This window comes from Ceratotherium simum, chromosome 3, assembly GCF_057802395.1.
Source record: "Ceratotherium simum simum isolate JZ-2026a chromosome 3, ASM5780239v1, whole genome shotgun sequence".
In the NCBI taxonomy this organism is placed as follows: domain Eukaryota; kingdom Metazoa; phylum Chordata; class Mammalia; order Perissodactyla; family Rhinocerotidae; genus Ceratotherium; species Ceratotherium simum.
The window spans coordinates 54,482,385-54,626,563 of record NC_141902.1 but is presented as its reverse complement, the minus strand read 5'-3'; the positions used below and the strand labels follow the sequence as shown (position 1 = coordinate 54,626,563).

Here is a 144,179-nt window from a genome sequence, read left to right as displayed (position 1 = left end):
TAGTGTTATTTTAGATGTTTACTGGTGTTCTGTGAAACAATGATTCTATATTCATGGAAGTTAAAAGAAGACTGATAATGTTTATTAGCTCCAAGAAATTCTGCATTGCAAAAAGAACTCCTACTAAATATAATTTAACCCAACATTTTCCAATCTTATTTGACCATGAATCCCCCCACCCCTCCCCAAGAACAACAATTCGTACCTTGTTCCTCTGGAACCCGTGGATACTACTATTCAGGGCAGCATGTGCTCACCTACCTGGCCTGGCCACATTACAAGTAGGTGGTGTGCAGTATAAATTTGGAATGGTGACCTCAAAACTGATGAAAATAATAATGTTTTCACATACTGAGGTATATGGGGGAGCCAGACTTAACCCTGATTCAGCCTACCACTTATTTTTCCCGGGGCAGCCCAATTTATGGCCTGCCAAACATGCATTGTACATCTGCCTCAAACATTTTCCCAAAGCAAAGAATGCACCCTCTAATGATAGGGACAAATGTCTCCCTTTCTCTGATGCCAATACCAGCACTTTTTTGACGATAGATATTTCTTCCCAGAGAACCAAGGTCAAGTTGACCTGCTCTGTATATGCTAAGCTGCTGCAAAACATATCCTTGTGACTTGGGGGAAAAAATTGTATTCCTGTCATGCTTGATGTATGTTCTTTGTTCTAAAATGGTATATAACCATGCTGTAAACCACGCTTCTCCAGAGTGCTTTCTTCCCTAGTAGAGATAGCGCTTCCAGTCTAGTCTTCAGCATTGGCTTAATAAAAATCATTCTATCTTTCTTAACTATAGATTGGTTATTGATTGTTTGCATTGACAAAATTTAAGGTTATTAGGTAGATACCACAGAAATCACTGATTAGTGTATCTCTCTCTGAGATATCACAAAACCTAGGTAAGGAAGATGCCCAGGTTAAGGTAGATGATAAAGACCTTGTCATTGCAAAGTCCTGGACCTTCAGCCAGGTTTAAGAGTAGTCTTCTGGAAATTCTGGCAAGAAGTCAAGATCATGGGGAATCAGTCTCACTTGTTATTCAAGTTTTGACCAGGTTATTTCATCCTGTGAACAATTGATTCCAATCTAACACAGAAAGACTCGATATTTGGTCCAAATTGATCTGAAACTGCTGATTTGGAGGTCTGACATGTTTAAGAGGCCAGAGGATCACTTGGCAGAAGTCCATATGAAGTGGGTACTCAGACATGTGGGGTTAACAGCATTTCCTGCTGTCACTGGATTTGCTGGGGGATGAATGATCCTTCTGATTCTTGGCTTGAAGTGGGTATCTCAACTGCTTATAAGTACATTAAAAATGAACAAATACATTAAAACACGAAAAAACTTTCAAAACATTCCCCAAATACATTAAACCTCCAATTGGAAAGTGATTTCTCGTACTCCCTCAGGGCTGTATCTTCAAATTACAGTTGACAATTCCTGGTAGTCTCATATCTGCCTCTTGAAGATACTCAGGTATTAAAGAGAAATGAAAGAGGGGCCACAGTTTGAATAAAGCCCTAGACCGAACACTCATAGTCACAGAACCAAAGCATAAACTGCCCCGATTTCCCCGAAATCTGACTCTGACCTTAAACAAAACTTTCTTCATGTCAGTGGGACCTTGCAGCTTCCTAGCGAATCAGCTACAAACAAGTAAGCTTATGCGATGAAAAGGAATGTAAGTTTCTAGTAACAAATCACAATAGAAAACAATGTACTTACTCACTCCTGCTTTAAAACTGAGCTGTAAGTACTGAAAGCTGAGAACTTCTTCACCACCTTTTCTTTGGAGGTCTCTGTTCACGAACAGTTTCTTGCTCAGGGAAATACTCATATCAAGTAAACGTCTCTGAATTTTCTTTTGACCAGTTTCCTTTCATGGGAGTTCTGGTTTCTAGCATTTGGGAGTTGGGTCTGTGCTTCCAAATGGGAATGGCAAGGCAGTTCTAGGGCAGGTGGCAGTGACTTGAGAAGCCATGGAGATAACTGCTCTAAAAAATGGTTTGGATGGAGGAATGAGATTAGCATGTTAATTAAGGTCTTCATATCCGGTAATGATCTCATTTGCTTATACAAACAGATTACAGCAACATTGGGAGAAACATCTTAAACCCTTATTTTTTTTTTTCTTTCAGTATATGAGTGAATTTTGGTAAAATATAAGAATGGCTATTCCAGAACTCTGGAAGCTAAAGCCAAATGTTCTGTTTCCAGTTGCTGTGCCTGTTTTCACGAGCCAGTCCCCCTCGTTTGCTTGCTTTTTCTCATCTATGAAACAGGGAACTATGACCAGAGGACTGGTTATAATGTTTCTTGATAAACCTTCGTAAAGCAATGTGCTGTTGCGAGTAATGGGCTCCATTCATTATTAGCCCAGTTGATTTTCATTTACACTTGGCTCTAACAATTAGCTTGAGCAGGTGTGAAGGTGATGGAGGGGCTGGGACACCCGGAGGTCAGCCTCGGCTGGATGTGATAAATTAACCATTATTATCAGCAGTGAAAGTGGTTCTTTACGCTTGTCAGCAGCAAACAAAGGGACAACATATCTCACGTAAGCTCACTGTTCAGAGCGGTGTTTGCTGAAGGACCAGAGTTTCCTTCCAGGCCCTACAGACAGATGGGAGAGAAGCAAAGAACCCACATAAGTAGAGGTGAGGGTGCCTTGAAGGAATGACCTGGTTGATTGAGTGGCATATGGATGTCCCAACCTAGGTGGTTTTGCAGTGCTCACCCATTCAATATGAAGCCATCAACAGCCTCTGTTGGTGATGGGGGATCCATCTGTGCTTAAGGATTATTAGGGGGTGAAGAGTGTGTACATCAGCAAAACAGACACAGTTTTTACACAGGTTGTAGAAGATGCATATTTCCATATACAAATTCAATAGATATTTTCTATTTATTTTTTTTTTAAGATTTTATTTATTTATTTTTTTCCCCCCAAAACCCCAGTAGATAGTTGCATGTCATAGCTGCACATCCTTCTAGTTGCTGTATGTGGGACTTGGCCTCAGCATGGCCGGAGAAGCGGTGCCTTGGTGCGCGCCCAGGATCCGAACTCTAGCCACCAGCAGTGGAGCGTGCGCACTTAACCACCGAGCCACGGGGCCGGCCCTCAATAGATATTTTCCAACAATGCCTTACAGCTGAGCACATTTATATTCAATGAAAAGAAAAATTTAATCAGCATTCCTCAGTTCATCATCTGTACCAGTTTTATAAGACTTCGAAAGGCTTAAAACTCAGAAAGAAGGTGTAGTAGGGTTCACAGAAGGCAACACCAGATCCTATCTGCTCTAGGCCCAATGGATCTAAATGCCCTGCTTCTGAAACAGGAAGTGTCTTCCCATATAGTCACCCTGGCATGGAAACTCACCGAGCACACCCAGAGGTGAAGCAGTCAGATAAGGGAAGAGGTGATAGTTGGTAATCACTATCCATATCCTGAAATCCCATAGATGTAGTTTGTTTGGTTTAACGGTGTTTGGGGGACTGTCATGGACTAAATGTTTGTGTGTCCCCCCACCAATTCCTATGTTAAAGCCCTAACCCCCGATGTTACTGTATTTGGAGATGGGGCCTATAGGAAAGTAATTAAGGTTAAATGAGGTCATAAGGGTGGGGTCCTGATCCAATAGGATTAGTGTCCTTATGAGAAGAGATACCAGATTGCTCACTCACTCTCTGTCTATGGGCATGCATGAAAAGGCCATGTGAACACACAGTGAGATGGTGGTTGTCTAAAAGCCAGGAAGAGAGCCTTTGCCAGAAACCAAATTTCCTGGCACCTTGATCACGGAAATCTAGCCTCCAGGAGCACGAGAAAATAATCTTACAAAGGTCTGTTATTTAAGCCAGTCAGTGGTATTTTGTTATGGCGGCCCAAGCAGACTAAGACAGAGACTCAAAATCTGATTGGAATGTTGGAATACATAAGTGGACTTATTGACCATGAGCTTGTTTTAGAACCAATAGACTGAGCCTTCAGTGAGGAACTTGTGGTGTCAGTATGTATAAGTCTTTGCTCTTGGGCTGATAAGACCACATGGGATTTTTGAGGCTCTGCCTGGGGTTGAATGCCTGGCTGCCAGGGCCTTGGAAGCTAAGCAAGGCGAGGCTAGGGGGAAGGTTTTAGTTCCACGTATTCTCCCCGTTTTGTGAACGGTACATCCACCATCAAGTGCACCTAGTAGTTTTTAGTCCAATACCCTTTGCTTTACCCTCATCAGACAAAAACCTTTCAGTCCTCTATTGGGGTGGAGGCTTGTTCCATGGCCTGGATCTGGGAGTCTAACTATTTCTTAAATAGCCTCCAAACAAATATTTCTCATTTAATTCCCTCCTTTACTCGCACCTCCAGATGCTTCCACTTCATGAGCCTTTTGAAATTGCTGTGATTCCTGCAAGTGAGACACTCTTGAGGTATCAGAACTTACATCCTTTACCGGGGGCAGCAGTGGTGGAGATGGGTAAGCTGGGTGTTGGCAGGAGACCCTTGGGATACAGTTCCAGTCAGAGACACGGGATATGGGGCATCATAAAGAATCATGTATAAAAGTTAGTAACAGCTGAGAAGAGAAACTTTGAATAGTGAAAAACAGCTAGTCTGGATGCTACCCTGGCCCCCCCTTATAAGAACCATGTGCAAATGGCTGGCACATTAAAAACCAACTCATTCAATAATAAGTAATGATAAAAGAACTAGAACAGTGTCTGTAAAGAGAAACTGTAAGAAAAACGAAAGAAAAGATGCAGCAAAATGTATTAGCACATGAACAACACTCACCAAAAAGATGTTGTCATGAAGCAGATGAAAACTGTGTACGAACATTTTGACATAAATTAAGAAAAAACTCAATGAAGCAATCACTTCCATTAACAAGTATAGCCAGGTAGAAATGCAATATTTGAAAGAAGAGATAGTGAGACAGTAGGGGGAGAAGAAATATAAACTAGTAGGACTCAGGAAAAAAGTAGAGGGAAAAAATAAACACAGAAATCAAGACAAAACTGGAAGAAGTAACAATGTGGAAAATACTGCTAGGGACATAAAAGATTAAAGTAAGAAAAGTGAACACAATGAACGACAAATAAAAGAATTTAAAAAAGATTACAAGAAAATGATAGACACGGAAGGTATACAAGGAGAATCCAAGAAGCACGTAGAGTACCCAAGGAAGAAAACCAAAAAATGGTACAGAACAAATATTTTAAAATATAACTCAAGAAAGAAAAAGACTTGAATCTACATATTGAAAAGTCATACAGTGTGCCAGGGAAAACTGACCCAGAATGATCAACACCAAGACAGATTCCGGGAAAGTTATTAGACTTTAAAGGTAAAGAAAGAATCGTTGGGAAGATTGGGAAAAAAAAGATTTCACTAGGTTTAAAAAAAAAAAAACTGGCTGGGAGCAGACTTTTCACAGCATCTTCTAACACCAGCAGGTTATAGAGCACTACGTAGAAGTTCCTCAAGGAAGGAGCGAGCCAGCCAAGCTCTTCTTCAAATATAAAGGCTGAACACGCAGGACCCAAGGAACATTAGGTGCCTTGGGCACAAAATTTGAGAGGATGCCAAAAAGCTCTGTAATCAAGAATAATATTTAATGCAGTGTTAAAATACACAAAATTAATGGAAAAAAATCCATGATAAATAAAATATCAAAATTTTAAGTAAAGACAGGATCATTATTGCTGATCTTTTCGTTTGCCCCCGGGTCCAATATGACTTGGCACAGCACTGTCATGAGTCCTATCTGAGGAAACTACTAGAAGACAAATTTTAGCTAACCATGATATGACTAGGTTGATACTAGCAAGAAGATTGGAGATAAGCGCTGAATATATTTAACAGCATAATTAAGACTAAGAACAATGTGGGGATAAGAGTAACAAAAAAAAATGTATGCCCTCTTATAATTAAATAAATTCTCTATTAAGCAACAATTGAATCAAAGCGGAAGTGTAAACTCAAATGTTGAGATAGCTAGAAAATAATGATTATATAAATATTATGTATCAAACTATGGGATATAACCAAAGTAGTTCTCAGAGGAGAATTTATATATATACACACACATACACTAAAAATAGAAATACAGCATCCAACTTAAAACTTAGAAAAGGAAAAACAAAATTAATTGAAAGAAAGAAGGAAAGGATATAAACAGAAAGTAATGAGTTTAGTAGAACTAATAAATCCAAAAGCTTTGGAAAGATAAAACATTTGTCTATTTAGTAAAAAAAAGAAAGTGCAAATACAAAAAATAGGAAACAAGGAAGAATTAAGAAAAGGAGAAAACTGAAATAATTATAAGAAACAACTCTGCTCAATTTAATGCAAATTAATTGTTTATCAAAATAGACTTCAAAAGATGTGGTAAACCTAACAGACACCTCATAGAAATAGATGCAGTGGTCCAAGAACCAGCTCCCAAAAGTACTAAGACCGGATGGTTTCACAGAGAAAGTCTGTGATGCCATTAAAAAGCAGTTCATTTTAATGATATTTCCATTGTTCTAGAACATCAATAAAGGAAGAAAATTTCCAAATTCTCTTTAAGAAGTTAGAGTAGGGGGCCGGCACGTGGAGTAGCGGTTAAGTGCGCCCGCTCTGCTGCTGGCGGCGGAGGTTCGGATCTTGGGCACGCACCCAGGCACCGCTTGTCAGGCCATGCTGTGGTGGCGTCCCACATAAAGTGGAGGAAGACGGGCACAGATGTTAGCCCAGGGCCAGTCTTCCTCAGCAAAAAAAAAAAAAAAAAAAGAGGAGGATCGGCATGGATGTTAGCTCAGGGCTGATCTTCCTCACACACACACACACAAAAGTGTAAAACTGGTATCAAAACCTAACAGAAATTACGCAAAAAAGAAAATCACAGACCAATCTCACTTATGAATATAGATGTAAAAATTCTAAATAAAATATCCACAAACATAATCTGGAAACATATTAAAAGGACAACTCACGGGGTTATATTTCAAAAACACACATTTGAATATTAGAAAATCTATTACCATAGTTCATGATATTGGGAAGTCTATGGAAAAAATCGTATGATTATATCCACAAATGCTGAAAAGGCTTTTGAAAAAATTCAGCACTTATCTTTGATAGAAAACACTCAATAAATAGGATATTTCTTAAACATAAAATATATTTATCTCAGCCCCCAAACAAGCATTATTTTTCATGGGGAAACCCTAGAATTATTCCCAGTAAATCAGGAATAAGACAAAGACGTGGCGTGGTTAACACCGAGCGGGAGGCTAGAGCTACTCCTCCATAAATAGGAGAAATAAAGTGACAAATGAGCAAACATTCTCTCTATTGGTAGGTGGTTGTTGTATCCCTAAAAAAAAACATTAGAAAAAGATAAAAATCTAAAAGCAAGTAAAGAATTTAGTAAAATAGTAGGGTGTAAAATTAACAAACAGAAATTAATAGTTTTCTTACACACGAAGAACATTCAGAAGATAAAATGGAGGGAAAAAATCGATCTGCCATACCAATCCAAAAGATAAAATACTTAGGAATAAATTTGGCAATAAATGTAAAAGTTGTATATGAAGAAAACTTTAAAACATTCCTGAAGGACTTAAAATAATTGAATAAAGTGGAAGATAGCATATCCTGTTCTTGGCTAGGAAGATTAAACATCATAGAGATGTCAGTCTTCTCTAAATTAATTTATAAATTTAACACAATACCTGAAAAATATCAAAGAGATTTTTCTTTTTCTTGGTAACTAGGCAAAGTTATTGCTACATATAAGAATTTATTTTCTAAAGAAAGCTAGAAAAACTTTGAAAATGAGCAAATTAGAGGGATAGATATTCCAGATCTTAAAGTGTGCTATAAAGCCTTAGTTTTTAGTGTGTTATTAGTGCATGGAGTCAGAACAATGAAATAGAATAGAAAGTCCAGAAATAGATCTCAAACTATATACAATTTTAATATATGAAAAGGTGGCAAAGCGAATCAGTGGGGAAAAAATGGACTATTCAAAAAATGATGATGAAGCAACAAAGTAGCCTCTGGAAAAAATAAATTTGGCTCCATACTTCACACTGTATACCAAGAAAAATCCAAATGGATAGAAATTTTAATATGAATAAATGAACTCATTAAATTAAAGAAGAAAGCATGAAAGAATTACTTTATTTCTCAGAATAAGGAAGGCTTTGTAAACTATGACGAAATCTAGAAGCCTTAAGAGAAAAGATCCAGTGTGTGTGTGTATATGTTGTTTTATTGAGGTCACGTTGGTTTATAACATTATACAAATTTCAGGTGTACATCATTATATTTTCATTTCTGTATAGACTGCATTATGTTCACCACCAAAAGTCTAGTTTCCATCCATCACCATACATATGTGCCCCTTTACCCCTTTCGCCCTCCCCACCCCCTTCCCCTCTGATAGTCACCAATCTGTTCTCCGGATCTATGTATTTGTTTGTCTGTCTTCCACATATGAATGAAGTCATACGGCAATTGTCTTTCTCTGCCTGACTTATTTCACTTGGCACAATACCCCCAAGGTCCATCCACGTTGTCACAAATGGCACGATTTCATCATTTTTTATGGCAGAGTAGTATTCCATCAAATATATATCTACAACATCTTCTTTATCCTTTCGTCCCTTGATGGGCACTTAGGTTGCTTCCAAGTCTTGGCTATTGCGAATAACACTGCAATGAACATAGGGGTGCATGTATCTTTTCAAAATAGTGTTTTTATGTTCTTTGGGTAAATATTCAAAAGTGGAATAGCTGAATCATATGGTGTTTCTATTTTTAATTTTTTGAGAAATCTGCATTCTGTTTTCCATAGTGGCTATACCAATTTACATTCCCACTAGCAGTCTGTGAGGGTTCCTTTTTCTCCACATCCTCTCCAACATTTGTTATTTCTTGTCTTTTTAATAATAGCCATTCTGACGGGTGTGAGGTGATCTCATTGTAGTTTTGATTTGCATTTCCCTAATAATTAATGATGTTGAACATCCTTTCATGTGCCTGTTGGCCATCTGTATATCTTCTTTGGAAAAATGTCTGTTCATATCTTCTGCCCATTTTTTTTTTGTCGTTGTTGAAGAAGATTAGCCCCGAGCTAACATCCGTTGCCAATCCTCCTCTTTTTGCTGAGCAAGATTGGCCCTGGTCTAACATCTGTGCCCATGTTCTTCTATTTCATATGTGGGATGCTGCGACAGCATGGCTTGATAAGCAGTGCATATGTCTGTGACCAGGATCTGAACCCATGAATCCTGGGCTGCTGAAGCGGAGCACACGAACTTAACCACTATGCCACTGGGCTGGCCCCCCTCTGCCCATTTTTTGATTGGGTTGTTCATTTTTTTATTTTTGAGTTGTATAAATTCTTTATATATTTTGGATAGTAATCCCTTATTGGATATATGATTTGCAAATATTTTCTCCCTGTTGGTGGGCTGTCTTTTCATTTTGTTGATGGTTTCCTTTGCCTTGCAGAAGCTTTTTAGTTTGATGTAGTCCCATTTGTTTATTTTTTCTTTTGTTTCCCTTGATATTGATATTTTGTTGACATGATATTCAAAAAGATACTGTTAAGACTGATGTCAAAGAGCGTACCGCCTATGTTTTCTTTTAGAAGTTTCATGGTTTCAGGTCTTACATTCAAGTCGTTAATCCATTTTGAGTTAATTTTTGTGTATGGCGTAAGATAATGGTCTACTTTCATTCTTTTGCATGTGGCTGTCCAGTTTTCCCAACACCATTTATTGAAGAGACTTTCCTTTCTCCATTGTACCTTCTTTGCTTCCTTGCTGAAAATTAGCTGTGCATAGATGTGTGGGTTTATTTCCAGGCTCTCGATTCTGTTCCATTGATCTGTGTGTCTGTTTTTCTGTCGGTACCATGCTGTTTTGATTACTATAGCTTTGTAGTATATTTTGAGATCAAGGAGTGTGATACCTCCAGCTTTGTACTTTTTTTCTCAGGATTGCTTTGATGTATATATGTATTAATGTACATGTCTGTATGTTTTTTATACATGGCAAAAGTCATCATAAGCAAGTCAAAAGAAAGATGACGAATCAGGAAAAATATTTTAAGCTCATATTGCAGAGATCTAATTTCCTTAATGTATAAAGAGTTCCTACAATTTCAACAAGAAAACACTTATTAGAGAGTTCACCAAAAGGGAAACAAAAATGATCCTTAAATTGATGCAAAAAGTCTCAACCTCACACATAATATGAGAGAAAGTCTAGTAAAACAACACTGAGATATCATTTTTTACCAGTTTGGCGAAAGCTAAAAGTTTGATAACACATCCTGCTAGTAAGGATGTGGGGAAACATGCACTTTCATACATCACTGGTGGGAGTATAAATTGGTACAACTCCTTTGGAGGGCAGTGTGGCAATGGTATGACACATATAAATGCATATACCCTTTGACCCAGCAATTCAACATCTAGGAATTTACCTTACCGATATATGTAAGACTTTGTGTAATAATTTATGTACAAGGTAATGTAATTTATTGTAGCATTGTTTGTTAAAAGATTGAAAACAACCTAGAGGTCTATCAATAGTGGACAGTTTAATAAATTATGGTACGTTTGTACAAAAGAATACTATGCAACTGTAAAAAAAGGAATGAGGATGCTCTTTATATATTGATTTGGAAGGCTCTCTAAGGTACACCTTTAAATAAAAAAGGATGGTGAACACAGTACAATATTTGGAGACAATAAGAGGTAGAAAAATATATACTGTGCTTGTATATGCATTTAAACCTCTAGAAGGATAAACCAGAAACTAATAACAATGATTGTCTGTTGGAGGAGGGTGGGAACTGTGTAGATGGGTACATGGATGGGAGGGAGGCTTCTCAGAATATGCTATTTTGTACTTTTTGATGTTTGAACCACCTGAATATTTTACCTATTCAAAACAATAAAGGAATAATTTTTTAAAAATCTAGAAGTGGGGGGCTGGCCCTGTGGCTTAGCGGTTAAGTGCACGCGCTCCGCTGCTGGCGGCCCGGGTTCAGACCCCGGGTGCGCACCGACGCACCGCTTCTCTGGCCATGCTGAGGCCGCGTCCCACACACAGCAACTAGAAGGATGTGCACCTGCAACACACAACTATCTACTGGGGCTTTGGGGGGAAAATAAATAAATAAAATCTTAAAAAAAAAAAAATCTAGAAGTGGGTATAAGAACTTAAATAGAACTTGCATATTTGAAATGGCCAAAAAAAACCAAACAAAAATGTCATTCTAATTGTAACAGGATTGCCAACAGGAATCCCAAAGAGCTCAATTCATTAGAATTTGTGTTGCATTTAACTTTTGAGACAAATAGCACATAAACAAGAACTGTAAACCAGGAATTTAGTCACTAAACACCATTCCAAACTGTGACACCTGAACCATGGATATTAACCCTCCCACACCAGCATTCATGGTTCTATGGTGATGATTAGTGATGTTTAGCTTCATAGGCTGTAGTTTCTATGAGGTGCTTAAATAAGAAGGAAAGATGTAGGGCCGGCCCCGTGGCTTAGCGGTTAAGTGCGCGCACTCCGCTGCTGGCGGCCCGGGTTGGATCCTGGGCGCACACCGTCGCACCGCTTGTCCGGCCATGCTGAGGCCACGTCCCACATACAGCAAGTAGAAGGATGTGCAGCTATGACATACAACTATCTACTGGGGCTTTGGGGGGAAAAAAGTAAATAAATAAAATTAAAAAAAAAAAGGAAAGATGTAGTTGTGTTCACTTGTCTCAAATTTATTTCAGGTTATTGATCACCTTAGCATTGTAATAACTGAATGAAAGTAAAAACATAAGTCTTCACTGCTTTGAATATCACATATCAAAAATACACTAAAGATAGTTTGCTCGATTGATTGATTGATTGGCTGACTGATTTCACTGAATATAATCAGATCACTGGGTTTGTGTTGACCAGTAGGCAGGATATGGACTAAAATACTGAAACCATCCCGAAGTGCTTTGCTTACATTTTAGTTAACTACAAAATATAATTAAACAGATTAATCGATTTTCTATCATTATAATATTTTATCATCAAAATAATAAACATTTATTGAACAAAATTTAGTAAGTTCAGGTAAAGAAAAAGAAAATAAAAAACCATCATGTAAAATAATCTTTGCTAGCCTTTTGACGTCTTTTTCTAGTCTGTATGAATATTTTAAAAATAACACAAAAATTGATCCTACTTTTTTATGACCTGCTTTTCATATAATAAGATTTTATATAACACCATTTCCATCGTCAATTAACATTCTGGAACATGATTTTTAATGACTCCTGTGTATTGCATTGTGTGGATGCACCATGATTTATTTAACTAATCCTATAGTCTTAGACATCTAAGGACAACCTAGTTCCAAAGCACTTTGTTTAATTGAGATTTTCCAATATCTTGCTTATGATGAATTTAGTTTGCTTTTTTTTTTAAAGTGCTCTGTAGGATTTTCATGCTGGCTGCCTGAGAATGATGTGATCCTTGGTCTTGTCCAATAGTGGATCCAGTTCCAAAGGCAGACTTTAAATGCGCCTGCCTCATCTTCTGCTGGAGTGATAAGACTGGTCACCATTGGGTGGACTGTGTCTCCCAAAGCCGCTTGAAACAATGGCTTTGCTGGCTGATGCTTGTTTAGATTAGACTGTTGCTAAGAAGCTTTAAGAAGTTACAGCAGCATATATTAAAAATTAAATGAGGTGAGGGTGTTCTTGGCAAAAGATCTTTTCTTTTTTCATTGTAGGATAAGGCCGTCACTTTTGGAAAGCTAGGCAGGAATTTGGCAGGGTAAGACTACTAACCTGGCCCAAGCATTCTGAGTCAGAAGATTTGTCTCAAGTTTTAAGAAATTACATGACTTAAAAAAAAATCACACTTTTCATTATTTTTCAGTGTCCTTTATTAAACAATATATTGTATAAATTTCTATTTTGACAACGTTAGAAAATGTGTGATTTATAATATGGAGGACTTCATTAATTTTGCTTGAGCTTTTTGTAATGTGATTGGAACTAGACAGTTATGTTCTATCTCTAGTTTCTTTTGAAGTGAGCAAACTTTCTTCTCTGATAATTAATATAAAGATTGCAAACAAATGTTGGCTTAATATATACTATATGAGTGAATGAAACAGTTTTTAAGTATTTCCAAAGAAAAGTTAGATAAATTTTCACTTATGAAAGAATAATATACTACTTATAAATAATTCTTTTCTGTTTCTTACATTGTCTCCTACGGCTTGTTGGACAATATAATTAGCTTATATATATATGATATATATATTAGGAAATATATATATTTCTATATATATTATGAGAAAAATTATAGTGGAAATTCTTTTTGAATACTCCGTAGTGAAGTCTTTGCTAATTACAAATCAATGAGATTCTATTTTACATCTATCTGTCCTTATGCGTATTTCCAAGTCCCCTTACCTAAGATTTTTTTGGTGGGGGGGAAGGTGTTCAAGGGCAAATACTAGAAATTGTATCCTGGAGTGTGTGCTGAGGGCAAGCAAGAATAAGCTGGAACATCAAATGGGGAAATAATAGAAGTCAAAGTATGGATTTGCACCCATATGTTATGGAAGTGAGTTAACATGGAAGCCAAAGGGACTCTTTCTACCTCCCTTCACCCATCTAACTCCCCTTGAGGACTCTGGGATGAGGTCACCTCACAGGCTTCCCCACACCAACCTGAGCTACAGCCCTATCAGGTAAACTTGGGCATATAGCATGACAAGGAGAAGTGGCTAGGGGCTTGCCAGACAAAGACAAAGTACCTTTGTCTCTGGGGCTACAGAGCAGACAGCCAGGCTGGGACCATCACAGAGAGTATTGCCCAAGCCAAGAGAATGGACCACAGATTGACTAGCTGCAAATTCTAGCATGGAGGCTGGCAGGACACCCAACAGCTGGACACTGTCCTGCATACCCCAAAGTGCCAGCCAGCACATGCCCAAGGGGTCCCTTTCTCTCAAGTTCACCATGATGTGTACGACACCACCCTCTCCAGACATGCAGATGCTGTCTTAGAGAAATAGCAAGGAGGAAGGGCTGACAGATTGAACATCTTCTAAAAGGGCTGAAGAAACAATCAGATCAGACTTAGCTTTGAACTCAATTGAACACTTAGCTATCTTTTCCTCACTAAGTAGTGGATGGGAGCTTGTGAAGGAAAATGTCAGCTAAAGATGAAGTAAAGAAGCTACATTTTCTCTCCACTTCCAAATCATTATAAGTTAAATTTTTGATTCTAATGTGAAGCAAAAAAATGAACCCTTTCCATTTCTTGGGTTGTTTCGATCCTAGGATATTAGGGCTACTCACTAACTCTGTTATGCTCTTTCTCTGTGTGAGAAATATATTGAAAGTATTATCTGAGCTGATATTCAGCAGTGGAGGCAAGTAAATCCACAAATGCCATGGTAACCAATGTTTAAATTCTGATACACACAATTTGAAGACAAGGTAGTTCATTGTGGAAAGAATGAACGCCATAATTATAAAATCAATTTAGAAGAATGGCAATAAATAGCTTTTGAAGAAATGCCGTAAAAAGTGAAGGCAAAACAGAACTCTATCAGGCACTTATTTCCTTAAGTTGAAAATTAAGTTGAGAAAATTGAAAAATAGCAAAACTTTCAGAAAGGAATCAGGGGAAATATCAGATTTAAAATATGCCACTGGAGTGTATTTTCTCTAGAGTAAAAAAATAAAAAATATCTATTAGGGCCGGCCCGGTGGCAAAGCGGTTCAGTTTGCATGCTCCACTTTGGCGGCCTGGGTTTTGCGGGTTTGGATCCCAGGCACAGACAGATGCACCGCTTATGAAGCCATGCTGTTACGGTGTGCCATATAAGGTAGAAGAAGATGGGCACAGATGTTAGCCCAGGGCCAATCTTCCTCAGCAAAAAGAGGAGGATTAGCAACAGATGTTAGCTCAGGGCTAATCTTGCTCACACACACACACAAATCTACTGACAGTGACTAGCTTTAGTTCTTTAAGCACCTCAAGGCACTTGGGAAGTGTTCCTTTGCAAAAGGCATCAAAAGTTGATTTGTTTGCTAAAAAGTGAGATTTGGGTATGGGGATTAATGAGGTCAGACAATGTGAGCTAATTAGAAGTTGAAAGAAGAAGGCAATGGAGATGCATTTTTATTCATTTTCCTGGCAAATAGCTGTTATGTAGATAATTATTCAGGACCAAGAGAAGCATTTTATTTGAGCTCTTTTTATTCCATTTCTAGGGATTTCCAAAAGCTCTCTCAATTAGCAGGTAAAAGTTGTCTGCAAATTTAGACAGCAAATCTGCATGGTGTCAACCTTCACGATACAGAGGCGGATGAACTCTCAGCAGCTCATTTATTACTTGCTGGGGAGGTGGGTCCTCTCAGCTCTCAGTTGTGTGAATGTGGTGTTAAAGGAGCAGAGCTTGTGGATTCAGTCCCAAAAGACTAGTCAACTTTGCAAGGAAACAGATTGTTTCCTGGAGTCCACGTACCTACTGTCTCTTCAAACCTCTGGAAATCAAATTCATTAACAGATAGAGGGAGGTGGAGAGATGGAATAACGTGGAGAGGAGAGAGTGGGTGACTCAGAGCTCCTAGATAAGCAACTCAAATTACATTTACTGATTACTAGCGTCAGCTTCAAATGAGAAAATGTTTATAGTAAATCACTTGTTAACCCTACCTGTGCATATGTTAAAGGGCTTTAATCCTGCTAACAGTTCTTTAAAAAATTCCTTAGTTTGGAGCTTTTCCATACAGTACTGAAATAACACAGGTCTTTGTGATTATGCCATTCTGAAAAATCCCAGAGTAACCGAAGGCAAGACTGCAGATGGAAAAATATAAAGAAAAAAAATCCAATTGTGATACTGTCATTATAGTAGTACTTAAATTGCATTGATCTATCAAAACTTTCACCTTCACATCTCATGTATAGACACTAGAGATGAGTGAAATTGAAGAAATAATCCACTGTGGAATTTGCACATCCAGAAATGATCTCGAGGAGCCTGTTTTAAATGACTTCTTTCTAAAGCACTAATTTCTCTTGTTCCTATGAAATCACTTGATGGATATTATCTAGCAGCATGTTGGTGTCAGAAGCCTTCCAAGAACTACTTAACATCTGGTTCAAAATAACTGTGATCTGGGTGTGGACAGTTTAGTCAATTGCATGGTTTTACCATCACGTATCGTATTTTTATCCTGGTGGACCTTAAAGCTGTCTGTGGTTTGACTTTTACAGAATTTAATTGTATTTGTATCCTATAATTTACAGCTTAATTTCAGTGTTTGATATCTGCTAATTGCTTCAGGTGTGTTCGTCTGCCTCTAGCAAGATGACCTTTCCAGCACCATGAGGACAGAGGCCAAATCTTATACTTTCGTGTGCTTTGCATCTCCTAGTAAAAGTAGGATATAGGATATCTGTATCTCTATCTCCACAGTGACGATTGCTTTTTTTAAATTGAAAAAACACCTGTATACTGTAATGCAAATGTTTTTCAAAAAGTATGATTAAAAGGTTTTTGCTTTTTTTAACCAACTAATTATATCATCCTCTCTCTCTAATAGAAATATTTCACACCTTCCCTGGCAGAAAGGTATTCAGCTCTTGGACTACTTCTACTGACAGGTAGGTTTATCTATTAGGATTCATTCAGCTGAAAATAACAGAATATCCGGCTAGTCACATTGCAAACTCTAGGTTCCATTGACAGAGAAGAAGGGATCGAGGATGTCTCTTGGGTTGGCCAAGCAACAGTACCAGTGCATTTGCTTTAGGAATCAAAGTTATTCCTGTTGAAGAACTCTGATTATCAGTGTATGTACTTCCTCATATTGGCTAAAATTCTAGCTCCCTAGAATTACTGTTCATGAAATTTCACTCTCACTATTTGAATGATATGGAATGATTCTATTTTCCTTTCCACCAGAAAACTCTTCAAATGTTTCTTAACAGCTTTATTGAGGTATAATTCATGTGCATAAAACTCACCTATTGTAAGTGTAACAATGATTTTAGTGAATTTAGAGAGTTATGCAGTCATCACAACAATCCAGGTTTAGAACATTTCCATTACCCCTAAAGTGCCCTTCTGCCCATTTGTAGTCAGTCCCCAATTCTGCCTCTCCCACTTTCAGCCCCAGGCAACTGCTGATCTGATTTCTGGCTCTAAGATTTTGCTTTTCTGGAATTTTTTAATAAATGGAATCATACATTACATAGTCCTTTGAATCTGACTTATTCCACTTAGTGTAATGTTTTGAGGTTCGTGCAGATTGTAGCATGTATCAGTGGTTCCTTCCTTTTTATGGCCTCCAGCTTTCTTCTTCTCTTTTTAAGATTTCTTTGGTTATTTGGGGTCTTTTGTGGTTCCATTCAAATTTTAGGATTATTTTTTCTACGTCTGTGAAAAATGCCATTGGAATTTTGATACGGATTGCATTGAATCTGTAGATTTCTTCGGGTATGGGCATTTTAACAATATTAATTCTTCCAATCCATGATCATGGAATATCTTTCCATCTTTTTGTGTCTTCTTCAGTTCTTTCATCAATGTCTTATACTTTTCAGTGTATAGATCTTTCCCCTCCTTGGTTAAATTTATCCTGGGTATTTTATTCTTTTTGACACATTGTAAATGGGATTGTATTCCTAATTTCTCTTTCTGATAGTTCATTGTTAGTGTTCAGAAATGCAACTGATTTTTGTATATTGATTTTGTATCCTGCAACTTGACTGAATTTGTTTTAGTTCTGACTGTTTTTCAGTCACATCTTTAGGGTTTTCTATATATAATATCATGTCAGCTGCAAATAGTGACAGTTTTATTTCTTCCTTTCCTATTTGGATGCCTTTATTTCTTTTTCTTGCCTAATTGCTCTGGCTAGACTTCCAGTACCATGTTGGATAGAAGTGGTGAGAATGGGCATCCTTGTCTTGTTCCTGATTTTAGAGGAAAGGCTTTCAGTTTTCACCATTGAGTATGATGTTAGCTGTGGGCCTGTCATATATAGCCTTTATTATGTTGAGATATGTTCCCTCTGTACCCACTTTGTTGAGAGTTTTTGTCATGAATGGATGTTGAATTTTGTATAGTGCTTTTTCTGCACCTATTGAGATGATCATGTGATTTTTATCCTTCATTTTGTTAGTGCGGTGTATCACATTGATTTGCAGATGTTGAACCATCCTTGCCTCCTTGGAATAAATCCCGCTTGATCAAGGTGTATGATCCTTTTAATGTATTGTTGAATTCAGTGTGATGGTATTTTGCTGAGGACTTTTGCATCTATGTTTATCAAGGATAAACATAGTAATCATAGTTATTTTAAATTCACTATCTGATAATTCCAGTATCAGTGTCAAAGCTGAGTATGGTTCTGATGCTTGCATTGTCTCTTCAGACAATATTTATTCTAGCCTTTTAAACTGCCTTGTAATTTTTTGTTGATTGCTGGACATGATGTATTGGTTAATAGGAACTGAAGTAAATAGGCTCTTAGGGTGAGGTTTTGTGCTTATCTAGTTAGCAGTTAGGCTGTGTTTAATGTTTACTGTAGATGTAGGTGTTGGAGGCTTCAAATTCCTCTCATAACCTTGTTTTGGTTTCCTCTGTTGTCTTTGGGTTTCTCTAGAAACTCCTTCTTAAATAGAATTAATGTCTTGAAGTTCTCAGTTGTAATCCACTGTCATTATACTGGAGCCTCGTTGATGTGGTGGTAAGTGTTAGGGAAGCAAAGCATTCTATAATCTTATGATTAAATTTAAGTGTTTTTTTTTGTGGGCCTGATTCCCTTCAGAATTGTTTTTTAGCCTTTTTTCCCCTCCCCTGATGTGAGAGAGAAAGGCTATAGGGGGCTCAAGTTTTCTAATTGCCATTCTCCTAGGTTAGAAGGGTCTGGTAAAGTAATTTCTCTTGAGGGCAGGCCTTTGTTATGGAGAACAGAATGCTTTGGTCATATTTAATAATGGTTATTTCCCCCTCTCCCTGCTGAAGACTTCTTATGCTATTAGCATCAGAAAGAGCAGAGGAATTGTTTCCACAAAGAGCAATGAGTCAGCTTGGGAATACACATACCTGCTTGTAAAAATTATATTTCCTATGAATTATACCATGACTAGCTCATCAAGATCTCCTAAGTAATATTCTTTTTGTTTTTTGAGGTAACATTGGTTTATAACATTATATAAATTCCAGGTGTACATCACTAATTTCGATTTCTGTGTAGACTATATCATGTTCACTACCCAAAGACTAATTACCATCCATCATCACACACATATGCTCTATAACCCCTTTTCCCCTCCTCCCTCTCCCCTTCCCCTCTGGTAACCACCAATCTAATGTCTGTATCTATGTGTTTGTTGGTTGTCGTTGTTGTTTTTATCCTCTACTTATGAGTGAAATCATATGGTATTTGACTTTCTCTGTCTGACTTATTTTGCTTAGCATAATACCTTCAAGGTCCATCCATGTTGTCACAAATGGCAAGATTTCATCTTTTTTTTAATAGCTGAGTAGTATTCCATTGTGTATATATACCACATCTTCTTTATCCATTCATCCATTCCTTAGTAATATTCCTTTGCATTTTATAGCACTTTATAGTTTACAAAGAACTTTTACCCACCTCGTAACATTTCAAGCTTACAGCAACCCTGTAGCTGATTGGGTGGAATTGCCCCTGCTTTACAGATGAATGAGGCTCAAGACATCTGTATTGCGCAAGATACAAGGGATTTCTACAATGCTACAAAGTATCTAGTAGGTGGATCTAGGCCTGGAACTTTAGCTAGGAGCCATAGTCCCCAGCACAGTGCTTTTTCCAGTATTATTATATCATGTTGCCAAATTTGGGAAGATTTATAGGATACTCCAGATCAGTTCTGAAAAATACAGCAACTTCAAATACAATTTCCCCTAGTATTTGGTGGAAAACTTGGTCCTGGAGGAATAGGAAGTGAGGACTCTACCGTCATAATTCAGAGCATTTCAGCCCTGAGCCCTTCCACTCCAGGTGCTCTGGGCCCTCCTGCTCATATCCTCCACCCCTCTTTCAAAACCTTCTCTTAGAGCCCAAGCAGTGATAATTGGCAACACGGCCATTTAACCACTGGATCCATAAACACAGAGCCTATGGCTTTGGAATTCGCAAGAGCTTAATGAAAAGTTGGAATCCTGGAAGTAAATTACTGAATGAAAAATCTAAAACTATAAAATTGATATTAATACATTTTTAGTTAAGCTTTTACAAAATGAAACCTGTTTACCCATCAACTGGCAAGTCAGTTCAACTCATATAATTTTATGCACATCTCCGTAAATGCGAGATGCAGGGTATTTCATATAATGTGAGTGAGTTAGGGCCTCCAAAAAAAGCACGAGTGCTTGGAGCCTGTAGAGGTCTTGGAGCAGCCCTTGTTGGTAGCTAGAAGTTTTCCCTTTAGCTTTACCGGCATTCCAAAATCATACTGCACGAGCTCCTCTACTTGCAAACAATAGTGGCCCCGTTGGTTTCACCATCTCTCCTGGACCAATCTGTACTATGACCAAGTCTGAGGGTGAAAGATATTCCTTAATCCCAGGTGAAAACCACTCAAAGAACAGCATTTTCAAGGAAGGAAGTCAATGCTCCATAGAGGCAATGGCTGGTTTGAGAGAAGAGGAAAAATATATGCTTAATCTTTTGATCTGTCAAATGAAAGGCATGTTCTCAAGTGAATAGATGCAATACACAGGGGCTTAATTACTGAGCTTGGGGAGGGAAAATAAAACACAAATAATATGTTTATTCTGTGTAGGGGTATATAATATATGCAAAACATAATTATGGAAATTTGAAGTGGATAATGTGTGAGGTTATCGTAGCCATTCCCTAGAGTCATAGCGGGGTTGGTACACTTTGTATTCCAGACTCCTCTGTCTCATCTAATTGGCAGCATGGATAAGGGTTCTGTTGCCGTGTTTTTTTTTTTTTAAGTCAAAGGTTCTTTATGGAGGTGTAGAGTGTCACTCAAAGCCTTTTGGGGTGTGTGCATTGTCTTCTATCTTCTCTGTAAATAAGGGGTCCCTCTAGCCCTTGGAGGCCCATGTAGTTCACAGATGGAGTGGAGGAAAAAACAAAACTCCCACTCTTTCTCCTGAAAAACCCACTTGTCTAAATTCTTAGAGCAGCTGAGCTGATGGCAGAAGTGGTGAGAGGGCTGATTGCTCCAACTCCAAGCATCTGAGGCTGATTGCAGAACAGCTGCCCCTATGATAACACTCTCTTACAGTGGTACAGGGCTTCCGAAAGTTACTAAGCTCTATTATCCACTCTCACCTATGCAGTTCATGACAACTCTAGGAGATGTTAAGTCAGGTATGAGCACTTCTACAGACAAGGAAACAGAGTCACAAAGGGTAAGTGTCTGCTCTGAGGTCACATAGTTGGTGGGTGGTGAAGGCAGAACCCAAACCCAATCATTTGGTCCCACATGCAGCTATCCCTTCCACATAATTGGGAAGAGGTCTTTGTCCCACTTTTCCTCCCTTGGAATGGTGAATAGCTGGATCCAAAACAATCAGGGGTAATGCTGGAGTGGTGTGTGTGCCTTCTATGGCAGTATAAGAGAAAGCCTAAATGGCTGCTTCAGGATGGGCCTTCCAAGATAGTGGGCTACAGCTGGGGAGGGTCACTAACAACAGGGTTCAGTCCTTAATTATTTCCATTTAGAACCTTCTTGACTTTTAGGATGGTGGGGAAAAGCCCTGCATGTGGAATGAGGTGACCTGGGTTCAAGTCTGCTCTGTACCACCTGGGCAATTATGAGGAAGTTATTTAATGTCTAGTCCTTAAACCCTTGACCTCAAAAGGATTTGATAATTTTCAAAAATGATTATCATGGTGCAAGATAAAACACTGAAAATAAGTTAAAAATTGGTAAAAGGGAACATTAGGTAGGATATTTTGAAGCTACCTTAAGAATGAATGATGTGAAGGGGTAAGGCTCCAAGATGCACCGGGGCAAGGGATGAGGAGAGGTTGTCTATTACAAGCATTCCTTGGTGATGAAGGAACTGAAGAGTTTAATGGTTTGTGTTTTAGGGTCATCAGTGGTGGTCCTAATTTCTTTAGCATCAGAAGAGTCACATTCAATATTTCCTTTGAGAGCAAAATGGAGCTCAGAGTGAGATTCCCAAAATATATTGCATGAAGTCCTGTTCAACCACTGGAGAACAGCCACGAATTGGACTCTAAGCATCTAGGCTGCCAAAGCAGGAGGGAACCACAATCTGATTCAGGAACCAGCAAAGCTTTTCTTTAATGCGTCAGATTGTACATATTTTCAGTTGTGTGGGCCACATGCATCTCTGTTGAATTTTCTTGTTTGTTTTTTTTTTTGTGAGGAAGATCAGCCCTGAGATAACATCCATGCCAATCCTCTTTTTGCTGAGGAAGACTGGCCCTGGGTAAACATCTGTGCCCATCTTCCTCCACTTTATATGGGGGACTGCCACATCATGGCTTGACAAGCGGTGCCTCCGTGCACACCCAGGATCCGAACCCGGGCCGCCAGCAGCGGATTGCGTGTATTTAACTGCTACGCCATGGGGCCGGCCCCTTGTTTGTTTTGTTTTTTACAGCCCTTTAAAATCCTTAGCTTGCAGACCATACAAAAACAAGCTGTAGGCCAGATTTGACCGTAGTTTGCTGACCTCTCTTAGATAGATGCTTTTTGTCAATAAGGCAAAAACAAGTAGCTATGGGGAGACACAATAGTTGTAGATGCTGAAATCATAGAGAAATGTATTTATGGACTCTTCATTGAGTGGACACTGCACAGCAGCAGTCATATGTTTTAAAGGTCATGTAGGGGGAGGATTAACAGCCTCTGTTGAAAACTGATGAGCCAGACAAAGATGCTCCTGATTCTAAAAATGTATCAGCCCTACTTGAGGTGAGAGGCAAGTCATTCTGCCTGTTCGAGCTTCTGTTTTCTCCTCTTCTCTAAGATGGGGATAATAAGTGTCCTGCTCACCTTCCAGGGTAATTGCAAGGATCAAATGAATTTCTATACGTGAAATTGCCTTGTAAATGATTCTAACAACCGTTAAAGTGTTAGTTACTATTTATCAGCTCAGGCATAGTCAGCTGCCAGGGAGCTGGCCAACCATACTCACAAGAAACCATACAGAGTCCCTATTCTGGAGAGGGTTCCAATCTAGTGAGGGAAGAGGTGCAAAAGAGAAGAGGACTTCAATTCAACTGACATGCAAAGACACATGCACAGACGAGCCCTGGTCTCCAGGAGCTCCTGGTGGACCAGACCAAAATGGAGCCAAAGTAACAAAACTAAATATGATATCATATATACTAACGTGACCCACAGAGAGGCAGCCAGCAACTTGGCTGTAGAGATTTATTTGCTGGTGTAATAATGTACTAACACCTGTCTTTAACTGAACACTTATTATTTTTATTATATTGTTTTATCTTATTATTTGTCAGATGTTGTGCTAGGCCCTTTACGCATATTATCTCACTAAATCTCACAACTGGGAAGTAGGTCTTACTATCTCTATTTTTCAGATGAGGAAACTGAGGCTAGAGTCATCAGGGAAATATCACATGGCTAGTCAATGGAGGAGTTGGGATGCTGTGAATGGTTAGAAGTAGGCGAGGCTAGCCTGGTGCGCTTCCTGGATGAGGCAAGTTTGAAGCATAGTTTTGGAGAAAGAGAAGGGCCAGGGCAACTGTGAAGGTTTTGGCTGTAGGATCTAGCAAGTGAAGTGAGTTCAGCTTCCTCTTGTTATTCACACACCCAAATTCCCCAGGTCTCCCCTTCCACCTTACTTGGCTTCTCTAATTCCTTCAGAAGGATGAGCTAGGCAGGCAGGCAGCCTGCACAGGCCACATTTGTTGTTCTCCTTTGTACATTGTACTTAATTTCATAGAAACTGATGGAAGCTTGGATCCAGGGGCCCTCGGTTCCACCCACCTCTGCCCCCAAGTTATTGTGGGACCTTAGGAGGTCTGCCCTGGGCTCAGTTGTTTCCCCTGCAAATTGAGGACGTTGTTGCTCTCTCAGGGCTCTTTCACTTGTGAAATATCCTAGACTGCAGTATCCTCAAAGGCAGCAGCTGCATCTAAAGGTGACAGAGTAACATTTTCTCAGAATGTCAGAACACCAAGCATTGGATCCTGGGCCCACAGAAAAATGAGATATCCTGTAAATGAATTTCCCAAATAGCTGGGGCTGACCTTTTTAAACCCTCAAACCTTGTTTTACATACATAACCGAGGACGAAAATCTTTTCTAAGATGTTGTGCTTTTTATTTTTTATTAAACAGAGCATACCAAACATCACTGATCTTTTCATGTATAATCCAGCCCCTTTTTATACTGTAAAATTCTCTGATATATTTATTAAGTTATGTAAAGACGTTTTCCCTTGCACTAAATGACCGCTGGATAGTATTTTCAAGAAATCTCGTATCTGACTTCTATGGTTTTTCAGTCTCTCTCATATCAGATGTTACCTCTTGCCCTTGTCTTTGTGCTGTCGCTGTTAACTTCTCACACGTATGAGTTTCTGGCTTCAAACATGCTCTGAGCTAGGAAACCTGATTACCTTCCTTGTTTGGATGTAAGAGTAAATAGGATTAGTATGTGAGCCCAGTGGTTCTTCCATGAATAAAGTGAGCTTTGGAGATAAACTTTGGAATAACTAGTTCTTCTTCGGCTTTTTTTTGGGATCTCAGCTGTTACAGGTAATCAAGAATGACTAAAAAGCAAACTTTTGATTAGGGATGTTTCTTCAAGTTGGCATATAAGTGCCAAATACTCCTGTAGTTGATTCCTTTTCCCACAGGTCAATGTCCCGTAAGCTAAGGAAGTGTGGTTCTTTTCACCTTTTTATGTTCTCTGTTCTTCTCGTCAGACCTCTCATGATTTTAAAGTTGTTCCCTGAATTTCCACCCTCAACCTCTCCCAGCTGTTGGGTTATGCAGACGTAGATGTGTTACTCTGTGGACAGGTGTCTGCAGAGAAAAGAAGAGTGTCCTCTTCTGTAACGGTACCTGTGACTGGAAGTGCCAAATTCCGTGGGTTTGGCTTTTTCTTGCTTTATTAATTGCTAATTGATTTAATCATTCTCAGCTTCTGTAACCTCTGGGTCATCGTTAAGCCCAAGAACACAGCATACGTCTCATTTCCAAACTCAATTCTTCCCTGAATGACATGGGGGGAGACTCTGTAAACAAGTTGAGTTGTGAGTATCATTTATATTCATTAGCACTAATTATTATGTACATGGAGCCAGAGGCCGAAACACATCTTTTATAAATGGAAAGAGTGCATAAATAAATGGCTACTTCTGCATGTTATGTTGACTATGGTTTCTCTTTTTCTTCCCCTCATTTCCCTGTCTGCTATGATTCCATGCGCCACCCTTCCTCATTAGAGAACTTGTTCAATATTTCCCGTCTGATTTCTTTTTGTTAGGAGGGGAAGGAAGGGTAGGATATGATCACTGATTTCTCTCATGTCTGGTCTATTAGCCTTTACCCCTTTTCTGTTGGTCTCATTATTTTGTACTACCAATACTTTCCATGTCATTGGAATTATCTTGGAAGAAGACCTGATGAATTCTACTCTCTTGATCACAGGTCTCAATGTTGGTGAGGGTCAGCCGGGCCAGTCAGTGCCCGAGGTGGCACGTAAGCCAGAGTTTTCAACATGCGCATGTTGAAACTCTGGCTGGGCCACCAGTAGCAACAAGGGTCAGCAGCCCTTCCCACTCAACCATTGGCAGATGGCAATTCAGCCTTTTCTACTTTGCAGAGATGTGGTCAGCAAGGGAACAGCATGCCAGGAGGAAAGGGGTCAGCTCTGCAGCACACCCCTTTTAAAAGGTTGCTGACCTCTATCTAATGCAATGGTTTATTTACTGCTTCTGTCACCTCTCCAGAGTGCTGTGAACTCAAAGGGTTTGTGTCCGCATCTCAGGGGGCCAGTCTGCCTTGGAGTTGGTTTCTTATTTCTGCTTTCATTTCTGCTCAGCTTTGACCTTTCAGAACGAAAGTCTGATGTGCTACTTTCAATATTCAGATGTTGTGGTGGTTAAATATGAAATTTTATGAAAAAACTGTTAAAGCGTGTGAAGCCCATCCCTATTCCTTGAATGTAAAAATCATTGAATAGTAATAGCATCAATTTCTTATTTATGGGTTTGCTTTCAGTTTCTTGGTCCGATGGTGGTATCAAAACTAAAAGTTCCGGGGCTGGCCCAGTGGCATGGCAGTTAGGTTCACACTTTCCGCTTCAGCGGCCCGGGGTTTGCCTATTTGGAACCCCGGGCGGGGACCTGCTCACTGCTCATCAAGCTGTGCTGAGGCAGCGTCCCACACAGAAGAGCCACAACTCTACAACTATGATACACAACTAGGTACTGGGGCTTTGGGGAGAAAAAAGAGAAAAAAAAAAAAAACAACTACTAAAAGTTCCATTTTCCCCCACAGTAGAACCAGTTATTAGAACTTTATTAGAACTTAAACTGTGAAGCACTGAATTTTGATGGTTTCTACGTTAGAGGCAGTTCCGGCATGCAAACTAAGACCCAAACAGAAAACGGGAGATTCTCAGCTAATTCTTCATAGTAAATTAAAAGATGCATCTGCATTTAAAATGGTAAAATCAATAGGAAACAATACATCTAAGGGTCATTTAAAGCAATGGCCAGTTTAAAAAAAGCTATTAAAAAGTACTTAATCGTGTCTTTTTAGGTTTATCTATATTTATAAAGAGTGATTTTTCAATTAACATACATCGGTGTAATTCATTGAACCTGTCGGCAGAGGTTAGGGATGATTTATCCTCCTACTTTCTTTCAATGCATATCTTTGCACATGCAAGCATTAGTTTAAGAAGTTTATGATTTGGAGAAGATAGATAAGTCAACCTGGGCGGAGTGCCAAGCACAGCCTATATGGAATGTGTGGGGAGCCAAGATTGAAGCAGAGCCTGGAGAAGGGATGGGTACCAGAGCAGGTGGGACCCAAATTCTGGGCCAGCAATTGAGGGATGTGGGCAGACAGCTTGGGGTTTTGGAGCGGGTCATGACCATGCAGGAATGTGAAAACCCAAACTCGGTTCTAGCTTTGTCAGTGACAAGCTATGGGATCTTGAGTTTGGACACCAACTTCTCCAGGCCTATGTTTTTCATTTACACCATGAGAATAACAAAGTCTGTTTTACGGTGATTGTGAAGAGGCAGTAAGGCCCAGAAATAGAATTCCTGTTAGAATCAACAGTGCCTCCTGATCAGATAGTGTGCCATATTGGCTTGGCCTTCTTCCAAACCAGGTTTCCTAATTATTTTTTAGATGTTAAAATGTAAAATAAGAAACTAAAAGACTATGGGTAACACTATGTTATACTAATATTCAAGTTTAAGTCTCACAATGATAAGGGTAAATCATACGGCAATAGCACAGATGGGGTTGGTTGGGGTCTCAGATAAAATTCATTGTCAAGTATCTACCCTATCATGGAAACAAAAACAAGCTAATGAATTTCCAAAAAGTTTCATTTTCATTGCTTGCCAATCTCCTTCATTTTTATCACTCTTAAAAACAGAGTCATAGAGATCAACAACTCCAGCTAATTCCAGGTCAAATTTATGTTTGTTCAAACACTATAGATTGCACATTTTTACCAGAGAATGAAAGAGTTTTGCAAAGCACACTGAAGAGGTAAGAAAGTAGCATTCTACCTTTGGTTTTTGTGGTTTCCAAGTTCTCGCTGGTGCTGCTAGAGGCTCTGAATTTTGAGACCTTCATGGTTCCTTTTCCCAGAAATCATTTTTATTTTCCTCCCTTTGGCCAAATTCCACTGAAAGTCTAGCAAATGTTCCAAATAAATGCTTCGCTGGGAGTAGAGCCGTTTATGCGGCTGTATTAAAGTGACCGTTTCAAGTTGGCTAGCACGAGCACTGAATAAACACATATTGATATTATAGAACAAAATAATATATTAGCGCATTGCTCATTTGTGCTCTGATAGTCACCCTGATACTATTCGTCATGTGGGGAGTGACAAACACAATTACACCCGAGTGCTAATAGAGTGGAAGGGCAAAACTGCCTGACCTCGGCATCCCGGGTCGATTTAAATGTTTGATGTCTCATTGAATTAGTATCACAGTGTGAAAGACAAAGCTCAAACTAATGGAAATGAGCCTGGACATGCAATACTGCTGATTGGGCTGACATAATTAGAATAATATTCCGCGCAGAGCTAATAACAAGCCGAAGAAATAAATAACCAAGAGATAACCTAATTGCTGCAGGCTAAAACGTTCTTTTGAATATGCTAAGGTTAGCATTTTCTGTTACTTGTAGAGCACACTGGTGGGCTTAAAAGAAAAACAGAGTGAGCATGGCAGAAGGGATGGCCACCAAAATACGCCGCCCTTTGGAGGGCTCAGCCCCTCTATCGCTCCTGGTGGCTATTAACCAGTAAACCCTTTTGTGGGCCTACTCTGTGTCAAGGCATGTGTCTGGGAGAGGGAGATGGTGACCATGTGAACCAGACACACACCTTGCCCTCCAGGAGCTTGCGGCCTTGTGGAGTGATGAGACATGCATCTAAACAGCACAGAGCGGGGAAGGACAGTGTGAGAAGACAGATCCAAAGAGTGTTAAGGAAATTCCTCTGAGGGAGACTTCACTTTCAACAGATTTGCAAATTCTGTGGCCTGGAGACTTGACTAAAAAATACAATAATTTAATAGGGTACCGCTTTGGTTTCTTATGCCTGAGGAAGAGTCCAATTCATCACAGATTCCAGAATCCCAAGGAAGGAAAGGCAATATTGGGATTGGTCTGCCAAATCTTTGCTTATGCATGAGGAGTACTAATAAAAATCCCTTCCATTTGTTTTGTTTTTTACAGTTTTCACAGTAGTTTCGCCTACATTATTGTGCTCAGCTCCTGAAGATTCTAAGGCAAAGAGGCACAGTCTATTTACCTTACTGTAAGCATCCAAAAGGGAGTCAGGAGGTGCAGGAACACCCTCAGAAGTGGAATACACACTCAGGCCTGGTGGAAATGAGAGCTCACATTTATTTTGGTTCAGTGCTGTATCCCCAGTGCTGAGACTGCTGCCTGGTAGATGAAGGTGCTGGATAAATATTTGTTGAATGAATGCTTATGTTTGTTACCTTGATTATCTCATTTAAACCTCCCAGCAATCTAGAGATGGGAACTATTAGTAGCTCCATTTTACACATGAGGAAATCAGGGCTTGCAGAGTTAAGTGACTTGCCCCAGGTCACACAGCTAAGAATTGGTGGGGCCACTTCTGACCCAGAGCATGTGGTGGCTGTGAGTGTAGATTCTGAGGAATTTGGTTATGAAAGGAAAGAGGGAAAACCAGGTTGTAGGTTGAGCTGGAGACAGGGCCTTGAGACAGGATGCTATGAACAGATTTCTAAGCAGAGGGGAAGCAACTGTGGAGAAGAAATTGTCGAGCCTCCTGGCCAGCGAGAAGCAGGGATGGTGAATTTACAGCCTTTATAAAACAGGAAAGTCGAGATTAAAAAAATTAAGTGACCACTCAACTAGCAAGTGGCAAAATAGGACTAAGCATTAGGATTTCTGAGGCTTGTTTACCGTCTCAGCATTATTTGCACATCCTTGGCTTGTATACATTCCAGTTATATTTTAGTAATATTTTCATACAAAATGAGCAGGCAGCATGGAATAGTGAAAAGAATACAGATCCAGGAATTAAGAACATGTGTCCTGGTCTCAACTTTGCCACTGATTGGCTGTGTGACCTTAGGTAAATCCCTTCACCTTTCTGGACCCATCTCTTCCAGCTTTAAAATCCTAATGACCTATGGAATATTTTTGAGTTATCTACTGTTTCAAATGACTCCCAATCCAGCTCCTTGCAATGGTGAAGCTAATCAGGAGTGTTCTCTGTGAAATCTCCTAAGTCCCTTAGCAGTGATTCTCAAACTTTCTTGGTCAATAGACCATCAACTGCATCACCTAAACCACTGTTGTTGCGGTTGAGGCATCCCGTAAGAGACCTTGCCAAAGGAAAGAGGTAAAATGGCATAGAATTTTGTGAGAATGTGATGGGATAATATGTAGGTTTGTGACATATTAAATGAAAATTGTTCATGCCCCAGCCCGATTATAGGTTTCACCCACTCACTGATTGATTTTTTTTCTTTTTTTTTTTCTTTTTTTTTTTTATTTTTTTTATTTTAAAAGATTTTATTTTATTTTTTGCCCCCAAAGCCCCAGTAGATAGTTGTATGTCACAGCTGCACACCCTTCTAGTTGCTGTATGTGGGACTCGGCCTCAGGCTGGACAGAGAAGTGGTGCCTCGCGCACCCGGGATCCGAACCCGGGCCGCCAGCATCGCAGCGCGCGCACTTAACCACCAAGCCACAGGGCCAGCCCTGATTGATTTTTTTTCAATAAACCCTTTGAGCATCTAGTGAGAACCAGGAGCGGTGTAACTTATCTGCACAGATGTTGTAAGTGGCCAGCCAGCCTGTGGCTTCCTGGTAGGTTGTAAACATTATTTTAAGAACCATGGCCCAAGGTGAGCCATGATAGAGATGTTCTTTAAATTCCTTTGGTAAAAGTTGCTTCATGTAAAAGAGGATGATGATGGGAAAGATTTTTTTTTTATTAGACATGGGGCTCTTAATATTTTGATTAATTAAATCTTTTATTATGCAATGAAAACAGCTAAGCAGTTGAGTTCTAGTACAATGAAACTTGAAGTGGTGAGATTTTTGTGTTTGATTTCAAGATATGATGTTATACCTATGAAGTCCATGGGGAATGGATCGACTATAGTCAAGTCCTCTAAGGGAAAAGAACTTTGGGGATCTCATGTCTGGACAGGTATTTTTTTGTTAAAGCAACATCAGAATGTTCAAGACTGTGTATTTTCTCCTATGCTTATGATTATTGACTTTGTGTTAGTTCAGACTATCCTCATTTCTCATCTGGATTTGCTCATAGCTTCCTAAGTAGTTTCTCTTTCTTGTCTAGTATGATCGCCACAGGGCTACTAAGGGATATTTCTGAAAAGGAAACCCATGTGTGACAGGCAGTCCTTGGCTTCTTATCCTTGAGAGGCTGCCATTGTTCTCAGGACGCAATCAAACTTTAGATGAGCAACAGAGTGGCCACGGACTGGGTTCAGTACCCTTCACTGTTATCTCTTAATCCTTCCTGTCTGCACCTTTTGCTCTAACTTTATAGAACTGCCTAGGGTTCCCTGAGTAAACAGTTCTCTACCTTCCCCTCCCAGGTCTGTGTCTGCACTATTCCCCTGTGAGGAAGGCTTTTCTTTTCTTTTCCCCATGACTTACTCCTCCTGGTCCTTCAAGATTCACTCCGCTGGTCACTTTCTCTAGGAAGGTGGACCAGGTCTCAGACCCCCTTCTGAGTGCCTCTCTAAAGGGACCTGGAATTATGATTGGTTGTCATAGGTCTCTCTTTCTTACGGGATCAGAGGGCTTGTGTAGACAGTGCCCTCTAGAGCCAGGCAGCCTCTGTTTGAAGTTCAGCTCCTCCGCTTACTAGTGTGTCCTCAGGTAAGTTGCTTAACCTCTCTGGTCTGCATTTTCTTCTTCTATGAAATGGATAATGTACCCATCTCCTAGCGGTGTTGTGAGGATTACATGTACAAAATTCTTGAAACAGTGCCTGACAAATAACATGTACTACACAAATATTTGGTATTATCTTTAGTAGTAGCAGTGGTAGTAATAGATGTAAAATAATGTAGAACAGTGCCTGACACGTAGTAAATGTTAACGGTTGGTGATGGTGATGGTGATTAGCTCCACCGGGCAAGGTGGGCTCAGGAGCCTTGCAGTGAAGGGTAAGGACACAGGGTAACGTTTGAGGTGTCATTGCGACATGTCACTAGGAGGTTGAATGATGACTCCTAAGCTGAAGTAAGGCAATTATTCCCTGTATTCCTGGCTCGGATGCCTAGAATTGCAGCTCGAGATACTTACTGTGGCTTTGCTGTTGCCCTAGAGATGCTGCTTGGCAAGCAGCAGAGTTCGAGATCTGTATAACATGGTAGCAACAAATGTGGTTCATGGCTGACTGGTTGGCCTTGGCAGTGACTGAGAAAGTCAATGTTTAAAAAGCAATTTTTTTCCCTCTGGCAAGAAGTGATGTCAGTGTCAGTAGGCGGAGGGCGTGTTAGACTGGATGAAACCTGCTCTTTGTGATATGAAGTTGTTCTCAGTGTAAAATCACTCAATGAGTTAAACCCCAGGACTGCCTATGGTATTTCCCATTTTTCTGTGGGGCTCACTAAACAGTTCTGGAACTTGGGATATCTGAGTACTTGACCTTCAAAATGGGAAAGACTCAGCCTTGCTGTGGAGTTCCTGTGCCTCTTTACAGGTGCCTTAATTTTCTCAACTAAATAGTAGAGATTCTGGTAATGACCTCATAGGGTTGTTGCGGGGTTAGACCAGAGAATGTATGTGAAGCACTCAGCACCTGCCTGGCCTGTAATGCAGTGAATGTTACAACAGCTCCTCTGCCTCTTTCTGGTTAAATGAAATGATTTGTATGTCAGCTGTAGCACTAGGAGCTCCCTCTATATTATCTCATTTAACACTTTCACCAACACTGAGCAGTCAGTCGGTGTTATCATCCCCATCTTATTATTGATAAAGCTGAGAGCTAGAGAGGTAAGTGATTTACCCAATGTCACAAGGTAATAAATGGCAAACTCAGGAATCCAAGTCAGGTCTGAAATTCTATGCCCAGTCTTTCGCTACTTTGACACTTGACCTCCCAGGAGCTTCTTAAGCTGTGCTTCCAAGGAGTTGTAAGGCATGAGATGACAGAAAGGAATAACAATAACACTAGCAATTGCTATTAATTGAGCTTGCCGGATGGTAGGTATCGTGCCAGGCCCTTCCCATGCAGCCTCTGTGATCTTGTCAAGGAGCCTACAAGGTGGGCATTATAAATCCCATTTTGCAGAATAGGAAACTGGGACTCAGGGCTGTTAAGTCAGTCTCCCAGTGTTACCCAGCTGATGGGGGCAGAGTCAGGAACATTGTGTGTGAGGAAATGGGATTGCTTTTATGATATGAGAGAGATGAGACTATTGTAGACTAGAGATGAGAAACTCGGCTAAGGGCCTATTCCGGGGGTTGCGAGAAGTGGTTGGAACACGTACTTGTCAGGATACACACGATGAAATGAGACAACTTGGCCTCTATTCCAGAGCTCCGCCCCACCCTTGTTTTTAACAGATTTGTCGTAATAGTCAGCAGGTGTGAATTCCAATCCTATCACTTACTGGCTGTGCAGCCTTGCATAAATTACTTAACTTCTCAAAGTCCCTCACTGGTTAAAACATGCAGGCAAAAAATGCTTATTCCACAAAATTTTTGTGCTAATTAAATTAACTACTGTATGCAACATAGATGTCATCGTGCATAACACCTGGCAGACCCTCCACCAATGATGGCTTGACTTACACACATCATCCTCATCTTGGAAAGCACAGTAGAGAGAGAGGAGTTGGGATGGATTACAGGTTATCAACAGGGGAGCTGTAATCACTGTTAGTAATGGGGGCATGTTGGAGAGGAGGAATGGTTTAAGAGGGTTCAGATTGGGCAAGGATGGGAAGAAGATCATGGGTTTCATTTTGGATGCAGAAAAAGAGAGATGGAAGTAATAGTTGGAGGTAAGGATTGGGGAAACTTATTTGCACACGTGTAGCAGTCAGAACCATGTGCGTGGATGGGTTATTTGCAGTAATAAGTTAGAGAGAGAGAATGCATAGGGCTGATTGCACTTGGCCAGTAGTAAGTACGTAGTGAAGAATGTATATGTGTGTGTGTGTGTGCACATGTGCGTGAGGGCACGGTGGGGGGTTATGTTTCTTATAATAAATGCTGTGGTACAAGCACTGGCACCTCAGATCAAGGACATTTCCCCCTTTCTAATAGCTTTCAATAATTGCCACGGAACAGGCGAATAAAGTAAGATAAATTTTGCATTTAGCATCTGTGGAAATATTATGAATAGTTGCAGACTCAATTCGCTTTGATGCCCTTTGACAATCTGATAATTTTTGCAAAGATGTACTTAAAATGCCGTTTCATGCAAAGTTCAGATTTTTTTCCCTTGTTTAAAAAATACACGACATCATTAATTTGCAGGCCTGTATATTAATTTTGCTGAGAGCACCATTTATTTCTCTTTCCTTCCACTTTGTTTAAAGTCAGTTGTTGACAACTCTCAAGCGTGTCAAACTCTCATCGCCAATAATTGCTTAAGGACCCCTAACTTCTACAAATGTTGGTTCCAGCCGCAAACCCCATGCTAGCCCTGGAAGGAAAAAAAAGAGAGGGGGGAAGAAAGAACTTCTTCTGATGAATTTTTGATTTTCCTTCTTAACAAAGAAATGTCTGAGATTCAAAGCAATAGCTTAAAGTGATATTATAAAATAGAATACGGAGTGCAGTGTTCTGAATGACTCTTTGCTTTTAATGTTGGGCTGAAAAATTGTCAGTGCCTTTTTTGATTAGATGGGATTTTTTTTTTTTTGTTCTTGATCTAAGAATTGAGGAGAAAAACATGCTACTTGCATTTGAATATGGCATGAGCAGAGCTGTAATGTGTTGGAGATAAAGTAATAGCAGCAACGCCTTAAGGCAGCACCTGTATCTCCGGGTCAGTGCCATCTCTCTTTAGATCGTGGCTGCGCCACTCTTTCTGTGGCTGCTTTATTAGGCCTAATTAGGCGGGCTGTCACTTTTATTGGTGATGGGAAAGGAAGATAAGTAGATGGCTTGTGTCATCTATCTCTATCCGGACGTGTCTAAAAAGTCTAAAGTGATTGCTGTAGGCCACAAATATAAACCACAAGAGGGAGAGGGACCGGGAAAAAAATAACACCCAGAACTGTAATAAAAAAAAAAAGAAAGGGAAAAAAACCTCTAGAAACGCCTTACCTTTGGCACTGCTGTGTATAATTTCAAACCCACAGGGAAGAACCTATGAAATATCCTGGAAGCCCTTTTGTTCTGAGGAAGAAGGTTGTCTAATGGGTTTTTTGATAGCTGAATGGAGTAGGGTAGGGGAAATGCTTCTTCCGTAGAGCGCGGCAATAGGTTCTCAAGAAAAAAGTTGGTCCAAGTTGTAACAAGAGCCCCACATGTGGTATTGCTGAGCAGTAGAGTCACATTAATTAAGGAGAATCCCAGACCTGCAATTTGTGTGTGTGTGTGTGTGTGTGTGTGTGTGTGTGTGGTGATTTGATAGTGATAGGGAGGGGATTTCTGAAAGTTTTAATAATGGGACGTTGGTAATCTTCTCTTCAGTTATGGTCAACTGCCTGAAGCTGTCAGAAAATGGCTTCTTTTCTTCTCCAAAGGACTCCTTACCTAACTGGGCATTTCTGATAATGACTGGTAAACCCAGTTCTTTCCAAATATGAGCTTGATGTTCTCTCACCCATCTGCTTGTGGGATGGACTCTGGCTGCTATCCCTTGATTACACTCTGTTGATTATGGCTTTTGAATGGAATCTCTTTGCCCAATCACGTCTCCTTAGTGAGATTATAAATTATATGTAGGAGCAATATTTTTTACTTTTCTTCTATCCATGTCATGCCTAGAGCTGTGCTAAGTATGTACCAAGGGCTTGAAAAACAGTGGTTTCATTAGTTTCTTAACTCCTGTGACTGAGTGGGTTTTTCAGTGTCAAATGAGAACTTTAATTTGCTGTGTTATACAGAAAATGATGACCCCATTAAATAATTTAAAAAATCATTCTAAAGTACCTCTCAATGATGCTCACACAATACCGAGATGTTTGGACCAACTCAGTCCAAATTTCTGCTCATCACTTTGATGTTTGTTATATACATTATCAAATATATAGATTGATTAGGTAGAATTTATTGCTGAGAAGTCTGTAGTTTGCACTTTCCATTCTGGAAAGACAGAGAATGTTATAATCAGGAAACTGCTTTGGGGAGGCGAGATCATGTCAACTGATTTAAAATATTAAAAGAGAAAATTTACTGTTTATTTAAAATTTTAAAATAGAAATTGGCCCCAGTTGATTAAAGACAATCTTAAAGTTTGGGATCCTTGTGACACATAGTCTGGGGGAGGCTGAAAAAAAAAGGAAGCTAAATGGTTTCCCATGAGAAAGAAAAGGCTCCCAGCATGGCGACCTCAAGCTGGGGCTCGGGGTTCCCTCTCCCAGGGGGGCAGGATGCTATGGGTTGGTGGAGGTTGAGGGGAGGTGGAGAGAGAGGGTTTGGGGTTCTGGGAGTCTAAGGGATGGGACGGGATCCCTGGCTCGGGGCGTGGTTGATGGTATGTGAGTAAATTTCATGTCACTTTAATCCATCTACATAATAATAACTGCAGTTCGTTTCGTAGCGCTTACTACGAGCCAGGACTTTGCTAAGTGCTTTATATACATTACTTCATTTTAGTTTGACCAAACCCTCTGGAGTAGAAAGTACCCATTTTACAGATGAGAAAACTGAGGGTGTGAGCAATTGAGTAACTTTCCCAAGTCCACACTGCGAGTAAATGGAAAGAGCTGGAATTCAAACTCATGTCCGTTTGATTGCAGAGCCTGTACTCTTCCTCTTAACCACTGTTAGGCTCAGTTCCTACTACTGTGTGTTGCTCAAGAGAATTGCTTCTTTGAGAAAAAAAATTCATTGACTCGTAGACTCATGGAATTTTAGGTTAGAAGGAACTTTTATCACCGATTCTGTTGAGTTGATTGAGTTGCCTTAGGGTGTGACAGTTGGACTTAGGAACAATTTTTATTTCGATCTTTGATGTTGAACATTAAGCACCAGTGAAAATAATTTGGATTCATTTTGTCTGAAATAAATGGTGCAGACATCAGGTTGTGGAGACTTTTGTCACTTGAGGCAGGAAGACTGTCCCTAAGCAGGGACAAGACTTTAAGGGCACTCAAATCCTGTCTGACCAAAATATTGCCTCCCTTCATCCCATCAGTTTGCTGTATAAATAGAATTTTAAAGCATTTATAGAATGATTGCTACATGCCATGCACGTCCATATATTATTTAATCCCTGCAGCAGCTCTGAGATTGGGATATTATCTCTTTTTTATAGATAAAGAACAGAAGTTCTCAAATCCAAATCCATTCTTTCTACTCTTCGTTACTGCTTTCTAGCCAAAGGGCTTCTGATGGGGCATAAATAAAATGCTGCATTACCTGAAAATTCAGGGGAGGTACGGTGGTGGTGGTACACTTTGGCAATGGAAAGATTGGAACAGGACTCTATTGTCTGGAAAAATGGGACCTCCCAAATGAAAGTAATGAAATGTGGGTTGAGAGTGGAAGGGACTTAAGCATGTTTTGGTCACCTCACAATCTTGCTGGTATCAGTTTTGTCAGTTGGTACAAAGTTTGATCTGTGCCCAATGATGTTGTTTTTGGGAGCTGTTTGCTGGATCCAATCAAATCAGTCCTCTTGTTCTATCCATTTCTAATGAGTCACCATAGTCTGGTGCAGGGCTGGCAAAAATCTGACATACTGGTGTCATGGCAGACATGGCCATTTTGTCACAGTATCTACCTTTCCAAGGCCGGACTCAATGTCACAATCGCAATAGAGTGCTTCAGGAAATGAATGTCAATTATTACCAATTCATCAGAGTTGGCATACAAGTTGAGACCTATTTGTCAACCCTGGGTCAATGGGGCTAATGCTGACTCTTCTCTGTTCTAGCTGTCTGCATGAACTGAGGCAAGCATTCGTCTCTCTGAGCCTCAGCCATCGTCCATAGAGAAGACGTATTACCTAACCCATGAGCTACACCAAATTCATAGGAATATCAAATGAGATTTATAGTAAATAAAAATAAGAAGTCTCTTTTTCAATGTAAGGAGATATAATTTTTACTGAAATTGACTATTGTTTTGGCAAAATGATAGTCCATTAATCCAGTCACCCAAAGTAGAATCATTGTTGATTTCACTCTTTGCTTAACTCTCCTACATCCAACCAGTCCCCAAATCTTATGAATTTTGCCTTCTAAATAGCTCTTGAATCCTCCCCCTGTCTTCCCAAGCACACTGGAATGGAGTCCATGCCCTCATTACGGGCCTTTTAGGTAACTGGCCTCTCTGCCACTAGTCCGCCCAGCTTCTAGTCTATTCTGTACTAACTACAGCTGGAGTGACCTCTTCAACAGATCGTGTCCCTCCTCTGCTTATAGCCCCCCATGGATCTTCCACATGTTCCACTATGAAGCCTAAACTCCCTAGTCTGGCACATGTGGCCATTCATTTCCTCACCCCCTCCACCTCCTCTGAACACCCTCACTCTGCTCATCAGTCTATCAATTGCCAGACTCTTTTATGACACTGTCTTTCCCCAAGCTGTGCCCTCTGCAAATGCCATCCCCTGTCCTTGTCCACTTGGCAAACTCAGACTCCTCCTCTTATGGCCCATTTCAGGGTTGCTTGGCTGGGCCTCCAGAGGGGTTGTAGTGAAGAGAAACATTTGTGAAGATGACTTGGGATGGGCTGCCCACCCATGTCCCCATGTCTGGCAGTGGCATTCTCTGCAACTAGGGAGTGATGCCAGGGGGCAAAAGGGCTTCAAGATGCAGGCAGGTGGCAGCCTCTAGTTGCAAATACTCGCAGGCAGACACTCTGGTTTCCCCAAGTAAAGATGTCCGAATCTTGGAGGAGTCCACAGGGCCTGAGAATAAGAAGAAAGCTGACCACACGGGAGGGAACTGGTTGCGTAGATTTAAAATTTTGGCAAAATCCCTGTCTGCCCTATTCAACTAGAAACATCATCCTTGTGCACACCGGAGATTGTGGGAGCAGGATGGGACTTCTGCTTATTGTGGCTGCCCAAACACCTTGGCAAATGCTTGAGTGTTTCTCCCTCTCCTCTCTCCTCCTTTTCTTCGATTTCTTTATCTTCCCTCATACCCTATAATTAGTAATAACTATAGTGATATTTTTTAATTTACAAAGCACTTTTACATACATCATTTCATCTGCATAACAACCACATGATGTACGTTACTATTATATCTCCATTTTAGAGATGTTTCGTTTTAGAGATGCGTAAATTGAGGTCCAGAGAAGTTAAATGATTTGTTTAAAGTCACAGAGTTGGTAGCTTATGGAATTGAGATTTAAACTGAGGGTCTTCGACTCTAAATCTCAGGATTTTGTTGTTTGTTAGTTTTTATAAAGTATTGTGACATTGATATTTAATTTGGAACTATTATTTCAATTTGTAGCATCTTTCTCGGTATTAAAAGATTTTGTTTTACAAACTCTCTCCTAGTGACTTGCTTTGGCTGCTCTACATAAAAAGCTATTTTATTGCCTGTATGATATCCTGTGTTATAACTTGCCAGTATTGTTATACTTCCCCTTGCCTTATAAATCTGTCTTTGTGTTGGTCTCCCAAGGAAACTCAGGGCAGGGTTTGTCACATGTCAGGCCCAACTGGTCACATATCATCAGGCCCAGGCACACAGGCCTGGTGCAGAATAACTGTCTGATCAAAGTTTGTGAAATGAGTGAATGACTAATAATAAAGACTAACATTTGTTGACTGCTTACGATTACTAGCCACTTTGCTCTACATTAACTCATTCAGTTCCAGTTTATAACCACAAAGCCCTAGGAGGCATGTACTATTACAATTCTCATTTTACAGCTTGGAAAACAGAGACTTAGGATCAGTAACGTTCCAAGAGTGGTCCAGCAACCCGTCAATGGTGGAGCCAAGATGGAAGCCAGGTCACAGCCTGCACACTTACCCATCCAGTGAACGAGGAGCACCTGCACCAGGGAGTGTCCTCAGAGAGAGGTGCTTTGACATCAGAAGACCCGAGTCTCAGCTCTGCCCTTACCCAGCTGAGAAGCTTGGAGTAAGGCACTTAGCTTCTATGCATCTCAATTTCCTCATCTGCACGCTAGGTGATAATGCGTGCTTCACAGATTGATTGTGAGGATCACACTCTATCATGTTCGGAGGAGGTTTTGTCATTCTAAAGAACTCGCTAGCTATTTTGTCAGTGATATTATTGCTGTGGTTGTCACAAGGCTAACAATAGTCCCTGCTGGTGAGCCACAGGACTCTTGTGTGTCCTGCCCAGGGCTGGCCCTCCAAGAGGCCCCCCAAGAACTGCATTGAGTCCAGCAGGGAGCCAGCGCCCCCTGGACTCATCAATTAGCCGTGGAGGGGTGTTTCTAATTATTCTTTAGCCTTAGGGTGAGCCAACACATTTCATCCTTATCTTCTGAAAAGAAAAAAATCTTCTTTTGACCTTTGGGTGAACTAATTTGAATTGTTGACATGTTTTGCCTTTTGCAGGACAAAAGCCACACCTTTTGCTCCAATTCCTCAACTCCATTCTTTCTTTCTTTTTCTTTTCTTTCCTTGCTCACTGACAACATAGAGCAGAGATGAGAGGCTCATCTAACAATATGAGAATCAGATCTCTTGTGAAGTACCTCTTCAGTTTCCTTTGGGACAGTAGGATTCCTCTGGCTTCTTGCGTAGTGTAAAGGTTAAATTAAGCTTGTGAGCTCTGAGGTCGGATTTGCTGAGGTTCAAATCCAAGCTTTACAACTTAGCTATTGTCTAGAGCTCAATAAGCTACTCGAAGCCTCAGTTTCCACATCTATAAAAAGGGGGTAACAGGGGCCGGCCCTGTGGCTTAGTGGTTAAGGGTGCGTGCTCCGCTACTGGTGGCCTGGGTTCGGATCCCGGGCGCGCACCGACGCACCGCTTTTCCGGCCACGCTGAGGCCACGTCCCACATACAGCAACTAGAAGGATGTGCAACTGTGACATACAACTATCTACTGGGGCTTTGGGGCGGGGGGAAGGAGGAGGATTGGCAATAGACGTTAGCTCAGGGCCTGTCTTCCTCACAAAAATAAAGGTGGGGGGGTAACAATAAGCAGTATCATGGGGTTCTTGTGAAACCTAAAATGCATATAAAACACTCAGAACCACACCTAGCATGTCATAAATACTCAAAAAAGTTACTTATTTAAAAGATACACCATTGTTTTAAATTATCCTCTATAGATAGATCTAAGCTGCTGATCACGACATTGAGTACTTGGAAAGAATTTCAAAGGGGGAGGAGCAGTAAAATTTCATGAGGCTAATTTTTATATGATGCCTAAACCTCCAGCTGAACAGAGAGAAATTGCTTTTATACACAAAATCCTAAGCATTTGGATATTTCATAATGGTTGTGTAATTTAATAAAAATGTTCACCTCATTTCAATGTTAGCTAGTACGTAGAATCAGCTTGGGTGCCTTGGTTTGGGTGTGGGTATCACTTCACCCAGCCTTCCAGGTTCTGGAGCCTAGGATTACAACGCCCTGATGTGTTGTGGTCAGTTGTGAGGTGTGACCCAAATAGTTGACCGTTATTGATAAGGTACTCAAAGTTGTGCATATTTTTTAACAATTTATTACTTTTACAAATTAGAGTAGATTCTAGGCGACCTCAGTAATAATATATTTCTAACTCTCTCGTATTCAGGGAGGTTTCTTGGGTGGGCGAGGCGGCCAAGTTACAGTTAACTCCCTGAGACCTGCGAGTACTCCTAACACTTGTGGAGCCTGGGAATTTTTGTGATGCTTTACTTCCCCATGAAATTTTGGGAGATATTTGAATCTGGGTGTACACATGGGTTCAAGTTGTATATGTTAATTATCACTTGCCATGTGTTTCCCAGTATAGAAAACTTGAGAATTGCTGAGTTAGTATGATCTCCCACACAGTTGAGGAATATTTTTTACAGCAGTGGTTTTTCAACTGTGTTCCTTGGAGCCCTGTGGGATTGCCTGAGGAGCCTTAGGGGTTAAAACACAGTGAGTGAATGGAGGTCTAGGATCTCCATCTTCTACTTCAACCAGAGCAGTGCTATATTCATTTGTGTTGTATTTTGGGATTTCACATAAGATTTTGAGAAAAATACACTAAAATTTTTTTGAAAACGCTGTTAATAGCATCCATGATAGACAGTCTTTTAGCCTCTACTTGAGTGCCTCTACCCTGTAAGTTACCCTATTCATTCCATTACTGTAGAGTTCTGCCAGGAAGTTCTCACGAGGGCCTTGGATATGCTTCGTTGTATTATTATTATTATTTTTTTTTTTGGGGGTGAGGAAGATTGGCCCAGAGCCAACATCTGTTGCTAATCCTCTTTTTGCTTGAGGAAGATTGTCCCCAAGCTAACATCTGTGCCAATCTTCCTCTATTTTTTGTATGTGGGAGGCCACCACAGCATGGCTTGATGAGTGGTGTGTGGTTCTGCACCTGGTATCCAAACCCATGAACCCCGGGCCGCTGAAGTGTACTGCATGAACCGAACCACTACGCCACCGGGCTGGCCCCAGCTCATTGTATTTTTTTACCCCCTGGTCCTAGTTTCATCTCCTCACACAACACAGAGCAGGTTTGCTTCTTTTACTGCTTGGCAGCATGTGACCATAAACACTTTTGGAATTAATGCTCCTGGAAAGTGGCCCAAGGGCCATGAAGTTGTCATTTTTAGTTTTCTTGGAGCGTGGATTGGGGTCACACACTACTGGAAGATGGTGATGAGAGCCAATCATCTGCTAAGAAGTCAACCACCCATCATCCACATCTTTATCATTTCCCCCTCATCATTATGCATGCAACAATTCTGAAATGATTAAGAAAAAAATTGTCTTGTTTCCTGATGAAAAGTAGTTCTGAAAAACATAATAATTCCTATTGCTGTTGATGAAAAAGAAGAAGAGGCAATCGCCTCTTATGAAGTGATGGTAACAAGAGATAGGCCCACTCAAGAATATTAAAACTCTATATGCTTAATGTGATCGTGGGAATATTTGTGGTAACCTGGAATTACAGTTACAGCCAAATGTCTTCTCTTAATAGTCAATAAGAGCAAGGAGAACTCATTATGTTAGCTTTTCCGTTATTCAGAAAATGATCTAATTGTATTAATGATTTTCTGAATTTCCATATAATCACATTAACATTAGTTTTTACTCCTTGGGTTAAAAAAAATCCCCTGCTAAAATGCTCAAATATTATTGTTCTGAATTAACAGCTTCCTGGTCCAATTAGTGAGCATTATTGTGGCAATATATTTATACTCACACAGCATACCAGAGACAGCACAAAACACTCCTGTGTACAAGCAAGAATGAAAAGAACGAAAAAACTGAGTTCCAGAACAGTTCTATTCTTTTACATTAAAAAAAATCTCACGGCTAATTTCCTAATTTCCACTTGCTTCGTGGTTCTCGGTGCTAATGACACTGCCAAAAGAAGGGCTTGTGATGGGCTTTCTCTTCTTTTTAAAAACCCTGTTGCAAAACAGGATTGTGTTGTAGCCCCTGTTGCAATACTGAGCACGCTAACTTTGCTGGCTCCTGCTGGAGCTCTTCAGGCGGGAGAACAGGCCACCTCCCGACAGAGGCCGGAGCTCACTGCCCACTGCAGGTGATAGAACCTATTTGTGAAGCACATTTTAAAGAGAGATTCTGTATTTTAATGGTCAGTTAGTAGCTGGCTACCAACCATCTGTGCTCTCCGCCTGGGGACAGGAATGCCAGGCTTATTAAATATTGAGAAGTTGTTCATTACTATGGGAATCTGTGACAACAGCCTATCTGCATATGGAGAAAACAGCAAGTTTACATTCTTCAGAATAGCTGCTCCAGTTCTGGGGAAGGACTAATGTTTGTCTGGCTAAAGATGCATAAAAATGCAGGCTCGATCTTGGAGATTTGCTTTGTTGCATTTTTTCCCCCTTGAAAGTGAAAATTTCAAAAACCAAACTTGCTTATGGAGAGAGAATTAAAACAAACAAACCTTTTGAAAATTCTGGTTATCTAATACTGGCCATTTTGGAGGAAATGCCAAATGTTTGAAATACTAACTTACATGTTGGTACATTATAAGGAAATGCATTTAATTAAATTACTTTGGATTCTAAGCAACTGAGAAATTTGGTAGAATGTAGGTAAATTGTAGGGGATAAAGTGATGAGATACTAGCTCTTTCCCTGAAGTCTTCTCAATAATTGGAAAACTATAATCACCAAGGACTCGGTCACTGCCAGCTACAAATTAGGAACCCGGAAACATGCAACCCATCTTGTCTTTGATGAGAGACTCTGGATACACGAATGTAGTTGCTCATTACCCATTAAGTGCCAGGATCTCATGAAAAATGTTGTGTACGGTTAGACCAGTGGTCCAACCAGCCCATTATTCAGTTTCTGACCATAATATGTATCATGATTGCCCAAAAAGCAGTCCCTAAAAATGTCTAGGATGTAACCCTGATGTGTACAACTTTCCTTCATGATCAAGTGTGGCTACATCACTAATGAGTTTCTATAAACCCTTGCTGACTCTACTTACATTTTAAAACAGTGATTCAATGATTCAGTATAAGAGAGGACTGGTGCCATCTTTCTGTTGATTCTCATGAGTCTGCATTGTGACCAGACACATCTACTTCACCATTTAGCAGGAGTTTTTGAGTGTGTGCATATATTTGTAAGTGAGAACAGTGAGGCTGTTGATCACAGCGATAACTCCTGGTGCGTCGTGAACCATGTTCTTGTGTTCCCTCCTAACTCTCCATTCCTCCTGATTCCTCTCTTCCTTTGGCTATTGCATATTTGAGAGTCTTTCTCTCGTAGACACATTGAATCAGACCAATAGTTGAACAGTGGAAACTCCACAGCATCATCCTTAGAGATTACAGATGTCCTCTAATCATCCCTCACCTCTGCTTGTTAGAACAGTCATTGAGAACAAAACTCTTCTTGGAATTTGCATTTCATGTTTCTCACTGGATGTGTGGTATGTTTCACATGGTTTTCCATCTATGACATTTGCCTTATTCCCTCCCTGATGACTTTCAGTTTGTTACCCCATTCTGCTGCTTTTGAAGAAAGTAGTGAATAAGAGCTTGGGCTCTGAGGTTTGACCATCTCATTGTGGATCTTTTCTCCACAACTTATTAGTTCTGGAACCCTGGGCAAGCAAGTCACTTTTCTATGTCTCAGTTTTTCAGTTGTGTATTGAGTAATACCAGTCTTTGAAGTTATTATGAGGATTAATAAATCATTAACATCAAGAGCTTAGCTTCAAAACTTAATAAGTAGTAAATGCTTAATATATGTTAGCCATTATTACTATCATTAGGATTCGACAACATCATCCAACACTAATTGAACACCTTTTCTGGATAGGCACTGAGGACAAAGAGATAGTAAAATATAGATACTATCTTGGAGTAAGTACAGAGTCTAGTGGCAGAAATAGACAAAGAAGCAATCACAATGGAATGTGATAAAGTACTTTTGTGATGACGTGTTCATTGCTTCTTATTTGGTTCTTAAAACAATTCTGTGGGATATTAACCCCATTTTCAGATGAGGAATCTGGCGCCCAGAGAAGGGAAATGAAGAGCCTGCAGTCACAGGGCGGAGACAAATTTCTCCCTTAAGCCTCTTGTCTCCAATCTCACCTCTTGCTTTGGCACCAACCAGACCAACCTACTCATAGCCATAGATTTCTGTGTGGTTGCTGGTAATTTTGCACAAACACTCCTGCCTCTATTTGGCTCTATAACTCCATACATTATAGTCTCCACTGATTCCATTAGGGACCATGGTTCTATGGGAAGAGCACTGGGCAAGGGGTCAAGGTTACTATAGGCGTATTCCAGAGCTATTATGTTGCATAAGTACTTACCTCGTGTCCTCACCTCTCTGGACCCCAGTTCCTCTCGCTGTTTAGTGAGGTTTTAATGAGCGCAGTGGTTTTCAGAAGGTGGGTTCTGGGGTGGTACCTCCGCTGCCATCTTGGGGAGTGAGATCCACCCCCTCCGTTAGAGGGCTCTGCTTTTACTGCTTTTATCTGTATCGATATATTGGCGTTTCATGAAATATTATGTTTGAAAAAAGGATTCAGCTGCTACAAACAGTTTGAAACCCTGTGGACAAAATGACCTCTAAGATCTTAGTCTAGAATTCCATGATTTTAGTTGTTGAAAAACAATGAGAAACTCTAGAAGGAGGAAAAGTTGTTTAATATATCCTCTCCCTCCCAACTCCTTCCAAGAAATGCTCAAAAGCAAACTACAAATGATTTTTAATAGGATAGTAATTAGGTTTCTTAAGATTACATCTGTCTATGAAAACAGAAAATTAATAGCTGTTTAAATGAATGTGGTGTGTAGTGGAGTGATTTTGGACTTAAAGGACGTGGGTTCCAGTTCTGGCTCTACCATGTGCTGTGCATGACCTTCCCCAAGTCACTTTACTGCTCTCAGCTTTGGTTTCCCTTGTTCAGCCGCCTCACAGGATTGTTAAGATAGAGATAACTGACGTGCAAGTGCAGTGCAGAGCTGCTATGGAAATGTTAATTCTCCTTTTATGATTGTTTTTAAGATATTAATAAAGTTCCAACTAATATTTGTAAGGTTTTCAAACCTTCAACTTTTCAGAGTTCCAGACATTTCTGTCCAACATGCTCCCATGGCAGGGACGTCTCTGGAGGTCGTTCTGACAGACAGGTCTTTAGTAAACAAAGAGAAGAGGGGTGTGTGTGTGTGTTGTTATTGTCATTGCTGTCCAGGCTAACAAATGGGTTTAGGTCCAGACTTCCCCCTACATTACTAATGAAAAATTTCAGATCACCTGAGGCTAACCTAGTTCCTTTCACAAGTCTTTGGCGACTAACAATCTCGCTGCCATCTGAAGAGATGTCTGCCAAGCAAAGAATCTTCTCTCTGCTCTTTCCCTTAAGAAACACTTTAGCATGTCTAGCACACTACTGCTTCAAATTAGGTTTGAATAAAACACTGTGATAAATAAGTAAGCGTCTCCCCTACACAGATTGCCACTTGTTTAGGGATTACAGTATCGATTTTTGAATGTTGCTGAGATTTAGACATGGGTTAATTAAACATTTACATATATGTGCTGAACAATATATTGCATGGCACAATAATGTGCACTTTAATCAGAAACCATGGGTGTTTGTGTTTGCTTTTTCCATGTTAATTGGCACCATGCTGGCTCAAGCTTAGGTATTTGGCTAGATGGAAGAAAATAGACATGGTGTTTTAAATATTTTAATTAGGACCAGCAGTTCTCAGCTCCCTCATTTCTCATTGGATTGTTTTTCATGCATGAATAAATTAGCTAGCATGGAAGAACTCTGTAGAAAGTGGTTGCCCTCTGGCCATAAAAAGAGTCCTGTTCATTAATACTTTAATGAAATTAGCTGTGAGCAAAATATTATTCCTTTTAACTGTGTTCTAATTTCTTAATTTTAATTAGGCACATAATTGTAGGGTGCTGAAATTATCTTCATGTTCAGCAACTAAAGTTCCATCATCAGGAGCCTGTGGCTGAAACACCACATTCTCCCAACACGTCCAGCAGGAAATTTTCTGCCCAACTTTTTTTTCCCATTTGCTTCACCAAAGATCCCCCTCACCCCTCTATCTGTGACCATGATGTGATATTTCAAAGCTCTTGCTCCTGACTCAAGCCATTGGTAGTGAAGCTGTTGGACTGTGGATGGGTTTAGGATGGAGGCAGTATGGAGGTCTACAAAGAATCTGGTCTGGTGATTTTTTTTTTCCTTCCGGTTTTTGTCTCTTCAGGCCCCCACCTAAAAATCTTCCCACTTGATTTTATTTTAAAATTCTCTGTGTCTCTCCTTACTACTTATTATTTTATTGGCTGGTTCAAATTGGATCTGGGAGCTCTGTGAAGGCAGGGGATTTTTTTCTCTTTCAATCCCCAGTTTGTGGCACATCTTTCCTACCTTACACAAATATAGTTGTTGAATGCATGGTACTTAATGGAACTGTTGAGTCTATAATGCTGAAATTTTCTAATATAAGTTGTGGCATTTTCTAATGCTTTAGGTAGAGAGTCCACAGGTAAATACCAGAATGGAACTTTTGAGTTTGATAGAACAACATTCTGAATTTGCTGAGTTTTGATTTTAGAAGACGTAGTGTGGAATCTGGATTAAAATTCAAGTTAGAAACTAAAAGCCTATATACATACTTCATATTATTTCCTAAAATTCAAACTGAGATTTATCGTGACATATATTGAATATATACGATGCAATAACTGCTGAAAAAATGAGAATTCATTCAGTAATTGTTTGCAGCATTCTTCTCACCTCGCCACTCTTAACATAACGTCATATACCTGGATGGATGGTTTTTGAGTGAAATGAGTGAAGCAACTGACTCACTTATTTAAATATTTCATAGGTATTAAATAAAGGTAAATATTTTATAGGTCCATCAAAAAGTTACATATTTGATCTGACATGTAAAATGGAAATAATAGTACCGCCCTCATAGGCTTATTGGGAGTATTAAATGAGATAAATACATATCAGGCACATAGAAGAGTACCTGACATACAGTGAGCACTCAATAAATGTCAGATAATGTTATTGAAATTCTTAATACCTGCATGTAGATTGTCATTTTGCAAACTATATGACAGTTGACAGTACTTTATAAAGTGCAAAGCTTTCTTACCTATACTCTCACTTTTAACTTTATCTATTTAATAAAAACAGAGATAAGATATCTCATTTTATGGAATGAGGCAAATCTTATCCCACCTATTTTCTTAAAGAATAATTCCGTTAATGGGACCATCTCTCAGATTTAGCTTGATGCTCGCACCAGAGTTCAGGGATTCCAGTTACTGAGTGTGTCAAATGCTATGAACCAAGGGAAGTGCCATGCCCATCACCGAGGCCTCTCTTCCCATTCCTACGGGAAACAGGGTCCCAAAGTTGCTTTATATTCTTCTCTTGAGTGTTTTTAGCTTTTACTATATATAAATCATAAATAAATAATGTACAGTGATTAGGGGCAGATCCCACTTTTGCACATCAGAAATTTATAAAATTTTGGTAGCTCTTTAAAGTTAATATTTATTTATAATGAGAAAGGAAATTATAACAAATTACAAATTTTTAAAAACTCATGAATATTACAAAAATCTAGAAAAATAATATAATATTTTTTGCTAACTATTTGATACACCTCTGTTATACTTTTCCTCTAATTTTTTGGCAGCATACTTTTTTTTTTTTTGGGAAGAAGACCAGCCCTGAGCTAATGTCCGATGCCAATCCTCCTCTTTTTTTTTTTTTGCTGAGGAAGACTGGCCCTGGGCTAACATCCACGCCCATCTTCCTCTACTTTATATGGGACGCTGCCACGGCGTGGCTTAACAAGCGGTATGTTGATGCGCGCCTGAGACCCAAACTGGGGAACCTCGGGCTGCTGCAGCGGAGCACGTGCACTTAACTGCTTGTGCCACTGGGCCGGCCCCGGCAGCATACTTTTGATTTCATATGAAATGATTTAGTAATATTTTCTATATAGTTTTCTAAATTGATATATTTTTCTAAATTTTTAGAAACTAAATAACATCTGAATACAAAGACAATGTTTTTCTTTTTTCTTTTTTTTTTTTGTGAGGAAGATCAGCCCTGAGCTAACTTCCGCTGCCAATCCTCCTCTTTTTTTGCTGAGGAAGATTGGCCCTGGGCTAACATCCGTGCCCATCTTCCTCTACTTTATATGGGATGCCACCACAGCATGGCTTGACAAGCAGTGCATCGGTGCGTGCCCGGGATCCGAACATGTGAACACCGGGCCGCCACAGCGGAGTGTGCAGACTTAACCCCTATGCCACCGGGCCAGCCCAACAATTTTTTTCTTTAGCATGGTTTATTAAATTTTTAAAGTTCTTAATAGTTGAAATTCATAGAGCATGAAACTTTGTAGACAGAAATACTCCTTTTTTGTACTACTGCTATGGACTTTTGCCTTATAAACACAGAAATTATGATAAATTCTCTTGTAAAATTTTCTCCCAAAGAAAACAAAACATGTTTTTATTGTATATACTGCATTATGAGTATATAGTGCAATAAGAAGGAGCTTTGTTTTGAATAGGCAGCAATGAACATCGAATCTGCCGTTTATAATTTTACGTATCTGAGGACTAAAAGAATTTTCCACAGACCAGCTTCTGCTTCCATACACTCCGAACTTGGTTTCTTTTTGACTCCCACCATACCCCAGTGCCTGGTGCTGCAGGGCGAGTTTACATCTTGATCTGACCTTGGGCAATGCACCTTTGAGTCATGACGCCACACCTGAGGGTCCACATAGGCAGTAGGAATATTCCTGGAGCAACTCCTGCATTGGGTGGGTAGTGAAGTCCATGAACACATCTCACAAAACCTAACCTAAATGTGTCCCCAACTTAACTTTATCCTAAATCAGATCCCCAAAATACCCATGGTCACTCCAGTGCTACCCAATATGAAGCGAAGGGAGACAGATGGCAAAGTTAGTGTGAGAAGAGCCAACTGTCTTAACTAAGCGTGGTTAAAATATTTTACTTATACAAATTTTTCAAAATATATGACCATATGAACATATTGCCAGAGCCTTTCCCAGGGCTTTAGAAGGGGCCCAGACAAGGAAGGGGCCCTGAAGCTTAAGTTTCATTAGCAGTCGAGTAATTCTGCCTAAAAGGATAGTTATGTACTATAATGACAACTTCTAGATCAATGTTACAATACTCTACTTATCTTTTGGAAACTTTTTCATCACTCAGCATTGAGGTTTTCAGATTTATCTTTATTTATACATGTAAGTCTAGTTTACTCATTTTAACTTCTATGCAATATCCCGTTTAATGAAGGTACCACATTTTATTTTCATTTTCCTCTTGATGACATTTAGGTTGCTTCCAATTTTTTACCACTAGATCCTTTTGTTTTTTAATAGTTTCTAAATTTTATTCATAAAATTCTTGCACATGGTACTTTTTTATATTTTTCATATTTATTTTTCATTCTGTACTTTAGATACGTTTTTTCTTTTGTGAACAATTTTCCAGTTTCCAATTCTCCCCTTTAGCTATGTCTAATCTGCTGTTAAAGCAATTCATTTAATTTTATGATACACATAATATCCTAGTACATGTCTCCTTATGTACATGTACAAAAAGACCTCTAGAGAGGTAGCATAGCATAATGATTAAGAGCATGATCTTTGGCACCAGATTGCTGGATTTTAATCCAAGCTGTGCCATTAACTAGTTATGCAGCTTTGGAGAAATCACTTAACCTCTCTGTGCCATGAGTACCTCCCTCATGGGGTTGTTGTAAGGATTAAATGAGTTAATATATAAAACATTTAGAACAGGGCTTGGCACAAAATAAATCTGTATGAAGGTTTGTATTATTTTATTTACCAAGGAGTGGCATTATTGGTTTGTAAAATATGTACATATTCAACTTTATTAGATGTTGCCAAATTGTTGTTCACATTTGTGCATATTTATTTTCCTGTTCACAATGAGTGAGAGTTCCTGTTATCTTGCATAATTTTCAACATTTGGTATTGTTAGGTTTTTAAAGTTTTTTGACAATCTGATATTATGAAATGATATCTCATTGTTTTAATTTGCATTTCTCTGATTATTGCTAAGGTTGAGCATCTTTCCTATGTTTTTGGTTTTTTGAGGTTTCTCTTTTGTGAATTGTTTATATCCTCCTTTGCTAATTTTTATTTTGTATTGTTTGTTTTTTTCTCGTTGATTCATAAAAGTTCTTTATATATTTTGGATACTAATTTCTTATTGGTTCTATGTATACATAGCAAGATTTTTCTTCTGATCTGTGGTTTGTCCTTTTAACTTTATGATTTTTTTGTTATAAGTTTTAATTGTAATATACTTAAATTTATCAATCTTTTCCAATATAATTAGTTCTTCTGTGTTTTTGAAAAATTACTCCCATATGATTAGGTCCTAAAAAATACTCTCTTCTATATACTTCTCTAAATGTTTTAGAATTTTGTTTTTTCATATTAGTCCTAATGCATTTAAAATACATTTTTGTGTACAATATCAGATCATGATATAAATTTTTTTTCTCATGTGGATAGCTGGTTGTTCTGGCACCATTTGGTTACTTGTCCTTCCTTTCCTTAATGCTTTGTTATGCCTCTAAGTTCCTGTCTACATGGGTGGTCACTTTCTGGGCTCTCTCTTCTATTTCACTGGTATATTTATTTAACCCTGAGCCATAGCACACTTTTTAATTGTTATGGATTTATAATAAGTCTCTAAAACTGGTAGTGAGTTCCATTACCCTTATTCTTTAAAATTGTCTCAGCTATTTCATAATCCTTTACTTCCATATGGTTTTGGAGTCAGCTTGTCAAATGACACACACACACACATCCCACCCCCCCAATGTTGGGCTTTGATTGAAATTGCATTGTATTTAGAGAGAAATTCAAGTGAGAAGTGACATTTTTATGATATTGAATCTTCACCCAATAATCATTGTACATCTTTTCACTCATTTAGATTTTCTTTTCTGTATTTTATTTTATTTTTTGTTTATTGCAGTAACATTGATTTACAACATTGTAAAAGTTTCAGGTGTACATCACTACACCTCCACTTCTGCACAGATTACATCACGTTCACCACCAAAACACCAACTACAACCCATCACCACACACATGTACCGAACCATCCCCTTCCCCCCCCTCCCTCCCCCCCTCCCCCCCGGCAACCACCAATCCAATCTCTGTCCCTATGTGTTTGTTTATTGTTGTTATTATCTACTACTTAATGAAGGAAATCATATGGTATGTGACCTTCTCCCTCTGACTTATTTCACTTTGCATTATACCCTCAATGTCCATCCATGTTGTCACAAATGGCTGGATTTCATGGTTTCTTATGGCTGAGTAGTATTCCATTGTGTATATATACCACAGCTTCTTTATCCATTCATCCCTTGATGGGCACTTAGGTTGCTTCCAAATCTTGGCTATTGTGAATAACGCTGCAATGAACACAGGGGTGCATGTACCTTTACAAATTGGTGTTTTCAAGTTCTTTGGATAAATACCCAACAGTGGAATAGCTGGATCATATGGTAGTTCTAACCTTGATTTTTTGAGGAATGTCCATACTGTTTTCCATAGTGGCTGCACCAGTTTGCACTCCCACCAGCAGTGTATGAGTGTTCCCTTCTCTCCACATCCTCTCCAACACATGTTGTTTCCTGTCTTGTTAATTTTAGCCATTCTGACGGGCGTGAGGTGATATCTCATTGTAGTTTTGATTTGCAATTCCCTGATAGGTAGTGATTTTGAATATCTTTTCATGTGTCTGTTGGCCATCTGTATATTTTCTTTGGAGAAATGTCTGTTCAGGTCTTTTGCCCATTTTTTAATTGGGTTGTTAGTTTTTTTGTTGTTGAGATGCATGAGTTCTTTATATATTTTGGAGATTAAGCCCTTATCAGATGTATGGTTTGCAAATATCTTCTCCCAATTGTTAGGTTGTCTTTTCGTTTTGTTGATGGTTTCCTTTGCTGTGCAGAAGCTTTTTAGTTTGATGTAGTCCCATTTGTTTATTTTTTCTATTGTTTCTCTTGCCCGGTCAGATGTGGTGTTTGAAAAGATGTTGCTAAGACCGATGTTGAAGAGCGTACTGCCTATGTTTTCTTCTAGAAGTTTCACAGTTTCAGGTCTTACATTCAAGTCTTTAATCCATTTGGAGTTAATTTTTGTGTATGGTGTAAGGTAAGAGTCTACTTTCATTTTTTTGCATGTGGCTGTCCAGTTTTCCCAACACCGTTTGTTGAAGAGACTTTCTTTTCTCCATTGTATGTTCTTGGCTCCTTTGTCAAAGATTAGCTGTCCATAGATGTGTGGGTTTATTTCTGGGCTTTCGATTCTATTCCATTGATCTGTGTGTCTGTTTTTGTGCCAGTACCATGCTGTTTTGGTTACTATAGCTTTGTAGTATATTTTGAAATCAGGGAGTGTGATACCTCCAGCTTTGTTCTTTTTTCTCAGGATTCCTTTAGCTATTCGGGGTCTTTTGTTGTTCCAAATAAATTTTAGGATTCTTTGTTCTATTTCTGTGAAAAATGTTGTTGGAACTTTGATAGGGATTGCATTGAATCTATAGATGGCTTTAGGAAGTATGGACGTCTTAGCTATGTTAATACTTCCAATCCAAGAGCACGGAATATCTTTCCATTTCTTTGTGTCTTCTTCACTTTCTTTCAGAAATGTTTTATAGTTTTCGGTGTACAGATCTTTCACCTCTTTGGTTAAGTTTATTCCTAGGTATTTTATTCTTTTTGTTGCAATTGTAAATGGGATGGTATTCTTAATTTCTCTTTCTGCTACTTCGTTGTTAGTGTACAGAAATGCAACTGATTTTTGTATGTTGATTTTGTATCCTGCAACTTTACCATATTCGTTTATTACTTCTAAAAGTTTTTTGGTGGATTCTTTAGGGTTTTCTGTATATAAAATCATGTCATCTGCAAATAGTGACAGTTTCACTTCTTCCTTTCCAATTTGGATCCCTTTTATTTCTTTCTCTTGCCTGATTGCTCTGGCTAGGACTTCTAGTACTATGTTAAATAGGATTGGTGACAGTGGGCATCCTTGTCTGGTTCCTGTTCTTAGAGGGATAGCTTTCAGTTTTTCACCATTGAGGATCATATTAGCTGTGGGTTTCTCATATATGGTCTTTATTATGTTGAGGTACTTTCCTTCTATACCCATTTTATTCCGAGTTTTTATCATAAATGGATGCTGTATCTTCTCAAATGCTTTCTCTGCATCTATTGAGATGATCATGTGATTTTTATTCTTCATTTTATTAATGTGGTGTATTACATTGATTGATTTGCGAATGTTAAACCATCCCTGCATCCCTGGAATAAATCCCACTTGATCATGGTGTATAATCTTTTTAACGTATTGTTGTATGTGATTTGCTAGTATTTTGTTGAGGATTTTCGCATCGATGTTCATCAGTGATATTGGCCTGTAATTTTCTTTTTTTGTGTTGTCCTTTTCTGGTTTTGGTATCAGGGTAATGGCAGCTTCGTAGAATGAGTTAGGGAGCTTCCCCCCCTCCTCAATTTTTTGGAAGAGTTTGAGAAGGATGGGTATTAAGTCTTCTTTGAATGTTTGGTAGAATTCACCAGGGAAGCCATCTGGTCCTGGACTTTTATTTTTGGGGAGGTTTTTGATTACTGTTTCGATCTCCTTCCTGGTGATTGGTCTATTCAAATTCTCTACTTCTTCTTGTCCCAGTTTTGGAAGGTTGTATGATTCTAAGAATTTATCCATTTCTTCCAGATTGTCGAATTGGTTGGCATATAACTTTTCATAGTATTCTCTTATAATCTTTTGTATTTCTGAGGTGTCTGTTGTAACCTCTCCTCTTTCATTTCTGATTTTACTTATTTGTGCCTTCTCTCTTTTTTTCCTGGTGAGTCTAGCTAAAGGTTTGTCAATTTTGTTGATCTTTTCAAAGAACCAGCTCTTGGTTTTATTAATTTTTTCTATTTTTTTTTGGTCTCTATTTCATTTATTTCTTCTCTGATTTTTATTATTTCCCTTCTTCTACTGATTTTGGGCTTTGTTTGTTCTTCTTTTTTCAGTTCCTTTAGGTGCATTGTTAGATTGTTTATTTGAGATTTTTCTTGTTTGTTGAGATAGGCCTGTATCGCTATAAACTTCCCTCTTAGAACCACTTTTGCTGTATCCCATAAATTCTGGCATGTCGTATTTTCATTTTCATTTGTCTCCAGGTATTTTTTGATTTCTTCTTTGATTTCTTCGTTAACCCAGTCGTTGTTCAGTAGCATTTTGTTTAATCTCCACGTATTTGTGGTTTTCTGATTTTCTTCCTATAGTTGATTTCTAGTTTCATACCGTTGTGGTCAGAAAAGATGCTTGGTATTATTTCAATCTTCTTAAATTTATGGAGACTCATTTTGTGTCCTAATATGTGATCAATCCTGGAGAATGTTCCATGTGCATTTGAAAAGAACGTGTATTCTTCGGTTTTTGGAAGGAATGCTCTGTATAGATCTACTAGGTCCATCTGTTCTAGTGTATCATTTAAGGCCAGTGTTTCCTTATTGAGCTTCTGTTTGGATGATCTATCTGTTGGCGTAAGTGGATTGTTCAAGTCCCCTACTGTTATTGTGTTACTGTCTATTTCTGTTTTTATGTCTGTTAATAATTGCTTTATATATTTAGGTGCACCTACATTGGGTGCGTAGATATTTACAAGTGTTATATCCTCTTGTTGGATTGTTCCCTTGATCATTATGTAATGCCCTTCTTTGTCTCTTTTTACAGTTTTTGTTTTAAAGTCTATTTTGTCTGATATGAGTACTGCTATCCCAGCTTTCTTTTCATTGCCATTTGCATGGAGTATCTTTTTCCATCCCTTCACTTTCAGTTTGTGAGTGTCTTTAGGTCTGAAGTGTGTCTCTTGTATGCAGCATATATATGGGTCTCATTTTTTTATCCGGTCAGCCACCCTATGCCTTTTAATTGGAGCATTTAGTCCATTGACGTTTAAAGTAGCTATTGATAAGTATGTACTTACTGCCATTTGTTAACTTTTTTTTATTTTTTTCTCAGTGTTTTAGTAGTCCTTCTCTGTTCCTTTCTTCTCCTATACAGAATTGGTGGTCACTTTAGTTTGACCTCTGTCTGAAAGCTGTACTCTTTAACTCCCCTCCTCCCTCCTTTTATGTTTTTGATATCATATCTAACCTCTTTTTTGTGCTTTTGTATCCATTACCCTCTTATCATGGAAATAGATAATTTTTCCTATTTGTGGTCTTCTCTTTTCCCCTTAAATCAGTGCCTTTAACATTTCTTGTAGCACTGGTTTGTTGGTGACAAACTCCTTTAATTTTTGCTTGTCTGGGAAATTTTTGATCTCTCCTTCCATTTTGAATGATAACCTTGCTGGGTAGAGTATTCTTGGCTGTAGGTTTTTTCCTTTTAGTGCTTTAAATATATCATGCCATTCTCTTCTAGCCTGTAAGGTTTCTGCTGAGAAGTCAACTGATAGCCTTATGGGGTTTCCTTTGTATGTAACTTGACTTTCTCTTGTGGCTTTTAGGATTCTCTCTTTATCTTTAATTCTGGACATTTTGATTATGATGTGTCTTGGTGTGGGCCTCTTTGGGTTTATCTTGTTTGAGTCTCTCTGTGCTTCCTGTACCTGGATGTCTGTTTCCTTCCTTAGGTTAGGGAAGTTTTCATCTATTATTTCTTGAAATAGATTCTCTGCCCCCTTGGCTCGCTCTTCTCCTTCCGGGACACCTATAACACGGATGTTAGTGCGCTTGATGTTGTCCCAGAGGTCCCTTAGACTGTCCTCACTCTTTTTAATTCTTTTCTCTTTTACCTGTTCACCTTGGGTAATTTCTTCTAGTCTTTCATCCAGCTCACAGATCCGTTCTTCTGTATCCTCTACTCTGCTTTTGAGTCCCTCTAATGAATTTTTCATTTCCAGTATTGTATTCTTCATTTCTGATTGGTTCTTTTTTATATCTTCCATTTCTTTGTTGACATTCTCACTGAGTTCATCTATTCTCCCCACATCAGTGACCATCCTTAACACTCTTAGTTTGAACTCTCTGTCAGGTAGGTTGCTCATTTCTGTTTCACTTAGTTCCTTTTCTGGGGTTTTGTCCTGTTCCCTTACTTGGAATGTATTCTTTTGCCTCCTCATTTTGCCTCTTTCCCTGTGCTTGTGTCTACGTATTAGGTAGGTCAGCTATGTCTCCTGCTCTTGGATAGGTGACCTTATGTAAGTGATGGCTTAGAAGGCTTCCAGTGTGCTTCCCTCAGTTCTCAATGTTCCAGGGGTGACCCCTATGTGGGCTACGTGTGTCCTTCTGTTGTGGCCTGTTTGCTCTCCCTGTAGGCACCCAGGGAGGCTGAGTTATGCTCCTGGCCAGCTGTTGTAATGCTCAGCTGCTTGTAGTTGTTGTGGGCCCTTCAGTCTCTTTATCAGGTGTGGGGAGCCCCAGCGCAGTTGGCTGCAAGTTCTAATACCACATTTGTGTTGCAGTATTTCTTTTAAGTGAGTAGGCCCCCAGCGTGACAGGTTGTTAGGCTCACAGCCTTACAATTGCTGTAAGCCTCTAGCCTATTAGGTGTCTTGTCAACTCTCTGAGGATTGCAGCTGGGTGGGGCTGGCTTCAGGCACAGGAGCACCCAATTGTTTCAGGCTTTGGAAGGTGGGGCAAACCCCCTATGTGGGTCTTTGAGAAGCACAAGTCTTCTGCAGCTGACAAACCCTGCTGCCCACAGGTCCACACACACAGTCAACACAGTCCTGCCCCGTGTGCGCGCCCTGACCTCCCGAAGCGGACCCAGTCTCTCCACGGCGGGAGCCCCACACACTCCGCCACGGCCCCACACTCTCCACCCGCTCCTTGTGCACACCCTGCCCCGCTCAAGTGGGCTCAGTTGCCAGGCTGCAGAGAATGCAGTCACCAATCTATGCAGGCCCACATGTTGCCTGAGGGCTTGTTGTTGGGTGGGGCCAGTCTCTAGGGTGGGCTGCCTGCCCTGGCTGAGCTGGATTAAATCGGTGCTCTAGCAGGTGGGGCAGACCCTGAGCTAGCAGGCCTCAGGGAGAACTCCAATGGTGTCTGTGTCAGCACACCCACACCAGGCCACAACAGTGGCCGCCGCCAATGTCCCAGTCCCTGGAGAGGTCTCACCCCTCACCGAGATGCACTCAGGGCCTATCAGGTGAGTCTCTTTTCACCACAGCACTGTGCACCTTTCTTTCTGGTGATTTTAGGTTGCTTTCTGAAACGGGTGAGTTTGCGCGTGGGCCCTTTTAGAGCCAGTTTTAGTTTCTTTGTGAACCGGGTTTTCTGGGGGTACTCCCCAATGCTTTAGTAGCAGGCAAAGTCAGATATTCTGCCACTCGTCTCGATTGTGCTGGGTCCACAAAATGCCCACAGCGGGGGCGTTCCCCGGCTCAGGGCCCCGCGCCTCCAGGGAGGCTGCGTACCTGTGAGCTGCTCCCAGGCGGCCGTGAAGCTGGTGGCTTGTGAAAGCGGCATTTTTCCTCTCCAGAAGGGAGTTTCTGCCTCTTCTACCTCAGTTAGGATTGTCCGTTGTTGCAGGAGTTCCTCTTATCCAGTTTTCAGTTCTGTCTCAGGGGTAATTTTTCCACGAATAGTTGTAAATTGGCTGTGTCCACGGGAGGAGGTGAGTTCCAAGTCTGCCTACGCCGCCATCTTGACTTCTCCCCCTTTTCTGTATTTTAATAGTTTTATAATTTTATCTGTAAAATTCTTGCATGTAGTATTTTTTTATTGTATTTTCCATCTTTATTTTTATTATTTTTTTAAATTTTAACCTCTTTTAAAGAAGGTTTTTTTCTGGGAAAGGTTTGCTCTGAGCTAACCTCTGTTGCCAATCTGCCTCATTTTTTTTTTTCCCTACTCAAAGTCCCAGTATATAGTTGTATATTCTAGTTGTTAGTCCTTCTGGTTTTTCTCTGTGAGCCACTGCTGCAGCATGGCTACTGACAGACAAGTGGTGTAGGTCTGTGCCCGGGAACTGAACCAGGGCTGCTGAAGCAGAATGCACCAAACTTTCACCACTAGGCCATCAGGGCTGGCTCCCATCTTTATTTTTTAATGTGTACTTTAGTCTGGTTGTTTTTTTGTGAACAGCTTTCCAGTTCCCAATTCTCCCCTTTAGCTATGTCTAATCTGCTAAACCAATTTATTGAATTTTAATTTCAATTATTGTTTTTTTTGTCTTGTAATTTCTATTTGATTCTTTTTAAACAATATTTTCCAGTTCTCTGCTGAAATTCTATCTCATACCATCTACTTTCTTAAACATATTAGCCTGTCCTTTTAAAGCCCTTCTCTGATAACACCAATATCTGAATGCATAGTGAGTCTCAATTGATATACATTTTATTAATATGTATAAAAATTTTAGAGCTAATTTGAAACTCTGAATAATTTTATAATTCTGAAGAGGTGATTTATTTTTACTCTGGGAGGCACTAAGTTAGAGGCTATATTAGTTGTCTATTACTGAGTAACAAATTACCCCAGAACTCAGTGGCTTCAGACAACAAACATTTATTATCCTAATGTTTCTGTATATCAGGAATCCAAGTGTGGCTTAGTTGGGCACGTCTGTTTTTAAGTCTCTCACAAGTTTGAAATTCAGGTATTGGCAGGGACTGTAGTCTCATCTGAAGTCTCCCCTGGGGAAGGACCTGCTTCCAAGCTCACTCACATGACTGTTGGCAGGCCTCAGGTCTTCACTGGCTATTTACTAGAGATATTGATTCTTTGTTGTACAGACCTCCTTTATAGGTCAGCTCACAACATGCTATCTGGCTATCCTTAGAGCAAGTGAGAGAAGCAGAGAGAGAGGGCAAGACAGAAGGACAGTTTCTTTGTAACCTAATCTCAGAATTGATAAGCCATCACATTTGCCAGTTCAGTTTGTTAGAATGCAATCACTAGGTCCAGCCCATGCTCAAGGGATTACCCAAGGGCATGGGCACTAGGAAGTGGGTATCATAGAGGGCCATCTTAGAGGCTGCCTACCACAAGGACAGATCACCTTGATCCAGTATGGGATTATATTGACTGAAAACTGAACTTCAGTCATTGTGAGGGCTGGCCTATTTCCAGTTCACCCTTACAGCTAGAGTGTACACTCTTAGGGAGTCCCAACTGAAAGCCTGAAGTATTTAGCATGGCCACCGTTCCCTGGTGAGCCCTTAATTCCAGGTCTTCTCCCTACAGTCCTGTGAGGCTACTGAAAGATCTGCTCATTTTCTAAGCCCCTCTTCCCTCGCTTTACAATCAGCAGATACCTAAAGGGCAAAAGTGTATGGTTCAACTCTCTGACCATTCTCTCTGTGGGATCCTACTTCCCCAAATCTTGATGCATTTTAGTATTCTTCTGCCTTCAAATAGATTTTTTCTTTATTGTCCGTCTTTTCTAGATTTTTTCAGTGGGAAGGTTGTTCTGATCCAAGTTCATCCACTAGAGCCAGAAGAGGAAGAACCAAATTTGATTGGAACCAGCTTGAGTCCAGTGTTTACACCTGGTTCATTTAGTTGTGATCAGGAGGATCAGGTTTCATAGACTAGGCTTAACTTTGGGGCTATGTTCTTAATCAGTCTCTCTCTCTCCCTGTAGAAGAGGAGAGTGTGAGCTAAGCAGACACTCCTGAAAGTATCCATTACATAGACTTTTATCACTCATGATAAAAATGATGATGAGAACAGGTATTAGGCTAATCACAAAGAATATAAAATTGAAAAAAAAATCCCTTGTATTTATATGTTAAAATTCAAGAAAATATTCCTATTTTTACATAATCAACATATATTTTTTAAAAATTAGGATATTCTACTCAATTAGGGTTTATGAGGTATCTACTTAACTGGGAGATTCACGAGGATGGGTTATGTCTCCTCATTTTGGAGTCCCCAGTGCCTAGAATGGTGTTGGAATAAGTTAGATGCTCAATAAAAGTTTTCAAATTGAGCTGAATTAATATTACAATAAAATTACTTTTCCTGAACACATCCCGACTAATTAGAGATAGCAAATTAGAAGATGATTTGTTGGTAAGTCTAGGATGTAAAACTTTCTCCATGTAACCAATATTGTACTGAATTATTCAATTAAAAAAAAACTATAGCCATCTTAACAGTAAACCCTCAAAGTGTTGAGGGTTTGTGGTATGGTTCAACTCTCTGAGCCTTCTCTCTCTGGGATCCTACTTGCCCATGGAAGTAGGAGGAAGGAACAAAGGAAGGAAGAAAGGAGAGGAAGGGAGGAAAGAATAATTCAGGTGGTGGAGACCAGGAAGTGAGCACTTTGTCCCTTCTAGTTAATATAGTTCGGACATATTGGAAACTCTTCAACACGCTTTTCTGGTTTGGGGTGAGGTGTGGCATAGTGGCCACAAATTTCTATGGGTTCCAGTACAAAATGGCCACATAGTTATGGGGTCAAAATGAAACCATATGGACTAAATAGGCTCTTAGATATTTGCATTTTTAAACAGTCTCAACTGGTTATTGGAGGAGGAGTTGAGCAAGGTTGAGTATCTGTTAAAGAGCAATTTGATCATGGGTTTGTTCTGCATGAGTTCCAAGTGGCATCTACTCTAGGTGCTATTGCTACAGTCTGCCTAAGGCAAATGGTTGTAGTTCTTGATGACGCCTTCACTCTGGGAACTGAATTCAGATTGGCTTGCAATTAAAAACAAAACTAGTCTTGATATAACTTGGGAGCAATTTTCTACTTTTTCACAGATTGCTACTAGAAACAAGAAAGCTAAGAAATTTGTCATTTCCACTGGCAATCTAGTTTTGCTATGTAAACAATTTAAAATATAGTGTGCTGTATGGTCTGGTAGCATGTGACATGACCATGGGGAGTGTTTACTTTTTACCTGTGGTCAGTCTTCCATCAACCTGAATACTCTTAGGACTCAAGATGGAAAGACTGGAATCACATAACCTCCAAGTCATCATTCATCACTTGGCCAAACAATTGCTTCTGATTGAGAAAGCAGGAGTATTATTTATTGGTAGAAATAGATGGAAAGAAACAATTTTGACATTGTCAAAGAAGCAGGCTAGGATTTAAATCATCTAGTACTCAAAATGCAAGGGAAAATGTCTGTCTCTCTCTATCGCTATCTATCTATCTATCTATCTATCTATCTATCTATCTATCTATCACCTATCTGTCTCTTTATCTTTCTATCCATTTCTCTCATTGTACCAAAATGGACTTAAGAGACTCATACAAATACATGCAAACACAAATGCACACACACACACACACACACATTCTTTTCTTTGGAAAAGATTGGAAGATGATGGGTATATAGGTAGGCATAGAAACGAGATTGGAACACTATACCCCAAAATGTTAACTAATATTATCTCTGCATGGTGGGGTTGTAGATTATTTTCATTTTCTTCTTGAGCTTTTCTATAGTTCACAATATTTTTGCAATGAATATGTATCATATTGTGATACTATGAGATAATAAGAAATATATATTTGGTCTTCATCCTTGGTTTCTGGCACAGAGCTCTTAAAACCCTTATAATTTCAAGAGTGATAGGAGTGATAGGGACATCTTTTGTTATAATATTTGTTTTTAGTCCCTGTTCCTGACACAAGAGCTTCTAAGACCCTTGGAATCTCTGGAGTAAGAAGGTCTTTTTGTATGCTAATGAGATAACTGATGGCTGGGGCTCCTGAAGAACTTCAGATGGGGACTGGTTACCAGAAAGACCAAGCATGACTGGAAACTTGGAACTTTCAGACCCATTCCTCATCCTCCAGACCCACTCCTCATCCTTTGGGGAGGGGAGAGAGACTGGAAATTGGGTTAATAATTGATCAGGCCTACATGATGAAGCCTCCATAAAAATCCCTAATCTGTGGAGTTTGGAGAGTTCCTGGGTTGGCGAATGCATCCATGTGCTGGGAGGGTGGTGTGCTCCAACTCCACTGGGACAGGAGCTCCTGCGCTTGGGACCCTTCTGGACCCCACCCTATGTACCTCTTCATCTGGCTATTCATTTGTATCCTTTATAATATCCTTTATAATAAACCAGTAAATGTAAGCAAGTGTTTCACTGAGTTCTGTGAGCCATTATAACAAATTATTGAACTTGAGGAGGGGGTTGTGGGAACCTCTGATTTATAGTCAAGTTGATCAGAGGTGTGGATAAAAACTTCTGGGCACCTATATTTGCGACTGGAGTCTAAAGTGGGGCAATCTTGTGGGACCAAGCCCTTAACCTGTGAGGTCTACACTAACTCTAGGTAGTTAGTGTCAGAATGGAATTAAATTATAGAGCACCCAGTTGGTGTCGCAGAGAATTAGAAAATCGCTTAGTGTGGAAAACCCACACATTTGGTGACAAATGTTCTGAGTAGAGAAACAATTTTTCCTTTTATATATTTTAAATAAGAAAATAAGTGTTAAGTAATAAACAATTGGTTTTAAAAAATAATTTCCTACAGAATCTTGCTAAATGATAAATAGCAGCATGTTAAAAATTACATATACCCACTCAATAAAACAAAAAACATTTTAAAAAAGAAAATAAGAACAGGAAAAGTAAGTTGAAAGAAGGACTGAGTTTAGCCACAAAGAAGTAGGCTGGGAAGTGTGGTATACTTGGTGAAGTGGGCCTCAAATTTGTTGTTGAGTTTTTCCTCTACCAACACAACAAGGGCACCATAATTGGTGATTGTCTCACGTGTCTGGGGCTAAAATAAATCAATTGCTCAGGAGAAGCAAGAGGATTTTGGGCCCTGATACCAAAGACTACCATCTCTTAAGAGTCTTCCTAAAAGAGGAGCTTCTCTGTGCACATGTAGCCATTTTGAGGGCAGTCCTCTAGGACGCAAGCCGTGCCTAGGCAGGGGGAGAGTGGGAGTGAGCCAACTCATGTGTCACCATGGCAATTCTCCTGGCATGCTGCCTCCCTCCTGGCCCAGGCCATCAGCATCTCTCACCTGGGTGTCTGCACCTGCCAGTGAACTCATCTCCCCGTGTGCACTCTGGCTTCCCTCCAACTCATTATCCACATGGCAGCCAGGGTTCTTAAAAATCACACATCAAATCATGCTGTCACTGGTCTTCCTACTTCTGTTCTTTGACCCTCTTTAAAACATTTCAACATGACGGTCAGAGTGATCTGAAAACTTAATTAGATCATGAATGTCACTGTTCACAACTTTTCAATGGCTTCAAATTCCTCCTCAGACAAAGACCAAAATCTTTACAATGGCCTGCAAGGCCCGTGGTGATTGGGCCCTGGCCTACCTTTCAGCTTCCTTTCTACGTCTCTCCCCTTGACCCTCCTTACGCAGTGGATGTGCTGCCCCACATGCCTTCCTACTTCAGGCCCTTTGCACGTGCCATTCCCTGTGCTGAGGAGGCACCCTCCCTCACCCCTTTATACCTATTTGTCTTTCTTTTATTTATAATTCAGCTGAAAAACCCAGACAAAGTCTGTGACCCCTTCTGTAATTTCCTTCTAATACTTTTCCTTCTAAGCACTCACCACAGTTGGTAGGTGTATATTCATTTGTGCAGTTTCATTTGTGCTGATCTCCCATTCCTAGACAGGTTTCCTGAAGGTGGGAATCTTTAGCTCATCATCATATTCCTTATGGCTACAGAGCTTGAGCACATGATAGAAGCTTAATAAACACTTGTTGAGTGAATGAATGAGTGAGTGTCTTAAAGTTTCACTGGAGGGTCCTTTATTTACTCTTCACGTCTTTCTACCTTTAATCACTAGTTTGGAAGCCAGATTAAGAGGGAAATTGGAAGCTCGGGCATTCCTTGGTCTGGAGCATCTCTCTGAACAGGGTGGGGATTGCGGGTTTCTGGGCAAGAAAAGAAAAGAACACAGCTAGCAACATCCTCCAGTCAAAATTTTGGATTTGGGATGCAGCATTCTGTTTTCCATTTGTAGCTTTAGCTGCTTTTCGGGTGGGAACAATTTGCCTCTGCTCTGTCTCCTTCTCCGTGCAATTATTCCAATCTTGAGAACGTCTCAATTTTGAAGGGAGAGAGGCATGATCTCTAAAATTGCATCTAAGTCATATCTGGACTTCTTGCTGGAAAAGGAAAGATGGAGTAGTCGGGTGGAATTGTGTGAGGGTGAATGAAGAAGGTTGAAAATGTGTGTGAAAACATTGATCAGTTTTGAAAAAACAACGTTCTTCAGAGTATTGATTTATTTAATTTTAAGCATGAGATTTTAATTTGGTGACTCTCCGCCTTTTGTTTCTTCTTTTTATTTTAAACTATGACTGGAGAATTGTTTATATCCAGGATCAAAATCCAATTTTAAACCTCCAAATGTATCTCGGAATATTAGATGACAAGATGGTGTATAGTATTTGTAAGAACTTCCTATGGGAACATGACTGTTCAGTTGCAGTTAATGATCCTTGCGATTCTGTTCAAAATTGCTTTTTTTTTTTTTTTAACCTGATAGTTGCTTCGTGGACTGGCATTGTCTTCAAGCTTATAGTTGAGGATTCTTGGTTCATTCCATGTTTGCAAAATAGCTGTTGGGTTTATTAGTTTGACCATTTTTGCTTATTAAAGTTATCTTGAACTCATGGGGGTCTTCTTATGGTATCTTTAAAAGAGGTCCCTTCTAAAATTTGAAATAAATCTTTTTTTTGCATATATGCCATGTGGCAATTTAGTTTGCAATACTTAGTAGAAATAGATTAAAATATATATCATCAACGTAAGACATACTTTCTATTATCAACCCTTAGTTCATTTCTCTAAATGGGGGAAAAGATGCAAATGTGTGGGTGAAGGAAGTAGAGGGGGAGATGGAGAGGAGACACATGTAAGTTAGTAGAGAAGAAGAAGGAAGGATTAAGGCAATTATACAATTTTGAGAAAGGAAGCCTTAAATCCTGAGGTCTGGAACAGGAAACCTCCACCCATTTATTCAAAAAATCATTATTGATTATAGAAGAGACAGGCACTATGCTGGTAAATTTTGAAAGGAGAAAAAATAATCATAGTCCCTGTCTTCTTGAAGCTTGCAGTCTAATAAGAGAAACAGGCATTAAACAAATACTTATGCAAATAAATATACACTTGCAAATTATGGTTTCAAAAACCAAGAGATTTAATAAGATTATATTAGGGCGACCTGATTTAGATGTGGGGAGAGGCCAGGGAAAATTTTTCTCCTAAAGGGACTTTTAAGCTGAGATCTAAAAGATGCCTCAGAGCTGATTAACTACAGAGGAGGAGAAAGAGAATTTCAGGTAAAAGAAACATGCAAAGAGCATGGCGCCTTTAAGAAACTGAAAGAAGTTCAGCGTGGCCAGTGCTGAGGACGAGGGGAGAGGCGAGAGGTCCTTGTTGGCTGTGTAGGTAAAGGGCTTGGAATTTCTCCTTAATGCGATGGGAAGGTATGCAAGAGTTTAAAGTTGGGAGTGGCATGATCAGACTTGGTTTGTAAGGTCACTCTGGCTAAAGTATGGGGAATGGATAAGGAGGACATGAGAGATGATGGGAACATTTAAAAAATAGTAACTACGTGAGATACTGAAAGGCCCCTTGTCTAAATCTTCCATATCTGCCTCTCTCTGATGCCTAAAACTTATTTCCCTTGGGTTGAGTTATTAAAGATCCCCTAATGTGTCATGGGATGGGGTGAAAAACCATTATTATGCACCCTAATATGAAGAAGTAGGTCCTCTTTCGAGCTGCTGATGGCAGAGCATATGGGTGCAGCCACTTTAAAAAGGATCTGTTATGGCTTTAGCTCTATCAGCTCAATCAGTAATGATTTCTTTAAAAAAAAAGTACCTGAAACAAATATGTCAAAATAATAACATTTGGTAAATGTGTCTTGTGGTACATGGGGAATTATTGTACTATTTTATGTAAGCTGGAAGGATAGAAGTAAATATGGAAATATTTTATAATTAAAAAAAATAAAGTAAAATGAGTGAGGAAAGGAGAGGAAAAAAGAAAAGGAAGGGATCTTTTGGTGGTCCCCTGCCTTTGAAAGCTAAGTTTTGGTTTTATCAAGCATTAGCCTTCTGTGTTGGAAATATAACTTTATTTTAGGGAAGTTTAGATATTTTAAATATTCCATTGTTTCCCATCTCCCTACTCTAATGGAGATGATCTAGTGATGGAAAAAAAATGAGGAAATCTTAGTAAAGCCTAATCCCAGCGTTGAGGATGCTGCCAGGCACAACTCCAGGGGCCTGTGTGAATTACGCAACACAGCTGCCCTGTCCAGAGTTGGTTATCAATGTTTTTTGGGGGGGCAGGCAATGACTTAGATTGGGATACTTGAGGGGCCTCAACTGTGTCTGTAACATTTTATTTCCTTAAGAAAAGTGATCTGAAGCAAATATGCCAAAATGTTAAGCTATGACAAAGTGGGTGGTGAATTACATGTGTGATTGTTAAATTATTTTCTATCCTTGTTTCTATTAAATATTTCATAATAAAAATAACCTTTGAGGTTTCTTAGAAGGAAATTTAATAAGGGATGCTCATTTTATATGACCACAGCTGTAAGGGAGGCACAAATATGAGTGCCTGTAAATGCCATGTGAGACCACCAGGTTTAAAATTTTGGCATATTGTTTTTGAGTTTGTTTTTATTTCTTACATGTGTTATCTTCAACCTAGATGAAATGTAATATATTATTGTCAGTAGACAATAATGTGTGTGAGCTAGAAGGGACACGTTTGCCTAGTTGCTTGTAAGAGATCAGCAAGCTACCTCCACGTTTCCCTCTCCCTGCATTGGAGAAAGGGCATCCGAGTACCTTGGTCTTTCAATGTTAATCTCTCTTGGTAGCTTTAAGCTCTAGAAATTATTCTCAGTTATTTTTGAGCACGGAACAGATTGTGCAAATATGCTTAAAATAAAATGCACTTAAAAAAATAAGTATCGTTTCAGGCTAGCATATTTTCATAATCCTACACAAAAGAGACTTTAAATCCTTGATAGGACAACTTTACATTTATTCCATTTGGTCTTGAAGATTAGCAGAGGACATCAGAGGTTTGTTCCAATTGCCCAAACTTGATGTTTATCTCCGTATTAGTGGCACTAGAAATAGAAATGCCAAACACGGAAGCTTCCTGAAGAGCTTCCAAGGAGCTCACTTCTACAGCAGCCAGTCACCTCAGTCCTCTCACGTTGGGTTCTAGTCTTAAAGGTCCAAGTGTTAGCTTTATAAATAATGATACTGTGCTGCCTGGAGCTAACATCCCTTGTGGTCAGGGGAGATTTTGGTATTAAAGCAAATATCATCAATTTTTTAAGAAATGAAAATGAGTTACAGATGTTGAGAACTATAATGGCTCATGTGTGCTGCGCTTCAGTGTATCTGAAATTGGGGGCATTTTAAATGAAAAATCAGTTCAAAAATAAAGTTCTCCTGGGGATAGGGAGGCTTGACTATCTGGAAACATGCTCCCCTTTCCTAGCCTTCACCCCCAACCCCCCCCATGCCCTATTTATGTGAAGAGAGGTTGACTTCACCAATGACATGATGAGCAGTGACTTGCTAAAGGGAATCTGAAGTTCTCTGATAAGAACTGCATTTATATGTTTAAACTGAGCCCCACATTTACTTCTGTTGGGATTCAGGATATGCTACCCCAAAATGTGGCACCTTTGCGTATTGAATATTTTAGGCTGATGGAGTTTCAAAAGACAGTAGGAGCAGGAAGATCACTCTGACCTTTTCCTCGCCCTTTTCCCCTGAAACAGGTCATAAAACCCTCATGTGAGAGGTGCCCTCCCTGTACCTGGAGGAAAGGACCATCCTCATCTCCAAAGACAAAGAGATGCTGAGAAGAATGAACAAACAGGCTTTGCTAGGTTTCCCCCAGTTTACTGCAATTCCCTTATATTCTCTGACTTATCATATTTCTACACAACTGCCCACTCGTCATCAAACCTAGCCTAAAGATAATCAGGTCTGTTTCCTCAGGTCTTCATTTCCTTATGAAGGCTCCAGTGTCGTGTAAAACTTACATTAAATAAATTTGTATGCTTTGCTCCTGTTCATCTGTCAGTTTAATTTTCAAACCCAGCCGGAGACACTAAGAGAGTAGAGGAAAACTTTTTTTCTCCTACACTTCTCTTTTACTATGAGAAACTTCAGATTTTTTTTATTTGATTCATGGCAAATTGAACACTTATAATAAAGTATCTCCCTCCCCTTTTCATTTCTTCAGCAATATTTAAATGAGAGTTCTGAAAGAACAAATAACCATAATTTTTCTTAAATTTTTATTTGACAGTTGACGGAATGCCTATTTTACAATTTTACTTTCTTTTTCTTAAAGGAAGACCATCATGCTTATACTATATATTGTATATATATTTGCAAAGAGCAACTTTGGTGTTTCTTTTCTTAGAATTATTAATTATCAGTGGATTAAGAACTTACTGCTAATTGGCATATTGAGTCAGCTTTCCAATGTTATTTGAAACGTCAATAGATTAAGCTAAATTGTTTTCTATCTAAATAGAATTTTGTGGTAGATGATTTTCTAAGAGGAATAAAGTACTCATGTAAAAAGAAAGATCTAGATGTGTGTAACAAGTCCTCAGAAGCAGGCAAGACTATGTTTTGATGCCATTAATTACTTTTGATTATCAAACTGCTATATTCATGCTAATTGCTAAGTCCCATGGGATCTCACTAAAGAAGAGATACAGCTCAGAACAGACAATAAAACCCCAAATCAGCAGAGGTAGTGATTTTAACATCTTAAAGACCATATTTAAAGGTACATTATAGTCACGATGTTAAGTTGGTAGAGGCAGAAAGCATTCATTAACGAAGAACTGATCTGGGAGGGCAGTCCTGTTATGACAAAGGAAGTTAACTTGTTTGTTTCCCCTTGAGGTCTCTTCCCACCCCAGAACTTCACAGATTCTACTTCTAGATTCTATGGGGAAAATTAAGCTGAAAACTGAGTAATTAAGATTTTAAAATTTACTTTCCTTCCATTCACCTACATAATGGGGACAAGACCATTTATCTTCCCTTGACCCCCACACTTCCCAGCCTGGACTGATGAAGAAAGATGTTGTAAGAGAAAAGACTGAGAGAAAGAGACAGAGAGGAGGATAGAAGGACAGAGAAGGTCAAACAGAAGACAAAGAGAGAAGCAGTGAGAAAGAGGAGACAGCTTAAGAGGGAGAATGAGCAAGAGCGAAATTCGAGAATGGCAGTGATCATTTTCCAGGTAGAAACATACTGTGTTTGAGAACCATCCAAAGCTCCACTTATACTGTTAAATAGGTGCCAAAATAGGTGCAAGTCTTTGAAGCCCATGTTTTTGGTAAAAGAAGACAGCAGGAAGTGAGCTGGGGATTTGCCTGTAACGGGCCAAATCTCCCTGCTGGGCATGAGAGAAACTCGGCTGAAGTTTGTGATCAGTAGATGATCAGAATAAATTCCTTGACATCACGTGCAAAAACACCAAACTGAAATCCTGGTGATGCTTCCTCTAGGATGTCACCATCATAAGAACCTTTCCAAAGCGGCATCATTTTAGAAAGCACATTAAAGAAATTGAGCGTGATTAAATGGAAGCGAGTCTCTTTGGTTTTATTAAAATGAGTCTATCTCCTTGAAACAGATCCATTTCCCATTTCTCACCATCTTATCAGAGGATGCCAATGCAGTGGGAACCAAGTGCTCCCTTTCCAATTTAATGGGAAATCGAAAGAGCAGAGCCACCTGAACAGACAAAAACCAACAGCTCTGAAGGGTGATCCTTCAGTGGCAATGCATTATGGGGCAAGCTATGTGCTTTCCTGGAACTATATTTTAACCCCAGCGTGGTTTCCTGTACTTCCTCTTGGTGAGATCCTGGCTTACGTTATGCCTTACATGTTGTCAGCTGTGGGCAAACAGTCATTGTTAGAGCTCAGTTTCTCTAAGACTTCATATTCTCAAAGTGGATATTATAGGTGTAAAGACCAGTGAAGTTGATCATGAAATAACAAGTATTCCTTTAGGATTTTGATGTCAGAGAAAGGAACTCATCGTCTCTGTTGCCAAGAAGCTGTCAGATATGCCTTAATTATGATTAATAACATACACATACCTGAGATTTTTTTCCTCTCGTGCTGACTTTCTTAAAATGCCTCTTTGCTAAATACTATCTCAGGGCCCAATGCAGCTATAGCTTTAGGGACAGACTAGGATGGTGTCTCTGTATGCTGTGGTGTTTATAAAACGTCTGTGCTTGGCTAAACAAGTCAGGTTCCAGCATCTTTCCATGTATATTTCTTTGCTTTGCAGTTGCTAGTTTTATAGTGAAAAAAGAGTGTTTTGGGTGGACAATTTAAATCTTTTCATAAATGAACTGTCTGATTTTAATGCAAATCAGTAAATATTTTCTATCATTTGCTCTCGAAGAGGATGGCAATCATTATGCCTCTGAAGTGAGCAGTGTTATTATTCTTAGAAGAGGGAAAAATGGGGAGTAATTATGATATTGATGTAGGAGTTGAGAAAGAAGCGCATATTAATTGTGAATTGTGGCTAAACAAGTGTAATAGAGCTGTCTTCATAGCTGTAGTGTAGTAAACAACACTGGGCAATGATAATCGCGAAAAGAAATAAAAAAGAAAACCTTTTATGGGAGAGTCCTATGTAACGATGCACATTTAGCCCCGTGTTATTTAGTCAGAAAGTGAATTCAGAAGTATATATGTTGAAAGAGGATATTAGGAAGAGTTGTGTATGAATTTTGTACAGGTTTTGCTTTTTTTTTTTAGTCTAGGCATATCTTGTGCTTATCCTTGTTAACATTCCCAGAGTATTTTATATTTGTGAAGTGCTTTACTCTGGTTTTACTAGTTATTGCCAGTGCTAATACACACCTGACATCATTCTATTGTTTAGGTGAAGTTAACAGGGCTTGGAATTCAGTGAGTTGATGGCTTCCTCTCCAGCTTAATTAGACAGTTTAAGCTCTAATTGGCTGGTGTTAAGTCAATCCATCAGTGAGAGAGTTGCACATTCACTCACTGGGAATTGTGGAAGCAATTGATCTAGTTGGTGCCAGACACTTCAGGAGAAATCGCTTATTCAGAGCAGAACTGCACGTTGCAAAGGGCCCTGGCAGCGGGGGCCCATGAATGCCCCATCAAGTGCTGCGTGCATCTCAACCTTTTCTGTGTTCAGTTTGAGGAAAGGTAAATTGTCCTGTCCCTCGTGCTAGAGAAGGAAAACATGTTAAAATTAAACATGTTTGCTCACCAAGATGGAGACTGAGGTGACTGTCAGCCATAACAAAAGCTGCCTTAGAAAAGGAAGCAAGGGCAAATTGGAATACCCAGATATGATGATGAGACTGCTGTGTGATCAAGCGTACTGGAACGTGGGTGCCAGAGCCAGTGTAGCCCCTCAAATTATGGTCTGTTCAGTTGTGAGTTCCTTAAGGAAAGGACTGTCTCATGCATGTTTGTATCCCTCCCGGTGTCTGTTCCTGGGCCTCATCTGCAGTATTTGCTGAATAAATACATGAAAACACTTATTCCAATAGTGGATAAACTACTGCTCAAAACATATATTTAAATTTTTCAAAGCCAGTTTTACCCAGTCATATAAAAGAAGCTATTTCCTTTCTTAAATATTTGTTTTCAATATGGAAACTCAATATGTATTATTTAATAGTTATGATCTGACTGATCAGCTACCTTATTCTACCTTATTTCCTAGCCTTGGTTCTAAACCATGGCCCCAGTCAGCCCTCCTCTGCTGAGAATATGCGCAGGAATGTGCTGCATCACTCGACATGGGCATGGAGACCCAGGGTGTCCACCCTGAAGGGACTGTGGATACTCAGTTGCATAAATTCTGACGTATGTGAAAAAAGCCAGCCATGACACAATGCTCATAAATTTTGAAGATCGATAATGGCTTCATGCAGCTATGTTATATATTCTCTCCACTTCTGTGAATATTTAAAAAATTTCCTATTAAAAAGTTAAATAAAAGAATCAGCCACATAACTTCTATTCTCACCTTGAACAGCTTGATGCATAGACTTGTAGGGCTGCCAGATACTCTAAAGGCCATTTAGTCCCTACCCTTTTACACTGCTGAAGAGGAAACTGAGGATATGATGGTAAAGGACTTCCAGAGGTCAATTGTAACAGGGCTGATACAAGAAGCCAATCACCATAAGGGACTTATTTTTCGTTGCTTTAGGTATTTCAAAGATGGCACTTGGAGTGTTACCTTGAACGTGTGAGTTTGAGAAAGCATTCTAATCAACGTTGCAGCCTGTGGTTGTACCACACAAACTGAGGCAGGTATCATGCTGAATAAATCCAGAAGTCAACGTTAGCCCAAATTTCCAGACAATTGAGGAAATCTTTTTTAATGTAGTCTTGAATTTTCTTCTAGTTGATTTTGGGTTATTAGATCAATTTAGTTTATAACACCAAAATGTCCCTGCATTATCTGACCCCTGACAACCCCTCTGAGCTCTTCTCCTGACATTTACCTCCTCATTCACTACAGTGTAGCTTTCCTGGCTTTTCTGACCCTCCAATATGCCACCATTGTTCCCACCGCCAAGCCTTTGTATTTGCTATTTCCTTCACCTAGAACTCTTTTTCTTCCATTTCTTCACAAGTCTGAGTCCTTCTCAATATTATTATTTTAAATAAATTTTATTTTTTGGAGCAGTTTAGGTCCACAGCAAAACCGAGTGGAAGGTACAGGGATTTTTCATATACTTCCTGCCCCACAGGCACAGTGCCCCTATTATCAACATCCCCACCAGAGTAGTACATTTGTTAGGATTGATGAAGTTACGCTCACACATCATTATCACCCAAAGTCCATAGTTCACATTAGAGTTCACCTTGGAGTAGTGCATCCTGTGTGTTCTGACAAATGTATAATGACATGTAGCCACCATTATAGTATCATACAGAGTAGTTTACTGCCCTAAAAACCGCCTGTGCTCCACCTGGTCATCCCTCCCTCCCCCGCAACCTCTGCTCATTATTTTTTTAAATCTCTGTTCATATATTGGCTTTAGAGAAGCCTTTTCTCAGCAGCCTAGCCAAAATAACAACCTTTCCTCACCCTAGTCATTTTATACTCCTTACTCTCTTTTATTTTCCTTATAGTATTTACTAATCCCTGAAATTATGTCAATTTGGCTATAGGTTTTTTCCCTACCTCTGTTCATTCTAAGATCCTCAAGTAGAATACATTGTTCACTTCTCCATCCCCTAGCTCCTAGAAGAGTGTCTGGCTATGGTAGGTCCTCAATAGATATCTGTAGAATGTGGATCTGCTGAGTTTCCTTAACGTGTCAGGGACTGTACTGGTGATACAAATGTGAATCAGGCACAACCCCTTCCCTAAAGGAGTTTATAGTTAGAGGAGAAGACAGTCACATTTATAATATGATGCGATAAGTGCCATGATAAAGCGTGATATGAGAATCAAGTGAAAGACCATCTCTTTCAGAGTGGAGGAATCAAAGAAGCTTTCCCAGAGAAAATAACATTTAGACTAAGATTGGAAGAATAAAGAGGACTTAGCCTGGGGTGTAGATGCTGTCAGTGCCCTACCCACATTCCCTGGGCATTCACCATTCGGGTGCTCCCTGACCCCGATACTTCTAACTTATCTGAGAGTGCAGGGAGCAGGCTGGAAGTGCTGGGGTGAAGTATCCACCAGGAGCAGCCCACAGTCAATGACAAATGGGAGCAGGCGATAAATACCCCAGCTTCCTTGCCCTTCGGGAGGGTGGGCAATCCAAGGCGCATTCTGCACTCTCTCTCAGAGATCCCCAGGGGGGTTGAGCCTCAGTTGCTTACAACTTGCATTCACTATTGGGTTCCTTCTCTTCCCTGTCTCAATCCCCACTCCCCTACCTGTGCTTCCTGGGGTTATCTCTAAAACAAATGCTTGTTTCAGGTTCAGATTCTAGGAAAATCCAACTTAGGACATCTGGCCAAGAAAAAAGAACAAGGGCATTCTGAACAAAGACAATGAATGGTTTTTATAAAAGCCCAGACTTGGAAAAGGGCCTGACATATTTAGAGGATAATGAGAAATTAATTGTGGATTAATTGTGAGGTGAGTGGCAGGGAGTAGCAGGAGATGAGGCTGGAAAAATATTGGACTGGCTCGTTTGCTTCTTGTATGAATTTCTCCAAGAATAGTGGTGGCAGATTTGCACTAATCTACTCATAGTTCTCCCTTTGTGAAGAGGAAAAAAAATATATGCTTATATACGTATAAAATTATATATATTTAACATGGGTTTTTATAAGTGCTGAAACCTACACTTTTGCAATAGGTCAGAAGTACCTGGCTTATGCTGGGAATTATACTCATAGTCTTATTCTCCTTCAAACTCATCATCTCATCAAATGCACTAATTAGACACAGAACAGTCATACAGGTGAATCCCAGTTTTGTATGTGAAGTCAAAATGAGAACAAAAATCAGTCGGTATAAAATAATTTGTACCTTGATCTGGAGTTTTCAAATAAAGACCTGAACAGCCTGTCAGGAATAAAATGGCTTGTGCCTCGGCCTTCCCCTGCTGCCCAGCAGATCTGATGGGAAGAAGCTATCTGTGGCTTCCAAAGTGTTTTTGGTCCCCACGTCCCTGACCTCATGCATTTTTTGAGGGGGAATCTTCAGAGAAACCCACGCTACATTTAACTTTGGGATCTCTCTTGTGGGCTTGTGTCTAACCAGACACAGCCAATCTGAATATTTCCTGCATGCTAAGCAGACCATTGTCAGCCGCTTCCTCTAGGCTAGATTGTTATAAATGCTGTTTATGATCCTGCTATGACAACTGTGAAGGACACGGCAAAGAATTTATCACAGGATTATTCATCCACCAGCAGAATACCTAATAAGATTCTAAATGACCCAAGATGATAATAAGATCTAGCTTGTAGCAATAAGGTATTAATAAACTGCTTTTTTCAATAAGGGAGAGTCCTGGCATCATTACCCTGACATATTTGTTTTGCTTATATTTTGCAAACAAAGTAGGGCTGCTGGATTGAATAGTAAATTTATAAAAACCCCTGATGTATGAAAAATACAACCCACATGAAGTGGAACCCATAGGTTAAAGTCAAGAGCATGGTGTTTGCCTATGACATCCGAGAGCTAGACTCCCAAGCCATCGATTCTAATTGTTCCATGCCATTTGCCTTTGTATTTAAAAATTATATAAGAATAATATATCGCCCGCTGTTGACCACAAGGCCATAATTCAAATGAAGAAATTTAGTAAAATCATAAACCAAGAAAGTGCAGTGTAGATGAATAATGAATGAAACGGGAACACTGAATTCAAAATGAAATCTGGGATTCTGCTGCATGTCCCTGTTTTGAAAATAAAACCATTTAGTATTAAGTTAATAAAAAATGGATCCTGTTCACTGTCACTCAACTATTCCTAGGCAAGAAAGTGGCAAGGAGTCAAGAACCTGCCATTAGTGAATTTTTGAATAGCAGAAGCTGGAAAAGTGAGATGTAGCTCCACAAGACCCTGGTTTTACCTTTCTGTCTGATAGCTTCTCTCTATGACAACACTGTGCAAAGACAAGGCCCAAAAAGCTGAAAATACTTTTACTTCATTTCCAGGTGAGTAGCTGTAGGGGAGGAAGAACTATTTCTCTACCCTCTAGGTCCTTCCGGCTGGTCTAATAATTAAATTGACGTGAGACAGAATAACAGGAGAAAATCAAACAAAGTTTAATGACATGTATACATGGGAGAAACCCAGGAAAACTGAGTAACTTACCAGAATGGCAGAAGCTACCACCTTAAATACCATCTTCAGCTAAAGACAAAGGAGGATGTTGGGGTAGTAGTTTGGGACTTTTCAAAGGGGGAGGAAGGCAGTCTATACGGAGATGGAAAAGCAAATGTTTGATAAGCAAACATTGACCATGCCTTGCAAAGACAATGAGAGATGGAGAAGACTTTGGTTAAAAAGCCCTTGTTAGGTTCCCCCACGTCTATCACACCTAGTTTATATTATACTCTAGTTATCTTATGGTATTAGCTCCTTCCTGGAACAGGCCTTCTAAAATTCTTTTAGGCAGTTAGGGGGAAGGTCAAAATTTCTTTCAGAGTCTTTTGTCCTTAAAAATAAGCCAAAGAGGGGCTGGCCCCGTGGCTTAGTGGTTAAGTGTGCGTGCTCCACTACTGGCGGCCCGGGTTCGGATCCTGGGCGCGCACCGACGCACCGCTTCTCCCGCCATGCTGAGGCCGCGTCCCACATACAGCAACTCGAAGGATGTGCAACTGTGACATACAACTATCTACTGGGGCTTTGGGGGGGAAAAAAAAGGAGGAGGATTGGCAATAGATGTTAGCTCAGAGCCGGTCTTCCTCAGCAAAAAGAGGAGGATTAGCACGGATGTTAGCTCAGGGCTGATCTTCCTCACAAATAAATAAATAAATAAATAAATAAAATAAGCCAAAGAGACATGTTTTGGGGTGGCCAATTCTGATTCCCCACATAGCCTTGTGCCTTGGAAGGTTCTCTAGTGGATTAAATTCATCAGAGCAAATATCAGTGTTGAAATCAGCAATGTTCTTTTTTTATTTTCATTATAATGTATCTATAATAAAACGCACAATTCCTGAGTGTGTACAGTTTGAAGAATTTTGACGAGTGAATTCCGGTGTAACTATCACTCAGAAACAAATTATGGAATAGTTTCATCTCCCCAGAAAGTTCCCTTGCGCTCCATTACAGCAGCATCCTCCCATTCTTCAGCTCTGGTGACCATTGTGACTTCTTTCACCAGGATTAGATTTACTTGTTGAACTTCATACAAATGGAAACATAGAGTGTGCTCTTTTATGTCTGCCTTTTTTCACTCAACGTAATATTTTTGAGATTCATGCATGTTGTTGTATGTATCAATATTTCATTCCTTTCTGTTGCTATATGGATATACCACACTGAATTTATCTATTCTGTTGTTGATGGACACTTGATAGTTCCCAGTTTGGGGCCATTATAAATAAAGCTGCTATGAACATTTATGTACCAGACTTTTTGTTAACGCAAAACGGATCATGACCTAGATATGAAAGTGAAAACTGTAAAACTTCTAGAAGAAAATAAGATCTTCACAACCCTAGGGATAGGCAAAAATTTCCTAGATACCAAAAGCATGAACTTCAAAATAAACAACCAATAAATTGGACATCATGAAAATTAAAAAGTTCTGCCCTTCATGTACATGTCGTTTTGTAGACCTACATTGTTATTTGTCTTAAGTAAGTACCTAGGAGTGGGTTTACTACATCACAGAGTAGATGTAGGTCTTACTGTATAAGAAACTACCAAATGGTTCTCCAACTTGTTGCATTTTACACTCCCACCAACAGCATGAAACAGAGTTCCAGGGGCTCCATGCCCTTGCCAACATTCAGTATTGTACATTTCTTTTTATTTTAGCCATTCTGATAGGTTTGAAATGGTGGCTAATTGTGGTTTTAATGATTAACAATGTTTTTACACTTATTATGACCAAATAGGTACATTGGTGAGTGATTGGATTTGCGTTTAGCGTGGAATCACAATTTGCCACATTCCCTTTTGTGTCAAGTCCACACATTAAATGTTTAAAGCAAAATATTTTGAGCACTGCATTTTAGACTGCCAGGTCATCTTCAAATAGCCGTTCATCATATTCTTTCCATGTTTGTCTCCAACTCCAGCTCTTTTGCCCACGGATTAGTCATAACTCATGAAAAAGAAGATTTAACAGGGTTAGTTAAGCATTCCACCTGACTGGTCTAAAAGACGCAACTAAAATGACCCGAAGCCTAGGGAAAATTACTCAAATTACAAAGGGTATTATTTCGTATATAGGACAAGATATGCAGGGATTCTACAACTGCTTGCCTGTTAAAGTAGTAGATTGTACAAGGCCTACAGCGGGGCATTGGGTTGAGATGAAAGCTTAGTGGAAACCACATACTAGAACTTCTCAACAAGCTCAATTCTGGACCCTTGTTTCTAAAATAAGGAATGGCAAATTTGCTGCCTGCTATCTAGAGGTTATGGCATTTACTGTAAGAAAATCTCTTGGCAAATAAAATAGGGACTTCAACTCCTTTTTAACATGAATTTATACATTTTCAATCCACCATGTGGGGCATACATACACATGGGATGGAACCTACTGAGTTGTAACTGAAACGTCTATCTTCCTTCATTTCTTTTAATTGAGGGCCGTATGAAGATGGCATTCTATTCCATTGTGGAAACCCTCAGTGTTCTTTAGGACAGAACTTCACGTTACTGATCTTCAAAGAGCAGCTATTGCATGATGTACTAGAAAGGCCTGGAAGCCTCCAAGTGTCTGACAGTTATGCTACCCCCTTCCTAGAACAGTGGCCAAAGGCTGTTCTCTAAATATAAATTACTCTCTCTGTGTGGTGTGACCTTGCAGCCCTGGCCACAGCTGATGGCCTGGAAATTGCTACCTGTCATAAAGGCACTTAGCTATGGGCTGAGCGTGATGAAAATGATGACAATAACAACAGACATTAATTGAACACATCACCATCAATTCTATGGTCTGTAGCTTAATATTTTTGTTAGGAAAATGACCCATAAGATATAAAACTTTTTGGGTTGCTGTGCTCTGCCACTAGGGGGTAGCATCATTGCTATTGTCTTGTGTTGATTAAATGCAAATTCTGTTTACAGTTCCTTAATCTTTCTAGATGCATTTTTTTCCCATTTAAAATGAATATAAGTGATCTTCCAGCTAGTACAGTAATTTTATAACTTAAGAATTGAGGCTTGTGTCTCATAAATGCTGAAAAAGAAGTACAGTGAGATAATACAATTTTTTTTTCTTTTCAGTCCATTATTTTATGTCTTCATTAATTATTCTACTTGTAATAGTTTGGCTTGTTAAAAAAAAGTGTCTACGATCTGTAATAAATTATTAGTATGTACTTTTTGTTCTTTGCACTTGCCTATGGCACCTGGGCTTCCATCCATTATATGAAAAGGGGTTAGATCCAGATATTTTTAGGGGGAGGGGAAATGCATCTCATATACTGGGGAACATGGCAGAAGACATGCCCTCTGAGCACAAAGATCTTACAGCTTAACTGTGGAGATGAAATGTATGCACATCAACTAGCCTTATCAGATCTAAAACAGGAGTAATAAAAAATCTCCCAGCATGATGGAGAATTTATCAATATCTTCATGTAATTTGATTAAATTTTTTCTTCATATAATTTGAGGCAATGTTGTTGGATTCATTCAATCTGATGAGTGTTATATCTTCTTCAAGAATTGGTCCTTTTATTTCTCATAAACTAATGACCCTTAACTCCTAGGAAGGTTTTTTTCCCATTAAATCCTTTTTTTTCTGATCTTAGTATTTTAAAACTGTCTTTGGGTTAGTATTTGACTGGCATATCTTTTTCCATTCCTTATCTTTCAACTTTTATGTGTCATTATATTTCATGCATGTCTCTTTCAAAAGGCATATAACTGAATTATTAAAAATTTAAGAATATCTCTCTTTAATTGGCCAATTTAAACCATTTAAATTTCATCATTTAAATCATGATTTCTTTCGACTTTTTTCAATGATCTTGCTTGTTGTTTCAGTATACCCTGCTTTTTCATGGCTTATTTTTTTGCTCCTTTACTGGCTTCCCTTGGATGTGGATGTTCCCTTTACTTCAGTCCCTTGGACTGAATTTTCTTTATTCTTTTATTTCCTCTACTGGTTTGAAATGTATGTATTCTATTCCTTACCTTTGAGTGGTTATCATTAAATTTTTAACATGCGTACTTAAAGTCAAAATTTAATATTTCTCCCAAATTATACAAGAACCTTTGTACCCAAAGACCCCTCTCATCAGCCATGATATTTTTGCCCTCAGCATTTTAAGTCTTCCTTGGTTAAAAACTAGTCATCTTTACTGTTGTTTTTTCAACGAGCGTTTATTTAGATTTACCTCCCATGTTGATCAATTTCTTGCCTCACCATTGTTCCTTGCAATGCTATTCTTTCACTCTGGGTTAAGTTTTCTTCCTACCACAATACATCCTTCAGTGGTTCTTTCAGCAAGCTCACTGAATAGTAAAGGCTCACAATCTCCGTTTGATAGAAAAAGGTCGTTATCATCCTGCTTAAGTGATAATTTTGCTGACTTTTTCTCCTCAGTACTTTGAAGATATTGTTCCTTTGCCTTCTGGTATCTCTTTTTAAAATTGTTATTGAAGTAAAATATACATATAGAAAAGCACACATATCATGAGTGTACAGCTCAATGAACCCATGTGATCAAAATGTAGATCAAGAACTAGAACATAGCAAGCACCTCAGAAGCCCCCTCCTGTCCCCTGCCAGCCACTAGCCCCCCAACAATTAAACACTATCCAGACTTCTATCAGCTTAGATTGGTTTTGTTTTGGTTTCTATTATTGATGATGAGAAATCTTCCATGAGTCTAATCTTTATTTATTTATAGTTTGTCTTTTTTTCTCATTTCTTTTAAGATTTTATTTTTGATGATCTGCAGTTTCATTATGTAATATATATATAGTTGTGGATTTATTTCTATGTGCCTTGTTTTGCTCCTCAGCATGTTTCCTGAATCTAAGATATTTTTTTCATATTCTCAAAAAATCTCATCCATTATCTCATTGAATATTGCTTCTCTTTCATCCTTTTTACTCATTCTGAAACTTGTAAAAAATGTATTTTGGATCTTCTTATTTTGTCCTGTATAACTTTGAACTTCTTTTATATTTTCTCCTAATTTTTCTATGTTACAGTCTAGATAATTTCCTGATATATCTTTTCTTTTTTTTTTTTCTTTTTTTTTTTAAATTTTTTGTTTATTGCAGTAACATTGGTTTACGACATTGTAAAAATTTCAGGTGTACATCATTGTACTTCTATTTCTGCATAGATTACATCATGTTCACCACCAAAATACTAATTACAACCCATCACCACACACATGTACCGAATTATCCCTTTCACCCTCCTCCCTCCCCCCTTCCCCTCTGGTAACCACCAATCCAATCTCTGTCCCTATGTGTTTGTTTATTGTTGTTATTATCTACTACTTAATGAAGGAAATCATACGGTATTTGACCTTCTCCCTCTGACTTATTTCACTTTGCATTATACCCTCAATGTCGTTTCCTGTCTTGTTAATTATAGCCATTCTGACGGGCGTGAGGTGATAGCTCATTGTAGTTTTGATTTGCATTTCCCTGATAGTTAGTGATTTTGAACATCTTTTCATGTGTCTGTTGGCCATCTGTATATCTTCTTTGGAGAAATGTCTGTTCAGGTCTTTTGCCCATTTTTTAATTGGGTTGTTAGTTTTTTTGTTGTTGAGATGCATGAGTTCTTTATATATTTTGGAGATTAAGCCCTTATCAGATGTATGGTTTGCAAATATCTTCTCCCAATTGTTAGGTTGTCTTTTCGTTTTGTTGATGGTTTCCTTTGCTGTACAGAAGCTTTTTAGTTTGATGTAGTCCCATTTGTTTATTTTTTCTATTGTTTCTCTTGCCCGGTCAGATGTGGTGTTTGAAAAGATGTTGCTAAGACCGATGTCGAAGAGCGTACTACCTATGTTTTCTTCTAGAAGTTTCACAGTTTCAGGTCTTACATTCAAGTCTTTAATCCATTTGGAGTTAATTTTTGTGTATGGCGTAAGGTAAGGGTCTACTTTCATTTTTTTGCATATGGCTATCCAGTTTTCCCAACACCATTTGTTGAAGAGACTTTCTTTTCCCCTCCTGATATATCTTTTCTTTCATTGAATCTCTTTTGTTGTAGCTCATCTAATGCTAAACCCATTTGTTATGGGTTGAACTGTGTCCTCCAAAAAAGATACATTAAGGTCCTAACCCCCAGTACTTTAGAATATGCCCTTATTTGGAAACAGGGTCTTTACAGTGGTAATCAAGTTAAAATTAAGTCATTAGGGTGGGCCCTAATCCAATCTAACTGGTGTCCATAAAAAAGGGAAGGCAGGGTTTAGACACCGAGACACGCCCAGAGGGAGGACTGTGTGAAGAGACATGAGGAGAATGCCACGTGAAGATGGGAGTTATGCTACCGCAAGCCAAGGAACATTTGGGAATACCAGAAGCTGGGACGGGCAAGGAAGGATCCTTCCTCTGCAGATTTCAGAGGCAGCATGGCCCTGCCTATAATTTGATTTCAGACTTGTAGTCTCTAGAATTGTGAGACAATACATTTCTGTTGTTTTAGCCACCCAGTTTGTGGTACTTTTTGTTATGGCAGCCATAGAAAATTAATACAGCATTTATTTAGTTTTAAATGTCAATGATTCTGGGTTTTCTTTTCCCCCAGAAGTACAACATGACTTTTTCAAATCTGTTTCTTTTTATTATATGGTATCTTGTTCTTGCATCATGGCTTCTAATCTTTCTTTTATGTCTTTAATCATTTTGAATATATTAATATATTTTTTTATTGCCTGTTTCAGATTGTTCTATTATCTTAAATTCTTAGAGTATTAATCTTCACGTTTGTTCTGTCTGCTTACTCACACTCTTTTGGAGGATCATTTCCTCATATGATTTGTAGTTTTTTTCTTATTTAATCGTGAGATTATTTTCAGCAAGGGGTTTTCCCCATCTTGGGGATGTCCCATGTTCCTTGGGTTGTGAAAATGTCTTTGCAGAGTCGTTTTGTATTTTCTTATGATGGGCATCTCAGTGGTTTTATTGGTCTGCAGCCAATTTTTATTTAATTTCTTCACTGGGGTTTTTTTTATGGATGCATAACATGAGTTCAGACTGCACCTTGCATGCCCAAACAGCCTTGGGGTCTTGATTTCCCATAACTGACTTTCTGTACCACCTGGAGCTGGGAAAAGACAAAATTCCTTGACTCTTCCCTGTGCCTTCTAGGATCTAGACTCACACAGGCTTGTCAGTTCTAGTTCCCCACCTTGCAGGGCCCTGTTCTACCTCTCCTGTTGCTGAGGGGACATTTCAAGCCCAGCCTCATGCCATTTGAGCCTATATCTAGATCTACACCCTACTGGACCCTACTGGACCCTACTGGGCCATCAGAGCATAGTTCACAAATGACAAGATGGCATTGTATTCCTCTTCATTTCTAGTAACTGGGAATCCTCGTCTCTTCTCTCTTTCTCATTCTTTCTTTCAAGTTTGGTTCTGTTTCAAAAAAGTTTTTGCTACCTTCCCCCCAGCATTTCTATGCATTTTTAGAGGAAGAAGGTGGTGGGCTGTGTTAGTGCAGTCTGCCATTTCACTGGAACAAGAAACTGGGACCAACAGCTGATATTGAATGATTGTGAAAAACAGGCAGTACATGCTGAAGGGGGTTTTAAGGAGAGAGAGATTCGTTAAAGACGGGGAACAGCTGAGCGTGGATGAATGCTAGGTAGAGTTCAGATAAGGGAGGATTAATACTGTAAAAAATATTTTTCCATGTTAATTAGATTTAGAGCTATATGTAAGGACAAAGATGTGCATCTCATGTTCAGCACGATCATATGCACACAGTGTTGTGATTTTCTGCAGATTGACAACTTTCCTCTTCTTCCTGCTGTTCCCTATGCCTTTTCTTTTGTAGAAACAAAACTGTGCTCTGTGAACCACAGGAAGCCAGGTTTTTGCAGGAGACACCATATGGCTTCAAAACCTCACCATGCTGACTTAATCCTCAAGGCAGTGGACAGTTGTGAAGAAAGGAATTAGAAATGTTCCTAGGGCGTTTCAACCTGTAGTTAATAGAAGAAGGAGGCTCAAGTCAGAATTTGGGTTTGTAATTTTTAATTTCATCAACTGTGACTTCATTGTCTGACAAAGAGAGGAGAAAGGAAATCTCCTGCTCCACTTTGGAAATGCCCTCAACACCCACTCACTGAAGATATCTACCTGATCTAACTCCTGGAGGGGTTGCAAAAATTAAGTGAGAAAGCAGAAGTGAACCTGCCTTAAAATAAAAATGTGTTGTATAAGAGAAGAAGCATAACCTAGTGGTTCAGGGCATGGACTCCAGAGCCACATTGGGTTTGAAGCCTTAACTCTGCCACTAGCTAGCTGTTTGGGAATATTGCTTAAATTATCTATGCCTCAGTTTCCTCATCTGTAAAATGGGGATAATAACAGATGTGTGTCTTAGTGTTGTTGTAGAGGTTAAATGAGATGTAGTATTGCCTAACATACAGTAAGTTCTCAATCAGTGTTACTTTTTATTACATCCTTTGGTATCATAATCTACATAAGACCTAATCTTAAGTCCAGGGAGTCAAAGCAGGTCTAGAAATAAGATCAGAGTGTTTGAAAACTCTCTGGAATTGTACCCCAAATTATTGCATGTGCATGTGTGTGTATGTGTTTGTGTCTGTGTGTGTGTTCATAAGGGGGTGGGGCACTTTTCTTCAGAACCAGTCCATATTTTTCATCAGATTTTTAAAAAGATATGCCACCCAAAGAAGGTTAAGAACCACTTTTGTTTGAATCTAAGAACTATCGAGCTAAAGAGTCTTATGATTCCACGTAAGTTTCACGGCCCTTGTTTAGCTCAGTAAACATTGATTGGGAGCTGGGCACTGATCTATGGCAGTCATTCAGCTGTGCCGGAGGAGCACTCTCACCCAGGTAACTCTTTCTGTGCTGAGGCAAGACCCAAATGAGAACCCAGAATGTCACTCAGATAATTTGTGCTGAAGGTCGTTAATGTCATGACTTCCTTTATGGGTAATTTCAGTGCCAGGCGACTCAAGCTCATTACTAAGGTGGTCTGCGGAAGGACTGAAGATTCACTTAAGCTTTCTTTGACAGCAATGTAGGACTTCATGCCTTCTCATGAAGTGCCATGAGAGCCTTCTGGTCATTTCCAGTGAAAACCATAGGTCATGAGATTGGGAGACAAGGTGAAGTATCCTAAGAGACAGATGGAGTACTCCCCAAACTTGATGAATTGTAAGAATCATCACACTGTTTTATTCTATTCTTTGAATCTTCTCTTGCTTTGACTTGGCGCCGGCATCTAAACAGATTTGGCAAGGCTTGCAAAGGTGTGAATGTCAAACTTTATTTCTTTTTAATATGTGTCATTCAAATAGTGATGCCATCAATAGGGGATGTTGTGTTTCTGTTATTTTGTCCCTTCTGCTCTCAGATGCCTTTTAACATATGTAAAAATATTTATATAGTGTTTCAAGTCTGCAGCATTCAGCACAGACATGCTCTTTTGAGCTCTCCCTTTTGCTAATACCATATTTAACTCAAAAGAAGTCATAGGCACATGGGGGCAGGTAGTAGGTACAAATCTGACAAAAAACTAATGAGCTCTCCTGTGATTATCAGGGAAGAGGGTGACTCATTAAATCTCATTTCCTGGGCAATTCCACATAGGGAGAAGAAATGATCTGAGATAAAGACCCAAGAACCTAACGCAGTCAGATTTATGGGCATCCTTATAAGCAGCCACATGATAATCAGTGCAAATAGTGAAATGTTTTAATGAGGCTCTCAGAAATATTTAATTGGTTACTTTATTCAATTTTTTATAATAGTTTTGTTGTTTTCTGTTAGGAATTAGCCCCACATCAGGGAGTCCTGAAACCAACTGGGGTTGTCTTGGTTGGATTCAATCCAAGCTCTTGTTCCCGGACATAGTGTCTCTTTATATGTATTAACATTGTTATTGATATTCAAGGCTATGCTGAAAAGAGGGTCAAGATGGTTAGAATTCATAAAGACTTCTCCTTTTGGTTCCAAAGTATACGAGTATCTGCTGAGAATTAATCCTCTCCCAGTTCCCTTAGAGTGAATCATTTTTCATTCTAAGGGGTTTCCACTGCTAGGAAGAAAATTTTCCCAATACGAGCAAACCATAAGCAAGATGAAGAAGAGACTGCAATTTGTTTTGGACACCCTAACTTACCTTTAAACATCCATTTTCACCTTCTTGATGTTTCTTTTATTTCTTGTTCCTCACCTTTGGCTCCTGGTAGCTTTCTAATCATGAACTGGTTAAATAACAGTAGCTTAAGAAATTGATCTTCTCAGGAACTCAACAGGGCCTCATAGATGCAAATAAATGAATTTCTAATGGTAGAATTTTAATGTCACAATAGGTTGGGTGGGGTCGTGATATGTAGTATGTCTCAACTAACACCAGTTTACCAAGCCAGCTTTGGGTTGCTCGATCATCCCATGTATATTGGCACTTAAAATTGTTTGTTAGAGGAATTGCCAGTTGAGTGGTGAGGGGAGACTAAGAAGAGGTATGTGGTGCCTGTTGCTATATGACTACTTGTCACCTCATCACATGACCTCCTTTGGGAACCTCGTCCTGAGACAGGAGAGATCCCTCTTAGTTTCATACTCTTCCCTAACCTTTGTATTCCTAGATTCTATCCATGTCGTCAACTTCTAAACTTATGACCAAGACCCATGCTTTTTGTCACAACCATGAAGAGAAGGATCACCTACAGGTATGATTTATTTTTAAAGGGCCATGGGCAGGATTCCTAATGGAGAAATCATTCCAGACAGCCTTTTCATAGCAAAGGTGGGTTTGCCAGTGCAAAATGTCAAGATGATTTAGATTAATTCAGGTTCCAACTCTTGTTCATGTTAAACATCCAGTATTTGAGACTATTCATCTTTTAAGGTCATAGATATCTAAGATAACATATTGGGGTAAACCATGCCAAAAGAAGGGGGTGAGTATGTGAGGTCTTAGTTCATATTATGAAAAGTGAGTGAGTGAAAGTACCATATTTTCTTGATTGAAAAATGCACATTAAGAAAAACATTTCAGTGTTTTATAGTTCATAAACTAATCTCATAAATATGCTTAATGTAGTATTTTGTTATTTTTTTCTCCCAAAATATCTGTTATTAAATCTTGTGGGCAGTGTTTTCTTAGAATTAAGGAAATACTGCGCATTCCCTCTAGGCTAGAAGGTCTTCTTCCCAACTTGTTGTTTGCATTTTGGCTTATAAAAACACTATGGCCAAGTCTTTTCTATTGACGATGAGAGGAAGGCCAGGCAACTCTTTAAAAACAAATAAAAGGCGTTGAAGTTGCAGAAAACACAGCTTAAACATGATAAATGGCTGAACTGACTCAGAGCCGTGGCAAACTGTCAAGACCAAGTTCTTGTAGGTGAGAACCAAACCTGAGGCCCTGTGGCAGACATGAAGTTGAGGTGTGGTCAACCTTGGAGACCTGGACAAGAAAGGGAATGGGCAAATTCAGAGGGCACACGTTTCAGAGACAGGATCTGTAAAGAATGCTGGGAGCATAAACCTCTGGTGGTATATGTCAGTATATGTGCTTAGAAAATATTTTGGAAGTATTAACAAAGTATTAACAGTGTGGAGGTGTGGGATGGCGTGAAGAGACTTAAGCATTCTTACTTGTAATTTGTATGCTTCTGTTGCTAAAATATCTTATAACGAACATGTAATTTTTTTAAATTTAAGAAACTATAAAAATCATTAAAGAGAAAAAATATAACCTGAAAATGAAAACAGTGTGCAGCTGCTAAGGTACAGGCCTGGCAAGCCCAGAATAATTTATGTAGACTATTGTTGGGACCTGCTCTGCTTCCCTATGCCAGCACAGCCGTCTGTCTCTCGGGCCTGCCCCTGATAACATGAGGCCCCAGACAGTCTCCCATCCCGACAGTGGGGCCAGGAGTCCTCCTCCAGTGACTTCCCAGGCAACATTTGAAGAAGGAAGCCTAGCTCCAGGCTGCAAAGGCTACCGGCTCAAGAACTACCTAGAAGGGGACAATGGCTGAGGTTCCCCTTCGCTGATCCTGGAAGGGTGTGTGGTTTACTCCATGCTGACGGCAGAGGGGAGGATCAAATGCCCTGTTTTATGAAAGTGAACATGAAGTCAGTTTCCCATGCTTTAGGACCTTCGGTCAATATCTGGCCAGAAAGGAGCCTTGTTTTCCTCCAAAGGCCAAGAGCTGGGAATGCTGGACATCACCAATGCTCCTGTTTTCTGGCGCCATGTTAAGGCAAGCCAAAGTGGAAAAAAATTATTTTTCACTTTCACTTTTCTTTCATGTTTATGGAACAAGAAAATGTAAGTACGTGGTGGCCCATTTGTGACTGTGAGTGGAAAACGCCTCCTGTAAATCTTCATTCATGATTTAAGTAAAAGGGGAGAGGAGACGCCATTAAAACTACCAACATCATCTATTTCTTTCCCAGGAAGATGTTGGCCCACAGGCTATACCTTCAATCCATTTGAATTCTTGGTTTTCTAGAGTCACTTCCATTCATGTTGCATTTTCCTCCTTCTGTTGTTGGCTACTGCCTATTCCTAAACATCTTTTTTACTGGAAATACTTCTGCAACTTTGAAGACTAAGTCCTAGAAACTAGTGTGGCTCTCTGGGTGTGTGTACATTTTTTAAAGTGGGTGTTGTTTCTGAGTTGAAATTGAATCAGCAAAGAATGTATTAACTTTAACAAGGGCTAGTAATCTTGCCTAGACCTCTGTGGTAAAAATTCTTGGAAAACATTATCCTGGTAAAAATAGCCAGAAATGGGTAGATGGTATTGTTTTTTGCCTGGCCCACCTCCCTGCCTTTCTGGGGAGTTGGAGCCAAATGGACATGGGGTGAAGGGAGAACCCTACTAAAACATGACAAGTCCCAGGCAGCGACAAGCAGAATCACAGAATTGCTTTGCTATCTGCTGCTGCTCACCTTATGTGCCTGAATTTTCCCTTCAAACTTCAATGATTTTTTCCAGTGTCCCCCTTTGAAAAAGATTGATGTGGCTGGCAATGGCGAGGGGATTAACATGAATAACAGATTTTACCTACACGTTTGAAGTTATAGGCTTATTATACTTGCCCTTTAGGGAAACATTGGGCTTTATGAGCTATTGTTTTTCTCAACAAATTTCAATAATTATTAGTGCTAGGAGTTGGGTTGCTTGGGTTCAGCTCAGCCTATACAAATTGTCTGTGCCTTTTGGGAGGCTCCTCTGATTCACAGTGAAGGAGGCTGCATGGGGTAGGGCAATATTTCCCACCCTTCACAATTGCAACTAAGCTTTAAAACATCTAAGTATTTTTCATCTTGGGCTTACGGCATGACAGAAATAAGACAGGTGGGTAAAGAGAACCCAGAGAAACTGTATTTGTTCAGGATGGGGTGGAGGAGAGGGGTGGGCTCCAGATAGGAATAGTTTGCCCCAAAACCCCACAGATCAGTGGTTGGGAAACAGAGAAGAATTAGAAATAGCAGATTCAAATCTCTGATCAAACTCATGTCGGTTGTGTGACTATGGCAACTTCATAGCCTCTTGAAGCCATCTTTTGCTCATCTGTAATATGGGTATGATTAAATACTGATTTCAGGCAATTTAGAGAAATACATAATGAGAATTCCTTACTGTGTACAGCTATTTTTTACAACTATTATTTTTAGTACTGCTAATACTAGGTTGCTGCCTCTTGTATCTGAAGTGCTGATGATAGTCTTGAAAAAGGGGGTGCTCCAATGGGCTGTGTAAAGCATCTACAGAGAAGAATAGGGGTCAAATCAATAGTAAATTATATTAAACACTTATCCGTGCAGCCAGATTCAAATCCCAGCACCGCCAATTACTAGCTGTGTGACCCTGGGAAAATTTCTCACCATTTCCGTGTCTCCGTTTCTCTATCCGTAAATCAACAGTACCTATTTCACGAGGTTGTCATGAGAATTAAATAAGGTAATTATCCGTAAAGCACTAAGAAGAACGTTCTGAAGTTATGATGTCAGTGTAACAGGTCAGCAAACCTCCTGGGCAGCTCCACATGTAACAGAGTGATAGAATGAGAGCACATATGTTTCAAGACATCTTGGGAAGTACTAATGTTCTGCTTCCCAGGGGTGGGTCCGCCTCCTCCTCAGGGGTGCCATATTGGCATTTTCAGAGTGGTTGTGTTGGTCCTTTTCTCAGTGGACATTTACACGGTGTAGATCCCTATGAGCAGTGTCTCTACCCTAGGCTACTCTTCTTCCTTCAGGAGAGTGACCATTGTGGACTAGCTGCCTGAGTTACAACGTTCTGGATTTTGCCATTAACAAGAAATTCTAAATCCCCAAATGGCAGGTGGCCATGTCTCCTTCTGTGGGAAAAGAGCTAGACTTGCTTCCATTTCCCATCACCAAATGGAACCATCCTAACTGGGTGAAATTTCTAATGGGAAGGAAGTAAGTGGATGAATGAAAACATGGTGGAATTAAGTTCTGATGTTAAGACCATTCAGGCAGGGGACTGAATGAAATAACACACGCAAAAGTCCCTTCTTTAGGCACTTGAAATAATTCCTTTCAGCATAAGGATAATTACGACCATACAACCTCCTTATAGAGATTAACATGGGAGGCAGCAAGTGATCTAAGACAGTTATTATAATTCTATACCAAGAAATATAGGTGCATCTCATTTTATACAAATCTTGGTGTGAAAGCTTGGATTTGCAAAAGAGAATACTACTGTTAAAAGATAAACTGAGGCATATTAAAAATTTTAAGAGTTTTTCTGAGCAAAAATCAATTCAAATCGGGAAGTATCCAACCTAGCAGATAGAAACAAGCTCCAAGGAGCTGTACAAATGAAAGACTTTTACAGGTGGAAGGGAGCGGGAACAAGGAAGTTGTATTAGGCAAAAAAGCAGGTTGGTTATTGCAAAGCTGCTTTCCTTTAGGGGACGGCAGGGGTCTATCAGGCAGACGACCTAACTGGTGCTGATCAGGGGATTCCTGATTGACTGGTTTAAGATTCCATTTCTGGGAGAGCTGAAGCTGTAGTTAAGTCTCAGTTGAGTGACGTGGGCTTAGCATAAGCAGCTCCATTTTGGGTCTATTTTCTTGTTTTTAACAACTTTGATCAGAACTCTCAGCCTGAGAGATGTGATCAAAATTTAAGGCATTAGTGCTACTCCCAGCTACTACTCTGGAGTTCTCGCAGTTTTTTGCTGATTCTCTGCATGGTCTTCACAGGTCATGATGTCTTCATGCTGAATCTCATTGTGGTATGCATGTGACGTCGGGTTCACGTTCTTCAAGTCTGTCATTTTCTTCATTCCTTTTCTGATGTTCTAGTCTTAGGGAGATTGTTTGCTTGGTGCTTAGTGGCTGTGAACGTGCATTTAAAGCTTTTGAGAGAATACAGAACACCAGGGAGATTATTATGATTATAAGCAGGATAATTCCCAATGTCTGGAGTGTACTTCAGAGCCTTGGTCCCCAAGACCCAAACCCATCAGAATCAAAGAAGTCGAAGAAAGACCCCAGTGAAGGAATCACTTTCTTAAGCCAACTGGCTTGTTCAGTGATATTATGTAGCTGAGTCTCAACTTCCCCAGAAGTGTCAATCCTAGTGCAGCAGGTGGTGTTGGCCACAGCACAGACACCTGCCTGCTCAGCTAAAAGATAATCAAGGGCTAGCCTATTACCAAGAACAACTTCGGCCAGAGAGTCTAGTGATTGTTGTTGGGCAGCTATTGCTTTATCAGCAGATTCTGCAATATCTTCAAGAGTTAAGGAGAGGTCCCTGATCAGAGCCTCGTTTGCACTTACTCCTAGTCAGAACAGTAGGGATCTGCCAAACAAGGCGAATATTGAATAGCGAATGCCTCCTGGTAGTTCCTGTTTGAGTCTATGGTGCAGGACTGGAAAGGTGACAGCCATGGAGGCCACTAAAATTTAAGGGTCTGTAGACTGTTTATTCTGGTTACCCTTGCGTTGTGTCCTATTCTTTGCAAAGAGGTTGGATGCACATTTTCTTGGGTTTGAAGTTGGTAACCAGAGGCAGAGAAATGAACTCCCAGGGTTAGGGAGTGTGACACAATAGAGAGGGGGCTGAGCTTGTTCCAGAGAAACTGGAGTTATTGGAAATAAGGAAGGAGTTTGTGATGGGCAAAACTAGAGGGTCACCAGCATCATGGCAAAACCAACGGTCAGTTTGGAGGTCGGATTACCCCCCACCCCTTGCAATGGCCTGATTTAGGTGAACCATGATATTGTCTTTCCAGGCCAGAGCAAGAAAAGAGGTGAACAAAAGAATCGTGAAGACCTTAATGGTGTCAGAATTAGGAAAAGGATGGTCAGAGAGGGAAGGAGGAATGTAAAGAAACGTTCTTGATTAGACGTCATGGGAGGAAGAGTCTACCTCAATGTCAGCTACTTCTCTTCCTAGTCAATTTGATTTAGAGGTCTCCAGCATTTGCACAAAGCCAATGTCAGGTGGAACCTTCTTCAGTTGTGAAATAGGCACCCAAGTTTAGACACCTTCTAATTTGGCAGGGGAGTCAGTGGTCAAGAGTACTTGGTAGGGTCTTTTCCATGCATCCCACTTTTGCAAAAACATCAGAGTAAAACAATAACTGTCTGTAAATGACAAAAGACTTAAAAATGCCCGTGGTTAAAGATCTGATGAAAGTTCATTATAATGGAATTGACAAGGAAATTGGGTTATTTCTGTGACTTATAACATTTTAAGATAATAACTGGAATTATGACTGATAGATAACATTATACCAGGACATGTCAGATTTTTAGAAATTTCATATAATTTCTAGAACACTTATATTAATAACATGCATCCATACAAATGTAACCTAAGGCTTATCATCACTTATTTGATGAAGCTTCCCATGTAATTTAACATACCAAATAAACTTAATTAGCTTAATACCTTCCTTTTACAAGATGAGAGAGAAATCCTTTGAGATTTTCCAAGAGCCCTCTGGGAAATCTTGAGGTTATTTTGGGGTAAAAAATATTCCATTTAAATGATTTTGAGAAGTTGTCAAAATGTCAAAAGGTTTAAACACTTGACCAAATAGATCATTATGAAATAATACTTAATTATCTGTTTAACCTAAGTGACAATAGAAGGTTTTAAAGGCAAATACAGAAGGTTACATAGTTGTAAACAAAACTTAGCTCTTTTAATATTGAGAAGACTGGATTTTCTTAAGTAATCAAAGACTTGATAAATTATTTTGATAAGACATAAAATCTTTGCTTTCCATGTAGATTACCTAAAAGGAAAAAAAAACTCAAAAAACAAAAAACTTTTACAATCTCTTATACAGAGCAGACCAATAGTTCAAGAACATTGTCCTTTTAACAAAGAGAAAAACAAATTCTAATTTTACACCAGTGTACTTTTGATATTAACATTCATTCTTTAAAAACTTAAATCCATTGTGGTCTTAGCCAGCCTGACCACACGTAAAGTTCCTTTCCTAAGATTCCTTTTCCACAAACTTCTACAGTTTTTTTTATCCATTCAGATTTTGTTCTATGTTTTTTCCTCTTTTGCATTCTGGAACAATCAATTATTTTACTTTCCTTACTACTTTTTATACACAGTTGTTTCATTTCACCCTTATTATTTCTAAGTAGTTTTAATCACATATATTGATTAGAATTCTTAACGCTTAGAATTCTTTATTCCTAGTGAAAGCTAAGAAGTAAGCAAGTGGATTGTTTGTTACATTAGCATTCTGTGGATTAGCAAATTATAAATACCTTTCATAATTTTTAGAAGTATATTCTTCCTCATAGTAAATTTTTCAGTGAGGCACAAAACATGTTTACTAATAGACCCAAATATCTTTAGTTCCTCTGTAAAAGGAAGCCAAAGGTGGATAAACCTAATTTTCAGTAATTAATGTTTCAGTATTTTATCTGATTTGGAAATGGTCTAGATATTCAATGAATATCCATCATTTAACTTATCTCAGTATAACTTAAAAGTTTCAAGATACCAAAAAGATTTTGGAAACTATTTTTAAGTAGGCATACCATAAAGCATAATTATTGTTGAAAAGTTCATTTATAAACTTTTATTTTACTTACATCTATTTAATTCACTTGTTTTTAACAATTATGTTTAGATTACTCATGAAAATTTCATGAGACATTAAACAGCTAATCATTACCTTAAGTTATCTCTTATGAACAAATTCTGTAACAGATAACATGAGCTTATTTGACTTTTAGTAAACCTAGGTAGAATACAAGTATTGTATGTAATGTTGATAACTCTAAAGACATACCTGTTTTAATTAAACCAACAAACTTAAACTAGCTTTTATTTACTGCAGTTTGTTCTACATCATGTGAACTTGAAAAACATTTGGATTAGTTTCTATATTTCTGAGAGTGTACTTGATTTATATAAAGGCTTGTTTGTCTTTAAGTCAATTAAATCGAGCTCTTTACAAATTAATTTTGGCAATACCATCTGGAGGTAGAACAAAATGACACGTTTATAATATACACACATAAACATACAAACAGACACAGAGATCTTGTAGCTTTTGTTTTAAAATTTTAGCCATGAGGCAGGTATGATAATACAAAAGTCGCTAGTTTGTAAAAGAACAGTTGCTTCCAAATTGTGTTTCTGGCAGATGGAATAAGTTAAGGTTACCTGCTTGGATGGCTAATGCTTTTTACTAATACTAATATTTGTGGAAGAGATTTTTAAGATTTTTCATGGGCCAAATTTTCAAAATAGTTTTTCCTTTTCTTTTTCCTCCTGCTGATAAGAATGACCTTGGTTGGGAAGACCAGGTAGAATACTTACATCTCAAAAGGCACAGAGAAAGAATGCAAGTTCCACAAAGAAGGACTTTTGTTTCCTAAGTTCAGATCTTTTACAATATCTGCAAGCCTTTTGAGATGAATAGGGAGGTTTTGGGGTTGGTAAAAAGGATAGGTGGGCTTTGAAGTGTTTCTAGAGCCACATTTCTGTTCTTGTAAAGACTAGAGTTGTAAGACAAGTACAGTTGTTTTAATTCCTAAAAGAATTGGGTTATAACCTGAATGATATCAAGAGGCTGACCCACCCATCCAACTACATTATCCTCAATTTGCTTCTTTATATCAGGGAGAAGATCTTCAACTAAGATGGAAATCAAAAGATTCCTATGTTCTAGATTTAGAGCCGTGTGTCTTTGGAATGTTTTAGTAAATCCTTCCAACTTAGATCATTCTCCTGAGAGCTGATATTAGTTGGTAGGACTCTAGCCGCAAGTGGAGTGCGACTCACATTTCTGTCTAGCCATAATTTTGGAGCCCCCAACCTGACGGTTGTCAAGCCAAGTTCTTAGGACACAACACAAGACAAACAAGATGGCAATAGCTGTCCCTGGGAGAGAAAGGATTGACAACCATTGGGTACCCTAAAGCAAATTCACAAGCCACAATTCAAAGATCTAATTCTTACAGATGTTTTTTCCCCGCCAATCTGAATTTGGAAAGGAAGGGACAACATGAAATTTTACCTTCCTCTCTCAATCAGGCACCACAGATAGAGATCTGGGAGAGCTCACTTGGTAAGAATTGCCGGCTTCTGCCAGTCTTCCCAGGATCCCGTGCAGGTGCTGGAACAAGTGGAGTGTCCCAGCAGGTGTCATCCTGGTCACCAGAAATTGTAGAGGAGGAAAAATAGTTTTCCCTTTACCCTTTATAGTAAGTGCCTGGCTGAGACCCCCTTTTCTCTAGGATGTCTCGTAAATGGATAAGCTTATCTAAGATGGTTACAGTCTCCACTGTGGCCACTGTAATTCAAGATTATCTTTGGTAAGCTTAACCTACTTGTTCCGTCTTAAAACAAAATTTTATTCACCCAGTGCCTCACACTGAACCCAGTCCAGCTTAAGTCAGACTCAGTCCAACCCTGGACCCAGTCTTGTTGTTTAAGTTGGACCCAGTCCAGAAAAAGAAATGCTCAAATAAAGTCTGAAAACTCATAGTGCAAAGCTGCAGAGCTAGGATCCAAGACCTAGGGGCAGCAAGAAAGCAGTGATATCAAGGGACTCCACAGGTGCCTAGACCCGGTTGCTTGTTGCTCCTGGGAGATGTCGGGGCTCTCCTTTCGTTCCCTCTTCTGCTACCAGAACTGTTAAAAGATAAACCAAGGCATATTAAAAATTTTAAGAGTTGATTTGAGCAAAAAATCAATTGGAATTAGGCAGCACCCAATCTAGCAGACAGGAGGGAGCTCCAAAGAGCTTTACAGAATGAAAGACTTTTATAGGCAGAAGGGAGTGTGAAAAAGGAAGTTATACTAGGCAAAGAAGCTCTTTGGTTATTGCAAAGTCACTTTCCTTAAGAGGGTGGCAGGAGTCTAACAGGCAAATGACCTAACAAGTACTGAATAGGTGCTTCCTGATTGACTGGTTTAAGATTCTGTTTCTGAGAGAGCCGAAACTGTAATTAAGTCAAGTCTCAGTTTGGTGATGTGGAGCTTAGCATAAGTGACTTCATTTTAGGCCCATTGTCTTATTTTTAACACTACTAATATCTTATAGCTTAAAAACAACATTTTAAGGTTTTCAAAGTCTTTTACATTTTAATAGGTCATTTTCATTTTACTGACAAGGAAACAGAATTTGCTATAAATAGCCTGCTTGTCCATCTGATATCTCCTGGGATATATAAAATATGATTATGCTTACCAAAATCCTACTTTCTCCTGTATTCTCAGGAATATACTTATGATATAAAACAAGATAGAGAAAGGAAATGAAAAAGTGATATATAGTGTTTATATTTAATAAATTGTTTTTAATGTAAAATTGTGTAATACAACACAGTTGTATGATTTATAAGACAAATGAGGGATTAAATTTAAAATATTAATTCATAGAGCACCATAGGGAGTGTGGACTCCCTATGGTTAATGGGGTCCAATTTAAAGTTTGTAGTGGAACATCTTCTTTTGATCCTGTGAGTGTGCCTCCATGATGATATCTATGTATCACCTCATTTGAGGGTGAACCAAAAGTCTAAAACTTGAGACTTTAATGGACGGGAGGCTCAGGCGACATGGCCCCCAGCTCTGCCTGTGATGGGCGGGTGCTTGGCACAGAGTGCACTCTCCAATTGGTTGAAAAAGGTATGTACCCCAATTCACTCTGAGCTCCCAGTCCTCCCCCTTCTTTTTTTTTTTTTTAAAGATTTTATTTATTTATTTTTTCCCCCAAAGCCCCAGTAGATAGTTGTGTGTCATAGCTGCACATCCTTCTAGTTGCTGTATGTGGGACGCGGCCTCAGCATGGCCGGAGAAGCAGCACGCCGGTGCGAGCCCGGGATCCGAACTCGGGTCGCCAGCAGTGGAGCGCGCTCACTTAACCACCAAGCCACGGGGCCGGCCCCCCAGTCCTCCCCCTTCTGAAGCCCTCTCACCAACACTTTGGGGAAGTGGCATTCTCCTTTGTGTGCCTCCCTTCCACTCCACCACTGCCAAAGAAAGTAAACTGCAGCTCATCCAGTGGCAGTAAGCCCTGGGCAGTGCTACCAATGTGTGGTGCAGGGACCTGGGCTGGTCTACAAGCTCTTTGTTCCCGTGTGAGATAAGCATAGACATTGAGTGCAAGCCCTGAGACACTTTTCTGTAAATTTGACACAGCTGCAACATCCAAGGCAACTAGTGAAATGTAATTTTATGCTGTTGAATTTAATTAAAAAAAATTGGGCTTGCCTTTTGTATGTTTTTGTTTTGTATTTCATTTTTCTAGCAATTCGTTTTTGTTATTTTTTACAAAGGTATTGGTCTATGACTGATTGGAAAGAAAGAAAACGGTCTCTTCATCTCAATAATTAGATAATTTGGGGAGCATCAACATGGAGCTTAAGTGTGTGGACTCTGGAGTAACAGTGCCTAGGTAGGTGAACTGGTTATCTGCATGACTGTATGAGTGTGTTGTCTCTATGACTTTGGGGAACTTATCCTCGTCTGTCTTGATTTCCTTATCTGTGAAAAGGTAGTAATTGTACCTACCTCATTGGGTTGTGAGGAGTAAAGAGATTGATACTTGCAAGGCTCTTAGAAAAGTGCTAGAGTAAGGGCTCAGCGTGTTTTAGGTGTTGTTACCTGCACTTCTGGACCTTATTGCTCACCTGTGTCTTTGTATGAGCCAGGGCTTGTGACTTACACATTATGGCTTTTGAGGGCCATAGGCACTTTTGCTTTTACAGGACTCTTCTTCCGTTAAAAAAAATTTTAACATTAAATTTTATGACCATGTTGGTATGAAGATGAATATAACCCAGGCTAGATTCATTATTCTATATTCATTACCATTGTATTCATTTTTTCCGTCTGATTTTAAAATAAATTAGAATTAAGACATTCCTGCTGTCCCCTGAAGGTATCTTGGGCCCTGGGCACTGTGCCTGCTGTGGGAGGCACAGGCAAGTTGGAGCCTGTTGGCTAGTTGGCCCTGGTGTAAGCCCTTCCTTCCCTTGCTGAAATGTTCTTCTTTTGAGCATCTTCTCCTCTTGAGCATCTCCTCTTCATCGTTTGAGATTCCACCCAAGTTCCTTTTTCAGTCTGTCCTATGGATACTACAGTATAATGGCCTATTTACCAGTCTTTTTCCCAGGCTAGACTATAAGTTCTTCAAGCTCAAGAAACACCTGTGTCTGCCCAATGCCAAGCACATTACAGTTAAGTTAGTTAATTACTGAATGTGGTTGGGCAAAATGTGTCGTGGTGGAGGGAGCAGCATGGATGGGAACTCAGGGACTCTTGGAAGATTTATTCAGAAAGCAGGAGAAGTTTAAAGAAAATCATTTGATAGTGAGTGTACAAGATGGCGGCGTAGGCAGACTCTGAACTCACCTCCTCCCGCGGACACAGCCAATTTACAACTACTCATGGAAAAATTACCCCTGAGACAGAACTGAAAACTGGATAAGAGGAACTCCTGCAACAACGGACAATCCTAACTGAGGTAGAAGAGGCAGAAACTCCCTTCTGGAGAGGAAAAACGCCGCCTTCACAAGCTGCAGCACCTCACGGCCGCCGGGAGCAGCCCACAGGTCTGCAGCCCTCCCTGGATGCGCGGGGCCCTGAGCCAGGAGCGCCCCTGCTGGGGGCATTTTGTGGACCCAGCACAATCAAGACGAGTGGCATAATATCTGACTTTGCCTGCTACTAAAACATTGGGGAGTACCCCCAGAAAAGCTGGTTCACAAAGAAACTAAAACCGGCTCTTAAAGGGCCCATGCGCAAACTCACCCGTTTCAGAAAGCAACCTAAAATCACCAGAAAGAAAGGTGCACAGTGCTGTGGTGAAAAGAGACTCACCTGATAGGCCCTGTGTGCAACTTGGTGAGAGGTGAGACCTCTCCAGGGACTGGGACATTGGCAGTGGCCATTGTTGTGGCCTGGTGTGGGTGTGCTGACACAGACGCCATTGGAGTTCTCCCTGGGGCCTGCTAGCCCAGGGTCTGCCCCACCTGCTAGAACACCGATTTAATCCAGCTCAGCCAGGGCAGGCAGCCCACCCTAGAGACTGGCCCCACCCAACAACAAGCCCTCAGGCAACTTGTGGGCCTGTATAGATTGGTGACTGGATTCTCTGCAGCCTGGCAACTGAGCCGACTTCAGTGGGGCAGGGCACACACAAGGAGCGGGTGGAGAGTGTGGGGCGGTGGTGGAGTGTGTGGGGCTCCCGCCGTGGAGAGACTGGGTCCGCATTGGGAGGTCGGGGTGCACACACGGGGCAGGACTGTGTTGACCGTGAGTGTGGACCTGTGGGTGGCAGGGCTTGTCAGCTGCAGAAGACTTGTGCTTTTCAAAGACCCATATAGGGGGTTTGCCCCACCTTCCAAAGCCTGAAAGAATTGGGTGCTCCCGTGCCTGAGGCCAGCCCCACCCAGCTGCAATCCTCAGAGAAGTGACAAGAGACCTAAAGGCTGGAGGCTTATAGCAATTTTAAGGCCCTGAGCCTAACAACCTGCCACACTGGGGGCCTACTCACTTAAAAGAAATACTGCAACACAAATGTGGTATTAGAACTTGCAGCCAACTGTGCTGGGGCTCCCCACACCTGATAAAGAGACTGAAGGGCCCACAACAACTACAAGCAGCTGAGCATTACAACAGCTGGCCAGGAGCATAACTCGGCCTCCCTGGGCGCCTACAGGGAGAGCAAACAGGCCACAACAGAAGGACACACATAGCCCACATAGGGGTCACCCCTGGAACATTGAGAACTGAGAGAAGCACACTGCAGGCCTCCTAAGGCATCACTTACATAAGGTCACCTATCCAAGAGCAGGAGACATAGCTGACCTACCTAATACGTAGACACAAGCACAGGGAAAGAGGCAAAATGAGGAGGCAAAAGAATACATTCCAAGTAAGGGAACAGGACAAAACCCCAGACAAGGAACTAAGTGAGACAGAAATGAGCAACCTACCTGACAGAGAGTTCAAACAAAGAGTGTTAAGGATGCTCACTGATGTGGGGAGAAGAATAGATGAACTCAGTGAGAAAGTCAACAAAGAAATGGAAGATATAAAAAAGAACCAATCAGAAATGAAGAATACAATACTGGAAATGAAAAATTCATTAGAGGGACTCAAAAGCAGAGTAGAGGATACAGAAGGACGGATCTGTGAGCTGGATGAAAGACTAGAAGAAATTACCCAAGATGAACAGGTAAAAGAGAAAAGAATTAAAAAGAGTGAGGACAGTCTAAGGGACCTCTGGGACAACATCAAGTGCACTAACATCCATGTTATAGGTGTCCCGGAAGGAGAAGAGCGAGCCAAGGGGGCAGAGAATCTATTTCAAGAAATAATAGATGAAAACTTCCCTAACCTAAGGAAGGAAACAGACATCCAGGTACAGGAAGCACAGAGAGACTCAAACAAGATAAACCCAAAGAGGCCCACACCAAGACACATCATAATCAAGATGTCCAGAATTAAAGATAAAGAGAGAATCCTAAAAGCCGCAAGAGAAAGTCAAGTTACATACAAAGGAAACCCCATAAGGCTATCAGCTGACTTCTCAGCAGAAACCTTACAGGCTAGAAGAGAATGGCATGATATATTTAAAGCACTAAAAGGAAAAAACTTACAGCCAAGAATACTCTACCCAGGAAGGTTATCATTCAAAATGGAAGGAGAGATCAAAAATTTCCCAGACAAGCAAAAATTAAAGGAGTTTGTCACCAACAAACCAGTGCTACAAGAAATGTTAAAGGGACTGATTTAAGGGGAAAGGAGAAGACCACAAATAGGAAAAATTATCTATTTCCATGATAAGAACGTAGTGGATACAAATGCACAAAAAAGAGGTTGGATATGATATCAAAAACATAAAATGAAGGAGGAGGGGAGTTAAAGAGTACAGCTTTCAGACAGAGGTCAAACTAAAGAGACCATCAATTCTGTATAGAAGAAGAAAGGAACAGAGAAGGACTACTAAAACACAGAAAAAAAAAGTTTAAAAATGGCAGTAAGTACATACTTATCAATAGCTACTTTAAACCTCAATGGACTAAATGCTCCAATTAAAAGACATAGGGTGGCTGATTGGATAAAAAAGACGCATATATATGCTACATACAAGGGACACACTTTAGACCTAAAGACACTCACAAACTGAAAGTGAAGGGATGGAAAAAGATACTCCATGCAAATGGCAATGAAAAGAAAGCTGGGGTAGCAGTACTCATATCAGACAAAATAGACTTTAAAACAAAAACTGTAAAAAGAGACAAAGAAGGGCATTACATAATGATCAAGGGAACAATCCAACAAGAGGATACAACACTTGTAAATATCTACACACCCAATGTACGTGCACCTAAATATATAAAGCAATTATTAACAGACATAAAAATAGAAATAGATAGTAACACAATAATAGTAGGAGACTTTAACACTCCACTTACACCAACGGATAGATCATCCAAACAGAAGATCAATAAGGAAACATTGGCCTTAAATGATACACTAGAACAGATGGACCTAGAAAGAAAAATCTCAAATAAAGAATCTAACAATGCACCTAAAGGAACTGGAAAAAGAAGAACAAACAAAGCCCAAAATCAGTAGAAGAAGGGAAATAATAAAAATCAGAGCAGAAATAAATGAGAGACCAAAGAAACAATAGAAAAAATTAATAAAACCAAGAGCTGGTTCTTTGAAAAGATCAACAAAATTGACAAACCTTTAGCTAGACTCACCAAGAAAAAAAGAGAGAAGGCACAAATAAGTAAAATCAGAAATGAAAGAGGAGAAATTACAACAGACACCTCAGAAATACAAAAGATTATAAGAGAATACTATGAAAAGCTATATGCCAACCAATTCGACAATCTGGAAGAAATGGATAAATTCTTAGAATCATACAACCTTCCAAAACTGGATCAAGAAGAAGTAGAGAATTTGAATAGACCACTCACCAGTAAGGAGATTGAAACAGTAATCAAAAACCTCTCCAAAAATAAAAGTCCAGGACCAGACGGCTCCCCTGGTGAATTCTACCAAACATTCAAAGAAGACTTAATACCTATCCTTCTCAAACTCTTCCAAAAAATTGAGGAGGGGGGGAAGCTCCCTAACTCCTTCTACCAAGCCGACATTACCCTGATACCAAAACCAGACAAGGACAACACAAAAAAAGAAAATTACAGGCCAATATCACTGATGAACATCGATGCAAAAATCCTCAACAAAATACTAGCAAATCGCATACAACAATACGTTAAAAAGATTGTACACCATGATCAAGTGGGATTTATTCCAGGTATGCAGGGATGGTTTAACATTTGCAAATCAATCAATGTGATACACCACATTAATAAAATGAAGAATAAAAATCACATGATCATCTCAATAGATGCAGAGAAAGCATTTGACAAGATACAGCATCCATTTATGATAAAAACTCGGAATAAAATGGGTATAGAAGGAAAGTACCTCAACATAATAAAGACCATATATGAGAAACCCACAGCTAATATGATCCTCAATGGTGAAAAACTGAAAGCTATCCCTCTAAGAACAGGAACCAGACAAGGATGCCCACTGTCACCACTCCTATTTAACATAGCACTGGAAGTCCTAGCCAGAGCAATCAGGCAAGAGAAAGAAATAAAAGGGATCCAAATTGGAAAGGAAGAAGTGAAACTGTCACTATTTGCAGATGACATGATTTTATATATAGAAAACCCTAAAGAATCCACCAAAAAACTTTTAGAAGTAATAAACGAATATGGTAAAGTTGCAGGATACAAAATCAACATACAAAAATCAGTTGCATTTCTATACACTAACAACGAAGTAGCAGAAAGAGAAATTAAGAATACCATCCCATTTACAATTGCAACAAAAAAAATAAAATACCTAGGAATAAACTTAACCAAAGAGGTGAAAGAGCTGTACACAGAAAACTATAAAACATTGCTGAAAGAAGTTCAAGACACAAAGAAATGGAAAGATATTCCGTGCTCTTGGATTGGAAGAATTAACATAGTTAAGATGTCCATACTTCCTAAAGCCATCTATAGATTCAATGTAATCCCTATCAAAGTTCCAACAACATTTTTCACAGAAATAGAACAAAGAATCCTAAAATTTATTTGGAACAACAAAAGACCCCGAATAGCTAAAGGAATCCTGAGAAAAAAGAACAAAGCTGGAGGTATCACACTCCCTGATTTCAAAATATACTACAGAGCTATAGTAACCAAAACAGCATGGTACTGGCACAAAAACAGACACACAGATCAATGGAATAGAATCGAAAGCCCAGAAATAAACCCACACATCTATGGACAGCTAATCTTTGACAAAGGAGCCAAGAACATACAATGGAGAAAAGAAAGTCTCTTCAACAAACGGTGTTGGGAAAACTGGACAGCCACATGCAAAAAAATGAAAGTAGACCCTTACCTTATACCATACACAAAAATTAACTCCAAATGGATTAAAGACTTGAATGTAAGACCTGAAACTATGAAACTTCTAGAAGAAAACATAGGCAGTACACTCTTCGACATTGGTCTTAGCAATATATTTTCAAGCACCATGTCTGACCGGGCAAGAGAAACAACAGAAAACATAAACAAATGGGACTACATCAAACTAAAAAGCTTCTGCACAGCAAAGGAAACCATCAACAAAACGAAAAGACAACCTAACAATTGGGAGAAGATATTTGCAAACCATACATCTGATAAGGGCTTAATCTCCAAAATATACAAAGAACTGATGCATCTCAACAACAAAAAAACTAACAACCCAATTAAAAAATGGGCAAAAGACCTGAACAGACATTTCTCCAAAGAAGATAGACAGATGGCCAACAGACACATGAAAAGATGTGCAAAATCATTAACTATCAGGGAAATGCAAATCAAAACTACAATGAGATATCACCTCACGCCCGTCAGAATGGCTATAATTAACAAGACAGGAAACAACATGTGTTGGAGTGGATGTGGAGAGAAGGGAACTCTCATACACTGCTGGTGGGAGTGCAAACTGGTGCAGCCACTATGGAAAACAGTATGGAGATTCCTCAAAAAATCAAGGATAGAACTACCATATGATCCAGCCATTCCACTGCTGGGTATTTATCCAAAGAACTTGAAAACACCAACGTGTAAAGATACATGCACCCCTGTGTTCATTGCAGCGTTATTCAAAATAGCCAAGACTTGGAAGCAACCTAAGTGCCCATCAAGGGACGAATGGATAAAGAAGCTGTGGTATATGTACACAATGGAATACTACTCAGCCATAAGAAACGATGAAATCCAGCCATTTGTGACAACATGGATGGACATTGAGGGTATTATGCAAAGTGAAATAAGTCAGAGGGAGAAGGTCAAATACCGTATGATTTCCTTCATTAAGTAGTAGATAATAACAACAATAAACAAACACATAGAGACAGAGATTGGATTGGTGGTTACCAGAGGGGAAGGGGGGAGGGAGGAGGGTGAAAGGGATAATTCGGCACATGTGTGTGGTGATGGGTTGTAATTAGTCTTTGGGTGGTGAACATGATGTAATCTATGGAGAAATAGAAGTATAATGATGTACACCTGAAATTTATACAATGTTACAAACCAATGTTACTGCAATAAACAAAAAATTAAAAAAAAAAATGAAGACAATCACTTTATTCCCATTTCCTGCTAGCACCTGAACACTGGTGGACTTCAAAACACAAACAGAAGATAATTTGAGCGTGAAGTAGCACAAGCTTTACAGGACAGTGGCAGGAGCAGTGGAAACCCCCTACTGATGAACATTAACGGGAGCTCTATTCATACGTCTCACTGAGAACAGACCCCTAAGAGCTGATCTGCTGCCTCATTAGAAGCCAGTCAAATGCTTTCAGTGTTGAGTAATAGGCTGGGCTGCCCCCAGGAGCAGAATAGCAACGAAGTTCTCTGCTGATTTCACACGTTGTGACAAGGCTGGTGCAGAGAGGAGCCCTGGCCAGAGGATGCTGTGGCGGAACCACAGGGTAAAAATCTTTACAAGAGGACGGTCTAGTCCAATGAGATTTCCTGCTACAGGATTTTCCCCATGAGGCAGAAACATGCTTGATTTCACAGCATCGCCCAGTCTCACCAGCCACTGACGAAGGCAGAGGTGCTTCGTCTTCAGGTGCACACACAGCACCCAGGATCTTGTTGAGCGTGCAGACCCTGGCCCACTCCCAGAGCTTCTGAGTCAGTGGGTCTGGGAGGGAGCCTAGAACTCAGGTTTCCCCAAGCAGCCTGCGTGAATAATGTTGCAGAGGGATTAGATCAGACTTTAAGAGCATGGATGTGCTGGATAGATAAGCTTTGAACAAGTGAGAACCCTTTCTTCTGTGTTCTGGCCCCAATGGTCTATCTCCATAGCTCTCTCATTTCTTGGATGCCTGGAACATAGAATAATCCTTAAGCATGAAAGGAAGCCAGAAATATTCCCCCTAAGCCCCAAACCGTCTCCCTTGCAGATCTTGAAGCCCCCGTTTTTCTTGCTCTTCTGGTTTGAGGGTTTGGCAGGTGGGCATCTGCAAGACAGTCGTGTCTCTTTTTTCCAAGTCAGAACTGAGTCCTGTGCTGTGAAACCAGCTCGCTGGAACTCTGCACTGGAGTTCCATTTACTACTAAGGGCTCTAATGAGGAGGGACAGGCAATTATTATTATTTATTTCACTAATTAGCCAGATAATCATTCATTTTGAAACTATTCAGGGTTGGAAATCTGTTCATTTTGTGCCCTTTGTGTAATGCAGATCCATTTTATTTTTTTCCCCTTTCTTTTAAAAAAACAGCTGCTTTGTTAAATGAGGGGCAAAGGTAAGGGGTGAGAAGGGAGGAATTAAAAAAAGAGAGAGAGAGAATTTCTGAGCTGTGAAGATAATGCAACAAGGAGCCAGACTCCATAAAAACATCACCTTTCAGTCTCTGAAGACATAATGCTTGATGATAACCATAAAACATGTTAGTGCAAAATAAATTGCTGTTCTATTCAAATCCTTAAATGTACTACTGTGGATGTCACTGGAGATATGCAACTCTTTTTTCTGATCCCGAGGTATATTTTATCATAATTTGTGGGGTGGGTGACAGCCTTGTACACATGATTGCCTTTTCCTGCTCAGTTAGCTTGTCAAGGTCAGAGTCCTTTGGCCCTTTTATGAATGTAGAACTATTAAGAAATGAGCAGGATAACTGAATAGCATGGAGAGGAAACTTTATTTTTCTTTAGTAATCAATACATTACGTTTTCATGGTGTTTGCTTATAATAAGCTACCATTCTACTCTTTTCCAGGTTATTTTGGGGGTGGGAGAGGATGCTATTGTTGTTTTGATGCTCTGCATCTTATTTTTGTTGTGAGATGGAAAGAACTTCTGGGAGGTTGGGATTCATCTTCAGTGTCACAAACTAAAGTGTTCAGGAACACATCCACTTTCAGGTAGAATTTTTTTTTAAGGTAGATAATTACAATGGGAATTTGGTACTTCTATGGCGTGGATATGCAGTATAGTACTATTTTTATAAACCAAGTCTCCTAGATACAACCAGCCTGATAGATTAGGCTGAAAGTCTGGTGATTTTTTTTTTTAATGACTTCCATTTTGAGATTTAAAACCAGATCCAGGGGCCGGCTCTGTGACATAGTGGTTAAAGTTCTGCATGTTCCTCTTCAGCGGCCCGGAATCCTGGGTTTGGGTTTGCAGGTTGGGATCCCAGGCATAGACCTACACCACTCATCAGCCGTGATGTGGCAGCAACCCACATACAAAACAGAGGAAGATTGGCACAGATGTTAGCTCTGATAAGCATTGGGGTGGGGGAAAAGATCCTAGCAAAAGGTAGAGGATGCTTCACTTCCCTAAAGGACAGCTTAGCTACTCCCATAACTTAACAAAAAGCTCTTCACCTTTGCATACTCTTCAATAGGTTAAAGGAGTCAGCGTAGGGAACTTCTAGCCTGAATGACTCTTTCCCCTTAGTGTTGTCAATAACAGAAGAAATTGCTTAGAAGTCTTGGTAAAAGCAGAGAAAAAGGCATAAACAAGTCTTTGTGCAGAAAGTTCAAGGAGCCATTGTTCCCAGGTCTTCAACTGCTCCTACTAAACTTTCAGAAGCTCTATCAGAGGGAATTTTTTATGCCCCAGTATTGTGGAGTTATCAGGGTTAATTCTAGTAGAAGCAGCAGCAGGAAAAATGTCCTAGTATCTATTCTACCCACCACCACAGTGATAAAATATTTACTGAAAAGAATTTTAAGAAGGCCTTTACAGCACTGAATGTATAGATCCTAACGTTAATTTACTGGAGTTGATCCTTATACTTTATACAGAGGAAAATAATGTAAATGAAAGAGATGTTTACACTACTTAAGAGTGAGATACAATTACTGAATCCAAGAACCACTTTAGTATAATGCTGGCATATTAAAAATGAATTTGATTATTTTAAGTAATTCTGCTCTATTCTTCAAAGCACTTTCAAGAGCTCTAGGGGAAGAAAAATTTGAAGGTACTATAAAACTAGTCAAGCTGTGTTTTTGAAAGGTTTTAAATAACCTAGACTTCTCCTGAAGGTCACCTTACCAAGTTACATGCAGTGCATGATGACTAAGAAATAGAAATAATAGACAAGTGCTGGAGGTCAGGTTGCATAGTAGCCACTTGAAGGGACGGAATTTTGTAATAATCCTTAGTATGGCAAAGGATAGAGATGAAAAGCTGAGAAAGAAAAATGCCTGAAATCGAAAGCAAAGAGGGAGTTGGATGAGGTAAGCTGGAAGCTCTCTTCCCATTGGAGGGTCCTACATTGCGTACAACATTCAGGTGGCTATGGGAGCATCACCTTTTAGTGTCGATGGGGCTGGATAAAGGCAGTAGCAGAGGCTGGGAGAGTGTTTGCTCCTCTTAAGAATAGCTGCGAAAGGGGCACTTTGTCAGACCTTGGGACACATACAAGTGTCATCAAAGTAAACTTTGTAAGGAGTGATGGCAGTTGGGCTGAAAATGAGAGCCTAAGGTCTGTGTGAGACCAGCATTTCCAGGTAAACTGTTTTCTGGAAATCAGAATATGTTTTTCTGATCATTTTCATCGATAATGGTTTTCCTCCAACACTCGCCTGCATCAGGATGTTTGCACTTGCTATTCCCTCCTTCTAGAATGTTCTTCCCCCAGATATCCATGTGGCTTGCTCCTTAACTTCATTAAGAACTGTGCTCAAATGTCACTCATCAGTGCTGCCTTCCTTCCCCAGTCACCCTATTGAGAATAACAGCTCCCTATCACTCTCTAAACCCACCCTCCTTTTTCTCCTTCCATGGTGCTTATCATCATCCGACATACAATGTTTTTGCTTGTTTGTCTCCCCCAATAGAAAGTAAGTCCTATGAGGGTAGGGTCTGTGCCATATGGAACTTCCCAACAAGTTGGGAGTTTCTCACTGCTGTATTCTCAGTGACTCAAACAGGGCCTGCCATATCATAGGAACTTGATGAATGTTTGTTGAATGAATGAATGAATAAAAACAATAATAGCTTCCCTTTTTTGTGCACTTTTCCTGTGCCAAACTCCTCACTGAGTCCCCCTCTCCCCACTTTAGTGCATGCCATCACAATGCCCTATAAGCTAGGCCACCATTATTTTGCACCCCATTTTACAGATGAGAATGAGCTCCTGGTGGCCCCGCATGCACAGACTCTGATCTTGGGAATACAGAGCTGCTCTGAGGATATGAGCACTCTGCACCTTTCTACTAAGACAGAGTTTGCTATCACACAAATTCAAAAGGAAAACTGAATTAAGAAAACATCAACATTACAGAAAAATTAGTAGGAAAGGGGAACTTGACTCAGAAGGTTTTTAATTTCAACAGGCTTCCTAGAAGGGACTTTTTGCTTAGGGTTGCCATATTGGGGGTGCGGGGTGGGGTGGAGGGATGCAGGATGCCCAGTTAAATTTGAATTTCAGATAAGCAATGAATGATCTTTTTTTTAGCATGAGCATGTTCTGTATATTGTGTGGGCTACACTAAAAAAATTATACATTGTTTATGTGAAGTTCAAATTTGAGTGGGCATCCTGTACTTTTTCTGGTAACTCTACCTTTGTTATGCCTTTGGTTTCCATTTCTAACAAGATAGTGCAGGAAAAATAATAATAAAAATAATAGTAATAAAAACAATTACAGTTACTGCTTTTGTTCCCCAGGAACTCTGTGCACTTTGCATCTGTCATCTCTAGCCCTCACAAGAACCCTGCGTGGTAGATATTATCTCCCATTCTTCAGAGAAGGAAGTCGAAGCTCAGAGAGGCTAAGTAATTTGCCTAAAGTCACACAGCCAAAAAGCTTATCATCATCTGACGTACAATATTTTAATTTTTTTGTCTCCTCTGCTACAATGTAAGTTCTATGAGGATAGGGTCTATGCCTCAAAGAATGTCCTGAAGCCCAGGTCTCTCTATTTCCCATGACCCCACTCTGTTCTTGAAGGTAGTAGGAGAGCCAGTCCCCAAGCAAGAAGAGCCATTCCTAGGTGAACCCCAGAAGGAGCTGCCGGGGATCTGACCGCCCAACTCTGCCCCGTGGTCTTCACATCCTGAGCAATTTCTGTGCCAAGTCCCCTTTGGGGGCAGTCCCCTTTGGGATCATTGAGACACGGAACTTCCTTGTTATTGTTTTTTTTTTGGTTTACTTGAAAATAACAAAGGATAAACAAAACAGCAACAGCTTGCGCTATTTCAGTTCCAGAGTCACACGCATTTTATTCAAAATGACAATATTTAACAACAAAATTGCTTCATTTCAACCTCATTGCATTCCTTCAAGTGGGAGTACTATAATTTAAAAATAATAAATGCAACAGAGTGAATATATTGCTTTCATTAATCCCCAATACTGCTTATTTTCAGCACTTTTAAATTATTTGGGTGTGCTCAATAGATTTAGTTGAAGTGGAAAAAGAATCATTCGAATTTCAGAATGTTTGCAATTATCAATTTATCTGCTGTTTTCCAGCCAAGTAACTGAACTTCAGAGTAGCATTTAGTTTGAATGATTTCCTCCCCACCCCCTGCCTGGGATGAAACAGTGAATTAGTCAAGTAAAAATGTCTGTGGAATTGAAGGTGCTATAAACAAGGACATCACATCCTCTGAATTATCAGCCAGCATAGGTGATGTTGATTGCATATCATGGTGTCCCAAGGACGCCCAGAGGGGCAGTGGGAAGTTTCTGTCTCTATGCCCAAAGTGAAATGAAGAATTCAGGCAATAATCTAAACATTTCACTTCTCACCTGCCCTGTGCTTGATTCCCAAGTATTTAAAGGAAAATATGAAATGGTAAGGTCTTTGAGTCCCAGAACTTAAGTACTAACTTGCCAGATAAAGTACAGGATGCCCCATTAAATTTGAATTTCAGATAAACACTGAATAATTTTTTAGTACAAGTATGTCCCAAATATTGCATCCTGTATTTTAATTTGCTACCTCTGGCCACCCTTATGAGGACCAAGACCCCACCTCTTATTGACGTTCCTGATGTTGTTTTTTATTTTTTATTTTTGGTGAGGAAGATCAGCCCTGAGCTAACATCTGTTGCCAATCCTCCTCTTTTTGCTGAGGAAGGTTGGCCCTGAGCTAACATCTGTGCCCATCCTCCTCTATTTTATATGTGGGATGCCTGCCACAGCATGGCTTGATAAGCGGTGCGTAGGTCCATACCCGGCATCCAAACCTGCAAACACTGGGCCACCGAAGTGGAGCTCGGGAACGTAACCACTATACCACGGGGAAGGCCCCTGATGTTGTTTTTTAAACATGGCATGGTAGCGACTAATGATAGTGGCTGGAATTTATTGAGTGATTTCTATATGCTGAGCATTACCCTCCATGCTCTACGCTTATGATCATCCAGTCCTCACAACAATCCTGTCAATTAGGTATATTGTTATTCTGTTTTACAAATGCAGGAAAATGAGGCTTGAAGAGGTTAAGGTAGTTGCCTAAGATCTCGGCAAACATGTGGTTGTGGAGGTGCTGGCTGGGGTCTGTCAAAGATCTTTCTGATTTCACTACGCCATTATGCTTTCTAATTAAATGAAAACAAATAACCAGTTGCAGATAAGATCCTGTGTCTCTCTAACTTTTCTTTAAGGATACAAATACAGTCTTAAATTCATACGGACACATTCAAGGTTGAGTTTTACAGTGTATATATTAAGCCATACATGCAGAACTCATCTTGTTGGCAAATGGACTGGCCCATCTCCTAATTATTAAAAGGAACCTCCTAACTATGGCAAAAATATAAATTCAAGGTACAAAATGTAAAGGCAATAATTGGACAGAGTTTCAAATGGGTGAAAGCAGCTCCCAAACAATTAGTCGTTTTGAACTCAGTAAAATTGCTGTTTTTTCATTTAATTTTAAACTTATCATGGGTTGCCCTGAGACATTTAAATTTAATTGGGGGTTTTTGAATTGTGGATTTGCTTAAACGTAGTCTCCATCTCCTGACTGGATGATAAGCAAGTTCATTTGCAAATAGGCCAGGTTCCACGCTGACGGCCTCATCATAACATTTCATCTGAAATATCTATTGCATGTAATAGTTGAAAAGATGATGAAACAACATTTTGAAAAAATTCAAAAGAAAAAAACAGCGCCCACGACACAGTGCACTTGTTTTCATTTTTGCACATTCCTTTCCTGTTACTGATTTCTGAAGTGGCCAGAAGTGACAGACATTCCACAGTGCTTATTAGAAATGAATTCACGGTTTCCGTCAAGAAGAAACTGCCTACATAGAAGAAAAGGCAGATGAGGAAAGAAAACCCAGCTTGCCTTTCGAAGCAATTCTATTTTTTGTTCTTTTTTTTTTAATTCCATAAACAGGGCATGCAATGAAGTGTTAAGCAGTTTTTTCCTCTTTCACCCTAATTCTTCCCTTTATTTTGGAAGCATTGAGGACCTGACAATTGATTTTTGGATTCTGAGATCATGAAGTCCAAGCACCTGCCGTAGAATTAACTGGAAGAGACTGACGTTCAGGTGGACTCCTCGGTCCTTCCAGGACTCATTTATTGAACACCCACAGACACCTGGCACTGGGTTAAGTACTAGAAATGAGCAAACACATACTAAACTTGAACTTGCCACGCTGTGACAGAAGTCTGAATTATTGTGCACAGATAGCAGCATTGTGCCCATGGACTAAAATGACTAACATGGCGAAAAGCAAGATCAAAACGTCAAGCTGCTTCCAAGAGAGATTGCCTCGGCCCAGGACGGTGTTTACACGTGCCAGAAAGGACTGTGGATCATTGGTCACGGTCCTCCATCAGTTAGCAGTACTCAATCAGTTAACAGTACTCCCTGAGATGGGAAGACTGGCAAAACATTTAAAGAAAACCATGATTTTCCAGAAAATTAAGAGAATTCAACTGTAGCCCCGGTAGAGCTGCCTTGTTATGTAATACAAATTGTTCAAGCATCGGATCAATGCAGGGGCCCTGGAGGAGCTGGCTACACTAGCAAAAAGTGAAGTGATTTACATTTGGAAGCCACAGCTGGTATGAAAATAAACATTGAATCAGTTCCTTCCTCTACGTCCATGTTCCATTAGAATAACTACGGTAGGTGACATTTTTCACATTTTAATTGGTGTTTTGCTGATTTTATCAGAATTTCTGCTGATCAAAGCAAATTGGCTATTTATTTATTTTGCAATGAAGCTAACTGTTCACTGCAAGTTTAATGTACTGTAATGAATTTTAAATATCCTCCTAGTCAGATTACAAAGTGTTTGAATCAAGATGTCCTTGTTACACTTAAATTATTAATTACTCAAGTGGACAAAAGGCAACTTTCAGATATAATGTCATGTTTTAAATGGATCTGAATTGGATGAAAATGTGGGACCTGAATTAAAAGATGTCAGAAAAATAAAAACGTTTTCCCCTGCAGTCTGCTTAACCCACTCGTACCTGCTTAGTTTTTAGACATATGATAAATACTTTCATTATTAGTTTATTTTCAGTAGCTTACAGAACAATAAGTTTTTATGTTATTTACACTCCAGTGACTTTGGTTTAATTGGCTTCTTTTATGTTATTTATATAAATATAAATCATACTAGGTTTTAAAGTATTAATGATGCGTTTTATGTTATAATGCTGTTTTCATCCAGACTAGCACTCCATAAATTCACACCATCCTTGGGTAACAGCTAAGGATCTTTACTAAATCTACTTCAAAAGTTGAAGCAAATGCACTCTGAACCCTAACAGAACTCATGCTTGGGATGAAAAGATCCACTGAATTACACTTCATTTGCATTTGAGTTAGCAAATTAATTTATTCAAATATTTCTGGAGGGCAATTCTCAGGTCTGTATGCTTGGGAAACTACACAGATTTGTTTTTCAAGGCGCTATAACAAAGCAAAGCAAGAAACCCATTTAAATAAAACTGAGTTTTAAGTTTTGCTTCCACCAGTTGAAGAAGCGTGTGTCTACTCCGAAAGCCCTCAGAGATGGCATTTGTCAAGTAAGGAGGTTGGTCGAAAGGTCTTTTGGCTCCATTTAAATGTCTGCAGTTGTAGGTTTCTGTAAACACCCATTTGGTAATCTTTGGACGTTTTTCTCTCAAATCCTAAGATGATGTTATGAGTAAACAGAATTCTTTTATGTAGCTCACATTTCTAAATAAACTGTAAGATTTTATAGATTTAGCCTTTTGCAAATGACTTTCTGCATACTGGCCTCTTTCAATGATAGACATATGAAAAAAGTAAAAGTCAATAAAAGATGTTTGAAATGGACAAGTGGGGTCATTTCAACTATTGATTAAAAATGATGTAACCCACATGAAAAGATATTCAACATCACTAATCATCAGGGAAAGGCAAATCAAAACTACAATTAGATATAACCTTACACCTATTAGAATGGCTATAATTACCAGGACAAAAAACAACAAATGTTGGAGAAGAAGTGGAGAAAAAGAACCCTCATTTGTTCCCACTGTTGGTGGGAATGCAAACTGATGCAGTTACTATGGAAAACAGTATGGAGATTTCTCAAAAAACTAAAAATTGAAATACCATACAACCCAACTATTCCACTGCTGGGTATTTATCCAAAGAACTTGAAGTCAATGATTCAAAGAGACTTATATACCCCTATGTTCATTGCAGTGTTATTCACAATAGCCAAGATGTGCAACCAACCCACGTACCCATTGACTGATGATGGGTAAAGAATATGTGGTAGATATATGCAATGGAATACTACTCAGCCATAAAAAAGACAAAATCGTCCCATTTGCAACAACATGGATGGAACTTGAGGATATTATGTTAAATGAGATAAGCCAGTCAGAGAAAGATAAACACCCTATGATTTCACTCATATATGGAAGATACATGGACCAGGAGAACAGAATAGTGGTTACCAGAGGGGTAGGGGGCTGGGAGGTGGGCATAAGGGGTAAATGGGCACATATATATGGTGACTGACAAATGATAATTGTACAACTGAATGTACAACTGAAATTTCACAATGTTATAAACTATTATGACACCAATTTAAAAAAATGATCTACCCTAGCAGGGGAGTAGGGAACAAATAAACCAACGTGGTTAGTTTAAACAAAAAACCAATAATTGTGTAATGTGGTTGGAGCGGTAATTTGATTTTGGTTTATTTAGGGAGAGTTAGGTTCCCATCTGAAGCACAGTCTTGATCTTTGTGGTCACAAAGTTAGTGAGTGGAGAAAGATGAAATACTTTTTGAGCATTCATTTCTAAAATGTCACTCCAACCCTACCCAAACACAGGTTTTCTTATTGAGAGGCATGTGATATGAACTGGTTCATTTATCTTTGTCCCTGCCTTAGCGTGTTCAGTTTTCAAAGTGCCAAAGAGATTCAGGACAAGATGATTTTATGATTTTATTCTACAGGGTGGTTCCATTGAAAGAACTCTCAGAATCAGAGATTTTCCTAGCTGGAAAGCTTTGGTCAAGTTACTTAACCTCTCTCAGCCTTGGTTTTCTCATTATTAAACAGGGATAGTTGTAGTACTTGCTTCATGGGATTGGTTTGAGAAATGAATGAAATAAGATGTGTGGAGCCTTAGCACAGTACCTCCCTCGTTCCTAATTGTTGCTCAATAAATGGTTATTACTGTGATGCATCTTCAGTAGAGTTACTCTATACAGGTTTGAAAGAGTATCAACAAGTGAGTCATGCTGATAACTATGGCAGATTTTCAACTCAGATGGAAACTATGGGGGAATAACAAATATTTATTTAGTGAGAATGATATCACTGAAGAGAAAGAATATCTGGTATCCAAAGAAGTACCTCACAAAACACTAGAAAAATAGCTTGTAGACTGTGGCAGCTGTTCTTAGTATGAATTGAGAAAATACTAAAAAGGAGGCAGGATGATCAGCTGGTGGAAAGAAACCAAAAGACACAGTTCATTGGATTTGCACTGCCCCTGAGGAGGGGAAAATCACAATCAAGTTGGTGAACGTGGTGTGCGTTTGCTACCTTGCCTTAAAAAGCTCTTTTAGTTTACAAAGAATTTACACATTTTCTCACTTTGTTTTCACACCAGCCCAGTGATGCAAAGGGTTCAGATGTAATTGTCCCATTGACAGATGAAGTCCTTGTGTCTCAAGGAAGTAAAGAGGTTTGCCCAAGGCAGAACTTGGGCCAGATCTTCCTTCCTTAGGAGGAGCTGCCTCAATAAGTAGTTTAATCTCATAAAAACAGCTAACAATTATTAAAACAATTCATTTAATCCTTACAACCATCCTATGGATAGGTGTACTACTATTAACCTCATTTTACAGATAAGGAAACTGAGGCACAGAAAGGTGAAGCAATTTGTGCAATAGCCTATAGTTAGTGGGAGACCTGGAATTTGAAGTCAGAACGTCTGGCTCCAGAATCCACACTCTTCATACTATACTCTACCACCTCCGATGGACCAAAATTGAGAATAATCTATGGTTCTCAAACCTTAGCAAGCATCAGAATCACCTGGAGGGTTTGTTAAAACACAGATAGCTGGTACTCACCTCCAGAGTTTCTTATTCATAAGGTCTGGAGTGAAGCTCAAGAATTTTCTAACAAGTTCCCACATGATGCTGATGCTAATGGTCTGGAGACCACACTTTGAGAACCATTGGTCTAGACTAGAGACACAAAATCTTGATGGTCCAGACACTCTATACACCTCAGGATTCTTTGGCCTATGAAAGAGGGTTAGTAAATATCTGACTTGGGGGGAGGGGACTGCACCTGAGGCTCCCACATAGGCTCATACCTCATGGCTTCTCTAGCACCCACAAAATACCAAGGTGAAGCCACTTGTTTGAAAGCTTATAAAAGACTCCCCTGGAAAAGCTATTTTGTATAGTTATGATCATTCCCAGGGATAGTGGGTAGGGGTGGGGAGCAAGGAAAATGGCACGGACCCCCTTCCAATGACTATATATGTGCAATCGGTTAAAATGATTCTCTTGAGAGGTCTAGAAATGGACAAGAAAAGAGTAGATGGAAGGAGAAGTAGGAACATCATCCCTTTGCCTTTATAACAGGAGCTGGGGAGAGTTATAGGAAGATTGTATGCATTTAGATCTCCAGAACTATGGCTGCTTTTCTGGAATTTTTAGCAATATTATTATTTTAATGACCAAGGTGGCAATTTGGTTACATCTGCTTGAAAATGCCCAAAGTGTGGTGAACTTGTTTATTCATTTGCTAATGTGTTGCAATGAAAATAACAGCAATAAAGAATACAATAAAGACTTTGTGCTATTATGCTCTGCTTAGTATTTAGTGTAGTTGCCCAAACTTCTCCCTTATTTTATGCATTTTTTAAACTTCATACAAAAGTACAGCAATCTAACAGTTATGATTGATTAAATTGTACATTTGAAAAAGAAATTGTCTAAAATGGTAATGATCTGACTCTGCACAGAAATCTGGTGCCTTGCCCCCCACCAGCCTGGAGTCCAGGCAATCTCTGCCCACAGGAACCCTCAGCACTGCTTGCCGTGGGGGGCTTATATCCAGGTACTTGTCTTTGTCAGGCTCCACACCTCTCTGAGGACAACATCTTGTCCATGCCAGCTTGGCTGAGTATTCAAGGCGCTATCTGAATCCAGGGCTATCTGTTGCTTATCAAAATCTCAGTTAGGAAGAAACACAATTATGGAGGATTTTCTGAAGGAGAGGATGCTCATCCCCTCATCCAACCTAGTACTCTCCATCACTGAGCTCGTCCAGACCACCAAAGAGTCAGGTATCCGGTTGGCATCATTTTGACCACCTCCCCTTCTCACAAAGTTGCTTACACTAAATTGCATTTCTTTCAGCCATTTTCCATTGGTTTTCATCCAGCAGTGTTAAAAAGAAAGGACTGAAAGACTTTGTACTAATTGTATTTACTTTAAGGTTGTTGAAATATATTGCTCATTACATTACACATCTAAACTTTAAATCTTTATATTTATGAAATATTTAAAACATACAGAAAATAATGGACCCCAAAGTGTCATGAAAAGTTTACTTTTTTCCATATCTGTCTCATTTTGAAAGAGAAATAGAATGTTATAAACATAGTTTAACACTCCCTCACCCTTCCGCACTCCTTAGAGGTAACCATTATCCCAGAGTTGGTGTGTATCTTTCCTGTCCACATTTTGTGTGCTGTTAGTGCTTGTCTGAGTGTCTACAAACAATATGTAATATTGTTTTAAAGGTCTTTAAAAGTTTCCATAAGTCACATACAGCGCATCTCCATTTGCACATAGTGGGCTCTTCACAAAGACATGTGAGAAACTTTTATTGGGTATTATGCTGAGCATCTGTTTTTCTCATGGACACCATGGAACATATAAATGGTGTTCCTCTCTGTGCAGTGGTGGTTGAGAATCTGAACTCTAATTTGTCCACTTTCATTTTGTCTGTTTACTTCATCTGAATATTGCTTACCTTGTTTTCCCTCTGCCAACATTTCTTCATTTAATTCCTTGAAGCTTATTGCATTTATATTCTTGTAACAAGATTATTTTTTCTTATTTTTTTGAGCTCCACCTCTTCCTCCCCCGTTCAATGCCTCCTCCATTTACCTACTAGTTACCAGCACACACCACCTGCCAACCCACCCCACCAAGCATTGAACCTATGACAGTTGGCAGGATTTACTATATGCTAAGCATGACGTTGTGTTTAGCAAAATAAATTTGATAAGCCTAAAATTCAGATGTGTTACCTGTCAATATCCAAGAAAACAGGTACAAAATGTGCAATGGATTTCCGTGTTAAAATACTTCCTGCCCGGAAGTGGACCCCTGTAGTTTATCCCCCAGTTAAAAGTTGTTTTCAGTAGTAGAAAGAGCCTTAGGATTGAAAGCTGATGAGCACACATCGCAATATTTTCATAATTCAGAGCCAAGATGATTGCATGATAAAAGAGCAGAAGCCTAGGGAAGCTATTAACAATTTAAGAATTTACCATTTCCAGTTAGTGCAAGAATGTTAATTCCATTTCCAAAAAGAAGCATAGAAATGGCGTGTATTATGACTCTTAGAGACATATTTTGTATAGTAGAATACGAAAATGTCAGAGTTAGGTGTTTTACCCTTTGAGCCTTTGCTAAGTTTCCCTCCACCTTATAGTTAAGCACAACTCTGGGATTTTTCCTAAAGGCAGTCATTCTAAATGCATCTGAATTCATCTTCTTGGAGTTATAATGGTCACCTTGAATAGCTGTGTTAGCCTCAAAGATAACCACATAATCCTCCAACTTTGGGCAAGAGACAAGAATAGTTATATATTGATTTTGGTATAAAAGAGCATTTTCAAACAGCAGAAAAGTATTTGACTGAATCACGATAAATGTTTCTACAAGACATACAGAGAAATGAGTATCTATAATTTGTTATTTAAAATAAATATGAATTTTAATATCAATAATCATCCATGTGTTCAGTTAAGTCTCCATTTTTTCATACTTAGCATGTCATAGCTCCAATATCTGCACAAATTATGTTGATAAATAATGTAACTTTATTAATACACTGATCATAATAATGTCATATATTACTTCATCCATCCATGTGTGCATACACTTATATATAAAAAATTTTACTGAGCTCATATTGTATTGTAGACACTCTTGGGTAGTGGAAATACAAAGATGAGTAAGATCTGTACCATGCTTTCAAGAAACTTACCATCTCTTGTGAGTGATAGAGTTATAAACAAACAATTGTAGTAAAATGTGCTGTTATGATTGATGAATATAAAAAGTGTTATGGAAACACTGATAAAGGAGTAAATTAATCCTGCCTGAAACCATCAAGGAAAGTGAGAAACAGAGGTTATATTTGAAAAAGAGTAGCTTATGAAAGAATTTCCTGACTCCCCAGGAGAGATTTAATCTTCCTTGTTCTCTTTCTCCAGAATAATATATACTTATATCCATTATGTATTTATTATCATATTTCATCATAATTACTGGCTCCCGTATCCTTCTACTCTACTAGATAGAGCTTCTTGAGGACAGAAAGAATGTTTTATTCAACCTTGTATCCTTAGTACCTAGTACAGGGTAGATGCTCAATAAAATGTTTGTTGAATGAATAAACATGTGAGTCAAAGAAGAACTCAAGAGAAATTTAAAAATATTTTGAATTAAGTGAAAATCAATACAACTCATCAAAAAATGGGATTGTGGCAAAAGCAATGATTAGAGGAAAATTTATAGCATCGAATGCATATATTAGAAAAGAAGAAAGATCTGAAATCAATCATCTAAGCTTTCACCTTCAAAAACTAGAAAAAGAAGAGCAAATTAAATCCAAAGTAAGCAGAAGAAATAAGAATTAGAGCAGAAATCAATGAAGTTGAAAACAGGAAATCAATAGAATTAATGAACTTAAAAGCTAGTTATTTGAAAAGATCAATAAAATTGATAAGCCTCTAACCCAAGCTAAGAAAAAAAGAGAGATGACACAAATTGCTAATATCAGAAATAAAAGATGGAACATCACTACACACCCCACAGACATTAAAAGGATAAGAAAGGAATACTGTGAACAACTCTATGCTCACAAATTTGATAATCTAGATGAAATGGACCAATTCCTTGAAAGAGACAATTTACCAAGACTCACATGAGAAGAAATAGATAATCTGAAAAGGCCCATATCTATTAAAGAAATTGAATCAATAATTAATAACTTTTCAAAACAGAAAGCAGCAGGCCCAGGTGGGTTCACTGGTGAATACTAAACATGTAAGGAAGAAATTATACCAGTTCTCTATAATCTCTTCCAGAAAATAGAAGCAGAGAGGATACTTCCTAACTCTTTCTATGAGGCCAGCATTACCCTAATACAAACACCAGACAAAGACATCACAAGAAAAGAAAACTGCAAACAAATATCCCTCATGAACATAGATCCAAAAGTCCTCAACAAAATATTAGAAATCAAATCCAAAAATGTGTAAAAATTTTTACACCACAATCAAGTGAGTTTTATCCTAGGTAGGCAAAGCTGGTTCAATATTTGAAAATCAATTAATTTAATCCATCACATCAACAGGGTGAAAAAGAAAAAATCACATGATTTTATCAATATATGCAGAAAAAACATTTGAGAAAATCCACCACTCATTCATGGTAAAAACTCTCAGTAAACTGAGAATAGAGGGGAACTTTCTCAAAATGATACAGACTATCTACAAAAACCTACAGGTAACATCATATTTAATGGTGAGAAACTCAAAGCTTTTTCTCTAAGATCAGGTATAAGACAAGGATGTCTCCTCTCACCACTCCTTTTCAACATCATACTGGAAGTTTCAGCTAATGCAATAATACAAGAAAAGGAAATAAAAGGTATACAGATCGGAAAGGAAGAAATAAAACTTTTTGTTTGCAGATAACATGATTGTCTATGAAGAAAATTCAAAAGAATTGACCAAAAAAAAAAAAAACTCCTGGAACTAATAAGCAATTATAGCAAGTTTGCAAGATAAAGGATTAATGTACAAAAGACAATCACTTTCCCATATACTAGTAATGAACAAGTGGAATTTGAAATTAAAAATATAATACCATTTACATTACCAGCCCCCAAAATGAGATGCTTAGGTACAACTCTAACAAAATATGTACAAGATCTATATGGAGAAAACTACAAAACTCTGATGAATGAAATCAAAGACTAAATAAATGGAAAGATATTCCATGTTCATGAATAGGAAGTATCAATATTGTCAAGTTGTCAGTTTTCCCCAACATGATCAATAGATTCAGTGCAATGCCAGTCAAAATACCAGAAAGTTATTTTGTGGATATTGACAAACTGATTCTAAAGTTTATACGGAGAGGCAAAAGACCCAGAATAGCCAACACAATATTGAAGGAGAAGAAAAAGTTGAAAGACTGACACACCCACCTTCAAGACTTACTATAAAGCTCAGTAATCAAGACAGTGAGATACTGGTGAAAGAACAGACAAATAGATCAAAGGAACAGAATAGAGAGCCCAGAAATAGACCCCCATAAATATAGCCAATTGACCTTTGACGATGGAGCAAAGGCAATACAATGGAGCAAAGATACTCTCTTCAACAAATCGTGCTGGAACAACTAGACATCTACGTGCAAAAAAAAAAAGTGAATCTAGACACAGACCTCATACCCTTTACAAAAATTAACTCAGAAGGGATCATAGACCTAAATTTGAAATAAAAAACTGTAAAACTCCTAGAAGACAACCTCAGGGAAGAGCTAGATGATCTTGGGTATGGCGATGACTTTTTAGATACAGCACCAAAAGCACCATCCATGAAAGAAATAAGTGATAAGCTAGACTTCATTAAAATTAAAAATTTCTGCTCTGTGAAAGACAATGTCAAGAGAATTAGAAGACAGGCTTCAGACTGGGAGAAAATATTTGCAAAAGACACATCTGATAAAGGACTGTTATACAAAATAAACAAAGAACTCATAAAACTCATAAGCTCATAAAACTCATCAAACAATAAGAAAACAAACAATACAATTAAAAAATGGGCCAAAGACGTTCACAGACATCTTGCCAAAGAAGATATGTAGATGGCAAATGAGTGTACGAAGAGATACTCCACATCATATGCCATTTGAGAAATAATAGGGTAATGCACCTAAGTGTGTTAATGTTGTTAGGAACCAAGATTTTTAGTATAAGAGAAAAGAAATAATTATAAAACTTCAAAAAAATTACATAAAAATCTTTTTTCCAGTTTTATTGAGATATAATTGACATATAACATTGTATTTGTTTAAGGTATAAAACATAATGATTTGATATATGTATATATTGTGAAATGATTACCACAATAAGTTTAGTTAGCATCCATCACCTCAGAGTTACAAACTTTTTTTCTCTTGTGATGAGAACTTTTAAGATCTACCATCTTAGCAGCTTTCAAATACATAATACAGTATTATTAGCTATAGTCACCACGCAGTACATTACATCCCCAGAACTTATTTATCTTATAAATGGAAGTTTGTACCTTTTGACCCCCTCTACCCATTTTCCCTACTCCCTGACCTCTCACCTCTGACAACCACCAATCTGTTCTCTCTCTGTTTCTATGAGTTCAGTTTTTTTAGATTCCGTATATAAGAAAGCATTTGTTTTTCTCTGTCTGGCTTATTTCACTTAGCATAAGGCCCTTAAGGTTCATCCACGTTATTGGAAATGTCAGGATTTCCTTCTTCTTTATGGCTGAATAATATTCCATTGTGTGTGTGTGTGTGTGTGTGTGTGTGTGTGTGTGTGTATGTCATATTTTATTTATGCAATGAACATGGGGGGTGCAGATATCACTTCAAAATAGTGACTTCATTTCCTTCAGATATATACCCAGAAGTGGAATTGCTGGATTGTATGGTAGTTCTATTTTAATTTTTTGAGGAACCTCCATACTGTTTTCCATAGTGGCTACACCAATTTACATTCCCAACAACAGGGCACAAGGGTTATCTTTTCTCCACATCCTTGCCAACACTTAATCTCTTGTTTTTTTGATGATAGTGACACATAAAAATATTGTAATGTTACATTTGATTAGGAAATACCAGTATAAACTCATTATTTTGTTTTCTTTTTTAAAAATGCACATTTTCCTAGCTTTGTTCACTGAAAAAGTATGAAAAAATGAAGCTCAGTGACAACAAACATCTCACTCTCAAATTGTTGTTTCTAAATACCAAAAGGAATAAGGACTTCTTGGAGGAATGATGGATTCCAGGTCTGGGATAAGAAACTTACAAGATGTCTCTGGAACATCTTGTGCCTGAAAGCAAGGAGCTATCAAAGACTAATGGGTCATGTCAAAGGGATACAGCGGCCAACATGAAGGAGCTTCTTTGGCTAAGAATGGGAAAATTTTAGCACCAAAAATACTAATGAATTCTGTTGAATGAAAAACGTTGGATACATAGATTCCATAATGATACTCAACAAAAAAGAAAATAGGAGAAAGCCAACAAACAAAAACACTTCAGTAGGCGTCACTGGAAGTAATTAGGACAATAACTTCTTACTCTGAAAAGGTGTCAATTATAAGGAAAGATTAAGCATTTATCTTGCATGTCTTGTACAAACAGGACATTGGGGTAATCACATAGCCCTAGGTGATGAATGAAAGTTTTTCTTTACAGAAAAATTCCACGTAATAAAAGTATGAAGAATTATAGAATTAGAAAGTCAGCATCTTTAACCCCTTCTGAATAATAGACTTGGGCAATAACCATCAATGGATAAAACCATTAGATGAAATTTTGTTGGAAACTTTACAATGGAGGAAGCAGACTATCATGCCCCAAACCCATTGATCAATCGATGCAGTTACGAAGTGGAGGTTATGACCGGTAAAGTATTCTTGACGAAGAGTTGAACCTGAATCTAATCAAACCTTTAAAGCTAACTTCAATTTGGAGGGACTACGAGTGATGACTGAACAATCAACTGACGTTACAAGAAAGTAAACAGACAAATCCCAAATGCTGGATCTTCTATAGGGCAATACACTTGGTTTCTTCACAAGTCAATTACCTGAAAAAAAGGGAAAAATAAAGGGGAGGGAGGAGAGACAATTCTAGACTGAGAGACTTTAGATAACTAAGTATAAGGTGTGGACCTTGTTTGGATTCCATAAAACCAAATGTAAAAACATTTTATGGGGCCGGCCTGGTGGCGTATTGGTTGAATTCGTGTGCTCTGCCTCGGCGGCCCGGGGCTCACAGGTTTGGATCCCCGGCACGGACTGACGCAGCGCTTGTCAAGCCATGCTGTGGCGGCGTCCCATATAAAGTAGAGGAAGATGGACACGGATGTTAGCTCAGGGCCAGTCTTCCTCACAAAACAAAAACAACAACAACAACAAAAAAAACCATTTTAAACACCAGAGAACCTGAACATGCCTAAGTCTTAGATGATACCAAGAAAATTTTATGTTTACTAGTGTGTGTAAAAATGGTAAAATGGTTACGTAAGAGAATGTCATATTTTCTAGAGAAGCTTACTTAAGTATGTCAAACTGAAATGACATAATGTCTGGGATTTGCTTCAAAATAATTTGCCAGGAAATGAGAGAGAGAGAGAGACAGGAGCAGGGAGAGAAAGAAGAAGGAGGAGGAGGCGGAGAAGGTGGAGGAGAAGGAAAAAGAGAAACGATAATAATAACAGAGATGATGAAGATGGAGAGAGAAAAAAGGGGGGGGATTAATGATAGCTATAATAAAATAAAATTTCCCTAAACTGAAGAGAGATTCAAGTGCTCACATCCTTCAGGAATCAACATATCATATAGACCCCAAAAATGTGTACTTGTTTGGGTAAAACTAATAAACTCGAATATGAATATATATGTGTTAGTTTTTAGCCAACAAATAGAGAACCTATATTCCTTTCAAATGACTCCCAAACTTTAACGTAATTGACAATTGGTCACAAAGAAGATGTTGATTTTATTGGTTGATTTTTTTAGTGGTAGTATTCTGGAATGTTGATTTGCAAATTTTTCTTAAATTGGATTTTGATTGCTCTCTCTCTTTCTCTCAGATCTCCAGTCCAAAAACATGCTTATTCTGCTAGCTCTGGGCTCCTATGTTGTGATGATATTGCCGAAAAAGCAAACTCGCTCACCAAAATTGAGGATATCTTAGCTGTCTTCTTTCTCCTCCCCAGATTTACTTGGCTATTCCTCACACTTACACCCAATAGAATGGGTGTAACTAGAATAATTTTACACCCAATTTGACAAGTTGTATAAATTACCCCACTGCCATTTGTTTGGGATTGCTTGATTTTTGTAAAGATAATTGATATGTTTAAAATACTGTATCTTTTCATCTAAGAACAAGGTGTATGTTTCTACTATTCTGGTCTTCTTTTATATCTATCCATATTTTTTTTTTTTTTTTTTTTTGGTAAGGAAGATTGTCCCTGAGCTAATATCTGTGCTAATCTTCCTCTATTTTGTATGTGGGACCTCGCCACAGCATAACTTGATGAGCGGTGTGTAGGTCTGCACCCAGGATCCAAATCCACGAAACGCTGGGCCACCAAAGCAGGGTGCCAGAACTTAACCACTATGCCACCAGGCTGGCCTCTATACATTTTATAGATTTCTTATCACGTTGTTCTTGCATATTTCTTCTTTTCTGTTACTGTGAATGGGCTTTTAAAAAATTACATTTTAAAAATAATTATTAGTGATGTATGGAAAGCTCTTGATTTTCTTATGTTGCTTTCATATCTGGCCATATTGGAAAATTGTAGTTGTTTAAAAATTGATTGGAAATAATCTAAATCTTCATCAATAGGGGGATGATTCAATTAATCAGGGTAAATCTAGTCTATGGAACATTATGCAGCTCTTTAGAAATTTTATATATATATAAATTATATATACATACACACATACGTGTACATACATATATATATAAGCAAAGAAAATTGCAGAAGGATAATATAGTACGGTCCAAGAATGTAGACCTACTACATCTGTATATATGCATATACAATGTATATACATAGAATAAAGTCTGGAAAAATGCATCCCAATGTTAACAGTGATTACCTTTGTGTAGGGAAATAAAGGAGAGTTTCCACTTTTTTTCTGTATATATTTTTATATTGTTTGAATTTTTTCTAAAACATGAATTTATATAATACTTTTGTAATTAAAAGTTAAAAGAAAAATGTAAAAATAAGATGCTGGGAAATAGACAAGTTGATAAAGATTGACATGGAGGAAGCTCCAGGGAGAGTAGATATGAGTCCATAGAAACTCTCACGGGTCATTAATTTCTACAATATCTTTAAAGTCGCTTCCATTTGGCTTTGGAAAATCTGTGGCTCTACACAACCTGTCAGGAAGTATTACCAGCATCTATTAGAGCAGAAAATGAAGATAAAATGTAACACAACTGTCCAATGAGATCAGTGGAGACATCCCCTCCCCGATGTTTATCTACCTCGTGTGCTTTCTCCTATGAAAGGGCCATGGACTGGTGAAAGACCTAAATAAATTAGCTGGCTAAATGAGTTGGATAATTTTCCTCCCAGTCTTCTTTCATTGCCAGCTGGAAACCAGATGAGACCAGCTTTTATTTCCTAGGTCTTTCTAGTGGCTCGAGTTTCCTCATGGGAAACTCTTCCAACTTTGATTTAGGAACAAGAGTGCTGTTGGTTTGCCTGCATCAGGCGAGTAGAGGCACCCTTGTTTGCCTGGAAGTGAGGCTCTTCCTTGGCTTGGCACATGAGATCTTTATGAGAGACCCAAACTACCTCGTCACTGTACATGCCTGTGCCATGTGCCTTGCAATGGGATAGAGTTATATCTTAAATTGTACCATAAGCAAGTTTTCACAGCTGTGTGACCTGGATTTTATTGTTATAACACATTAAATGGAGATCAATGGTGAACACCTAACAGTGTCTAGCAGTGCTTCTCAGACTTTAATGTAGGAATCACATCAGGATGCTGATTCAGTAGGTGTAGGGTAAAACCTTGAACTTGCATTTCTAAGAAGCTCCCGGGTTCTTTGGATGTGGCTGGTCTGGGAACCACACTTAAAATAGCAAGAGTGTATAGCACACACTTGGTACTCAATAAATATTTGTTGAATGAATCCTCTTCTGTTCTAACCCCCAGAAATGTGAAACCTCCTGTAGAGACACACCCTTCCTCTTTGTTCTCTTGTTATACGGTGAGGAATTTTTACTTTCTTGAAAGCTAACTCTATCCAGCTGTTGTATTTTACATACTTGCACCCCCATCCCAATAGTCTACCCACGTGGAGGCAGGACCCGGGGCTGTTTTTCATGTAGCCAACATCACTGTGTGCACCCTGATCTAGTCCCCCTTTCCCAGCCCAATCTGGAGAATTAGCAGTCTCCCCCCCGTAGAGATACCCCAGTGGGGCCACAGGTCAGCATCACAGGCAAAGGCAAGAGGGAGACTGGAGACCCCTTCTGCAAGACCAGGTTCCCCGCAGAGACACAGCCCCTTCCGTCCTCTGGGGTAGTGACTTGCTCGAGTGCTAAATTGGTTCACAAAACTTAACAAAGTAAAAAATAAAAACCAAGCAGCACATAGACTCCAGCACAGAAGTGCCCTAAACTGAGCAAGGATTAAAAGTTAACCTGACTGGTGTGTTGAGAAATGTATTGCCTACTTAGTTTTCCTTTTCACTGGAGAAAAAACAGTGTTTGCCTGTTGAGCTACAGTGAAAATGCCTCATAAATTAAAATCTCAAGCCTGGTCTTTTTGGGGTTATTTTCCTTAGCGTAGGATTAAAATCCAAGTCAGAAAAACAATCAAAATATATATATTAAAATATTCTTGGGGCCGGCCTTGTGGCTTAGCAGTTAAGTGCGTGTGCTCCGCTACTGGCGGCCCGGGTTTGGATCCCGGGCTCACACCGACGCACTGCTTTGTCCAGCCATGCTGAGGCGACATCCCACATACAGCAACTAGAATGATGTGCAACTATGACAAACAACTATCTATTGGGGCTTTGGGGAGAAAGGGTGGGGGAAAAAAAAGGAGAAAGATTGGCAATAGATGTTAGCTCAGGGCCGGTCTTCCTCAGCAAAAAGAGGATGATTGGCATGGATGTTAGCTCAGGGCTGATCTTCCTCACACACACAAAAATATATTCTTTTGGAATGAACTAGGAACGTTTTGGACAGATGGAGATGTTAATTTTATTGTATGCAACCATGTTTAATATTTAAGAATTATCTTGTTCAAGATCACTGGATTGAGTAGACAGAAAAATTCTGTTGCCTTATCAATTTAACAGTTATACTCGCTTATTGGCTGCTCAGCGGGGGACTTGGGGGGTACAACGTAGCAGAATTCACCTGGGGATTCTAGCGTGTGCACATTAGCAGAATAGATTGGGCCGTGATTTGTAGCGCAAGCCTGAGTTTACAGGGAGCATTTTCCACCCACCCACAGCTTCGTGGTGATGTTGGAATCTGTCTAGTTGGTGGAGGATCAGTAGCTTAAGGAGCTAATGAATATTCATTTCTTTTCCCTGGGTACAAAGTAAAATAACCAGTAATTAGTATAATATTTAATACTTCTATTCAAAATAAATAAATCTTTTGTAAAAAAAAAAACCCTAATTATTATAATGTAGCAAATTCTGCATATGTAACTGGAATTGGATGTGGTGTTTTGAAAATGCTTCTAAGCCCTCATTTACATGTTTTGAGATTAGTTAATTCTTCCCCTTGTATGCATAAAACAGAACTCTAAAGTTTTACCTGCATTTATTATTCATTTTCCTATCTCCCAAGTTTAGCTGATTCTAATATTTAAATTTTACATATTTTCCGATACTGAAGATATTTGTATTTTGAAGTAATATTTGGAATTTGCATTTGATCTTGTTTTCCTCTTGTCTTGTTCTGCAGATATAGGATGCAGATGGCTTACAGGAATTCCCAGGTGGTGTTTCTTATCTGATCCTGGGTTTATGTGGCAAGGTTTAGCTGTTTCAATTTTTAAAAATATACATTTTTGAGCATGTAATATATGGTAGGCACTACGCACATACGTCATCACGTTTTCATTCTACAACAATCCTGTGGGGTTTGTTTTTCTACCATCACTCTGTCAATAAGGAAACCAAGCTGAACAGGTTAACTCCTTTCATGCCAAACGTAGAATTCTAAATTATCCGTCTTTCTGAGTCCAAATCCAGTTTACACCACAACTACAAGATTCTGAAGCTTGTTCTTCCCAGTTGCTAGGAGGCGAAAGGTTTGGGGGAGGGGTTGATATGCTTGTGTGCAATTAAAAACACAGCAGGGTGTCATCATGGGCTTGGGTGCTTGTGGGTACCCACCTCTGATGGCGTGCAGGGACAGCCCAGGATAGGTGGCCTTGTAAGCAAACACTTTCTGAGCCTGTGATAAACTTCTGCTCTATGGCCTGGAGGTTTCTCAGTGACGCTGGCTTTAGTGCTTGCCAGAGAGAATTCACATTCTTGTCCAAGTGCAGACGGATAGATCTATGTTGGATACAGTCACAATCCATGAAGACCTAGGTAATTCACAGTGCTGCAGTTCCTCCATTCTATGGAAAAATGCAAATGCTGACATTCGGGGAGTTGGTATGACTCATCCTGGGTGGGGAGCAGAGGCAAGAACATCTTTTTAGATTCTTTTGAGAGATTCCCAGGACAACTAGAATAAAATTCAGACTTCTGACCATGGCCTAAGGGCCCCATGTGGCCCAGCTATTGCTTGCCTCTCCCGCCTCCTCATGTGTTTCCCTTCTCGTTTGGCTCAGCATCCTCCAGCCGCACTAGTCTCCTCTATTCTGTTCTTCTAACTGGAAAGTTGGTTCCTCCTCAAAACCTTTGCCTTTGTTCTCTCTTTGGGGTGTTCTTCCCTGTCTCCACATGGCTGGTCCTTCTCATCTTCAGGCCTCAGCTGAGATGCTGAGATACCTCTACACAGAGCCTTCCCTGACCGCCTCTCTGAAGGAGCCTCTCCCCACGACTCCTCGGAGCCCCCAGGAACTCATTATCATGTGACCCTGTTCACTTGACTTCACGGCACTTTTGTTTTCTGAAATGATCTGTTAATTTTCTTTTTATTGACTGTTTTGTTTATCACTTTGGCACCCAGAGCAGCCCTGGAACATTGTAGGTACTCCATAAATATGTGCTAAATACATGGATGAATGAATCGATGAATGAATGAAAGTTAGACTTATAGAGTTATAAATTCTAAAGTTTGAGAGCACTTGCTAGCCAAACCGTCCCAACCGCACACCCAGTAGTCTATATTTGATTATTTCCAGTGAGAGGAAGCCCATTACTTTACAAAACAGTGTCTCCAATGTTTATATTGAGAGGCAGTGTGGGACGGTGGAAATCAAGTCAAAATCACCTTAATTCAAATCCAAATCTGTTACAAACTAGCTGTGGACCTCGGTTAGGTTGGTTAACCTTGCTGCATCCTGTTTCCTCATCTGAAAAGGGGATGACAACACCTACCTGGAAATCTATGGTGAGGAATAAACGAAGCCGTGTATACAAAGCGTCATGGGTATTTATATACACATGATATAGAAAAGGTTAGCATGTCAAGGGGGTCAAATAAAACATTAATTTTCTTCTTTTTCTGTTCTCTCTGCCAGTTTGTCCTGTTTTGTGCATCTCACACATATTCACATTTTATCCTACCCATAAGCTTGGGTACTGTGTGTCAGTCTTCCTGTTTTACAGATGAGCAAACTGAAGGTAGTGAGGTTAAGTGATTTGCTGAAAGTTCCCCTTCTAAGAAATGATCCAGTCACTGTGTGGTCAAGTTCTCTTTCCATCCCGCCAAAGCTACCTCTTTCTTCTGCCGCCAAACAGCAGACAGATTGATGAAGCAGAAGGAAACAAATCTACCTGCCAATTTAACCCTCAGAATGGCAGAGAGCATCTGCCTCACCTCTGGGGCCAGCACAGCCTGCTAGAGCTAGAGAGCCTGTGCTGAGGAGACGAGCAAACGTGTACAAACGAGGATGCACCAACCTCTTGTGCTGGTGCCCCAGCCCCCCTACGTTTGGAGCACCACAGCCCCTCTCTTGGTTAGATCAGGCTTTGGCTCTGAAGTGAATAAAGTGATGGGCAAGTTATTATTATTACTTGTCACTATTATTTCATGCCAAGGAACTCTAGCAAATTGCTACTGGGCACAGCAATGCTCCAACTCTAGTTACCGGGTATCATATGAGCTAATTAGGAAGGGGTCATTTGGCAGGCAGCAGAGCAATGAGGGGTGTGGGTTTAGAGTCAGACTTGAGTTCAAACTCATGCTATAAAGTATCAACTGTGTGACTTTGGGCAAGTTTATTTTCTGGATTTTCTGTTTGCTCCTTCTGTATAATAGGAATATTTCCATCTACCTCCCAAGGCTTATTTGGAGAATTAAATATGCCTAACACATGTCAGCTTATAATTAGTGATAGCTACTGCAACCATCCCTTTTCCTATAGATAGCATTATCCTCTAGGTAAAAGTTGACAGAAATTGCTGGAAATATCCAAGGGTTTCTACCATGATCTATTGTAACAGGGCCAAAGCAGGGAGCCTTTCCTTGTTTCCAACTTGTGTTTTGTTTTCTGAGTGTGATAAGTGAATTCTGGGGGAATTAGACAGTTTACTTCTGAACACTTCTTACGGTGGAAGTAATGTGAGTAATAAATTATCCTCTCTTCCCCAATATCTTCCTGGTCATTATTCTCTAATCTAATTAGAATGCCAGATGCAGATCCATCCATCTTCATCAAGAAGCAATGGTAAACTGGGGAAAATGCTTACTGCAAAGGAAGGGTGGATTTTCCAGGGAGTGGTGGAGATTTAAACTTAGAAATGTGAGCTGGCTTCCAAAATCAGATGTGATGGCTTTGCTGTGTTTTCTTCTCAAATATGCATGTCTAGGTGCTTGCTGTCCTTTTAATGGTCAATCAAATGTCTGTTAGATATCTTTCTAAGGTTTCGAAAGTATATTCTTGCTTATGTGGTTTTCCTCTTTCGATGGGATAGGAAAACATCCAGACTTCCTTGGGTTCTCTTTCACCACCTCCCTCAAAGTTTCTAGGACCTAGAATCTAGGCTGTATGGGTCATTTGTGGTCATTCATGGCATCTTTGGCTTTCTGGGACATTTGGGTGGCTAATATATCCAGATGATGTGGCAGTCAGAATATCCACCAAATGGACCCAGATATTGCTAGAAGAAAATACATGCTGATAGAGAAAATTCTCTCTCTGTTGAACCTCCAAAAGAAGATGAGTAAAACCTAATGGTCTATTATGCTTCTCTCCATGGGAAGTGTAAGCAGGTGGTGTGATTTGAGGACACATTAGAGATTGCCCAGCTCAAAATATTTCTCCCCAAGCCCTGATAACAGTCATTAAAATTCCTGTATTTGAATGTACCTTCCTTTGTTCCTCCCTCATTCATTCATTCATTCATTCATGTTCCTTCATGTGAATGGCTATAGCTTGGTAAGGGTAAGTGTCCCAGCTACCTTGCTCACAATTGTTTTTCTGGCACTTAGGCCACAGAGTAGGAGCTCAACACATTTTTGCTAAATAAAGGGAAGAGCGGTTATTTACTGAGTACCTATTATGTTTCTAGTTCTTCAAGCCTTAGAGTTGAAACTGTTTGCCAAGCTTCAGTTATTTACATACTGCCTTCCCAATATTTGCCAGATCTATGAACTACTTTTTCTTCTATTTGACATTTTTCTTTAAATTGGCTTTTCTTTATAGTTAGCTTCATCCAAAGCAATAATACTCATGAAATTATGAGGATTTGGTGTCTATTTACAAATTTTTTCTAGTTCACATTAAAGTAAGTTTTTAACTGTTATAATAAAAGACTCTTGTATCACCTAAAATCATCTTGGGGGCCTCCATTAGAATACAAATCTTATTTGGAATGAATTTAAAACATTATTGATCACACCCACTAGCTATGAACCTCTAAACTAAAGGGAGCCCAGGAACAGAAGTTCTGCAGAGGACAGACTTCAGAGTCGGGGCTCAAGGTTGCCGGTGACCCGCACATCCCAGAGGGTCAGTGGGCACTGTGGGAAGCATCTGCAGTTGCGATTCTAGCTCTTTGTGACTTTGGGTGGTAAATTATCTGCTGAGCCTCTTGTCCCTCAACCCTAGTATGGAAGCAACAACAACCACAACCACACCACCTCAGGGTTTGAAGAGCATGGAAAAGTGCAAAGAATCACTTATATCCAATAATAACTATATAGCAGATGCACAATAAATATTTTTATTTATTTATATTATTATGAGGTCAGTAAGCAATTAATATGAAGTTGAGTACCAAAAGGCAGAAAGAGGTTACAGAAAAGGGCTGGAGAAGTATTTCATTCATTCATTCATTCATTCATTCAGTTGTTCAGTAAATACTTAACTGTGTTCTAGCCCCAGAACTAGGTGCTGAGAATATTGCAGCAAAATGGGAGACATAGCCCTTCCCCTTGTAGTCTAGTGGGAGAGAAAGACAGTTACATGAACAATTACACGTATAATTATTTGATTACAGCAGTGATAGATGCCACAATGAAAAATACAAAGTGCAATGAGTGTGTACAACAGAGAACCCACTAATTGGAGGAGTTGGGGAGGGTGTTCTTGCAGAAGTGACATTTAAGCCAAGGCCTAAAATATCAATAGAAGTTAAGCAAATATATAAAGAAGCACTGAAAACCTACTTCCCAAATTTTTATGAGAAACCCACTTCCCAAATTTTTATGAGACTTCTTCTCATTGCTTACTCTGTTTCTCACCAACCAACTTGAGCTTGACGTTCTGCTGTGTTTATCTTCTCACTCCCTCGCCAGTTGGTGCAGCACATTGGCTGCCACTGCCTTAAAAAAGAATCTGGAAGTGTGGCTTGAGGAAAGATCACAGAACCCAGAGAATTTCACACAGCAAAGCACTAATGAGAATATGTCTCCATTCCTAATTATAAAGAATTAACTGTTAAAAATTTAGTGTTTCTACTTCTTGTGGGAATTCCCTTTGCCAAAGAAAAGAGTAAACATGGTAGGCACAGATTCAGAGTCTGTCCATGTAGGAAGGTCAGAGTGTGAAATCTATAATATGGCAGACATGTTTAGTGTAACATATAAACATCACTCCCGAGCACGTTAGGCCCCTGAGTCCTAATGGAGTTTTCCATGACAGGCCAGCTAAGAGACAGGGCCATTGGCAGGCATCAATGAAAACAAGAGTTATTCTCCTTATAGTAGCCCAGCCTCCCCCATGCTTCTGATCCTCAGAATGCTCCAATTTGTTTCTTTTTCTTTTCTTTTCTTTTTAAAGGGGGGGAACTTATGTTCTTCTTTTTTCTTGTTTTTTTTTTTTTGAGGAAGATTGGCTCTGAGCTAACATCTGTTGCCAATCTTTCCTCTTTTTGTCTTTTTTCTCCCCAAAGCCCCCAGTAGGTAGTTGTATATGCTAGTTGTAGGTGCTTCTAGTTCTTCTTTGTGGGATGCCGCCTCAGTACGGCTGGATGAGCGGTGAGTCCGCGCCCAGGATCCGAACCAGCAAACCCTGGGCCGCCGAAGCAGAACGTGTGAACTTAACCACTACGCCACCGGGCTGGCCCCGTTTATTTTTCTTTAGTTGATCTTTTTCTTTTTAACAAGAAATACATATGTATTGTAGACAAAAATAGCAAATACAGATTGGTAAAAGAAAGTGAAATAAAAATTGCCATTATCTCAGTACCCAGGAAATATTAACAGCCGTAAGCTTTTTGTGGTATGTCCATATATATAATTAACATGAGATCATATTGATATCACACTGTTGGTTATCAGGTTTTTACAGTTGTTTCCTTTTTTAAACTTTCAACAATGAGTTACTTTTAGAATAAACCTTAGGCCTTCTATGAAGCCGTCTCCTAAAAAAATCATTTGAGAAGATTACTCCTGCTAATAATCCACAATTCACAATCCCTCTCAGGAGTTTGTTAACCTTAGGGATTAACGATAGGCCACTGTTGCAATGCCATGCAAGTAGCTGCTTATGTGGTGGCTTGTGGACTGCTGGGGTTGGGAAGCATTTTTGCAAATTTTCACAGGAAAGTGTCACTTAGACTTTTCCCCTTCATTTCTTTTCAGTTTTCGAAATCAGAGAAACAACAATACTCTCAAGCAGAAAAGTGACTTCAATTGTAGTTGATAGCAGCTCAGTATTTTGGAAGACGGCAAGAAAAAATTCATTCTGCACGAATTCGTAGATTAATAAAGATGAATTCCAACTCTTAGTGACACGGTAACTATATGCCAGAGTTAAAGCAATGGGCTGAACTCTGAGCTGCAGTTGGCTTGTTCCTGTTGTTTCCTATTTCAAGGTGGTTCACAAGGCTCTCACACTGTAAACGTGCTCAAATTGGAGGGCTGTGCTTTCCTGTCCCTCCACCAAATGCTTCCCAACTCATCAGCATCCTCCCCTAGTTTGTACCCTTCCGACATTCTGGGACCGTTATGCTCTAAACTTCCTGACATAGACCCATCAGAGGGGAGAGCTGGGCTGTAGAAGGGACTATGGGCAAAATCGAAGGACTCAACGCTGGTGAAGGATGAGTTTGGTACGGAAGTGATGTAATTAGTACACCTGTTGGGGAAGGAGGTGATTGCTATGTTGTTCTCACGTGGTGAGATGTGTGCCCACATCGGCTGATGAAAGCAGAAAAGGAATACAGCATTGACAAGCACATCCAGTATGACATACTACAGGGAGGACAGAGTAATAGCCCTGCCGAGGTGCCTAACTAGGGTTGAACTTGGCTTGAGTTCCCATTAAGATTAAAAAAAAAAAAGACTTATTTTGGGAAATTTTCTGCTTTCATTATAATCTTTGTCCAAAACTTCTTTTGGAACTTCAATTTCTAAACAACTCGTGAAAGGGAATTAACGATGATCTGATCTCTCCAAAACTAAAACAGTTAAAAGCAGTCCAAGCACATAATACGTTTGCCTAGCCATAACTACGGTAACTAATGTCTTTTTTGGCACTTACTATTTCAGGCATTATCTTATTTATTATGTCATTTAATTCCAACAATGACAGTATGAAAGGTGCTATAGTTTGCTCGGTGTTTCAGAAGAGGAAACTGAGTCAAGGAAAAGGTTCCCCCAGGTCTAGTTTGATTCTGAACTCCATGTTGCTAACACTGAACTTTACCACCCATCTCAAGTTCCTTTGTTCTGCATTTGTGACATTCTTGCAAGAGCAGACGCTCTCTTGTGGCATGAGAGAGATGATCTTGGGGCTCTGAAGTGCTTCTTAGCAAACTGGAGAAGCTTGGCAAAGCGCGCTGCTAATGGGCCTACTCTTGGGGGCTCATATTTCTGGGCTTCTAATTTCAGGACAGAATGAGAGATTTCATTTAGACAACTTGGAGTGGAAACGGTGCATAAAAAGTTGTGGTGCTCCGAGATGATAAAAAACGTGAGTTAATAGAAGCTGCAGTTTCGCTTTCACTTTAGGGCGAGGCATATTAAAGGAGAGGGAAAAGTGGTGGGTTCTGGTTCTGGCTCGGCTGTCTGGCTTGGGTCAAGCTCTTGACTTCTCTGAGACTTGATGTCTTCCTATATTAAGTAGAAGGACTGAGCCAGACCATCCCCAGTATGTCTCACTGTGAGGGTGAGATTGTTCTGTCTCTGCTGTGGCTGGGAAGTTACAGAAAGAGGGCAGCCTCTGCTTGTCTTCTATTTCTCCCTTGTCCTCTAACCTCTTGTTTTTGGAAACAACTTCCCTTTGGAGGGTGAGGGTAGAGACAAACTTGTCCTTTAGTCTAGAGTGAAGCATCACAAACTCAGTAGGTGTAGAGGTCAGATAGGGTATACACATAAAACCCCAAAACGCAAGAACCAAAGCAGAGGGCAGGGCCCGATGTATGCTCAATACTGTTTTCCTAAAAACATCTGTTGCCCTTAATCCTCTCTCTGATTTTCCCACTTTCGATAAAGACGGTGGTATAGAGAAATATTTCCCTATTATAAGCAAAACTACTGAGCAAGTGCGCTCTGCAAGCCACACAGAACACAGTGGTGAGCTGGACTAGCCATGGGCCGCCAGTTTGCTTTTTCTGCTCTGGAGGTTGTGTATCCTGGATCAACAAGTTGACACAATGTCAGTTTTAAAATCTTGAGAGAACTATTGTATTGTTTTTATGCTGATCATTTCTATTCACCTAGAAGTTTCCTTATGGTTTAGCTGAGATCCGGCCTTCTCGAAAGTGCCTACAGTTATTCTCAATCACTTGTGCAAAAGGAGGGGAAGGGAGGAAGTGGAGACTGGCAAAGATCGCCATGAGTAATTTATATGGCTTTTGGAAGTCTATCACTTTCTGGAAGCAGCATGCCTTGCTAGTGTAGTATGTGGCATATACTGGGCACTGAAAAATCATTTATGGAATGACAGAATAGATAGATGATAGATAGATAGATAGATAGATAGATAGATAGATAATTTAATGGATGAGATAAGGACTATAACCCAGTCCTGCCAATTCCAAACACAGTGCTCATTCCACAATCTTCTTCCTGTTTGGTTTTTCTCATGTACCGTTTAGTTCCTCAAACTCATGCAACTATGAACCCATTGTCTCCTGGATGCTTTCTCAGGCTCAGATGTGTAATCTCTCCTCAAAATTTGTGGGGGGAGCCCCAGCACTAAGCCAGTGGGGTGTGATTGCTGCAGCCACACAGCCACCCTTCCCCTTCTGAGGTCAACTTGGAGATGTACACAGGGTAGACTAGTAGGAAGGAAAGAAGAGCTCTTTCCACTCCCCAACCTACCAAGTTGTCAACCAACTGAATTCTTTGGGGTCAGCAAAGTGTTAAGCAGAAGTCAAGTTGCTAGCCCTCTCTGTGGCACCCTCTTAGAGTTACTATTCAAATGTGATGCAAAATACTTCCACTGAGGGCCACAAGCTTCTCCTCAGATTTGTCATCAGCAGAAAGCTACATCCCATGTAGCCTGGGATTTACGAAACTCACTTCTCCTTGGCATCCTCCCTGCTCGGGTTTCTCTTCGTGGAACATCGTGAGGAATAATATTTCCTTCACATTGTTTGAGAAACACATTCTAAATGTTTTTGGACACTTAAGTGGTTTCTAAACTATTTATTCAACACAACACGCTGTGCAAGTGCATGTGACTTGAAAATGTCAAAGAATACAGTTATTTCTACTAAGTTTTAAGTCAATATTAATGTTAAGTTTCTTAAAAAGTAGCTGTTGGAGAAAATTTCCTTCTATATCATTCATATCCTCATTAGGTAAAATTGCTCACTTCAGTAGGAACATTGAGAAATAAAAGAATTCCAGGCTTTTGCTGCTGAGTCTTTATCGTCTGTCTAATCCATCTTTCTGTATCTCTCTCTCTCTCTACGTATGTATGTATGTATGTATCTATGTTATTATGAACGTTTTCAAACAAAAGAAAGAATAGCCTAATAAATAATCATGTACCCATTTCCTAGATTTAATAGTTCTCAACATGTTACCATAAATGCTCCACCAAGTTCTTTGTGCTGGAGTATTTTAAAGAAAATTACCGATGTCACGACATTTACCCCTAAAAATTTTAGTATGTATCTCTAGAAAATAAGAACAGACCACTTCCTGTGTAACCACAATACCGTTATCTTACCTGGCAGAATTGTCAGCGACGCCTCAATGTCATCTAGTACCAGTCCCTGTTCAGTTTCTTAGTTGTTCTCAGAATGCCTTTTATAGATGGTTTATTCAAACCAGGATCCAACCAGAAACCACACATTACATTTGGTTGTTATGTCTCATAAGGCTTTTTAAATCTAGAACTAAATTATACATGAAAAAGCAAAAATAGAGAATTATGGAACAAGCACCAGGTTAGGAATTGATAGATCAAGGTTTAGGCCTAGCTCTGCCGCTGACCAGCTGCCTGCCATTGAGCACAGCAGGCAGGCCTCTGTTGATTTCCTCTATAGACTTCAGTCACTCATTATCCATTCTTTCATTCAACAACTACATATTGAGTGTTCAGTATGGCCTGGTTCTTGCACTGGGCACTGTTCTAGAAAGAAAGTGAGCTTTCAGAAAATAAGAGAATTCCATAATTCTAGTTCTTGTGGATTATCTATGCTAGGATCCATCTGTTTCCTTTCCATTTTCATGACATTGATTTATTGAGGATACAAGACTAGTTATCCCGTAGAATGTATCACAATTCTTGAATCATTTGATCTTTTTTTCCTCTTGTGGTGTCATTTATCTTGTTTTTCTACCTCCTATATTTCCTGTAACTTGGAAGTAGTATCTAAAGGCTTGACTAGATTTGGGTGAAATATTTTTGATGAGAATATTTTATAGGTGATGCTGTGTACTTTAAGACTTTATTTATTCAGTTTTTTCCCCCCAAAGCCCCAGTAGATAGTTGTATGTCATAGGTTCACATCCTTCTAGTTGCTGTACGTGGGACTCGGCCTCGCGTTGCACGGAGAAGTGGTGCCTCGGGGCGCTCCCGGGATCCGAACCCGGGCCGCCAGCATCAGAGCGCGCGCACTTAACCGCTAAGCCACGGAGCCGGCCCTGCTGTGTACTTTATATTGCATCTCATCAAGAGATATATAAAGTCTGGCCGTCCTATCTGTGTAGTGCTAGGACTGATCTTGGGTTTATGTCACATAACCTGATGCCCCACATGTTTTCCCCTTGTGGCTAGTGAGGAATCTGGTGGGGGAGAGGTAGTACTTTGACACCAGGTGGATCTAATTTCCTAAAACCTTTCCCCTCTTGTCCATAGATGATCCTTGCTTGAATCTATTATTTCTTGAGGGATTGCAAAATGGTGATTTTCTAATTTTATCATTTCTCCTACATTTACTACTCAGTATTCATCCATAAAGAAGACCTTACCTCATCAACTGGAGCTAAAATAGAGTTATTTCCCTACTTTCAGAGGAAGGAGTTGGTGTAATGGCTGAGTCCAATGATAACAAGTGAGAATTTATTTGCTTGTTGGCTTCCTTTCTCTTTCTTGAGTATCCTTATGGACTCATGGATTTTTAGATATTCAATGTGCTTCAATCCATTACAATCAGTTATTCATTTTGATGCTTACGCTGTCCCAGCTTTGTGGGTGTCCCTCCAAGTTGGGTCAATATTTAAAAATGAAAAATGGTGGAAAGACATCCTCAGCAGAAAAGACCTCTAAGAATTTGGCTGTGTCTTGTATTGGGCTAGATGCTGGGCAAAGAGGGCCATGTTCACAGACTTGGCTTCTTCTATTAACACTGAAGAGATAAGTCCTGAAAGTCTTAGTGAATAATCAAGAGCAAACTGCGGAGTGAGCAGGTTTGCCTTTGAATGTGCCCTCCCTCACCAGGCGAATGGAGCAAATTGAGTCAGCCGTGGCCCCCCGAGGATACAGTCAGGTAGCTAATTCAGCAGATGGTAGCCAATGACTCAAATCTACAAAAAGGTAAATCAGAACCGAGATGTGGGGTGGGTTTCAGTTTTTCTGTGTTTGTTCTGTTTCAGCTGTTCTAACTGCAGTTGCAAAAACCAAATCAAAATGATCTCAGCGTTTGAGACATCGTAGTTGGGATGGGGTGGGGTGGAGGTGAAGAGGAGTTGAGAAAAACAGGTGTTAGGGAAAGAATGCTGTGTTCTTCCCTCTGTACTTATTAGTTGTGTGGCTGAGGCATGGCAGCTGGCTCTCTTCCCTGGGCAGAGCGCCAGTTCTCCATCCACAAAATGGGCCCGAGGCCTGCCCTGCCAAGGCTGTGGCAATGACCAATGGCCATATAGCAGACGTGGAAGAATTAGGCTAGTTGGAAGCCTCATTATCATTGGATAATAATCAGTAGGAGGATCCTGGCCAGTCGTTCTGTAGAACGTATCAGAATCCTGGAACTGTCTAATGTTTTCCCCCTGTAGTATCATTTATCTCGTTCTTCTACCCCTTGTATGTTCTAAAGCCTGCAAGTAGGAGCAAAAACTTGGTTAAATTCTAGTGAAGTGTTTTTGATAAGAATATTTTGAAGGCCTAATTATCTTTCAACTTAGTAACAATAGGTACCATTTCTTCAGTGCTTAATTTACGTAACCCTTTCAACTACCTCTTCGATGTAATGTAGGTGCTGTTGTTATTCCCATTTTACAGATGAAGAAACCAAGGCACAGAGAAATTAAGTCACTTGCCCAAGATTACACAGCTAATAAATGAAAGAAACAGAATTTGAACCTGAGTTTTCAGGCTGCAAAGTCGGTGCTCTTAACTGCTCTGCTGGGAGTAGTTTCTGGAGAAACCTGTAATAGATATCTGCAGCATTTGATTTCCATAGCACAGATTGGAATTTTTAATTTGGGCTTCTTGGGAATAGGAGAACATTGGAGGTGGTGCTTCAGCCAACAAGATGACCAAAAGCAAATTTTTCCATCCAAGATGAGGCTGTTCATATCTTTTTTTTGTCCTATAGTCACCTTCTTTAGTGGGTACCTGAAGGGACTTGACTACCAGCCTGGAAAAGCAAAGCTGATGCTTTATGTCATTTGCTATAATTTGGAAGACCCAAATACATACTTCAGATGGCTTAATCTGCCCATCACAGACAAGAGCATCTCGTTTGGGGGCCGTATAGTCCAGTGGTTACACGCACAGGCTCTCCACAGAAGGTTTGGGGTTGAATGGGGCTCTGCAGCTTTACTTGTATTTTACGTTAGAACTTGCCTAGGGTAGTGTTAAGTGTATGAACTTGAGAGCAAGGCTGCCTGCGTTTGCAAGCAACACACACAAAGCTATGGTAATCACTCAATAAAGGCCAGCTATTGTTACTGGAATGAATAGCTTTCTTAGCTCAAAAGTAGGTTATGAAGAGAATCTTTGGGCTCTTCTCTGGAGATTAAGACCAAGAAACACTAGGCCAGAGATTCTCAACGACGGTTCTAATACCACCTGCTGGGTGCAACCCAGTTCAGGCGGGA

At 39.4% G+C, this 144,179-nt stretch overlaps 1 long non-coding RNA gene across 1 annotated transcript; it reads left to right on the top strand.

Moving 5' to 3' along the window:
* Positions 1-58,735: 58,735 nt before the first annotated feature.
* LOC147917572 (uncharacterized) lies at positions 58,736-137,470 on the top strand. The gene is made up of 3 exons (XR_015550937.1): positions 58,736-58,865; positions 88,140-88,223; positions 137,322-137,470. It is a non-coding gene; the product is annotated as an uncharacterized LOC147917572 (long non-coding RNA).
* The last annotated feature ends 6,709 nt before the right edge of the window (positions 137,471-144,179 follow it).